The sequence below is a fragment of the Sus scrofa genome, chromosome 15, assembly GCF_054392235.1.
Source record: "Sus scrofa isolate SSC_HxYL_T2T_F1_AM1 chromosome 15, Sscrofa_HxYL_maternal_Yorkshire_Landrace_v2.0, whole genome shotgun sequence".
NCBI classification, from domain to species: Eukaryota; Metazoa; Chordata; class Mammalia; order Artiodactyla; family Suidae; genus Sus; species Sus scrofa.
In genome coordinates this window covers 132,527,696-132,649,591 of record NC_139397.1, presented here as the reverse complement: position 1 = coordinate 132,649,591, position 121,896 = coordinate 132,527,696, and the positions used below count along the sequence as shown (strand labels likewise).

Sequence of the window (121,896 nt, the reverse complement as noted above, 5' to 3'; positions counted from 1 at the left end):
GGGGGAGGCGGGAAGGAGGATCTTTTATTTCCTGCGGGAGTGAAGCCAATAAAACGTATGATTAGATCCAGCTCAACCTCGTGCTCTGTGACTCTAGGGCTTCCCCCTCCCTCCTGTAACCCCCGTGCCCTAGGATTTTGCCTTCTGGCGGCTGGAGTCCCGGCTTCCTCCTTAGAGGGCAGCAGCGGAGCATCTCGGGGACGCATGCGTCCCAATTTGCGCCCGGGGAATTAGAGAGAGGGAGAGAGAGAGAAAAAAAAAACACCAAATACGCGCGCCAAAGAAAACCCAAGTGGAAGAAAGCGCGCGGCCCTACCACCCCGGGGCCGTGGAGGCGCCTCCGGCCTCACCCGCGTTCCCGGCCGCGGCGTGATGCGCACGGACCGGCCCGCGACGCCCGGGCCGCCACTGTCCCCGCACCTGGACGCCGGCCCGGTGGCCGCGCCCCAGCCGCGCTCTCTCGCCACCGCGGCTTCTTCGGAGTCGCTTGGCGCCGGCGGGGCACCTCGTTCTCCATGGGGCTGAGCGACTGGCTGAGGACCGTGTGCTGCTGCTGTCCGTGCAGGTGCCTGGAGGAGCCCGCCGTGCCGGAGAAGGAGCCCCTGGTCAGGTAGGTGCGCGCCCCGACCGAGATCTGGGGTTCCCTGGGGGCTACTGGGGCCGCAGAGTGGGGAGTACCCGTGTGATCGTCTAAGCTGGGGAGCTAGGCTGTAAGGTCACGCTGAGGCTCAGACTAAGCCCCTTGGTCCTTTACAGGAGATCCTGCTTCTTGGGTCTGTTCCTTGGGCAAAATATTTGCTAAAAGCACAGATGCTCAGAGGCACCAGAGACCCAAGTGGACGCCTGCGGAAAATGCGGAGAATTCGAGTGCAGTGCCCTGGCGGGGAAGTACGGGAGAGAAGTTTGCATAGGAGTCCCATTAAATACAACTATGACTGTCTGTTTCGTAGGTATATTTCAGTGAAATAGGCAACTGTGAATTTGTTTGAATACGTTGTCATTTAAATTTTATTACTAAGAGAAGACAATCTCAGCGACTGAGCACAAGGAAATATTTTTCACTTTAAAAAATACCTATTTTTCTCAAGGGACAGCCTAGTCACTCACTGGGATGTTGATGATTCATTATAGATTAAGCTATGAAGTGTGAGCAGATTTGATGCACTGTTAGCAAGGTGCTAAGTGACTTTGTGAAGGGACAGGACAGCAATTATCTTCTATCTTAACTGCTGAAATTAAGGTTCTGACTGGGTCATGCCTTGGAGGTAGATATGACAGAAGCAAACTATTTAAAATGAAATGAGGGAGTTCCCGTCGTGGCGCAGTGGTTAACGAATCCGACTAGGAACCATGAGGTTGCAGGTTCGGTCCCTGCCCTTGCTCAGTGGGTTAAGGATCCGGCGTTGCCTTGAGCTGTGGTGTAGGTTGCAGACGCGGCTCGGATCCCACGTTGCTGTGGCTCTGGTAGGCCGGCGGCTACAGCTCCAATTAGACCCCTAGCCTGGGAACCTCCATATGCTGCAGAAGCGGCCCAAAGAAATAGCAAAAAGACAAAAAAAAAAAAATGAAATGAGGAAACAGTAGATGAGGCAGGATTCCAGGGTTGGGTCAGCAAACGTGGAAGCCCGAGTTTCTTATGAAGTATGCAAATGATATGCTAAAAACTTTCACAACTTTCTTGAAAGCGTGATTTACCTATTTTTTTTGCTTTTTCGAACACTTCCCTTGACTTTTGAGATCTTACATAACCCTTCTTGCCTGTCCACTCTTATTTTCCGGTACGTTACACATTGTACACCCATTGATTTAATCAGACGGGCATTCTTATTGCTGGAGGAACAATCCAAGCTTCTTATTCCCTCCAAGTTTGCTTCAAGTAGTGACCTTCATCCTTCCTGCCCCTTCCTCAGTGTTAGTTCTCAAGATCCCCTCAGGCAGTCTTCTTTGATCATTTTGCCCTTATTTGTCTTTTTCTTTTATGATGTAGGATTTTGAACTTGTTGCCTGTTTAGGGAGCATTCAAGTATGTAAACACAAATGTGTTTGTTGTGGATGTATAAAGTCATACAGACGATAGATACACAGTGTTTTCGTTTGCTCTTGCAGTGTTGTTCCCACTATATTATTAGATTGCTGTGGGCAGGGAGAAACCCAGTATTCTACTCCCAGTCTTAAAAGTAGTGGGTAATAATCTAGAATTTCATGCTTGAGTCATACACTCAAATTGTCGATAGTCATAGAACATGAAATATAATCCTCAGCTTGATTTCAGCCACAGAGCCTCAGGTCTTTCCAGTTTTCTGTCCTGGATTTGCCACGTGAGGTTATAATTTTGGTTGTTTTAAAATCTTGTAACCCCTAACTTGGGAACTTCCATATGCTGTGAGTGTGGCCCTAAAAAGACAAAAGACAGGAGTTCCCGTCGTGGTGCAGTGGTTAACGAATCCGACTAGGAACCATGAGGTTGCGGGTTCGATCCCTGCCCTTGCTCAGTGGGTTAATGATCCGGCGTTGCCCTGAGCTGTGGTGTAGGTTGCAGACGCAGCTCAGATCCCGCGTTGCTGTGGCTCTGGCGTAGGCCAGTGGCTACAGCTCCGATTCAACCCCTAGCCTGGGAACCTCCATATGCCGCGGGAGCGGCCCAAGAAATAGCAACAATAACAACAACAACAACAACAACAACAAAGAGACAAAAAGACAAAAAAAAAAAAAAAAAGACAAAAGACAAAAATCCAATCCAAGCCAATCGAACCAAAGCTTGACCCTCTCCTTCCTTGCTTTACACTGTGGGTCAAGGAATTTTACAAAGGATTTTAAGAAGACAGAGACAGTTGGGTAGAATAGAATAGTGCACATGAGTCAGGTTGCCTGGAGTTAAATTTCAACTGGATGACCTAGCATAAGTTATGAAACATATTCATGCCTTAATTTCCTCATCTGTAAAATGGGGGTGATAATTGGATGTACCTCAAAGGGATGCAGTGAGAAATGGAATGAACTAATCCGTGTAAAGTGCTCAGTATAGGGCTTGATGCATAGTAAACACTCAATAAATGTTTTAAGTATTGTTGCTGGTTTTCTGAGCATGTGCATATGCGTGGACTGGCCTTTTGTGGTTAAGTGTCATTCTGACACTATTCAATATAATGTTTGGGAGGAGCTGCCTATTAAAGGACAAGTGGAGCAGTGTGTGTGTGTGTGTGTGTGTGTGTGTGTGTGTTACTAGCATGTTCTTTCCTGTCCAAGTCAATGGAAGGTCTAGTTTGAAATTTTTTTGAAATAAATTTTATTGGAGCATAGTTGATTCAGAAGGTTGTGTTAGTTTCAGGTGTATAGCAAATAAATCAGTTATACATATGCATATATCCATTCTTTTTTAGATTTGTGTCCCCTATAGTGAAATTGTTTGAAGTGTGAAGTTCAGTGGGTTTTAGTCTATTCACAAAGCTGTGCAGTCATCACCACTTTCTACCTTTCATCACTCCAGAAAGAAGCGTCATACCCCCTGGTGGTCACTTGCTGCCCTCCTCTCCCTGTCTTCTCCCTGGTCTAGTCCCTGAACCTCCGCAGTCAACCACTAAACTACTTCCCATCTTTATGGTTTTGCCTGTTCTGGACATTGTGTATAAATGGAATCATTCCATAGGTGACCTTTTGCATCTGGCTACTTTCATCTAGCATAATGTTTTCAAGTTCATCCGTGTCGTAGGGTCTGTCAGCACTTCATTCTTTTTTATAGTTGGATAATATTCCATGGTATGGATATATCCCGTTTTATTTATTGATTGATGGACATTTGAGTGATTTCCACTTTTTTGGTTCTTATAAATAATGCTTCTGTGAACACTTGCATACAGGTTTTTGTGTGGAGATAGGTTTTCTTTTCTTTTTCTTTTGTCTTTTTAGGGCCACATCTACAGCATATGGAGGTTCCCAGGCTAGGAGTCCAATTGGAGCTGCAGCCGCCAGCCTACACTACAGCCACAGCAGTGCAGGATCCAACCCATGTCTGCAGCCTACACCACAGCTCATAGCAACGCAGGATCCTTAACCCACTGAGCGAGGCCAGGGATGAAACCCACGTCCTCATGGATCCTAGTTGAATTCCTTATTGCTGAGCCACAGCAGGAACTCCAGGACATAGATTTTTGATTCTCTTGACTATATACCTAGAAGTGGAATTGCTGGGTCCTATAGTAAATTCTACATTTCACTTTTTGAGAACTGCCAGGCTGTTTTCCAAAGTGCCTGGTTTGAAATCTTGACGTCATGAAATCAATATGGCCAGGTGGTCTTAATTTTTATTTTATTAAGAACTTCATTCTTTATGTCATTTTTTTTTAATTTATAAAAAAAGTTTTGTACAGACCCTTCCTCCTCCAAACTAAATCTTTTATTCTATTATAAACAGTGCTTTTCAAGTTTTATTTCATACCCCAAGGCAATAGTGCCTCGAGGGGGTGTGGTCACAGGGCAAGATGTTTGTTACTTGTGTGTGGTCACCAGCAAGCAGCTGTTTTCCAAAACACACTGGGAACTCTTGTTAGTTTAGGAAAACCAATTTTTAATCTCATTTGCCTCATTTGCCAATCCGACATTGCCACTTATGTTTTTGGTCTTGCTCCTTTTGCTTGTTCTGGAACCTTGAAAGGGAATGGCTGTCCCTTGTCTGGTTTGCATCTCTATTTCTCTCTGCCCCACTAGTTCTTTATTTTCCCTTTCTCTGGAAATATGCTGGGGCCTCCCTTGACTACAAATCCCTTCTGATGTTGCCATGTTCTTCAGCTGCCTTCCTTTGCTTTCCTCTGTGTGAGGCACAAATGTCTTTATTTATTTGTTAATTTTTTTCTTTTGATGGCTGGTGTGGTATATGGACATTCACAGGCCAAGGGTAGAATCAGAGCTACAGCTGGGGTCTACACCACAGCCACAGCAACGCTTTATCCGAGCCACATCTGTGACCTAGACTGCAGCTTGTGGCAATGCCAGATCCTTAACCCCCCAAGTGAGGCCAGGAATTGAACCCATATCCTCACAGAGACATCGTTGGGTCCTTAACCCACTGAGCCACAGCAGGAACTCCAGGCACAAATGTCTTTAAAGTGTAGAGAGCTGCACCCCTCATTTTACACTCAATGTGAAATCTGTTTTTTTCCTCTGTGTGATTACATGAAAACTGTTGTCTTGATAGTTCCCAGAGAAGGATACATGCTGCTCTTTTCTTGGTGTGCACAGAATACCCCTGTGCTGACCATCTGTGCCGTGTTTCCCATTTCCTTTCTCCCTGTCTCTGCTTTCAGTGTCCTGGTCCCTGTGCCCTGACCAGTCTTATCATGCTGCTTTCCCTTCTGGTGCTGCTGTCAGCTGCATTTTAGCTAGACATCTTTTTGTTTTCTGCTGAAGCTTCTACTTGGTTTTTAAGGCCCGTTTCAGCTGCCACCTATATGATGAAGTCTTAGGCCATCTCTCCAAGCAGTTATGGTGTCTCTTTTTTTTCTTTTTACCCCTCAGGTCACTTACTGCGTTCCCCCTGGTATTATTACACTTATGGGTGGGTGCTCCAACCCCTGCCAGACTGGAGGCTCTAATTCAGATTGGGGGGGGGGGGCTCTAACTCTCCTTAGCATCCCCTTTTGTGCCCAGCAGAGTGCTCCACAGGGCATAAGAATGAATTCAATGCTTTTTTAATAGTAAAAATTATAATAGCTGTTCATTTATTAATTTCTTCCAATGCATAAATTTTTTAAAAGTGTATCTAAAACAAAATGTTATGAAGAGTAACAGAACAAACACCCACATACTCAGCACCCACCTTAAGAAAACACGAACAGGGTGTTCCCTGGTGGCTCCACAGGTAAGGATCCAGCACTGTCTCTGCTTCAGCTTGGGTCACTGCTGTGGCATGGGTTCGAGTCTTGGCCCAGGAACTTCTGCATGACGGAGGTGCAGGCAAAAAAAAAGAGCAATCATTAACAGTAGAATTGAAGCCCACCATGTATCGCTTTATGTCTACATCCTCCTCTCCCCTCCAAATGTGACTTCTAAATTGAATCTGTGTTTAGCATTCTTTTTTTAATCTTTTTGCCATTTCTTGGGCCACTCCATCAGCATATGGAGGTTCCCAGGCTAAGGGTCTAATCGGAGCTGTGGCCACTGGCCTATACCAGAGCCACAGCAATACAGGATCCGAGCCGCGTCTGCAACCTACACCACAGCTCACTGCAACGCCGGATCCTTAACCCACTGAGCAACGGCAGGGATCGAACCCGCAACCTCATGGTTCCTAGTCGGATTCGTCAACCACTGCGCCACAACGGGAACTCCAGTGTTTAGCATTCTTAACTTTATATAAAAGGTACGTAGTGCATGTGGACTGTTGGGCAAGTGAGATTTTTTTTTTAACATACATTCTGTCATTTAATTATCACTGTGACCAAATGACAACAGTGTTATTTATCCCCATCTTATAGATGAGAAACCCAGGGCTTAGAGTTTTTAAACAATTAATTCAGAGTCACGACCAATGAGTCAGAGTGCCAGAATTTGAATTCCTTATCTATCTGAATTCAGAGTCCATGCCTTCCATTGCAGAAAATTCAGAAAACTCCCAAATGGTTTCCAAAATTAACTGATAGTATTTATAGACTCAATACTGGTGGAGATCACCAGCCCTAGCTCCCGCCCATGGTGGCCTATTTCTCGTGCCCCTCTTCCATGTACCTTCATCAGTATAATTCTTCAGCCTGAATGTAGGAGCAACCTGGCTCTGAGCGCCAAGCCCAGAGGGAGTTAGGAGACCGGAGTCTTTGTCCCACCTATTAACCAGCTATGAGATTTAGTGGACGTCTCTTAAAGTCCTTGAACCTGAGTTTCTTCTGTACAAGGGATAGATCTGACTTTAAGGCACAGTCTTGAAGGGCCGTTCCAGGGTCGATGCAGACTGACCTCTTTCTGTGGGCTTGTGTCTGCTGAAATTCTGTGTGACATGGAATAGAGGGGCAAGGAAGCTGATTGTCATCCCGGGAAGGAAGGAGCCTGAAGGCCCAGGATGTGTGAATCATGACCATTTGTCAAACTCTTTAGCTGCCAAGATCTGCTTCACCAGTAAGCAGGTGAGTAGTCATTTCTAATGCCAGGAAGCTTAGAACAAGTCTAGGCCTGGGGAGAGGACCCACGGTCTGACCTTAACATTAGGCTTCAGCCCTAAAGAAAGTCAAAGGTTTGGCTCAGTCTTACCTTCACCCTAATTTTAGGGTGGAGTCATGGAACATTCACCTTGTCAATCATCTATGGAAGGTCTGAGGTTCTGAACAGTGCAAAAAAAAAAAAAAATGTAGCACTAAATAGACCACAAAAGGGACATTTGTTTGTAGTAGGAGAGCTGAAACAGAAGGCTGGCATCCTTTTGTAGGGCCCCAACTGGGAATTTGAGACTCGGATACTTCAGAAGCCCCAGGAGTATTGATTTGGGTGTTACAGATACATTTTAGCGAGTGGGCCAGTTTGCAAATATGGAATCCGGGAATAATGAAGCTGGGCTGTAATTGCATCTGTAATCCCCACTGGATGGTTGAAGAAACTGAGGCCCAAGAGCTTCTGCAACTTGTCAGAGGCACACATGGTCGAGCTGGAATTCAAATCCTAATACATTTCAATTCCATAGAAAGGGCAGAGTCTTCCTAGTAGACAGGGAGGTGTGCATATCTAGCCACTTATGTGGTGTGTTCTTGACACTCTGTTTGAAGTTTGAGATTTGCCTCGAATTGTTGCAGCCTGGGGTCCAGAGATCCTGGCTCATTTTTCTGTATTAAGGCTGTGAAGCCAGGTGGCATTGGGAAAGACGGGTGGTGGGTGTAGGACATGGAGAGAGGATCCCACTCCAGAAAGACAGTGACCTTCCACATGTCTAGAGTTTTTCATTTCACCCTGTGTTCTCACATGACTTCGGAACTGATCAAATTGCCTTCTATCTACCCTCGAAGGGCTTTTTACAATGTCAGCTAATGAGTTAGCGTCAGTGGGATCTCTCAGACCGGGGCCCAGATGGCCTGACTCTTTTCCCATAATCTGTTTCTGATATTCCCTGAGCTGGTGCAGTGAACTCACCCATGTCCTTCAGCACTACCTGCAGTGACAAAGCCGGTGGCTCTGGGCCAGACAGTGACTCACAGGAAGTGATCACAGAGGCACAAAGTCGCTCAAGGAATCCATTCCAAGGATTGTATTTTTACCTCCTTGAAAGACAGAGGAGAGAGAGGGAGGATCTGGCATCCTGTTCCCGGAAAGTGGGCCTCAGGGCCAATAAGTAGGAGATAAATGCTTTACCGAGTCAGCCACTCACAATTCATCGAGGATGGCTTGGAAAGATTTTCTTCCCAGGCAACACACAGCATCCCCCTTCCCTTTTTGTGAGTTGCCTTAGTCAATCTTGCTGATATTGGAAGTTCCTGAGAAGATGCGAGTTCTTCCCTGTATATATCACGTGATCTAGGTTTCCTGAAACTTTTTTTTTATTAGGGCCACACTCACGGCGTATGGAGATTCCCAGGCTAGGGGTCAAATCAGGAATCGGAGCTGTAGCTGCAGGCCTACACCACGGCCACAGTAACGCCAGATCCGAACTCCATCTGTGATCTACACCACAGCTCACAGCAACGCCAGGTCTTTAACCCACTGAGGGAGGCCAGGGATCAAACCTGCGTCCTCCTGGATGCCAGTCAGATTCGTTTTCCACTGAGCCACGATGGGAACTCCTAGAACTTCTTCTTTCTTTTGCTATCTTAAAGTGATCTTACCACTACGCCTGTGTTTGTTTGTTTGTTTATTTATTTTAATTAACTTATAGTTGATTTAGTGTTGTGCCAATTTCTGCCATACTGCAAAGTGACTAAGTCATCCATATCCATATATATATATCTATACCTATATGTATACACACACACACACACATTCCTTTTCTTATATTATCTTCCATCATGGTCTATCCTAAGAGATTGGGCATAGTTCTCTATGCTGTACAGTAGGACCTCATTGCTTATCCATTCTAAATGTCATAGTTTGCATCTACTAACACAAACGCCTTGTCCATCCCACTCCCTTCCCCTCCCCCTTGGCAACCACAAGTCTTTTCTCTATTCTGGCTACATGTACTGTGTTTAAAAAGCAAACTCTGCTTAAATGTCGCATACGATAGCTTATTCTGTTAGCAGAGGACATCCTTTTCCGTCGGGCTAATGCATATTTGTTTTGCACCAGCAATATACAATGCACTCTATTCTTTGCTGTCTCTTTTAGGAGATAATTTTGGCCAAACAGTCTGTATCTAAAGAACCCCTGTACTGCCTGAAAGGGAATGAGAATTAACTGAATTGACGCTCACTTATCTTTTTTTCTTCACTTAAAAAAAAAAAATCTGTGTTTGTATGTGTGATATCAGAGACTGAAAACATACACAAACATGTATGTATAAAGGACAGCTGCAATCCTGCTGCATAGCACTGGGAACTATATATCTAGTCACTTACGATGGAGCATGATAATGTGAGAAAAAAGAATGTATATATGTGTGTGAGACTGGGTCACCTTGCTGTACAGTAGAAAACTGACAGAACACTGTAAACCAGCTATAAGGGAAAAAAATAAAAATCATTAAAAAAAGAACAACTGCAAAATGGCTGCTCCTGTAAGCACCACCCAGGGTAAGAGATAACTATCGCCAGGCCCATCTATCCCACCCCTGATTGTATCTAGACTTTTCTGATAGTCATTTCCTTGCTTCTTTTTTTATAGCTTTATCTCCTATGTATGCACCTGAAAATGTACGTTAGTGTTGCCTGCTTTCGAACTTTATGTACATAGGATCAAATTGTGTATTTTTGACTTTGTGAGCTCCTTCCAGGTTGGTGCATATAGACGGTGGTTCTTGCTGCTTTATAATATTTTTCCTTTGGTTCATCCATTCTTCTGTTGGCGGACTTTGGGGTGGTTTCCAGTTTGACGCTATTACATGTGATTTAGGTTTGAAAGACAGCACGAAGGGGAAATTGTTCATCCTTCAGCCATACCGGCCTCCTCCAGGTCCTCACTGTCTCAGGGCCTTTGTACTTCCTGCCCTCCCTGCCTGGAATGTTCCTTCTCCACTTACCTGTCTGGGAAACTCCCGCAATCGATTCAGGTCTCTGCTTAAAGTCATTTTATCAGAAAGTTCTTCCCTGACCACCCTTTTAAAACAGTACTCTTTGCCCGCACTCTGTCCTTTATTCACTGTATGTTCCTTCAGAGCCCTGATCGCCACCAGACTTAAAAACATATGTGCCTAGGAGTTCCCGTCGTGGTGCAGTGGTTAACGAATCCGACTAGGAACCATAAGGTTGCGGGTTCGGTCCCTGCCCTTGCTCAGTGGGTTAATGATCCGGCGTTGCCGTGAGCTGTGGTGTAGGTTGCAGACGCGGTTCGGATCCTGCGTTGCTGTGGCTCTGGCGTAGGCCTGTGGCCACAGCTCCAATTCGACCCCTAGCCTGGGAACCTCCATATGCCGCGGGAGCAGCCCAAGAAATAGCAAAAAGACAAAAAAAAAAAAAAAAAAAAAAAAAGTATGTGCCTATTGACTGCTTCCTCTGGGAGATTACAAGCCCCGCTTTCATAAATTTAACCTGCTCAATGTTAAGGGTTTGTCTATGAGTGTAGAGAGTGGGATTCCAGCCTCATTTCTATCATTTAGATTCCTATGAAGTTAGGGAATTACGGTTCATTCATTCAGCAAATTGAGCACCTCCTAAGTACCAGGTTCTGTTCTAAGCACTCCAGATATATCACTGAGCAAAAATAAATACAGATGCAGTCCTCAGGGGGCTTTTGTTATAGTGCGGGGAGCACAACAGATAGTAAACGTAATAAGTAAATTAGAAGATCAGTAAGTACATGCGTCCCTTGGTGTCTGCAGGGCATTGGTCCCCCACCCTCCCCCCACCTCCACCAACCGAGGATGCAGATCCCATGGATATGGAGGTAAAGCAGGGGGCAAGGGGGAGAGAGGGCTTGTACTTTTAAATAGGTTGGTCAGGGAGTTCCCGTCGTGGCTCAGCAGAAACGACTCCGACTAGAAACCATGAGGTTGCGGGTTTGATCCCTTGCCTTGCTCAGTGGGTTAAGGATCTCGCGTTGCTGTGAGCTGTGGTGTGGGTCGCAGACGCAGCTCGGATCTGGCATTGCTGTGGCTCTGGCGTAGGCCAGCGGCTACAGCTTTGATTGGACCCCTAGCTTGGGAACCTCCATATGCCACAGGTGTGGCCCTAGAAAAGACAAAAAGGCAAAAAAAAAAAAAAAAAAAAGGTTGGTCAGAGTCAGCCTCACTGAGGAGAGGATGTTTAAACAGAGATTTGAAGGCGGAGAGGGAGTGAGGCCTGTGGAATATGGGGGAAAGTATTGAAGATGGAAAAATCAGCCAGTGCAAGGGCCCCTGAGATGGCAGAGCCGACTGGTGGGTTCAAGGAACAGCAAAGAGGCCAGAGAGGCTGGGGTGTCATGTGGGGCTTATAGACTAAGTCAAAGGGGAGCCACTGGAGGGTCATAGCGGACAGGTGACATGATCTGACTTACATATTAAAAGGTTGGTTGTTGTGTTAAGAAGAGCATTGGTGGAAGCAAAGGTAGAAAGAGGTGGAAAATAAAAACATTGCAGGAGTTTTGCCTTGGCCCCTTGGCTGAGTGAGGGTGGAGGTGGGTTTTTGTTTAATGTCAGTAGGATTTTCTGGTGGATTAGTTGTTAGGGAATGAGAGAGCCAAGGATGACTTGAAGGGTTTTGTCCTGAGCAATTGGAAGGATGGATTTTGCATCCTCTGGGTGGGGAGACTGCTGGTGGGGAGGTTTAGAGTGAAAGTCAGGGGCTTGGTCCAGCATGTTGAGCTGGGCTCTCCACTAGCCATGCACGTGGACATGGGAAGAAGGCCAGTAGATTCGAGAGTCTGGGACTGGGGAGCATGTCTGAGCTGGGGATACACATATGGATTTGAGAATCTTCCTCAAGAAATGGTACTGAAAGCCATGAGATGGGATGAAGTGACCAGGAGTGAGCATAAACAGAGAAGAGCTCAAGGGCTGAGTCTCATCTTCCTGAGCCCCAGCGTTTCCTCAGCTGGGAGAAATACAAATCATGCTTCCCCTGCCTACTCTGTAGGCTCCTTGTCTGGTCCATCTTTGAGCCTTTAAGGTGCTTTTTTTTTTTTTTTTTTTTTTTGTCTTTTTGCTATTTCTTGGGCCGCTCCTGCGGCATATGGAGGTTCCCAGGCTAGGGGTCAAATTGGAGTTGTAGCCACCGGCCTACGCCAGAGCCATAGCAACGCGGGATCCGAGCCGCGTCTGCTACCTACACTACAGCTCATGGCAACTCCGGATCCTTAACCCACTGAGCAAGGGCAGGGACCGAACCTGCAACCTCATGGTTCCTAGTCAGATTCGTTAAGCACTGTGCCACGACGGGGAACTCCTAACGTGCTTTTTAAAGCAGTGAATGAAACGCGTGATCCCACTATTTCAGCCACCGGGCGATGGGAGCATGTCAGGGAGCAGTACCCCAAAATGGTATCTGGTGGTTTTCTTCCTGAATGTTGGGGAGGTTGATACCTCTGGGGTTGAAGGAGTCATGGGCTTAGGTGGTTAAACAATGAGAAAAGCTCCAGAATCTAAGAAAGATGTTTAGACTTGGGGCTAAATAGTATTTAAACATTGGATTAACTTAGTAAGAGAAAGCAGCCAGAGTATCTGTCTTGGGAACAGTGAAGGAAGGAACGAGGGAGAAAGGGGAGGGAGGAAGGAGGGAAGAGAGGAAGGAGGAATGGGGAAGGGATGAAGGAGAGAAGGAAGAAGGGGCAAGGTGGAAGGAGAGAAGGAAGGAGAGAGGGAGAGAGAAGAAAGGAGAGAGAGACAGAATAGAGGAGGGAGGGAAGGAGGGAGGGAGGAAAAGGAGGGGAGGGTAAAGAGCTTCCTTCAGCAGGAAGTTGCCACAGAGGGAGGAAGGGGAAGCCAGAGGCAAAAAGGCAGGCCTTGGAGTTCCCGTCGTCGAGGCTCAGCGGTTAGCAAACCCAACTAGCATCCATGAGGACGCGGGTTCGATCCCTGGCTTCCCTCAGTGGGTTAAGGATCTGGTGTTGTCGTGAGCTGTGGTGTAGGTCGCAGACACAGCTCGGATCTGGTGTGGCTGTGGCTATGGCTGTGGTGTAGGCTGGCAGCTGCAGCTCTGATTTGACCCCTTGCCTGGGAACCTCCATACGCCACATGTGCGGTCCTAAAAAGAAAAAAGAAAAAAAAAGGCAGGCCAGTTCCTAGAAGGGAATCAGATAAGGAGGCCATAGGCCATCAAGGGGGATTGTTTTTTGAGACCTTTGTTTGCTGTTTACTGGAGATTTTGTCTCTTCACTGTCTTCAGAGCTTGAGTCAGGGACTAGTGAGGGCTAACACCCAGCCTGTCTATGGGGAGAGCAGTAAAGTCAGTGGGGTACCTGGCCTCAGCGCCCTGCCTGTGTGTGCCATATTTATGGGGCTTTGCAGAAGCTTTTGTCTGGGGTCCCTGCTGGTAGTCCCCTGTGAACCGCTTTAATACCAAGCCTAGTCCCCAAGCACGGAGTCCAGAGTTTCTAACCTTGAGTGGATGGTGCTGTAGCTTTTAGCTCTAGGTGGTGTTAAAAAATAAAGACTCTGAAGCGATTTGGTCTCGAGCCCCAGCTGGGATCAGGGGTGGAATCTTTTACTACCATTCATGAGTAAAAGCAGCCTCTGCCTCACCTCATGTGTAACTTCGGAGTCACCTCTCAAATGCCCGAGGTTAATAAAATATTTACCATCAGCAGATGGTGGCCAGGGGTGAAACGGCCCCTCTTACTTTCCTCAGAACCTTTTAGGATCATTATATGGGGGGAGGGAGGAAAAGTGAAGCTCTGGTTCAGTGCCCTCTTCCCCCTGCCTTCTGTCCTCCCATGGCTCTGGCCCAGACACCAGGGCCTTTGCACCAAGTCTCTTTATACAAGCCCTATAGTCGGTCCTTCACAGTCTCAGTTGCACAGAGGTTCCTAAGCTGCTTCTTTACTTATTCACTTCAGCCTTTTCTTTGCTCTGGTTTCTCCACTCTAAGGGTTCAAAGTTTTATTTTATTTTATTTTATTTTTATTATTATTGTTCTGTCTTTTTAGGGCCGTACCTGTGTCATATGGAGGGTCCCAGGCTAGGGGTGGAATCAGGGCTGTAGGTGCTGGCTTATACCACAGCCACAGCAACGTGGGATCCGAGCCTCATCTACAACCTACTCTGCAGCTCATTGGCAATGCCAGATCCTTAAACCGCTGATCGAGGCCAGGGATGGAACCTGCATCCTCATGGATGCTAGTCAGATTCGTTTCTGCTGAGCCATGACAGGAACTCTTAAGAGTTCAAAGTTTTAAACAAAGTGGATGTTGCCTTGACTGGGTGATGGAGCAGGACAAAGGGAATGGGACCCCAGTGCCGAAGCACAGATCCTGGGGGCCAGGCTGGTCTGACGGGGCCTTCCCAACGAGGTCACACCCTCACTCACTTTCACCTTGACCCGTGTTTTGGTGAAATTATTAACTTAGTGGTTTATTTAGCAATCAACCCCACCTTGTCTGTGCCCCGAAGAAACCTGACTCGTGACCCCAAGGTATAAGAAGAAGGTGAGGGAGGCAGTGGTGTGGAGGGGGAGGTTCCCTGTAGAGGAGAGCAGCGGAGATCAGAGATCCCAAGCTTGGGAGGGCAGCTGGAGCTTGGGAACATCACCCCGGGCTAGAGTCATTTGCCACCTAGAGTCATTTGTCACCTAGAGCCAGAGGCCCTTAGTTCTCCCCAGTCTCATTGTCCCTGGGGCATCAGTGACTAGGCAGAGTTTGAGGCTCATGGGTCCACAGGGGAGCATTGCTCCTAATTAGGGCAGGGCTGGGTGTGGGAGGAGCAGGGGAGGCAACACCTGTCTGGAGACGTGAGCTTCCTGCTGAGCTGCATTCAGGTTTGTAGGTTAAGGATGAGTGGCTACTGTTTGACATTGGCTAGAGTCATGTGAGCACTTGTGTGTGTGTGTGTGTGTGTGTGTGTGTGTGTGTGTGTACATGTGGGGTGGGGAGAAGAGAGGAGACAGAGATATTGATTGATTGATGATTGATTGATTGTGAGAGGGTAAGAGCGGCTGGCCAGGGATGCTGCTGTCATAATCTCAGAGCAAGTAAAGAAATGGTGGTTCATCAAGCAGGAAGCAGCTAGCTTCTTCATGGTCAAATGTTGTTTATCTCCAACTATTCAGGTAGATCCTGGCTAATGTCTAAACCTCCTACCTTGGAAGGAGGAAGTTTTGATCAGTTATATTTGGGATTTCCTTCAGCACATCGGAGTCACTGCTCAGGTGGCTCCTTTCAAGTACTTTTCTTTTCTTTTTTTTTTTTTTCAAGTACTTTTAAAGCAGCTACTCTGTTCCCCTCTCTGCCAGGTGATGTGGGATGTGGAATAAATACTGGGTACCATCCCTGCCTTAGAGGAATGTGTGAACTTGTTGAAGAGACAAGACTTCTACAAGTGAAACAAATTGGGAAAAATAAAAGACTGGTCTTGGGACCATACCGGGTTTCAGGACCTGAGAGGAACAAGTATTGTGGCGTAAGCAGCTATGACTGCAGCTCCTGGTGAAAGCTGTGAACTGGGGGTGGACGGTGGGGTGGGGTGGGGCTGGATGCCTTGAGGAGAAGCCCCAGGGGAATTTGCCAGTTTGTATGGGGAACGTGTCACATGGGTAGTTGTTATCCGAGCTGCTGTGGGGAGGGGGGTGCACCCGCATCACCGCACTTGGATGGTAAGTCTTATGACTGTGGCTGCTTAGAGACGCCCCAGCGGGGATCTCGTGCTGGAGGGATGGTCAGCTGGCTGCCTCCCCAGGGGGAAGTCAGAACAACAACTCAGTCTCCATCCTGCCTATGACGTGGGATAACATCACCCACCCTTCTGACCTCAGAAGGTTGTACAGCAGGAGGGGATGGAAGCGGGAAGCCCCCAGGTAAGGCCCTGTGTGGTTTATCACGGGCTGCAAAATCTATTTAGGCAAAAAGAAGCTCAATACCCTTCATATTCTAACATGTTCCAGTGTCACCTGCTCTTGGGAATTCCTCTCTGTCCCAGCGTGCTCACATTCTGACATGCTCCAGGCTCACCTGCTCTTGGGAATTCCTCTTTGTCCCAGCGTGCTCTCATCTGCTCTCACACCCTTCCTTCCACCCCTGCTCCTTGTCAGCCATTCCCCTGAGGTCTTTCCTCACTCCCTGTTTGTTCCCAGACCCTTCCTCTGATCCCACACCTTCTGCGGTGATGGAAATGCATGAACATTTTCCCCAAGTCTAGATCTCCAGCCCTGTCCTCGTGCCTCAGCCCAGACCCTGACCACCCTCTGAACGACCTGCAGGTGCACAGGTGAGCCGTGGCTTCTTCTGCACTGTCCTAGGTTAAGGCATCACCCTCACACGGTCAGCACTCACTCCTCTGCTCACACCTCCGTGCTTCCTGTCACCCGGGCTGCCATGTCCCCTCTCAGATGCTGCAGGAACCCATCCTCTCATTGCCGGTCCCACCGATGTTCCCCTAGCCCACACTTTCCTGCACTCTTACCCCAATGGATATTTCAAAACATTTAGAATTGCAGATGTACTTATTAAGCAACAGAACCACCTTTCCTAAGCCCCAAGGAAATCTTCCAGTAACGCTAACAAATAAGATTTAAACAGAGCAGCTGTTCTGATTGTGGTTGGTTTTCGGGCTTCTTTCTCTCTCTGCCAGGACAGCCCTGCCCACGCCTCTCCCCCGGTACTAGGAACTCAAAGCACGTGGCATGAAAGCCACACCTACCCTTTGTGACGGTTGATTGTGACAGCCTCCTAAGCCATCTCTCTGTTCCTTTTTCATCCAGAGTTATTTCTGTAAAGCCCAGACCTGACAGGCTCAAAACCCCCTTGGTAATTTGTCATCATTCACAGGAGAATCCTCACTCAATCTGACCCCAAGTCACCTTTTTCCCACTTCCCTCATTTCCCTCCCCCAGGGCCTGTGTGGCTAGCTCTGCACTGACACATGGAATTCCCCAACCCTGCGGGCACTTTAAACCTCCATACGCTGTTGGTGCTGTTCCCTCTGCCGGGGACACCTTTCCCCCTGCTTCTCTTCCCGGAGAAAGGCTGTCTGCTCCTCAGGTCTGAGTTAGATGTTGTCCTCTCCCTGAAACCTTTCCTGAACTGTCTTCTCAACACACACAAGGTCTCACTCCGTCTCTGTTCCTACAATTTTCTGTTTGGACTTAAAAAAATTTACCTTACCTCCTTGCATTGTTGTCACACTAAAGGCAGGGAAAATGTCCTATTCATCTTTAAATCCCTAAAGCACCCAGCCCAGTACCCAGCATACAGTTGTTGAATAAACAAACAACTGAATGAATGAATGAAGAGAGTTTTTGCTGTGGCTTAGTAGGTTAAGAATCTGACTGTCACGCTTCAGGTCGCTGCAGAGGTTCAGGTTTGATCCCTGGCTCGGGGCAGTGGGTTAAAGGACTTAATGTTGCTGCAACTGCAGTGTAGACTGCAGCTGTGGCTCAGATTCACTTCCTGGCCTGGGAATTTCCATATGCCACAGGTGCGGCCATTAAAAGAAAGAATGAATGAATTTGACATGCTTATTAAAGTCCGAATGGGCACTAAGGTGTCATTTGCCTCCCCTTTCATTGGCTCGTCATCATTCTTCAGAGAAGCTGGCAGCGGATCCCTCTGTGTTTCAGCCTTGTGGTGTCCCGCAGCTAAGGGAAAATGGGACAGTTCTGAGAACACTGTGGCTGAGCTGTGCCTGGTTCCCTAAGTTGCTCCTCTCTCCATAGTTCTCATCTCTCTGATCGCTCTGTCCAGTCCCAGACCCTACGCTTCTAACCTGAAGCCAGAGGGATTTTAGGGACACCCTTTAGCATCCATATGGTCAGCTGGCCCCCTGCTGGCCTTGGTTCCAAGCTCCCATCTCCTCTTTGCCCCTGTTTGTACAACGGGGACCTGGTTCATTCCCCCAAGCCTGACCTGTACCCCATCAAGTGCTGGATCCCCTCCTTGCTGGGAGGGTTCCTGCTGCTGAACCCCAATTTGGTGACTGGGACTTTGCTTCTTGTTTCAAGATCTCCTTAGGGCCAAGTTCTAAGTATTTCATGTTTGTTTAAATCTTAACATTAACCGTTAGCCCAGCTGTCAGTTACTCACATCCATCCTTCCCAGGTACTGTCTGCTTATCTGGTGTCCCATCTCTCCCTTGCCATTCCCTCATGTTGCACCTGCAGATGTGTGTGCCACCCCGTGGGCTTGGGGCATTCTAGCGCTGCCTCAGACAACGGCGTCACTCCACCATCCAGGTGAAAAGCCCGAGAGCGTCTACTTTCTCCTGGATAATGTACTTCTCTTCAGTGGCACAGCATCATTCTACTCCTGATACCTGTCAGGTCTCAACGGAGTTGCCTCAATTGCATCTTAATGAATCCCTCAAGTCTACTCTTCACCCCTCTTTAGGATTCTCCGTACTTTAGCCAGCAAGATCTTTAAAGATGTAATACTATTTTTTTTTTTTTTTATTTTGGCTCCATCTATGGCTTGCAGAAGATCCCGAACCAGGGATCAAACCTGAGACACAGCAGTTTCCTGAGCCACAGTAGTGACAACACCAGATTCTTAACCACTAGGCCACCGGGGGAATCCTGATGTAGTACTGTTTGTATCACCCATCGCAGTCCTGCTTAAAACCTTTCCACATCTTACTTTGCCCTTAGGGATACAGACCACATTTTTAAAGGATGTTAGAAAATACGGCCTGCAAAGCTATGGGTATCTGGCCCCAGCTGCCTCCTCAGTTTCTCTTTCACTCTATCCAATGCCCCCCTTCTTCTTGCACATGCCCCCTGCTTCCTCCTACTCCAGGGCCTTTGAATGTGCTGTTTCCTCTGTTTGGAACTCTGTTCTTCTCTTGCAACTTAAAGCCGAAACATCCCTTTTACGCAACGCTTATCTGATGCCCACCCCCACCCCCACTAGCTCTCAACTCCCCGTTTATAGCACTTATCACAGCTTTTATTCTTACAGTCACATGGTCATTCATCAGTGTATTTCCATCCTTAGACTCTAGTGAGGTCCAAGGACAGGGGCCACCTCTGTGTTGCTCACAATGTTATTGAGCCCTGTGATGAACACGGAATTGGTGATTCATCTAATCAAGATAACACTGATTAGATGAAGGGTTTAGCCCCAGCATGAGCCCACCTGTCCAGTCCCACAGAAGTTACCTGGGTCTCTGGAAGCAGGTCCTGGGTATGACCCTCTGCCATGCAGCTCCTCCCTAAGGCCAGGCACAGATACTGTCTCATAAATGGCAAGTCGGGAAACCAAAGTACAGTATAGCACGTGGCTCTTGAAATCCTCTCAACATCCCACATTGTAAAGTATTTGGATATGTGAATTTATTACTTAATTTTCTCGTAAGAAATTTAATGGCTCCTACATACCATTGAACTCGAAATTTATCTATTTCCTTGAATTTGGAGCTAGTAAAAAGTTCATCTCTGCCTGTTGTTTTCTTCTTTTAATCACATGGGGATTGTATTCCCGATTGGATTTTCTTTTTTTTTTTTGTCCTAGCTGCTGGGATACTCAGTGCTAAATTTCATGTTTAACATAGTAAAATTACCTCTGCCAAGGTATTCTGTTATATATGTGCTCTGTTGTTTTTATTTATTTATTTATTTTTATTTATTTATTTTTTTGGTCTTTTTTTGCCTTTTTTAGGGCTGCTCCCGCGGCATATGGAGGTTCCCAGGCTAGGGGTTGAATCAGAGCTATAGCCGCCGGCCTATGCCAGAGCCACAGCAATGTGGCATCCAAGCCGCGTCTGCAACCTACACCACAGCTCACAGCAACATGGGATCCTTAACCCACTGAGCAAGGTCAGGGATTGAACCCGTGTCCTCATGGTTCCTGGTCGGATTCATCAACCACTGCGCCACGACGGGAACTCCTGTTTTTAAAGCGATTTTTTTTCTTGTTCTGTTGTGTTATGCTTAATTGTTAAAGACAGTTCAGCGTCTTTTGTTAGGAGTATATATATTATATGCTACATCACGTAATATATAATACATTTTAATTTATATTATATATTCCACGCATGTGATATATATATTATATGTAATATGTATTACAAGACCCTCATATCCCCCGCCTTTTATACCGTAGTGATAGCAATCCGTATTCTTCGTTTGGAGCCACTCTGGCGAGGGATGATGAGAAGAACCTGTGGAGCATGCCTCACGATGTGTCCCACACAGAGGCAGATGACGACAGGATCCTGTACAACTTGATCGTCATTCGTAATCAACAGGCCAAAGATTCAGAGGTAAGCACCTTTTGAGATCTTGCTGTGTGCAAGTGACAGTGTCTGGTGAAAAAGAGCAACGACGGAGAAGATCAGCTTGGAAGGAAGAATGGAGGATGAGACGTTTGAAACGTTTGAAACGAAGGGCATCTAATTGTAGCTTGGTACACCTGCTTAATACACGATAAGACTGATGTCTAATTATTGTCTTAATGATACAAATTACAACACTAAGGAAACAGCAAGGCCAAACTGTTAACAGCCTGAAGATACTTTATCATCTTAAATGGCTTAACCAGTGCATCTCTAATCTTTCCAGTTGTTTCGCAAGCCACTGTTAAAGATTCACACTGAAGGTTGGGGGATACTTTGTATTATCCCATTGAATTAATGGGGCCCGAATTCATTTTTTTTTCTGTTTGTGTCTTAAATTGTGCTTATTGATCACACAGTGTATCTGCCATGTTTGAGATGATTTTTGTGATAAGGTTTGAAACTACTCTTAATCGACTCAAAGTTATTGATACGGGAACACTAAATATTGAAAAAGAGATGACTTCATAAATTAAGAGAAAACAGCAAAAGGGATCATGTTCTATTTTTTTTCCTTTATTTCAAAAGTAGTGTTATAGTACTATACATAATACAACATAATATACTATCATGGGTGTTGTTTTTCATCGTATACAACCTAAGTGTTCTAAGTTCTGTGTTCATCTGTTAGTTCTGAGCAGATTCTTATATAAGATATAGGCTTTATGTTTTCCTTTGTATCTTATAGTAATTGAGAAGGATAAGGACATTTAACACCTCAGGCTCTGGCTCTGAAGAAAAGCACCAGAGTATGTGTGCATAAGAGGAGTGCTGTGGGGAAGAGATGTCTGTTCCTTATCTAGGGTTCTTTATTTTTGCTAATTAATTATTGACTATTCCCCCCCCCCCCCCCAAACATGCTTTGGTAGGAGATGATAACCTTTTGTTAGTGCCTGTGTACAGTCCTTTTATTCTGTTGTGGTTTGGATGCCTTTGAGGGGTTGGGGCAGCGGTCACACCTACCTCTGGTCCTTAAGGCCTGGGGCAGGGGGAGGGTTGGCTGGAGTCCTGCAGTGGCTTTGATGAGCGTCCTTTCTTGGGTGTGGCTGCCCTTCCTAAGTATATGGACAGGAATTCAGGCCTGTTTTCCCTTTAATGGAAAGAGCTAGTTCTTACTGTGCTCTATTGGGCTGACCAGTTAGGGTTTCTGCTGTGAGAATGGAACTAGTTCTTCACTTTTCTTCTTCTTTCCATACTCTGCCCAAAGCTGTAATAGCAATGGGGAAATGAGAGATACAATACACCTCTCTTTCCCCTCAGAGCCCTAGGCACCAAATGAAAGGGGCTTGAAATGTGTTTAGACTGAGCCTGGCTGCTCTCTCTGGAGGAGCTCCTGTCTCTCTGCCCAGTTTGTCTTTACGTTTGAAAAGTTTGTAGAGGAGGCAACGTGAGCTGCAAAGCACTCTGAAGAAGCACAGCTTCCAAAGCGGCCCATTGTGTCATTTCTGTGCTGCTCTTGGAGCCGTGTAAAGGGCTTTCCAGAAGGCTTTTACTTTGGGTTGACCAAGAAATGAAATCAGGCTCAACTCTAGAGAAACTCTGCAGCCAAGCCAGGCCATCATGTCACTAACATGAAGCTGTCATGAGGGTGAGTGCACACGAAATGGTGTGAAATATCTCTGTTCACGGTGCATCCTTTTTTCAGGTGTAAAAAAGAAATGTATATATATATTATATATGCCTAGTGTATGTATGTATGTCTATATACACATACACAAAGCATATATAAAATACGTAATATATTTTAAGGTATATATGTATATATATGCGTATATAATATATGCACATCATTAAAATTTTTTCTTATATTTTCTTACAAAAATTTGAAATGCATATAAAAGCATATAGTAATGTATTCATGTATTTATTCATTTCCCCACAGATTGGATTGTACATTGCATATCATTCTGCACCTTGCTTTTTTTTCCCCCTACCGAATAATATATTTTGGACCTATTTCCATATCAACATGCGGAGATTTACCTTATTGTTTTTGGCACTCGCTCATGCAGGTCTTCACTTACATGGATTTCCCATCAAATATCCCATCTGTTGATATTTGGGTTGATGCAGGGTTTTTTGCTGTTAGGAGCAGAAACAGTGTGGCCGTGGATATCCATATATATGTTTTTTTTGGGGAGTAGAATTGCTGGATCAAAGAGTATATGTGTATTATAATGTTGGAATTACCACAGTGCCTCCTTCTTGGAGGAACCCAGGAAAAAGACTTCCAAGTGCAAAACTGGTTAGCCTTGGGAGTTTGTACTCTGAGGAGTGCAGCTGCTAAGCTCCAGCTAGCTGTGTGCCATGCTTAGAATGTGGATCCGGAAGTGCCAGAACTTTGAGTTTTTAAGAGAAGCTAAAAACCCAAATTTACATATGACATCCAGATTTTTTAATGATAGCTCATATTAAAAAAAAATGTGTCAGCTAAACAGAATATGTTTCTGGGCTGCAGATACATGAGAAACATTTACAACAAGGACTATTACCGCTAGTATTATTGTTATTTTGTTCAATATGATTGAAAAATGAACTCACCATGGATTGAGAAGGCAGAGTTAGGAAGCTGGTGGGAATGTTTTCAGTTGAAACAAGTTCCGTATCTGTACATATTGCTTATCTTCTTTATCATGCAAGATAAAGTTGGTACAAATTTTAATAAAAACAGAGGATTTTAGTTTCAAAAGGGAAACAAATTCTACCTACTGAGGAACAAAGAACCCTAGATGTTTTTCCATAATATGGTTTAGAAGCTGTAAGAAAGCATTAAGGAAAACAGAAACATTATGTATTTCCTCGAGTAGCCGTAGCGTGAAAGACCTGGGAATGTCCGTATTTGAAATTCTCCGAAAAGTGAAAAATAGTTTCTAAACAGTATGTGTGTCACCTACATGTCCTTACTAAATCTGGGGCTGGTGGAGGAAGGCTTGCAAATAGAATTAAGGCTAATTTTGCAGTATTGTCCCAAATTGGAAAAAAAAATCAGAAAAGAAGATATATAGGAAAGCAAATAATGAAGCAAAGGGGTGAACTTTAAATTACTTGCAGTGTCAGAAAATGAAGTCACATGAATTAGAATACAATCCCCTGTCATTTTCACAAGGCTTCAAAAACTTGAAGACAGAAGAACTGACGCATTTACAGACCTCCAAGTAGTGGAAAAATGTTGCTCTTGTCTTTGATTTGGTAAAATACTGTATGCTTTGACTAAGAGCTAGTAAACGACCTCAAAATCATGTACTAAATCATTATTCTTATGTTCATTCTCATTAACCTAGTTGTACTTCAGATAATACTCTGTATTCTAGGGAGCTTAATAATGGCTAATGAGATATTATTGCACCTTATTTTCTTATTTTGTATAAATAATTCTAATCATGCTCAATGGTCTCGTCCTCTAAGATATTAATAGTAACGAAATTAGTGCCACACAACTGTTCAACCACTTGATACACACTAAGTCCTCACAGTGTCTGTGAGGTGCGTGCCATTATTATTTGTAATTGAAGCAACCTGTCTGAGTCCACACAGATGAAAGTATGGAGCCAGGATCTCGATCTGGGCTTTGTGAACCCAGAGACATAATGCATAATGAGCACCACGATTGAAATTGTGACGGAGGACTAGTTGTTGTCTGATTCCATCTAGATTTCAAAATGCATGAACAGAACCTGTTCAAAACCCATTTCTGTGACTTTTTAAAACCAATGATGTGAAAGGCATGCGCACATCAGTGGGATGAGAACTGTGTTTGGTCTGGGGATCATGACCACAGTTCAGGAAGTGGTCCCAGTCGTAAGACACCTTCCCCAAATCTCGCATTCCACGGTGAGGACAGCTGGTTAAGGCTCCAAGCCAGGGTTTCGGTGTCATTAACCCCAATGTATTTCATCTTGTTTCTTCCCATCCCTTTGGCACTTTGTTTAGTGTTCCCTGGCTTACATTATTTGGTGGTTCAGTAGTAGTTCTTTTTTTTTTTTAGGTAGGAAATGGATTTATTAACATATGATGCTTGTGAAAGATGCATGCGGGCAGGCAAGAAGGCACTGCCCCCAGGATCCAGTGGGCTGTGCCTCAGTAGTAGTTCTTTGAGGAGTTTGTATATGGCTTCCTGGTTTACAATTTGTTTGCTCTTCCTGTGAGTCAGGGCTGGCAGAGTGTTGCCAGACATTGTAAACTGTTCCTATAAAACATTTAAAATAGCAACAGATGTTCCCAGGGGTTTGTTTGCAGTGTGGATTATACGCTTAGACTGTCACATCCCTGGTTCACAAAGAAAGGACAGAACAGAGTTGACTGTTTGGTGGGAGGACGTGAGGAGCTGGGAGAGAAGGATGAATTGATCCTGCACCAGCCACATCCCTTGAGGCTCTTGGGACGGGCCACTCCAGTCGGGGCTCTGCACTGCTCTGTCTTAGCCCATTTCTGTGCACTGCACGAAGCACCCCCCGACTTCTCTACAAGTGGGTGAACACTGGCTACTGTTGGCGATAGGACTGCAAGTTTTACACCCAGTGTGAAGGAGCAGAATAACAGTGGGAAATTGAAGCAATTCCCCAGATAATTCCAGGCTTCTCAAAAGGCCTTTTTGTTTGGAGCCCAGATGATCTGGATTGTTGAATGCCGCCATTCTTTCCTTGATTGTGCTAATATCTGTTTGGGTTAGAGGGGGAGAGAATAAAAACGCTCATTAGGATCTGAAAGTCAAGCCGTCATACCCTCTGGGTTCTAGACAATAATATATCTTGAGGATTATGCTGGGTGCTGAGCCATGGCACACTGCTTCATGCATGTGCTCCAGACCCCAAACCGAAGCCTCACAGTGACCCTGTAATGGAGGTGTTTTGACACATAAGATTAGAGACTTTCGGTCATCTGCCCAAGGTGTTGCAGTTGGGGGATTGGGATCTGAGTTCAGTTTGTATGACCCGGGAGGCTGTGTGACTACAAACACTGCCCCCCTCTCTCTACTGAGCTTAGAAAGAGCCTCAGTGGAATCTTTTTGGTCAAAGACCAAGTTACCAAATGGATATTGACTTTCTGCCAAGTAGCTGCTCTGGTGTGCGTTTTTGTCAACCATTTCTCACCCTGCACCAATAGAATCACAGAGTGGACAACTTTGGTGTTTGTTCAGCATCAACCTTTGCTGGCCACTGCATGCAACATCCTGCAGGCACTGCTGTTTTGGGAATTTTTAACACCCTGGGCACCACTCTGGGTTCAAAAGTCCACTCGACTCCACCAGAAGATATTGTTTGTTTGTGATAGTCTTTTCTATTCTTTGCAGACCCTTCACTTTAAAAAAAAAAATCTAAGCTTTTTGGATATTACCATTAAGGTAATTGATGTTTCTTACTAAGTAGGTAGCATGTCAAAGCTCTATGTAAACCCACAGAATTAAGACAACAGATGTTAGACAGCAATGTAGGCAAGGGGAAAATAATTATATTCAGTGGGATGAGAGGTGGTGAAAACATGCATTTTGGTATTAGACAGTTGGAGAGCAGAGTCATACCTTTGCCATGTCCTAAGATGATACCGAGTAGTTTTGGGGGTGGTCATACTATTTATTGTCTTTTTTGGGACACAGCCACAAGGTCTTACCTAAGAGGAAAGGGGTGGTGCTAACATCAGGTACATCAGGCCAATGATATAAACTGGGACTGCCCTAGACAAGCTGGGATCCCTGATCACCTATTTTTAAAATTGTGCTCAAATGTAAATAACACGAAATTTGCCACTTCAACCACATTTAAGTGTCAGTTCCGTGGCATGAAGTACATTCACATTGCTGGTCAGCCATCACCACTATCCATCTCCAGGACTTTTCATCTTCCCAGTTTAAAACTTCAAACTTTCATTAAACAGTAACTCCCTATTATCTCTCCCCCAAGCCCCTGAAAACCATTTTTCTACTTTCTGTCTCCACGAGTTACGTTACTTTGGGTACGTCATATTAATGGAATCATACAATATTTGTCTTCCTATGACAAACTCACTTTATTTAGTATAATGTCTTCAAGATTTGTCCGCGTTGCAGCCTGTGTTAGCATTTCCTTCCTTTTTGAAGCTGAATGGTATTCTGTTGTATGTATAAACTGCATTTTGTTTATTCATCCTCTGTCAGCAGGCCCTTGGGTTACTTCCAGCTTTTAGCTAATGTGAGCAGTGTCGCTATGGTGTACACATATTCGTTTGGGTGCCTGATTTAAATAACTTATAGGAATGTTGCTGCTGAGGCACAGTGAATTCAGGATCTGGCATTGCCACGGCTGTGGCACAGGTTGCAGCTGCAGCTCGGATTCGATTCCTGGCCTGGGAACTTTCATGTGCTGTGTGTGCAGCCATAAAAAAACAAACAAACAAAAAATAAATACATACGTTTGGGTCTATACCCAGAAGTGGAATTGCTGGATCGTATGGTAATTCTGTGTTTAGTTTTTTGAGGAACCATCCGGTGTTCCACAAGGTCTGCACCATTTTACATTCCCATCAGCAGCGCACGAGAGTTCTAATGTTACCCACATCCTCACCAACACTTGTTATTAAGATCACCTTTCTTAACCTCCAAACTGATCAATAAAACAGCTGAGGACTTCAGATTGATCAGTTTTCACATCCATAGAGAACAGAGACAGGTGAAACTGCGGGCCGGTCACAGCCACCGAGAACCAGCCTTAGGGGTGTAAACTAAGAACAGGCTGATGTCTGGTAGAACCTCCCTGGGAGCTGCTTGTCCATGGAAGGGAAATTGAGAGGACTGAAATCTGGGAGGGGCCTTTCTGTACCTGAATTCTTCTGCTTTTCCAGGCACCTATATACTAAAATGTAATGGCCAGGCCCTGTTTTTTTTAATTTTTTTTAATTTTTTTTTTATTTTTAATGGCTGTGACCATGGCATGTGAAAGTTCCCAGCCGAGAGAGTGAATCCGAGCCACAGCTTCAAGCTCCATTAGCATGTGGAGGTTCCCAGGCTAAGGGCTGAATCAGAGCTGTAGCTGCTGGCCTCTGTCACAGCCACAGCCACACCAGACCTGAGCCTCGTCTGAGACCTACACCACAGCTCACCTCAATGCCAGATCCTTAGCCCACTGAGTGAGGCCAGGGATTGAGTGGGGCCAGGGATGGAACCTGCAACCTCATGGTTCCTAGTTGGATTTGTTTCTCCTGCGCCACAATGGAAACTGTCTTTTTTTTTCCTTTCCTTCTTTTTTTTTTTTTTTTTTTTAAACAACTTTCACAAACTAGTTGGGCCTGAGAAGAAACAGAAACCATAAAGCTCCCTCAAGAGTTGTATGTTTTTTTTAAGTTATGGCTGACTACTGATGCATTGGAAACATCAGGGATTATTAACACCAAGGTAAGCCTCCAGTGACCTACCTCCGTGGTGGCTTTGGTTTTTCCTAGAACAAATGAGATCATCAGAAATACCTGCCCGTCATAGTCAGGATGCCTCCTCCATACATTACCTGGATTTTGGTACAAATTAACTATTTATTTATTGCCTTTTTAGGGCCACACCCGCGGCATATGGAAGTCCCCAGGAAAGGGGTCAAATAGGAGCTGCAGCTGCCAGCCTACATCACAGCCACAGCAATGCAGGATCCAAGCTGTGTCTGCAACCTACACCACAGCTCATGGCAACACTGAATCCTTAACTCATTGAATGAGGCCAGGGTTTGAACCCAAGTCCTCACGGATACTAGTCGGGTTTGTTACCGCTGAGTCAAGATGGGAACTCCTAGATGAGCTGTTCATTAAAAGGAAAGTGAGAGAAAAACCCAAAGAGGGTTTCTCCTCTTGATAGTGTCCAGAAAAGGGCTTCTGACCCAGGATTCCATGCTCTTCCCTATGAGGTAAAGGAAAGCTACAAGGTTCTGAGGATTTAGGGCCGAGGGCTGAATGATTTTCTTTGTCCTGTATTTTAAATGTGAGCAGGAATAATCATGTGATAAAACAAATTTATGGCCTAGAACTTTATAGGAAAAAAGTGAATCACTTTTCAACCTATTTCTCTTTCCAGAAAACACCAATGTGTGATTGATTTTTTTCAGTGGTATCTATGCTATTTCACATATAGGATCTATTGCAACGAAAGTTCAAATTCTGCCTGCTGTGTCTAGGTATTAATTCAGTTTATCAAAAATGATGTGTCTAATGTTCAGTCAGCAATTGATGTGAAATGAGTGTTTTTAGTTCTTTGTATCCCTGAAGTCAAATATTTTTTATTCTTAATGTTAATTTACTGTCAACACTGTAGAAGACTTTTTTTCTGTCCTTCTTAGACCTCCTGCCTCTCAACTGTATGTGGGGACTAACTGGTTGATACTGCCATTAAGTTAGACTTTCTGGTTTCATCAAAGTAAGGACCCATTTCCAGTTTCATAACAATTCTTAGGTCAATGTGATGAGCATGTATTTGTGGGAGGCTGTTTGGCTGTTTATGCAAAGCTCATAGGCTTGTGATACTGTGGGTGTGTGCCTTCTGTCCCAGATCTAGTCATTAGCTTTGCAGGGCTCTGAACTTGACTTTTTCAGGGCTCATATATTTATTTGCACTGAGGGAGTATATTAGAGAAACAGCATCAACTGGATGTGTTTCTATCTATATATTTCTATACCTATGTTTATACTCCTTTCTGTTATCCATCTCTATCATGTCTGTCTACATTCCTATCTACCTATCAATTTACTTTTTTTTTTTTTTTTTTAGGGCCACACCCGAGGCCTATGGATGTTCCCAGGCTAGGGGTCGAATTGGAGCTACAGCTGCCAGCCTACACCATAGCCACAGCAACACAGGATCCGAGACACATCTGTGACCTACACCACAGCTCACGGCAACACTGGATTCCTAACCCACTGAGCGAAGCCAGGGATCCAACCCCAGACCTCGTGGTTCCTAGTCGGATTCCCTTCCGTTGAGCCACAACGGGAACTCCCAATTTACATTTTTTAAGAAAGGAATTGGGGGAGTTCTCTGATGGCCTAGCGGGTTGAGGCTCCTGCGTTCTCACCGCTGTGGCTCTGGTTGCTGCTGTGCGGCGTAGGTTCAATCCCTGGCCCAGGAATTCCCACATACTGCCTGTGTGGCAAAAAAGAAAAAAAAAAAAAATACAAAAAAAAAAAAACAAGAGAGAACCTGAAATAAACGTTGCAACTCTCATTTAAAAAAAAAAAAAAAAAAAAAAAAGAAAGGAATTGGGAGTTCCTGTGGTGGCTCAGCAGAAATGAATCCGACCAGTATCCATGAGGACACAGGTTTGATCCTTGGCCTCACTCACTGGGATAAGGATCTGGCATTGCCATGAACTGTATGTAGGCTGCAGGCACAGCTGGGATCTGGCCTTGCTATGGCTGTGGTGTAGTCCAGTAGCTGCAGCTCTGATTCGACCCCTAGCCTGGGAATTTCTATATGCTGTATAAGTGGCCCTAAAAAGCAAAAGAGTAAAATAAAATAATAAAATAAAATAAAATAAAATAAAATAAAATAAAATAAAAGGAATTGGTTCACACAATTGCAGAGGCTTGGTGAATCTAGAATCTAATGGAGAAGGCTAGCATTTAGGCCTGTTCAAATAGTTCGAGTTCAAAGGCAGAATTCCTTCTTGCAGAGAGGGGGTCCATCTTTGTTTTATTAAAGCCTTTGAATGATTAGGTAGGGCCCACCCACATTCTAGAGAATAATCTGCTTTACTCAGAGTGTACTAATTTCAGTTTAATCTCATTCATGAAACACCTTCCTAATTTCAGTATTAACCCCATCCACAAGACACCTTCACAGAAATATCCAGAATAATGTTTGACCAAATAGCTGGGCCCTGAGGCCTAGCCATTGACACATAAAATGAACCATCATAGGGGATTTTACTAACACTAACCAAATTCACAAGAGACTGCCATGTAAACCCAAATGCATGTAACCACTTGATGGATCATAAACTTGATGGGTCCATCCAGCTTCTTCCCAGTAATGAAATATGTAAAGGAAACCACTGACCAGACTTGGAGGTGACTGGGGGCGAGGAAGAGACCAGTGATTGATAGCAGCTAGCAACTATGGAACACTTCCTGTATACCCAGTGCTACTCTAAGTACATTTCATATGCAGTGTTAACTGCTATTGCCCTCCAGATGTGAAAACCTGGTGCCCTCACCTCCAGTGTAAGGAGATTGGTTAGGACACCCTGCCCCTTGATGATGGTAGACAGAGGTTTCTGAGCATCACCCACAAGTGAACTGGATGCACGCAGGGATATGGGAGGGCAGGCAGCAGTATATGGAATCAAAGGAAATCCAGAATAATGTAATATTAGATAAATCTACAACTGAGAGCAAGGGAGCTCTTTTGAATAGAGGCTCACATTGAAGAGGCTAAGCAGAGACCCAGACAGAGCCAGCAGATTAGCAATGGCAGGTCAGATCTCTAGATATTGCAATCTGAGTGAAGCACATAGGTGATTGCAAATAGCATTTAATGCATTGCCCAGGCTCAGCAAGCCCTGCCATCCCATTTTCTTCCACGGAACCTCTTGACTCTTTTCCCAGTCAAATAATGACATCATCTCTGTTGCCCATGGACAGCTACACTTCTCCAATGGAAGGCACGTTTGTTTTCCTGATTTTTTATCTAATAGACAAAGCGGGACCGAGGGCATAGAAACCCTGAGGCTATTGAGCTTTTAGGAGTTGCTGCCTGTACCAACTGTGGCCGCATTTCATAAAGTTATACATTTTCCTCTTGGCCGAGACACAAGAGAGCCCAGGGGAGTGGTTGCCTCTGAGTGGTACCCCTTGTGATCAGAATAGCTCCTTGGCTTCCTCATCAGTCCTTTTGGCCCCATTCACCAGGAATTCTCTTTAAGGTGGAGCAGCCTAAATACTGAATATAAATTACATCAACTCCTCCAGCAATTCTGCTTTTGGCAGTCCATCCTGTGGATACTGTTAAACAAAGGTGTGCATTCTTTGCAGTATTGTTTTGAAAAGTAAATATCTGGAAATTAAAATAGTTGATGAAAGTACTGGTTTAAAAATAATGTAGGATATAGGGAGTTCCTGTTGTGGCTCAGCGGTAAAGAACCCGACTAATATCCAAGAGGATGCATGTGGGTTTGATCCCTGGCCTTGCTCTGTGGGTTAAGGGTCTGGGTTGCTGTGAACTGTGGTGTAGGTTACAGTTGGATCTGGTGTGGCTGTGGCTGTGGCTGTGGCTTAGGCCAGCAGCTGCAGCTCTGATTCAGTCCCTAGCCTGGGAGCTTCCATATGGTGAGAGTGTGGCCCTTAAAAAAAAAAAAAAGTAGGATTTATAGGTACTGGCTTGGAAAGATAGTTACGATCTGTTGCTAAGTGGGTATGTATTATGTTATCCCATTTGTGTAAAATAGCGATAACATTTCTTAGTAGGAAGGTTACTATGCTGTGAACTTTGTATAGCCTTGATGACCCCTGGGGAGTGGAAATGAGTGGAAAGAGGGACATTTTTACTTTCTTTTAATTTTATGGTCTTCTGTACCATTTGAAAGCAATTTTAGACCATATGCATATATTGCTTCATATATATACATTTTAATATAAAACAATTATTTCACAGCACACTTTGTGGTGGCTTATTTGCCTGAGTCTTTCTAAACTGTCTTGTTTTACTGTGGGTGTGTTGGAGAAAGAGAAAGGGGTGGGAGGAGGGTAGGAGGGAGGGGGAGAGAGATTAAGAGAGAAAATGAGAGTTAGTTTAGGAGAGGCTGGAGCATGCTTTGAGGAATCCTGCCAAAGTGGACGGAGGCAGAATGTGCACGAAGTAGATAGTTGGTATTTATCTTTTCAACGTTGTAAGACTCATCTGATAAATCAGGCTGTTTCTCTGGAGCTCTGCCTCCCTTCCAACTGCCTGGGAATCCACATGGTAATTAACAGAGCTGTATTTGTCAGCTTCTTCCCCACCCCCCACCCTCTCAACAACCGCCCCCCCCCCCCCGCCCCTTCCTTTGATTGGTCTTGCTCATCCTAGAATAACCGTAAATGGCTCTTAATTGCACTGAGCCCACGAGAGCCCTGGATACGGGTGCTCTGGGACTGTGTGCAGCTGGGGCATCTGGAAGGCTTGAGCTTTCTGGTTTGGATTGAATGCGGGGTGGGGGTGGGGATGACCCTGATGGGAACCCAGATTTGTGACTTCTCAGACCTAAAATCCCTGACGTTTTCTGGAAGGAGATCAAGATATTTTTTCTGATAGGAAACCACCCTTCCATTGGGGTGCCGGTCCCTGGTACCTGTGATCACATATTGTTACACGTGACCATGCTGTTTCCCGCCCCCGAGGGAGCTGTGCCCTTTGATGGTTTTGCAATAGAAGAGGTAGGTCAGGTGGTTTATGACTACAAACTGGGTCCACCCTTTTGAAGTCATTGTCCTGTTTAATTAGAAATGAGGTGAGATAAAGTCACACCCACGCTTGTTTATTACCACGTTTTTGTCATTGTTATTATTACATAACATGGGGCCAATTTCAGTGGACCTGAGTCACCGTTCACCTCGTTCCTTCTTCCATCAATGAGGTTTGTGGTCGGAGGCTACGTGCAGGTGGGCAATGGGTGTGTGGGCCCCACGTGGCCAGTCCTGGCTGTGGAAGCAAGAACCAGAAGACCACAAGCTGCTGCAGCCTAACCAAGCCTGGACATGTGGCAGGTCCTCAGGAAGGGGCCAAGCAGGAGGAAGGTCTTGGCGGAACCACCAGGATACTTTCTGTTCCTTTGTGCAGCCGAACGCACCTCGGTCCGTTGGCACTTAATTTTTATCCTTGCTGTTTTGCCAGCCTTGGTGAGTTTACCAGGAAGTTTGGACACCCACGTACTTGTGGTGAAGATAAACCCCCCTGCAGCTGAATTTGTTCTTAAACCAAGGCTGTGCCTCAAAGACCTGAGCTCTTATCTGTTGGTCCCTTTGCCAGTGATCACCTAAAACTGGGGGACTCCAAGGAAAGCTCTGAGTGGGAGTGACAACAGCTTGTGAGAAGAGAGTGGCCTTCAGACCAAGAACCTATATCAGGGCGTCTGCTCTTCCAACCCAGCCTTGTTAGTCTGTGAAAATAACTAAAAATACCCTGGCGTCTTATACTGCATAGACAGTGTCATCTGTCTAAAGTCAGCGAAGTTTCTGTATTTTTCCTAACGGGGAATGACGGTAGGATATAAGCTTAAGCCACTATCCATCTACTTCTCCCGGCAGAAGTCAGGAGTAATGTGTCAGTGAGGCAGTCAGTGTAGGAGCATGGGCTTCAATGCATTCCTTGATCTGGCCATTGATTAACATTTGTGGCTGAAGGGCTCCAGGGAGTAACATCTCCACAGGCCTTGTTTTATTTTAAGGAATGTGCCTGCCCCACAGACTTTGTTTGCTATAGAAAATGTGAATCTCTAGCCCACTCCTCAACTGATAAAAGAGGAAAGAGAGGAATGGTAAAAGAAAAGGACGAAAACAAAACAAAACAAAGCATTAGAACTTTCCGGACATTTCCAACCCCCAAATCCCTATTGGACAAGGACTGATATTAGTTGAGGTAATTGAGTAAGGCCAATGGGAGAAAACCACATCTTTCTGGACCCCACTTTAGTGCCCCTCCTCACCTTTAAGAGATAAAAATCCCTATAGGACAATAGAGAAAGGGGGGCTCTTCTCCCTCCTCCCAGCAACCCTGGGAGCCATCTGCTTTCTTTTAATAAAAACTTTGCTTGCTTGCTGCCTGTGTGTTTGCGGAGTCCATTCTTTGACTGCTGAGAACAAGAACCTGGACTCGGGTATCATCTTTCTGGTATCATCAGGGTGGGATGGGCTGTTTGGAGTGGAGCTGAGCTACCCAAAGACGTATTTGTGACCCTTGAGACAGGCAGCCTGTGAATGCAGAACCTTCTCACCTTTCAGGGGCCACGTTGACTTCTGGAAACCACCCCTGCCCCCCAAGGGGTCTTCTCCTGTTACGCTCTAGCTGTGCCCCCATTGTTGGCTCCTCAGTACACCTGGCCCTCCCCCAAGTATCCCGTCGTTAATATATTTTTCTCCCATCTTTCCAGCCAGTAAAATGACATTTGTTCTCTGAAGGCCCAGCCCAACTGGAAGTTAAAAAGAGGCAGGTGTTAGGTCAAAACCAGAGGAATTCAGTGACAAGTGTCAGTGATTTGAAGGAGGAACTCAGTGTTTGTGAACCCAAACTTATCATCATGGGTGAAATCTGAGGAAGAGGAGAGGTTTTCTGAGTGGAGAGGCCAGCTCAGCTGAGTGCTGTCCTGCTGGGCTTCCGAATACATCCATTCCTCTGGTCATTGCGGTTTGGGGTCTTTCCTGAATTGGGGTTGGAGCTGCCTCATCACCTTGGGCATCTAGAAACTTGCCATCTAAATTCCTGGGAAGGGGATAGGGTCCAGCCTGAGGGTTGTGAGGGTGGAGGCCAAGGCACAGGATGAGCAAGACTCCTTCTTGTCCCAAAGGATTTTGTGGCTCCCAAGGGCTGAATTGTTTACAGGCGCAAACTTTGGCATGAGCTGGCAGTCAGCATCTAGCACACCCTTGAGTTGCACAAGAATGTGGGCAAGGAACTGGGGCGCCCGTATGTCTCAGCAGCCTGACCGAGGTCAGGTAAGGCGGGGCCTTTGAGAAAGGATCTCCCTTCCAGCTGGCAGATCCTCAGTTGATGCCGAAACACCGGCTGCCATTCACACCACTCACTGGGCCTGTTCCTCTGCCCTAGTTTGGAAAGGTCTCTTCTTCCTTTCTGGTCTCTTCTCCTCCTGACGCTTCTTCCAGCCACAGAAAGCTGGGGGCAGGGCTTTGTGAAACACCCAGGTGGAGAAATGAGCAGAATGCACCCATCCTTTTCTCCATGTGGCTCACTCAGAGTATCCTCTCCTCTGTCTGTGCTTGTCTGTAAGTGGACGTCTCAGCTTATGTGGAGTAGGATTTAGTCATTCAGAGGAAGTGACTCAGGCCCAGTGTATCTCGGCTTTTGATTGCTGAGGTTCCAAATCATAGCATTTCATTGATGCCGCAGTCCTCACCTTCGTATTTTAATCTGTGACATGGTATTTCTCGTCTGTTTGCTTTAAAGTGACGCTTGGGGGACAGAAAGCACCTTTGAACATATGGAAACAAGAAAGGTACATGGAGGTTCCCAGGCTGGGGGTCTAATCGGAGCTGTAGCCGCCGGCCTACGCCACAGCCACAGCAATGCCAGATCCTTAACCCACTGAGCAAGGCCAGGGATTGAACCCGCAGTCTCATGGTTCCTAGTTGGATTTGCTTCCGCTGGGCCACAACAGGAACTCCAGAAGGATGATTTTCTGTTGAACTCCTGCCTCTAGGAGTTTTATTGTTTTTTCTGTTGAACTCCTGCCTCCAGGAGTTTTATTGTTTTTTAACCAAACATGGCCACTGACACTGTGCTTGTGGCTAATGCCCTCTTCTTAAAGGGGCATCAGTCACATTGGCTTCGGGCCCACCCTGATGACCTCATTATAACTTGACTAACTCTGTAAAGACACTGTCTTCCAAGGTCACCTTCTGAGGCACTGGGGGTTAGGACACTGGCATATGAATTTGGGGGCGTGGATACAATTCAACCTATAATGGCAGACACATCACTGATAGAGTTAAAAATAATTATTTCCTTTGGTGGTCAGCTGTGCACCCTGTGGCCATAGCAGTGTTTCAAGGGTCTGCCCTCAGGTAGAGGAGAGACTGGTAACAAATAAATATAATGTAGGTTGTATAGGGGCAGAAAAAAATTCCCCCTCCTCCCTTTTAGGTTCTTCGGCTGGTCTAATATTTAAATTGATGTAAGTCGGATTAACAGGAGAAGAACAAATTTAATTCCATATATGCAGGATTCCCATAATGATATGAAGGCTCAGAAGGCAACCACATAACTGAGGCTTATATATCAGCCTGAGCCAATAAAAGGAAAAGGGCTGGGGGTACAGAGGAAAAGCCATACACAGGAAGGCAGAGGAGGTGTTTGGAGAACAAAGGTTTCCCTGTGGTGCAGATAAGTGTCCTAGAGAAAAGATGATTATGGGTACAGGCCCCCTTTCCGATGTAAAGTGAAGCGTTGCCATGGAGGTAAAGAGCTTTTCCTGCGTCTGCTGGGTTTTGATTGCCTTTAGCACACAATAGTCCTTATGCCAAAGAGACCTGTTTTGGGGGTGGCAAAACCTGCCCCTCTTTCAGTTGTGATAAGCACTTTGAAGAAAAATAAGACGATGTGAGGGGACACAAAGTGCCTCTGGGCTGGGCATCCAAGACCTGAATGAGGTGGGGGATGAGCCTTAGGAAGGGCATCTCAGGCAAAGGGAACAGCACAGGCGGAGGCTGTGAGGCAGGAATGAGCTTGGTTTGAGCTTCGGACCAAGGAGGCCGGTGTGGCTGCAGCAGAGGGAGCGAGGAAAAGAGCTGTGCTATGTGACACTGAGCAGACAGGCAGTGACCAGACCACAAAGGCACAGTGAGAGTTTTGAATTTTGTTCTAAGAAGGATGGGGAATGCTTTCAAACTAATCTAGTAGACAAGGCTTATCTGTCCATTAGCAAGATCTGCTCTTCCCCTCTGGGTCCGCCCAATACTCCCAGTCTGAGCAGCTCACTTTTCCTAGGAGTCCTGAGCAGGCCTAGCCTTAAACCATGCCTCCCTTCCCCATTGGGAGAGTGATCTCCACGGGTCTCTCTTTTTTGTTTGTTTGCTTTTTTAGGGCCACAGCCAAGGCATAGGGAAGTTTCCAGGCCAGGGGGCTAATCAGAGCTGTAGCTGCCAGCCTGTGCCACAGCCACAGCAATGCAGGATCCGAGCCGCATCTACAACCTACACCCCAGCTCACAGCAACACCAGATCCTCAACCCACTGAGCGAGGCCAGGGATTGAACCTGCATCTTCATGGATGCTAGTCAGGCTTGCTAGCACTGAGCCCCAATGGGAACTCCTCCATGGGTCTGTTGATCTCCACACACATTGTAAACATAAGCCCTTCTGGCCTTTTGTCTAGACTGTGTTTTCAAGGGTGTTTTACAGTAAGCAGCCTTGGGAAATAGAGCTAATTCTCCCTCGAGCAAAGGGAGGCCGGCCTATCCCATCGTAAAAGGTTCAGGTTCCCTGGGCCTTTTGGCTGTCTGAGCAACACCACGGCAGTCAGCAAGAACAAGCACTTTATGAAAGGTGGCAGAAAGGGGAGCCAAGAAGACAGTGGTCGACCCATTTTCTAAGAAATACTGGTATGTGAAAGCATCTACTATGCTCAATATAAGAAATATTGGGAAAACACTAGTCATGAGAATTCAAGGAACCAAAAATCATAGCTGATGGCCTCAAGAGTCGTGTGTTTGAAGTGAGCCCTGCTGATCTGCAGAATAATGAAGTTCATTTGGAAAATTCAAGCTGATTACTGAAGATGTTCAGGGCAAAAACTGCCTAGCCAACTTCCATGGCATGGATCCTACCTGTGACACAATGTGCTCCGTGGTCAAAAAATGTCAGACCATGACGGAAGCGCACGTGGATGTCGAGACTACCGATGGTTATTTGCTTTGTCTATTCTGTGTGGGTTTTACTAAAAAAACACAATCAGATTCAGAAGACCTCTTATGCCCAGCACCCGTGGGTCTGCCAAACCTGGAAGAAGATGGAAATCATGACCCAAGAAGTGCAGACAAATGTCTTGAAAGAGGTGGTCAGTGAATTGCTTGCAGACAGCATTGGAAAGGACATAGAAAAGCCTTGACAATCTATTTATCTGCTCCGTGATGTCTTTCTTAGAAAAGTAAAAATGCTGAAGAAGCCCCCCGTTTGAGTTGGGAAAACTCACAGAGCTTCATGGTGAAGGTTCTGGAAAAGCTACTGGGGATGAAACAGGTGCTAGAGTGGAACAAGCTGATATATATGAACCACCTGTCCAAGAATCTGTTTAAAATTCAGACTTTTACTGGTGACAAATAAAAGATCTTATTTGTGGAAAAAAAAAAAAAAAAGGTCCTGGTTCCCTGCGTTTAGGGTTCCTTTCCTGAAACTCAGCCCAAGCACATGCAATTATCATTTGGCCCTCTTGTCATTATGATGTGGGATTTGGCATAATGATTGCTGATCTGCTGTTGCTGGATCCTTTGTCTCTGACCCTGGAGTCTCATGTCTTCTGCCAGCACCCATGAAATGTGGCAGGAGAACGTGTTAGCTTATTAGCTTGTTGGTCAAATCTCAGGTGCATCACAATTCTTGATGCCCATAAAATAGCTTTGATGTTGGCTTTAGGACTGAGAGCTTGAGCATGGGGCAGCCCTTTGGTGTCTGTGTGTGGTTTTTAAACTTTTTTCTGTTATTTTTGGAACTCTTCCTTCTTCCCCACCACAATGAAATCTACCAGAAAACTGATCAAACTAAAACTGCCCTGATCTAAGGAAAGGCAAAAACCTAGATGCCCCATCCTAGGCAGCCCCTCAGGCACCTTTGGAAAATCCACCCAATGTAATTCAAAAAACACTGTGTTGATCTACTAAAGGCCCGATTTTCCAGGGTGTGGGATCCCTTTCTCCTCCACAGTTCCCTTTCGGGAGCGCCCGTCCAGCTTGGATTCACCTTCTCTCACTCTCCTTTTTTCTCTTGTTTTACCTAGTAATGTCACAAGATTCTTGCCGTTATTGGAGTTTAGGTTCTTCTGCCAGTGATTAGTTGCTGTTCTGTGCGAGTCGTTTATCCTGTAGATGTGTTTTTTTTGTGTGTGTTTGTGGGAGAGGGAGAGCGTGTCCCCCTACTCTTCCGCCATCTTGCCTCCCACTCTCCCTTTTAAAATTCAAATTTTATATCTGGGAGTAATAAGACATTAATTCTTATCAGAGACAGATTGGGTATGTCTCAGCAAAACAGTTAATTTCCCTGTCGTTAATAGGCCAGCACAAACTAGTTTTTCAGAGGAATGGAATCCAGGACTAATAATCCTGGATAACTAATTGGGGTTGCAGAGTATGGGGCAGGGGTGAGAGAGGTGGGCCCTGGACGTTTGGGTAGAGCTGGAAAGTAGGGGAGGGAGAGTGCTAGAAATGAGGGGTGCTGGGAGCATAATAGATGATAAATCACATTTGAATGACTTGGTTTCCTTGATCCTTACGAACCCTTCCAGTGCCTCTCAAGCCCTGAGTGGGATCTGGCTGAGGGAGAGGGGCACTATTCCTTTCACATCTATTCTTTTTAAAATTAAATTGATTAATTATTTTATTTTATTTTTATGGCCACAACCACGGCATATGGAAGTTCCTGGGTGAGAAATTGAATCTGAGTCACAACTGTGATCTGTGAGGCAGCTGGGGCAATGCCAGATCCTTTAATCCACTGTGCTGGGCTGGGGAATCAAACCTGTGCCTCCACAGTGACCTGAGTGCTGAAATTGGATTCTTAACCCACTGGGTCACCTGGGCCACAGCAGGAGCTCTTCCTTTAATATATATTCTATATTGGGGTTCTGTGGGAGGTATCTTTTGGAAAAATGACTCTTCTGTAGAAATAAGTTTGAGCACTCATCTTCACTCTGTTATCTGGAGTTCTGGCAGGGGGTGTTAAAAAGGAAAGCAGGTGCTTATTTCATAGAGGACAAGGAGGGCCGGGGCACAGCAGAAAGGATTCCTGCAGTTCAGGCCCAGCTCTCCTGCTGTCTTCTGACTCTCCTGGTAATTTGCTGTGTGACCTTTGGCAAGCTCTGCCACTTCTCTGGGCCTGTTTTCTCATCTGACAGAGGGAGGTGTGGAGGACATGATCTCAGAAGTCTTTACGCTTAAAGGCCTGCGGACTGTGGAGCAGTGGTGTGGCTTTAAACCAAGAAACATTAAGTGCTGTCCTCCTGGGTATCTGAATTTTTAGGACTGTCCCCTCATTCATGCCCTTTGAGTGAGATACACATACTGTGGGAATGAGAGGTGGGGCATTTCTGAGACTAAGTCGGGTGGATTTGATTCCTCCACGCCATGTTTCCCGCCACATTCTAGACAAGCCCTGGCCTTCAGGCCCAATCCAGTTGTATTGGAATAGAGTCATGCCCACTTTTTAAATTTGCTTTTTAGAGCCGCACTTGCAACATATGGGCTAGGGGTCAAATCGGAGATGCAGCTGCTGGCCCACCCCACAGCCACAGCAACTCAGGATTTGAGCTTCGTCTGTGACCTACACCACAGCTCACAGCAATGCTGGATCCTTAACCCACTGAGCGGGGCCAGGGATTGAACCCACATCCTCATGGATACCAGTTGGGTTCTTTACCACTGAGCCACAAAGGGAATTCCTTCCCACTTGTGTTTATATATGGTCCCTGGGTGCTTTAGTGCTACAGTGCACATCTGAGTCATTGTGACGGAGGCCTGATGTCTCGTGAACCCTAAAACATTTCCTCTTTGGCTTGAGGCCATCCAAGTTTTGCCTTTGTTTTGGTGCTCAGAAGACTCGGCTCAAGGGCTTGTGTGGATTTACTCTTTCATACAAGGACACGTAACTAAGCCCTTGGAGGAGGGCTTCCCTCCTGGCCACTGCTTTAGGATACTTTGGAAGAAGACATCCTCTTTGGCCACTGAGAGACTCCTGCAGCCTTTTCTTTCATGAAGGCAAAACATTTTTCAATGACTGATGCTTTTTTCTTGGGAGAAATGCCTATATGATTAATGTATTATGTGAGATTCATCAAAATTAAAAAAAATACCCTCTAAATTTCCAAACACGTTAATGAACTCCAGCATGGATCAGTGTTGCCGAAATATCGGCTGCCTCTGTACACCGATGCCAAAGGGGAGACAGAGTTGGAGGAAACAGAAGAAGCAGCGTTAATTGCCAGGCAAAGAAGGAAATACAAGCAGGCTAGTGCCTCAAGGACTGTGCCCCCCACCTGTGGAGGGGGTAGTGAAGCGTCTTACAGTGTTTGAGGAGAGGGTGTGATCAGCTCATGAACATTTTCCTGATTGGTGGGTGGTGAGTTAATTGAGACTCAGCATCATCAACTTTCTGGTTCCATCCAGTCTGGGGTCGACGCGTTTGTGGGCAGCACGCAGCTGACTTCTTCCACCTGGTGGGGGCTTCAGCACCTGCAAAACAGCTCCAAGGACATGACTCTGAGTATTATCGATAGGCCTTGAAGAAGAACTAACTGAAGGTCCTTGACTTTGTTGAATGGCTGAACTATTAATAGTCTGTCTTGACTGTTTTCCTTTTTCTCTGTATTTTCTCACTTCTCTGATTAAATTGATTTTTTGACTAAAGTTTTTCTGTTGATAAAATGTAGGTGGAGGACAGGAGTGGGGGTCCACTCTGGGAGGGCCTCCCAGGGTCCTGCTCGGTTGCATTAGTGCCACACCACTGTTTTCCCTTCACAATCTGGATTTTAAGTGCAGAGGAATGGTTTTAGGGGCTTTGTTCGTATTAATGAAAGCCTGCCATGTTGATAAGGGAACAGGCAGATGCCTGACAAGGCAGAGGTCTTGAAAACTGGGAAATGGCTGCGGAGTTTAGAATTGACCAGGCAGCTTGCTAATTGGCTTGGCCAAGGGTCCTCCCTGTGTCTATAACAGCCAGTAAAGACTGGGGTCATTATAAACTGTGTGTTAACCAGTGAGTTTCCAGGCAATTACAGGACTACTTCCACTTCAGCTGTTATTTTGCCTTGAGGCTGTGGCATTACATCATGCTGGAGGCTTTGTCAGGGTAACCTCCCAACACTTGAGTGGGGGAGGCAGCATCTGGGGGCTCAGTTGAAGATTGTAGGGGAAGAAAATATGAATAGCAAATGAGATACTGGAATTGCAAGGAAAAATGTTTCATGAGGCTTGTTTTTTGTTGTTTTTTTTTTGTCTTTTTGTCCTTTGAGGGCCGCACCCACGGCATATGGAGGTTCCCAGGCTAGGAGTCTAATTGGAGCTGTAGCTGCCGGCCTACACCAGAGCCACAGCAACGCCAGATCCGAGCCACGCTTGCGACCTACACCACAGCTCCACAGCAACACCAGATCCTTAACCCACTGAGTGAGGCCAGGGATCGAACCCGAAACCTCATGGTTACTAGTCGGATTTGTTTCCGCTGCACCACGACAGAAACTCCCGAGGGTTGAATTTAAATGCACTTCTTGGAGTTCCCATTGTGGCTCAGCAGTAATGAACCCAACTAGTATCCATGAAGACACAAGTTCAATCCTTGGCCTCTCTTGGTGGGTTAAGGATCCAGTGTTGCCGTGAGGTGTGGTGTAGGTTGCAGACTTGGCTCGGATCTTGCATTGCTGTGACTGTGGCGTAGCAGGTGCAGCTCTAAAAAGACAGTACATACATACATACATACATACATAATAAACTTCCATCTGTTGCAGGAAAACCCTATTGTCATTGACAGGTGACATAGAGAATAAGCATTTTGGGCTTCTTTTGAAAAGGTCAGTGTGGCTCTGGGTTGTTTTCATAGGGGTATAATATGCCAGAAATGTGCTTGGAATGATTAGGGAAGTAGTTTAGTTTCCAGCTACATATAGATAGCTGGAAAAGGATAGAGGTAGTTTAGAGAAGATGTGGAGTAGAAAATGGAAATATGGAAAAATTAGAAAGTAGGAATCAAGCAATGGGGGAGCTGGGGTGAACAAGACACCCCGCATAATCTGATTGTCAAATCAGATTCGCATGGATCATGGATCATACCTAGTACCAAGCTTTACTAATACTTTCAAAGACACGGATGATGGAGAGGCTTGGGAGAAGCAGAGGGAGCTCTGGGATGTTGAGAACGTCTCCCTGGGGCATGCACTTCTGACTCAGAATCCTGGATGAGTCTCAGGGAGGTTCACCGAGTTACCTCACATAGTGCAAAGCAGATCAATTATGAAAGAGCCCCACTGTATATACCCTCTCATTATTTTGCAGCAAATGTGATATTTTTAGGGGGCCATATCCCAGGGATGTTGGGTGTCTTGAGTCCAAATAATCCTTTGGCCAGAGGCCTCCTGCTAAGGGCATTCTGTAGACAAGGCTTCTTCTTCCTAGCAAATATTCTTAGTCTAGTTAGTGTTTGTCTAATTAGTCTAGTTATCATTAGTCTAGTTACATGGAGGTTCTTTTGATAAGGAAGATAGATGGGTCACCTGCTTTCATCCCTTTCTGGGGGTTGGGGGAGCTTGCCCATCCCTACCTCCAACACACACACACACACACACACACACACAGAGCCAGTAAATGAACCACAGGCCAGCCCTTTAACTCCTTCCTACTAGAGGGTGAAAGTGAAAAGGCCTGGGATTATTCAGGGTCAGGCAGAAGTAAACAACTTGACTTCTAGAAAAGAAAGAAAGAACAATTATAACTTGGGTCCCTGGTGATAAAGTGTGTAGGAATTGTAATTACAAAAAGGGTTATCACTGTAATAGAAGTATTTTGGTTTAAAAAACAGAAAACTTTCAGATTTGGGGGGTTGTTCATTTTTCAGAGCAAATGGTAACTTCCCACTTTCTCTGTTCCCTGGCTCTCTGCTGAGTCTCTACCTGGCTCTGCTGGATGTTGTGGGCCCTGTCCTCCCCCCGGCCCCCCCTCTCCTGCTTGTCATCTTGTCATTTTGTGCTTACCCTGTGCCCCTGCTCTTCCTCTTCTTTGAAGACCGAAGCAATCCTGGAATACAGAGTAAACGTCCCAAAGAGGCAGCAGTGTTTTCAGCTAATATTGAGACACGCACAGGAACTTGCAAATTCAGACAGGATTTTCAGTTTAACAGAATTCATTGAAATCAAATGAGCTGAGGTCTGTGCCTTGCCATCCAGAACTCAGTACTTCTTTAAATAAATTCAAATTACAGTGATACCCATAACTACACTTTTCTATTTCTGAGGTAATTAGATTCTCATTTGGATTAACAAAGGAAGCCGTAAAAATAATCCTTCTTGGGGAGTTCCCCATGTGGCTTATCAGGTTAAGGACCGCACTAATATCCATGAGGACTCAAGTTCAATCCCTGGCCTCACTCAGTGGTCTGGGGATCCAGTGTTGGTGTGAGCTGTGGTGTAGGTCACAGACATGGCTTGGATCCCTCATTGCTGCGGCTGTGGTGTAGGCCAGCAGCTATAGCTCCAATTCAACCCTTAGCCTGGAAACTTCCATATGTCATGGGTCCGGCCTTAAAAAACCATAAAAAAAAAATCCTGGAGTTCCCCTCGTGGTGCAGCGGAAGCGAATCCGACTAGGAATCATGAGGTTGTGGGTTTGATCCCTGGCCTGGCTCAGTGGGTTAAGGATCCGGAGTTGCCATGAGCTGTGGTGTAGGTGGCAGACGCAGCTCAGATCTGGCGTTGCTGTAGGCCGACAGCAACAGCTCCAATTGGAACCCCTAGCCTGGGACCCTCCACATGCCACAGATTCGGCCCTAAAAAGACAAAAAAATATATATCCTTCTTGGAGGGTTAAATTTTCTGTTCTGATTATAAAAGAAGTACATGACCATTGTGGAAAATTTAGAAAGTATAAATCACCTAAACATAATCCTACCCTGGGATAAACACTGTTATACTATTTTATTGCATTTTCCTTCTGCTTTTTTTTTTTGAGACAAAAAAATACATATATATGGACAGAGATGTGTGTATGTGTGTATATATATATATATATATATACACACACACACTACACATATTATGTATGTACACCATTATATAAATTATATGATATATGTGTGTATTATACATACCATTGAGATATACACTTATTTCAAAAATATGTTGTAATAAGTATATCTAGCCTACTTTAGCACTCATCACTAATGTATCACTTAAGTCTTTTTTTTATCACCTTTTTGTGTTTATAATTAATGCTTTAAAGCACATCATTTGCACTGACTTTTTGCATTTCAGATTTCTTTAGAGTAGATTCTTAGACCTGAAATTCATGGATTAAAGATTTTACCCATTTTTATATAGTCTGATATATACTACCAAATGCCTGTCACTATCTGTGAAAAAATAAAGTGACATCAATTTTATAATTCTCAGTGTTATTACAAAAGAGCCCCTTTCACAACCCCCTTCCCAGCATTGAACGTTTTAATCTTCTCTTATTTTCAATAGATAATTTGGCTACAACAACACAAAATTCATTGTTTCACTGAGAATTCTTAAAGGGTGAAGTGTTATTTCATCCTTCAAGACCCTTCAATCCTTTTGTGAATTAGCTCTTGATGGCTTCCGTTCTTTTTTTTTTTCTTTGTCTTTTTAGGGTTCCACTTGAGGCATATGGTGGTTCCTAGGCTAGGGATCGAATCGGAGCTACCGCTGCCACAGCAATGCCAGAGCCAACATGTCTGTGACCTACACCACAGCTCACGGCAACACCAGATCCTTAACCCACTGAGCGAAGCCAGGGATCGAACCTGCATCCTCACGGATACTAGTCGTGTTGGTTACTACTGAGCCACGACGGGAACTCCTGGTTTCTGTTCTTTAGTATAATTTTTCTTTCTATGTTTACCCTTTGCTATATTTGTATCAGAGACTTTTTCTGGTGTGCTGCTTGCCTTATTATTTCTTCTTCATGAATAAAAGTTTCAGGTTTTTATTCAGTCAAATTACATATTTTTCTGTTGTCTCAGAGATCTCAAAAGTAATAGGACGTTTGTCTAGGTGTAGCTATCAGTTAAGTGAGACAATAGGTATGAAAGCTTATTTATTTGTTTATTTATTTAAATTATTTTTTTGGCTGCCCCTATGGCATACAGAAGTTCTGGGGCCAGGGATCAAACCCAAGCCACAGCAGTGACCTGAGCTACAGCAGTGACGATGTCGGATCCTTAACCCACTATGTCACGAGGGAACTGTCACCTGAAAAGAACCTGCAGTCCAGAGTGTTTTCTTCAGGGGTTTGGATAAAGAGACATCTCTTTGCAAGCTTTGCCCTACTTGAGCATGTGTTTGTGTTCATAGCACTTTTCCATTTGGCCACACACCAGGTGCTCATCAGCCACGCATGGCCGGTGGCTGCCCTACAGCACAGCACAGGGCTAGATGCTCAGGGGCAGCGGGACCTTTGAGATGGCCCTCAGACTCTGGATTCAGACAATCCACCGTTACGTCCGAACTTGCTCAGTATTTTGAAGAAGCAGCCTTCCTTGACAGGACCCACTTTAAAGTAATTGGCTGCTGCTATCTTGTCATAACTTCAAGTCCCCCCTTTCCTCTCCATGTACAAGAATTTAGCCTTATTATCCTTTGCCTTTAGTGACGGCAGCTAATTTTCTTCCCTGCAGAGGCCTGAGCAGCAGAACGGGGGATGAGTTCTGGCGTGTTGATTAGGAATAACAATGTCACAGGAAAACATCAAGGCCTGTTTCTCTCCATTGGCAGCATTAGCCAGATCACATCCTGAGTTTGGCCCTTCCTTCAAACCCCCAAAGCTATACGTGGACTGGAACCACCCAAATGAGACAAAACCAACTTGAAATCTCCTTGCTTAACAGCTCTGCTCTGTGGCTTTGTTGGCACACCTCCACAGCCGGAGCTGGGAGCTATCCCGTGGCTTAATCTGGTTAAAACCAGATAAAGAATTAGGTCAGGGGCCCTTGGCTGCAAAGCAGTCTGTTTCCAGAACTCCAGTGGAGCTGTGGCATAAAAATAAGCAGGGAAGCGTTGGAAAGGCACTACCTGGCATTTGCATTTGCCTTGTTCTAGGTCACACTTTTAGCTGGCCTTCTAGGTCAGAACACAGGAGCGTGCATGGGACAGCGGGAGTGAGTTAGCAACCAGGCAGGGGGTGCCTTTCCCAGGTGCCCCAAGCAGTAAGTGCAGGCTAATATTTGGGGTTTGAGGCTCTGCGGGGTACATTCAATCAAACCGCCCAAACTGCCAGTTACACTCCATTATCTTTTAAATATTAGAGTATCTGGGTTAGGGGTCCAGGGGCCTATCAGTCCGTGCAGCAGGCTCAGCTCACGAAGGCCCAGCTTTCCCTGGGATTCAGAGAAAGGGTAGGTGGAGAGCTCTGGAAGGCTGGTGGGGAGGAGACCCCGATACAGATCTGTAAGCCAGTGGCTTGTTCCTGTCTCACTGAGTGGGTGGGTCTGAAGAAGTTGGGAGACAGAGACAGCTACATTGGAGTTTGACCCGAAAAGGCTCATTGCCACGGGTCCTAGTTCCCGACGTCCAGGCTTATCCTAGAGCAAGTGTTCCAGAGTGATGAGAAGTCTGGGCAGAAGCCATGAGGCCAAGCCTTGCCGGGAGATGTTGGAGGGTCTGCCAACTTCCGGACCCCCAAGGGCTAAGTGCCAGCTCCCTGGGAACCAGCTCCTCCTTGGCCTCCACTTCCTACCCCTCCTCCCCTCCAGGGTTCGTCCTGTCTGTGGTTTATCCTCTAATGCACTGGGTTTCTCTCTCTGTCATCTGATCTGTGCCATTTGGGCCGAGGTGGAAGCAGAGCGCTAATGAGTGGACTGGCTGTCTAGGAACAGGGAAATATAATCCTTTCTTTCCCGCTCACACACCACGTGTGGTGGACGGAGAGAATGGGCTTTTATAGTCCTGACAGAGGATGCCTCTCCTGGGCGGGAGGGCTTGACACTGTCCAGACCAGCTTTGAGCTTCCTCAGCATAACCGACTCTCCCCCCTTCCCACCGGCCCCTCGCACTGGGATCTGGTTGCTGGGCAGTGAGGGGTAGTGAGAGGCAGCTGGAGAACAGGGCCTGTCTGTCTTCTGGACCCGAGTGGCTGGCCATGCCAGAGCCGCTTTTGCAATGAAAGTCCCACATGTTATGTTCCATTTCTTTCTTTGTGTCCCAGTTTCTACATTGGTGACAGGGAAAGGGAATGTCATGGGCTAAATTTGGACCTAATAGGTGCTTAGGCACTGGGAGGAGCGTGGATTGTGGAGTCAGAGAGACTTGAATTTAAGTTTTAGGCTCCTTACTTAATAGCTGTGAGGTCTCTGCTGAGTTGTTTAACCTCCTAGGGCCTCACTTAATATCTCTAGAAAGGGATGTATAAACCCATCTTCTCAGATTTTCTCATGAAAAGAAGGACATTAATCAAGTGCCTGCGATGGTGCCTGCCCTACATTATCTTAGTATCAAGTATGACTTAAAGAGACAATTGTGAAAAGTACTTTTTAAATATCATGTTTGATCAGGCATAGAGTAGAAGAGGGGAAGAGGTGAATGGATTATTTTATTTCTTCTTTCTTGAATTTTTTCTGTTTCCCTAAAATATGAGAATCAAAATATCTTGATTATCTAAACCTGCCTTGTTCAGAATATACATGGATTAGAACCCAAGTGGCTTTTTCTGATAACTTTAGTGCTGCTTTCTAGATTCAACATGGGCACTCGGTCACCAGCAAAAGGTGGCCTTTCTGTCGTCTTCATTTGAGTTCAGCCAACCCACTGGGACGCCTGCTGTGTACAGAGGACTGTGTATGGAATGGATGAATCCACAGAGGGTTCTTGAATCTATGGGGCCCATGATCTAGTTGCAAAAGAAACACTACAAATCCCTGTGTAACACTGTCACAACAGGAAATAACTCTACAGTAGTTCCCATAAAGGAACTTAGGGGTTTCAAAAGAAGCAGCAGTTACTTTCAATTAAGAAAGGCGAAGGCTTCTCAAGGTGGTGACATTTGAGCTGAGCCTTGCAGAGTGACTTGGCTTCATGGCTGGGATGAGGGCAGGAGTGAACCTGCTCAAAGGGGCAGAGGGTCAAGGTGGAGAGCCTGTCTGGGGTTGAAACTTGTTGTCAGTAAGCACAGGGCATCACTAGAATTCCCTAGGAGAAGAGTGACCCAATGTGACCTTCACAAGGTGGGGAGGAGACTGGAGGAATCGGCTTCTGGAAGCAGAGGGACCATGATTGCAACTGTTCAGGCCACTTAAGGCTGAGGCAGTAGGGACAGAAAAGAGGGGAATCTTGTGACGGAGGCAGAATCCACAGGAGTGGGAGACTGATTTGGATTCAGAAGGTGGGATGGAAGGGGAGTGGGTAGCAGATGGCCACCACGTTGGCAGCTGTCAGAGGGCAGTGCCGGCTTGCGGGAGTCAGATTGGGCTCCGTCTCATCCAGTCAGGTGGCTGGGTCAGCAGCCCATCCATGTGGAGGCATCCGGCGGAAAGGTGGAAATGGCAGGACCTGGAGCTGAGGCTTGGGGTCAGGGCAACAGAAAGAGGCTTGGGAGTTACTGGTGGGGAAGTAGAGACCACAGAAGCTGCGGTTTTTAGAGGAAAATATCTAGGGAGGTGGAGATGAGAAGACCCAATACAGGGCCTTGGGAAAGAACTGCAAGAAAAGAAGAGGCAGAGGAGGATGAGGATCCTGCAGAGGAAGGAGGAGAGTGAGGGATTTTAGCTGGAGGAGGCACCTAGGGGCATCAGATCCCAGACCTCCCACTGGCTGACTCCAGGCAAGATGCTGGGCACCCCTTTCCTCTGCAGCCTGGGGACACTGATGTCAACCCCACCCCCAATGAGTGTCCCGAGGGGGCACCTGGTGGACGTTCATTCTTTTTCCCTTTTTCCAGGAGCCTCTGGGAGGGGTTGCGAGAAAGGGAGGCTATTGGGAGTCAGGGCTTTAGGAGAGAACTAGGAGACCCCGCTCATCGGTCACTAGCGAGATGGGGAAGGTGGGGGAAGTCCTTGAGCGCTTTCCGTGGGAAGCAGATCTGAGGGCTGATTGCGGGGGGCGGCGGGTGCCTAAGGGGTGGAGGGGGAAGTGAGAGCAGCAGGCGGAGGGCCCGCTGTGGAGCCTGGCGGAGAAGGGAGGGCGGAGAATGAAGAGGAGCTTGAGGAAGTAGTGGGGCCACGGGGGAGGGCGCAGCGGCCGCTGTGGCAGTGAAACCACCTGTCGTCTCAAGGAGACGGAGCTAGCTCCCCGCAAAGCCCTTCCTCTCTCGAAATTGGCAGAGAGGTTCGAGCTTTGGGGTGCTCGTTCCCCAGTGCCGGCGGATTGATTAGCTCTGGGAGGGGGAAACCCATCATGTGAGCAAGCGAAACTGCGGTTTGCCCCGTGAGCCTGGAGAGGCCTGGGCAGGGTTTCTGAGTGAGGCGTCCTTGTGACCCTGTCATCTGGCCAGCTCCCTTCTGAAATGAGAGGTGGGGAGGAGCAGAGGAGGCGGCAGAGGTAAGTCCAGGAAACCCAGGGTGTTTCTCCAGCCTGAAGCCTAGTTTCGGAAAAGTACGGGCAGTCTCACAGCTCTCTGTTTTGCACACAAGCACAACCTCCTCCAAAACACTGACCTTTTTTTCTCAATCCTCAGAATCTCAGATCCTGGCAGCTTCTGTCCCTCCCTGCTCTCCCCTCCCTCTCTGCATCTTTTTTTTTGTTTGTTTGTTTGTTTTTAAGGCCACACCAGAGGCATATGGAAGCTCCCAGGCTAGGGGTGGAATCAGAGCTGCAGCTGCCGGCCTATAGTTACAGCCACAGCAACAGCAGATCCAGGTGGCATCTGTGACCTACAGCACAGTTTATGGCAACGCAGGATTATTAGCCCACTGAATAAGGCCAGGGATTGAACCCACATCCTTGCGGGTACTAGTTGGGATTCGTTACCCCTGAGCCCCATGGGAACTCCACACCTCTGCATCTTGAAGCAAACTCTTGTGCCTTTGTCTCCCTCCACAGAGACAGGACATGGACCTGAGGGCATGGAGGGGAAGGGGTGGGGAAAGAGGGAGAGGGGTGAGGTCCTTCCACCTACTCAGAGGAGGGGAGACAGAACCGAAGTCCCCAAAGGAGGACCAGAGGGCAACGTCCCAGGGAGTTAACCCTCAAGAAGGTCGTTCTTGAAGTTGTCCGCTCTCTTGGCTGGAGCCTGGCAATGCTTTGCCTCTAGAAAAGTCCTCTTTCCTCCCACGATTTCAACTGCGTTTTCATAGTTCCTTCTTCAGGTTGCTCTCTTTTCTAATTATCTCCTCTTATGTCCTCTGCTTCCTCTTGCCTTCCTCCCTTGCTCATGCACCCCCTCCAGTCCTGATTGCAGAGGCAGTGTGGACACTGGCTAAGTGTGTTGCCCCTACAACCACCCTGCCTGGGTCCGAAATCCCAGCTCCTAAGTTGCAGGTGTGCACACTTGGACAAGTACTTCACCTCCCTGAGCCTCGGTTTCCTCATTCTTAAGATGTTATAATAACAGCATCTCATAGATGACACATCATGTTATGAAAACTAACTGAGTAGATGCCCATAAAGAGCTTAGAGTAGTACCTGGGAAGTAGTACGTGCTCAGTAAATTTTATGTCTGTCTACTATCTGTCTCTGTTTCTATTTTCTTTTTTGTAAATGCCTTCAAATCCTTTTTGGATTTTGCCAGGTGACACTGAACGAATATATGTTTTAAGAGCCTGTAGTAATTATATTTTTAGAAATTGTAAAGTACATAAAATAGTTCTACTAAAGTATAGAAATTCTAACGTAGACTTTCAGTGATGGAGAGCTCATCATCTTACAAAACCTTCATTCTGGATAGAAAGTTCCTTCTAACATTGACCTTCTTTCTTATAGCTTCCACTAACCATCCTGTTAGTTTTAATGGAATAAGGAATAAATGAACTTATTTGTTATTAGTTCATGTTATTAGGAATAAGTAAAAATAGTCAACTCTTAGGTTGAAAAAAATCAGTACGGCCAAAGGACCAGATGCAAGGATGTGTCTTTCAGTGAACGGCTGCTATTACATTTCGACCTATGGATTTTACTTCATAGGACTTATTTGTTATATGTTTTGAACCTTGATTCTCATGTTCCATATATTAGCTATCTCTGCTACTTTTGACCTTTGACCTTATGAAGTCACTGATGAAAATGATGACCCAGAAACCAAGCCCTATCCTGCATTCCAAAAATCTTCCTCCAGGCTGACATGAACCGTTTTGAGTATTCTTCAGTAGCTGCAAAACTACCCCAGCCTGCATTACCCATTTCACCTTTCTCTGGGAAAAGCAAACATGAGAGATTCTGTTAAAGACTTGTTAAAAGTCCAAATATACCCCCCCAGACCACCCTAGCATTACATGTCTTTCTCTTATCTGATATTTCCCACTATCTATAAAATACAAGAAAATTAATTGGAGAAGCAGTCCATATGATTTGTCTGTCTTTTAGAGAATCTGTCTTCATTTTAAGTAGAAAGTAGCATAAGATGATAGGCATTGGTGAAAGCTGAAAGGAAAGAGAGAACAGTTACAATGTTCAAAGAATTCATTTTACCAAAAGTTGTCACTTTCCACTAAAAGTATTTGGCGCCTCTCCACTTTGTAGTCCCTGATTTAGATGTTTAATTTATATAGCACAATGTTATTATAGCCACAATTGTGTGGTGTCTTCTTTGGATGTCGGTGTTGAGTTGAAGTGGAAATTCCCAAAGGGATGTGTATAGTGTGTGATTCATGTGGGTACTTGGTACTTTTTGATGGTGATGTTAGAAGGAATGACTAAGAGGCAAAGAGTCTTAGGGCATTTTCTACTTTTAGGCATGTTTAGGAAACTACTGTAATTTTTTAGGGAACCATTTTCAATGAAATACATATATTACAGTTTTGTTTCTGTCTATGCCTGATGGTCAAAAAGTCAAGTTAAAGGAGGATCTGGAACCTTATAGTACAGGATGATTGCTAAAATATATGAAGTGAAAAGTACAGGATATAGTATGCTGCCATTTATGGGGGAAAAAATGGGAGGGTACAGAGGAAATGGGTAACATTACTTGTAGGAAGGACACTGTGGCTGAGGGATAGTCTTTAGTGCTTTTTGAATTGTGAATTATGTGACTGTATTACCTAACACAAATAAACAAACAATAAATGTATAAGAAGAAAGAAGCTGGGTTGAGGAAGCAACAATAAGTAGTTAATCCTTTCTATTTCCTTTTTAAAGCATATACAGGCTTTGGAATTAGATGCCCTTAGATTTGAATTTTGGCTTGACAGCTGCTGGCAGTTGAGCCTGGAGAAGGTTACATCATTTCATGTAAATTTTGGGAAAGACCTTCTTGGCTGGATTTTTATGCAGATCAAATATAATAAAGACCATTTCTTAAAGTTCAGTGTGCGATTATCTGGTCTTGGGGTATGCAGTGAAGGAGATGAAGCAGATTTTGGGTACGAGCATCTTCCTCTGAAGATGGCTTTCCACCACAAGATTATCTTAGTGCTTGGGTTCCAGGTGGTGAATAGATTTTGGCTGAAAGTTATTGTGAATCAAAAGTTAACTCTGAACTGATCATTAGATCCAGAAAAAGGGTTCAACCTGTCTTTGCAATTAAGGGAATTCAGTGGTTAAGTGAATGATAGTTAGATCCCTTTCCTCCAGAGTTTTGGAAGAAATTTGCCAATGAGATGTATCCCATCTCCTCTCCCCTGTTATATAACAACAGTCTTGCAAGAATTGAGAAGCTCTGCTCTGATGGGTAGAATCAGGGGAGGGACCATAAAGCAATGCCTGGGTGCAGAAAAGGACTGCTGTTCTGTGCCATTGCCTAAGTCACTCCAAGGAACAGAAAGATTGGGACCCACGCAGAGCCATCAACACTGCATACTCTGTAAGCTGTATCCATTCCCAGCTAAGTAGGTCTCTATGCTGAACATTTTCCCCCAGGGGCTAGCATAGGAAAATATGAGACTAATATTTTGTGTAGCATTTACAGTTACCTTTTTGTTTATGTACTCAATGAATGGGCTTTGTAACATGAATCTTTCAGATGCAAGGACCATAATGAGAACTCCAGTCGTCTAAACCAGGGTCTAATCAGTTTAAATAACAGAGTTCCAGAAGCAGGACTGACTTCAGATGCGATTTGATCCTAAGGCCTAGTGTGGCCTTAGGCTTCACCTGTCTGTGATTTTTTCATCCTCTTTATCCTCTTCTGAGTATTAGCTTCTTTTTAAGCTGGTTCTTCCTCAGCCTCTTCTCCTTCATCTTTTTGGCAGTGCCTGAAGCCTGCAGAAATTCCCTGGCCAGGGATGGACCCCGAGCCACAGCAGCACTGTGAGCCACTGCAGTGACAATGTTAGATTCTTAACTCTCTGAGCCGCCAGGGAACTCCTTTAGCTGGCTCTTCTCTGTGTAGTAAAGTGATAGGGAAGTTTTCTTTTTTCTTTCATTTTTTTTAAAGTTTTATTGAAGTATAGTTGATTTACAATGTTGTGATAATTTCTGCTGTACAACAAAGTGTTTCAGTTATCCATGTACACACATCCATTCTCTTTCAGATTCTTTTCCCACATAGATTATCACAGAATACTGGGTGGAGTTCTCCGTGCTATAAAGCAGGTCCCTATTGGCCAGTCATTCCATATACCTCAGTGCGCATGTACCAGTCCCAAACCCCCAGCCCATCCCATCCCTGTCCCCTTTGGTAACTATAAGTTTTTCAAAGTCGGCAAGTCTGTTTCTGTTCTGCAAATAAATTCACTTGTATCCTTTTTTTAGAGTCCGTCCACATGTGAGTGATAGCATATGATATTTGTCTTTCATTGACTAACTTCACTTAATATAATAATGTCTAGGTTCATCCATGTTGCTGGGGCTGGCGTATTGGGGCCCCAAACAAAAGCTGGGTTCTGGGAGCGAAAAAGAAAAGTATAATATGGACTCTGGGGCAGCAGATGCTTGATGTTTGCCTCCCAACATCGGTTCTCCCCTTTTCTCATCAATCTGTCAAGCCCTGATTTTCCATTGGAGAACAGTTAGATTCTCAGCTTTTTTTTTTTTTTTTTTGTCTTTTTGTCTTTTCTAGGGCCGCTCCTATGGCATATGGAGGTTTCCAAGCTAGGGGTCAAGTCAGAACTGTAGCTGCTGGCCTACGCCAGAGCCATAGCAATGCCAGATCCGAGCAGAGTCTGCGACCTACACCACAGCTCATGGCAACGCCAGATCCTTAACCCACTGAGCAAGGCCAGGGATCGAACCGCAGCCTCATGGTTCCTAGTCGGATTCGTTAACCACTGTGCCACAGTGGGAACTCCAATTACATTCTCAGCTTTAAGAGTAGACACTGACTGGCTTAAGCCAGTAAACTCAACTCTCGCTGTATATGAGAACCAATAAAGGAATATTTTAAAATACCAATGCATGGGATCCACCTCCCAGAGCAATGAAATCAGAATCCTTTGAAGGGATGCCAGGTTCGAAATCCAATAATTTAAGCCAATCAGCGTATCCCATTGGCTCAGGGAGGGCACATAACCTAACTCAAGCTAAGGAGAGGCAGTGAAATCCATGGGGTTTCTGGGAATAATCCGGAGGGGTGGTCTTTCTTCTCCTGGAGGATGGGGCGCAAGGGTACAAACCTAGAAATGTTCCTATTAGAGGGTGAGGAGTAAAGGGAACCCTCTTACACTGTTGACGGCAGAAATCGTGACTGTACAAACGCTAGTGATAACTTGTCTCCACTTTTCCTGATTCCCTTGCGATGAGGGAGACAGAGAGAGAGAAGGAAGAGCTGAATTGCTGTCTTTGTCCATAGAACAGAGTACCAAGAAGGTTTAAAGTTAATACATTAGAAATTGGAAGTATAAGCCTGATATTTGGGAGTTACAAAAGTAGCTACCTGAGGGGAAGGAGAAGATGAGAAGGAGGGAGAGGAGAAAGGGAGGGGGAGGAGGAAGAAGAAATAGTCAAAAGTAGCTACTTCGGGAGTTCCTGTCATGGCGCAGTGGTTAACAAATCCGACTAGCATCCATCCATGAGGATGTAGGTTCCATCCCTGGCCTTGCTCAGTGGGTTAAGGATCCACTGTTGCCATGAGCTGTGGTGTAGGTCGCAGATACTGCATTGCTGTGGCTGTGACGCAGGCCAATGGCTATAGCTCTGATTAGCCTGGGAACCTCCATACGCTGCAGGTGCAGCTTTAAAAAAGCAAAAAAAAAAAAAAAAAAAAAGAAAAAGTAGCTACTTCTGAGGAATAAGACATGAAGATGAGGAAGCAAGCTTTAGTTTTCCCTTTATACCCTCTGTTCTCTTTGAATTTTTATTTCTAAATTATATTTTCTATATTATATAAAATATTATTATAATTATTATGTTACTTTTATAATGAGAAATAAATTTATTTCTTTTAAAATTGTTGCTAAGAGTGTGAAATGATTTTAAAATATATGTAACCTATTGTTAAAATACATTTCTTTAAGTGTGTAAATCCCCTGTTTGACAAGAGACGTGAAGGATTTTTTTTCTTTTTTTTTAATGGTTGTATCTGCGATATATGGAAGTTCCCAATACAATGGGGTTGAATTGAAGCTACAGCTGCCAGCTTACGCCACAGCCATAGCAACACCAGAATTGAGCTGCATCTGCGACCTACACTGCAGCTTGCGGCAGTGCCAGATCCTTAACCCACTGAGCGAGGCCAGGGATCGAACACATATCCTCATGGACACTGTGTCAGGTTCTTAAGCTCCTGAGCCACAATGGGAATTCCATGAAGGACTTTTTAACTGTGCCATTTATCCACAACCTCACAATAGTATAGAGTTCAGATATGAATAAAATGTTTTAATTTTGTGCGTGAGAAAATGATCCTAGGAGCTTAAGTCAAAACTCAAAGTCAAGGCCAGCTCAGGGGATTGAAAGCTTCTGATGGTGGCCAGAGATTGAGCTTCGTTCTCGCTTTTGTATTTGGCCTCACCCTTCTTACAGAGCAGCCCTAATCTGATTTGGCCAACAACTAAAGAGGAGAAAAACCTCAAGAATTCAGCTAAGCATCATCAGTTATTTTGTTTGCAATCAAATGTTTTTCAGATTTCCTTGGCTCCCAGGTATCATATGAAATTAAACCTGCGTGATTTCTTTTATCACACCTTCGTTAATGTACTTGTTAAAGTTTGGCTATAGTCTCACCCTGACCACCATGTATTATTTCAGAAATGATAAGGAAACAAAGGTTGTTTTAGAAAATAAGACTTTAAACTTTGGATGGCTAGTAGATTTGAGTGTCAAGTCACTTTTGAAGAATGTTAAACTGATCTTTAATTGTTACTTTCAAATTATTTGTGTAAAGAAAATTGGCACACAAATTAAAAAATGTGGAAAGACATCACAAGATTTGTTTTTCTGTAACACCAGGGAGTAGGTGCGTTTGTTTCTTTAGTTGTAAGATTTTATTCATCACTGATTCTATTTGCCACATTTAGATTCTATTCTTGGGGGTCATATATTAAAGAGGAATTCAGATTCCCTTCTTACCATTTATTTTTTTTCAAAAGCCAATTCTTAGTTGAAACTCTACCGAAGCTTCTGCTGCTTTTGGAGCTTTAAGTTTTGCACAAAATGTTCAGATATGTTCATATATGATTATCCATGACTATTCTGTCAAAAGAACACAGTGATAATGTGGATTTATGAAACACAGAGTTTCATTCTGTTCATTTTCACAGACCCCTATCATGTGCTAGGCAGCAGATGGCATCATGTGTGGGCTCATCCTTAGCTTATTTTTCATTATTACATGGTTGTTTCTCTGAATAGTTTATCAGGGAATGAATTTGTATAACATTCCATATTTTCACTGTTGATATTTAGGAATAGTAAAATAACTGATAGATGGACAGCAAGAAGAGAAAGGTTTAGAAAAAGTCTGAAGCTGAGATGACCCAATGATGAAAGAATAGGTCTCTGAAAAATAGAGATTTGGGTGCATTTCATTTAAGACACAAGTTCTGAGGCATCAGTGTTATGGAGCTGAAAGAAAAATGAGCAGAGACCTTTAAATGTAAGTTAATGAAGCCACCTAGTGGTTTGTTCCATAATTTAAGCTTGTGTGAATACGTAAAGCATCCCCGTCTGAGGATTGTTGTTTGGGTCTCTGATTAAGTATGATTAGGAATCTGATCACTTTTCATTTAGTCCAGCAAGGAGGGTCAGTTTCATGGAGAATAAGCACAGTGCTGCGCTGTGTTATCTTTTATTTATTTATAGTCTTCCTTTATAAAAAAAGACTTAAAGTAACATGAAATGAAAAGATAATGAGAGAGCACAAACTAGAAGATGAGAAAGGAAAAAAAATATATGTGAATAAAGATACAAACAGCAGTTTAAAGAAACTCTTGATAATTCACAAATGCTTTCAAAATCCTATACATTTTCTATGAAAGGAGTTGACGTTTTTCAGGTCAGCCTGGAAACTGATCACTTACAAAATTCACCAAGTCCAGAACAGTGAACCAATGTTCAGGAAAAGTAAAATCCTACCTGATGTCGAGACATTTTTCTTTCAGAGGTTCTCACAAATGAGATACTGCATAATGTCATATCTGTTCTCCTCAGCCTTTGTAATAGAAATCATCCTGAGTCTTGGAAAATTGTTTCTTAACTGTGCCTACACTGCTTTGGAGGAGAATGAACACCCCACTCCATTTTCAGGGCTTTCATTACAGCCTTTGATCCTCACAACAAGCTTGAGAGATACGTAGTAGAATTGTCTCCAGCTGACAGATGAGGCCACTGACACGCAGTGAGGTTATGAACTCACCCAAAGTCCGCTGTTAATGAATTATGCAGCTCAGATCCAAACCTGGGGAGTCTGGCTGTAGCATCCATGCTCTATTCCAAGATGCTATATATGCTGAGCAACCCATCCAGTGAAAACGGCAATACTGAATACTTCACAGTTCGTGGAGGATGAGAGAAGAATGCTTTAACATGATGCTGAGGATGAGGCCCGGACTGCACATTTCTAAGACGACTCAGTTAACTTTGTCCTCCAGTGTCACGGACCTATCCCTGACTATAGTCGCTACACACTCATGCACACATGAGAGCACACACACATTTGGTCAAAAACAGGGGACCAGACAAGAGTACTCAGACACCCTACTTCCTGACCTCTAGAAAATAGCGGATACTCATGACTTTTTGACGCCTTTGTATAAGATCTAACACACACTCAAACCGAAACGCACTTTATTTTGCTAGATTTTCTTTCTCAAAGTTGTATCTGTCAGTGTTTGGGGATGGCAGCTAAATGGATTTCTTTTAACCAGTCATGAATATTGATTACTGATGAGCACAGCAAGCCTTGAAAGGAAGTTGGTAGGGAAATAATGACATCATTGAAATAGTTCCAGTTAGAGGAATCAAAATATCATATAACTTGAGTCTTAAGTGGAGCATTTAGAATGATATTCTTTTAAGCTGTGCATTCGGGTAGTTGTTAATGTCATTGCTAAGAGGAAAAGGTATCCTCCATAAGGTAACTCTTCTATGTAGATAAAGCTCCTTGAGAATAAATTTCCATGGCATTTAAAGGAAATGCTTAGCTCAATAAAGATTCTCAAGTGCCTGAAAGATTCAGGTTTTGTTTGGGGACCAATTGATGGCTTACTACCCATAAATTGAAGTTTTTAGAATGATAGTTTTTTAATAGTTCTGCTGATCAATTCTATCATGGGAATATACATGAAAGGGAGCAATGGTGAGGTACGATGAAGGAAACATTGGTTGAAAATCAAGAAACTTGGGGTTCTCTGACCTACTTTATTCTGATAACAAAGGAAGACACAAATTCTTTGTGCGTTATTTTTCTCACAAACTCTGGAGTGAGATGTGGATTCAAATACCAATTCTGATACCTGTTAGCTGGATGATATTGAATTACCCAGTTCACCTTTAGGAGCTTCAGTTTCTTCATCTATAAAGACTGGATTCGGTAATACTTTGATGTTGTCAGGTGCTCACTGTGTACAAGTCCTGTGCTTTTTTATACCTTCGATCTTAGATGGGATATTCACTATTGTTATTCCCACTTTACCAGTGCTGTCACTGAAGTTGGGAGGATAGGTAATGTGAAGACTGTAATTAGGATAGTTTATGTAATATGTTATATCACCTAGAACACAGCGGATTCTCCAGACATAGGAGCCCATGAATTGACTCCTTCTCACCTATCTCCTTCTCTTCTTTGGGGATATGCCTTGAAGATCAGTGATGAGGAGAACTGCATGCTTATATAGCTTGACTTGGGGAATTAGTTAGAGAGTGAGGCCAAAGGGTAAAAATAAAACTGAATTTTTATCTTCCTACAGGAGTGGCAAAAACTCAACTATGATATCTACTCCCTGCGACAGATTCGAAGGGAAGTGAGAAATAGATGGAAAGGTATTTTGGAAGATTTAGGTGAGTCTGAAAGTGATTATGAAATAGTAAAAAGTAAAAATAACCAATCGTGATAATTTGTGTTTGCTTTCTTGACCGGGGTTTTTATGAAAGGAATGTCAGTAACTGGCTGGTGAAGGCTACTGTGCACTAATTATTTCTCCAAGCTTGTCTTCCTTGTATCCTTAAGCATAAATGTCTGATGTTTCTGTTATCACCAGCTCCTGTTTTTTTTTTTTTTTTTAAATTCTCAACAAAGTTTTATTTTTTTTATTTTTATTTTTATTTTTTGTCTTTTTGCTATTTCTTGGGCCGCTCCTGCGGCATATGGATGTTCCCAGGCTAGGGGTCCAATCGGAGCTGTAGCCACCGGCCTACGCCAGAGCCACAGCAAGGCGGGATCCGAGCCACGTCTGCAACCTACACCACAGCTCACGGCAACGCCGGATCGTTAACCCACTGAGCAAGGGCAGGGATCAAACCCGCAACCTCATGGTTCCTAGTCGGATTCGTTAACCACTGCACCACGACGGGAACTCCTGGTTTGTTTTTTGTTTTGTTTTGTTTTTTTGTTTTTGGCTTTTTAGGGCTGCACCTGCAGCATATGGAAGTTCCTGGGTAGGGGTCGAATCAGAGCTGCAGGTGCCAGCCTGAGCCACAGCCACAGCAATGTAGGATCTGAGCTACATCTACAACCTACACCACAGCTCACAGCAATGCAAGATCCTTTAACCCACTGAGCAGAACCAGGGATTGAACGTGCATCCTCATAATTTTTAAAAAATGAGTCTATCAGTCTTGAAGTCCTCAGTCCTTCTGCTTTGAGAGAACATGACTCCTTGGCATCATAACTTTTCAAAAGTGGGGTACTGTGTTGCGAGCCTCTGTTGCTTTCATTGGGATGCTGCGGGGTAGGGTGGACCTCTGCCTTCTTTACTCACCCAGGATTGCTGTGACTGGATAGTCTCCTTTTTACCATATAAATTATTTCAGTCAAGTCAAATATATGCGTCTTTTATACCTTTGGGTAAGTAATTTAGCCAGCCAACCATATTGTCGCGGGGAAGAGAATCTGGGCTTGGAGAAGTAAGGGCCTAAAGGTGTCCACCTGGCAGGTTGAGTGGCAAGTAGGAATTCATGGAACAGGGAGGAAGTGAAGACAGGGAGTGGGAGGAGGGTCTCCAAACCGAGAAAAGGAATAGCAATCTGTCCATGGATGAGTGTCTGAGGCTTAACTCGGAGGGAAAAGTTAACAAAGAAAATTAGATAAGAAGAAACCTCAAAGAATCTTAATTGAAGACCCCACCAACCACTGGGATGGGTGGGAAGCAGCACGTGGAGTGGTGCCTGGGGCTTCAGTTTCCTCATATTTGTTCAGAATCCCACATTGGGTCCCTTAATCTTCTGTAAGGACCGTACTGCAGGACCGTCATTTCCTTGTGACTGCTGTACCTGAGGGTTCCATTTCTTTACCATAGGTTTTCAAAAGGAAGCAGACTCTTTGTTGTCAGTGACAAAACTCAGCACCATAAGTGATACTAAAAACACAAGGAAAGCTCGGGAGATGTTGTTGAGACTGGCTGAAGAGACCAGTATTTTCCCAACTGGTTGGGAGCTCTCGGAGAGATACCTCTTTGTTGTGGTAAGTGGATCTGCTCTGATTTTGCTTTAATCTCTGCTAGTCCTTATACTCCTCATTCTGATACCACCAGCTCTGCCACAGTATGAGGTGTGCCAATGATGCTGGCATCTTTGCATGGATGCGCAGAAGCCAGCACATCATCATCACTTGGAAGGCTTCAAAAGCTCAGGCTTTTGGAGTTCCCATTGTGGTTCAGAGGTTAAGGACCTGACCTCACTCAGTGGCTTAAGGATCCAGAGTTGCCACAAGCTGCAGCATAGGTTGCAGATGTGGCTCAGATCTGGTGTTGCCCTGGCTATGGCGTAGGCCCCAGCTGCAGCTCTGATTCGACCCTGAGCCTGGGAATGTCCATATGTTGCAGGTGCAGCTGTAAAAAGAAAACAAAAGACAAACTCAGGTTTCCAGATTGCACTCAGACCAGTTGAGACTTGGGTTGTGGCTCAAGAATCTATCTGTATTTTTCAGCTAATTTTGCCATGCAGTCAGCTTTTGGAAGCATTTTTAGGTCAAAGAGATGTGAGAACTGTTGTATATATAACCTAAGATTGAAAAATGATTGGAAAGGACTCTAAGAACAGTGGAATGGGATTAAGGAGTGTCTCTAAATTTGTTGAGAAAAAGTTAATACATGTTTCACCTACTCATTATTTCTAGGGTGAATATTGTGTTTTTTAGATTGGTTTTCCTACCCATATGGCTTTGTTCCCCTCTTGACAGCATTTTTATTTTTAATTTTTTGGCAGGACCGTCTCATTGCACTCGATGCTGCAGAAGAGTTCTTTAAAATTGCTAGTCGAACTTACCCCAAGAAGCCTGGGGTCCCGTGCCTGGCAGATGGCCAGAAACAACTGCACTACCTTCCATTTCCAAGTCCCTAAAGGAGAGGCTATGAGGCAGAGTTGGAATTCTCCCAATGGACCTCAACAGCCAACCAAAGTTGGAAAAATGTTACAAGAGAATGAGCCAGAAGAATGAGCTAGCTAAGAGAAAAAGGATCCTGAACCTAACAGAAATCTGAGGGTTTGGATATCTGATCATCATAAGGACTTGATTCCCTGAAATGTTCAAGTTGTATTGAAGCACCCAGTGACCTGGCATCAGAAAGTTGGACAATGGGGTATTTCATGATGAGTGATTAGGTTCCAAGAACCCGTGGCTCCCATTTTGGTTTTGGTTATGCAACACACTCTAACCATTCATCCTATTGGGAGAATGGGATGTTCTAGTTAATAAAACAATAAAATTAATAGTGCTATCATTGAACCCAAATATGGGGTACCAATTTTAAAATAATTGTTATAACCAAATAATAACACCAAAAATAATACCAGACATTACATGACTTTTCCTTGATTTGGAAGCACCTACAGAAACTTGGAGGTGTTTGAGGCATCATTTTGAGATGATTCAAAAGTTCAGAAGTACCAAATAACAGAAATATCTAGGAGTGCTGCTCAAAAGTGAGTCCCAAATTAGAATGATCCTGAGCAGAACTTCCTGCAGCTACTTGTAAAAAGTTCTGTCTTCAGTTGTAGGATAAGCATCTTAAATTTACAACATCATTGCTATCTGGTTACCTCATTTTTTTGCATATGGGCCAGATTTAGTCCACTAGCCCTTGATACTTTGTCTGGGATAGCATCTATTTGACCTTCATTGTCTTGTCTTTAATCTATTTCCAGCTTATTGGCTGACAGTTGCACCTGCTCAGGGACCTCTCCCCTAGATTTGCAGCTCTGCAGGGCAGGGCTGCCTTGAAGAAGGGTATCGCTGGACTTTCTTCCCTTCTGCAGATGATTTTCAAAATGGAGCGATTCTGTCAATACAGCTTACTTCTATCCACTGATCAAGCAGTCCAACTTCAAAAGTTAATGGCTGGAGTTCCCTTGTGGTACAGTGGGTTAAGGATCCGGCATTGTCATTGCGGTGGTTTGAGTTGCTGCTTTGACTCGGGTTCAACCCCTAATTGCCACTTAAGCAAGGATCTTGCTGTGAAATCATCGTTCATTTTATTGAAAAGACTCTCAGAGCTTATAGGATGTAGCGATATATTGGTGAGAACAACGGCAATATTTTTACTTTTACAGATTTTGCTCTTCTGACTTCAAGTTGAAAAAGTAACCTGTATTTACTGTGTAGGGAATTATGCCTTGGAAATTTCCCTATCCTGACCAGCTTTTTTGGTAGTGAACACAATGTTTCAAACACTCTGTTAGAGGAAGTACATGTTCTCCGCTGCAGACCAGTTTTAACTGTCATGTTTCAGGAAAATTCTTCCTAGCGAATAAACTAAAAGTTTTATTTTTTAAAATAAAAAATACATTTTTATTTTGTTTTATTTAGTGCTTAATACCTCTCTAATATTGTTTAAAATTAGCCTTCAGGTATTTTCCCTCTCTTCTGTAGGATCTTGCAAAATAAACATGCAAACACTGAGACAAACAAAGACAAATATTCAAAAAAAAAAAAAAAAACCCTTTGAAAATCATATTGTTTTCATCTTTGTCCCGGGAATTTGTGTTTTGTCTTTCTGCCTTTTTCGATGTCAAAGTAGATGAGATTGTTTGTATCTATAGAGAATAAATTGTACCCATAGTCTTTATTTTTGGTAATGAGCCACTAAGGATAAAATTGTCTTTTGATTAGAAAAGCACATGGAATAATCCAGAAAATTTTCCTTGCAAGGAATTAAAAGTTTTCTGTGTTTACTTTTCAATTGATGTGTGTTGTATTTCCAAGATCTGAGAAGGAACAGATAATGCTTTTCCATAATCTCTTTAAATTGAAGGGTAAAGAAGCTAAGAGATAGATAGGCTTAAGGACTGACCTATAGCCAGTCAAGGGGCAGATCTGTGCCCAAGCCCGTTGAGTCGTACTTGAGAGAGGCTTGAGGATGACTGAGGTGACCCCTTCAGAATTCACAAGGTGCTAAGCAGGACCAGGGCCCAAAAATTTACATATGTATGCAGGGTGGTTTCAAGGGGTAGATGGATGGAAAATTTCATATTAATGGTTATTTATTTTAATATGCACCAGGAGAACCCTGTAATTAGCAAATCAACCACCTGATTTCCTATTCCATGAATGTTACTGCAGTCAACAAGATAATATGTTCTCTTACAGGGGACCCCAGGAAGGCACAGTGGACACATGGACCAAATGGTAAAGAACGCATTAGTGAGGGGTCCTCAGCATCACTAAAAGCTCAGCCATATCTCTGTAGGCCACAGATTATTCCAGAGGTGCACTCATGGGTAACAATGGAGATGGAAGAGTAGGGGCCTGGTGGCAGTGCTTCCTTTGAGAAGGACAGTGGGCACAATTAATCACAATGAGTGGCCAGGTCTGAGGGGTTCCTGCATTGAGATTTGGAGTTGGTTGATGGAACATGGCATCCCCAGGGGCACAATAGTTGGGTGGCCAATGTGACTATGGCTCAAGCTATGCCATCAAAAGATTTCAAGGATGGATGAACAAAAATAGGTGGGGCACAGCCACAGCCACCACCACCTTAATGAAAAGTTACAATCTCTTGCCAAGTTTCCAGACCTTGGCTGTTCCAGACCCAGAAACTATTGACTGAAGGAGAGGCTGGATCCCCAAGAAGGAGGACTTTGAAACAGCACTGCCAGTGTATGTGGCAGTGCTTCCCCTAGTCCTTTCTCAAAAGCACCTGTGGTTATTTACTGGGGCAACTGTACACTGGGGAAAGAAGTGTACACAAACATTGTTGGGACATGGGACACAGGATCCAAACTGACATTGATACTCAGGGACCAGAATATCATTAGAGTGTGCCATTTAGAGTGGGGGCATATGGAATTCAGAGAATAGATGGAGTTCTACCCCAGGTCTAACTCACAGTAGAGTCCATGGATCCATCCAATGGTCATCTCCCCACTTCAAGAATAAATTACTGGATTGAACATACCTGGGACTTGGCAGAACCAACAGTTGTTTTTTGGCTTATGGGTTAAAAATCATCTTAATGAGAAAGGTAAGTGGAAGGCTCTGAAACTGCTTCGCCCCAGCCAAGATAGTAAACCAAAGTTAAAACTGCATTCCAGAAAGATGACAGAGATTGGTTCCCTTAACAATCTAAAGGATGCAGGAGTGTTGGTCCTGATTATAATTCCATTTAGTTCACCACTCTGGCCCTGGCACTAGGTGGATAGCAGAGCGTGAAAGTCAATGCTGAAAATTCAACCAAGGGGGAGCCCTAATTGCAGCTGCTGAGCTAAACATGGGGTTTTGGGGAGACTAAGTCTCAGCTACTGTGTGGCTATTGATCGAGCACATGCGTTCTTTCCATACGTATCAGAAAGGTAGGCCAGAAAGTGTTTGCACTCACTTGGGACAGACAACGGTATACATTAACGTATTGCTCCAGATCTGTCTAAACTTTCCTACCCTCCGTTATGATATAGCTCAAAGGGATCTGGGCCATCTGGACTCTGCAGACTATCACATTGATTACTATATGAGCGACATTAGATCTGATGAGTACGAAGTGGTAAATGCATTTGGATGCCTTGATGAAAGACATGCACTTCAGAAGATGGGAGCTAAATCCTGCAAAGTCTCGGGGACCAGTCACTTCAGTGACATTTTCAGTGGTGCATGGTGTGCTGAAACATCCCCTCTAAAGGAAAAGTTGAGTTATTTCATCTATATCTCTCGCCTCTAAGGAGCCAGCAGAATGCTTGGTAGGCTTTTTCATGTTGTCTCCTGGAACTACTCCCTCATTCCATTTATCTGGGTGACATGAAGAGCTGCCAGGTCTGAGCAAGGTGCAGGGGAGGAAAGGGCTCCAAAACAGGTCCAGGCTATGGCCAAGTGACTAGACACTTGTACTAGAGGACCTGTCAGGCCTTTTAGTATTAAGAAAGGATAACCACGTGGAATTTATGGAAAGCTCGATAGATGAATGACAACGTAGACTCCTAGGGTTCTGGGGTATGGCCATGCCATTTGCAGGGGATAATAATTACACATTTCTTGAAAAACTGCTCATTATGAGTTGGGTTTGTGTCAGACTCACGAAGGCATAAATTCAAAATCTAGCAACAGCCTACTTTGTTCCTTGTTATTTTTATTTGTTTATTTTGTTGTCTTTTTAGGGTCACACCCATGCATATAGAGGTTCCCAGGCTAGGGGTCGAATCAGAGCTGTAGCCACTGGCTTATACCACAGCTACAGCCACACCAGAGCCAGATCTGATCTTTGTGCACAACCTACACCACAGCTCACAATAACGCCAGATCCTTAACCCACTGAACGAGCTCAGGGATTGAACCTGGGTCCTCATGGATGCCAGTCAGGTTCGTTTCCTCTGATCCATGACAGGAACTCCCTCATTTTAAATGTAAATTATTGATTTTAGAAGTTTTAGATTTACAGAAAAGTTACAAAGTACAGAGCATTTCCATATGCCTCATATCAAATTTCTCTTAGTATTAGCATTGTACCTTAGATGGTTCATTTAACATAAGTGGTTAAATAATGTTTATTTATTTTTTTTGTGGTTAAATAATGTTTAAAGAATATCATAAAAGTTATTTTTCTTTAGCTAAGACATTAAAGTCAGTAATTTCTGGAAGGGGACTGCACCGACAGCAGCAGAAACTACTTTAGGTGATTACATCCAAATAGCAGAAGTATCATGGCACAAAGCTGGCTTCTTTTCCATTGGATTAATGCATTTATCTGTTCCCTCAGATCATTTTCTGTTACTAACATTATTATCAACTGGAGTTCTTGGACTCTTTAACCCATAGAAATTGCTAAGAGGCCAGACGAGAAACTCAGGCAAAGCTTTATTGGGACTCGTGCTGCAGCATTGAGGAGCAAAAACAAGTAAGAGTTTCCCTTGCTCACTCCCTGAGGGAGGCGGCAAGCTAGTCCCTTGTATGGGGGGAGGGGAGGGGCAGGTCCAGGGGTGGGGTCAGAGGTAGCTTGGTGGTGCTGTGTGCAGGGTGCATGCATAGTACCCTGCTTTTGTTTCTTACCCCTCAGAAGGAGCAGTTGGGTTTTTGGTCTTTTAGTATCTTGTTGTTGGTAATTGCCCCAACTGTGCATGCATGCAGTTATTTTTAGTCTTTTATAGTTTCTTTGTATTTTGTTGCTCCAGGAGTCTTTGTCCAGGCACAAGCACTGTAGCAAACGGTCCTGGATCCCAGGTCCAGGCCTGTTTCAATGTCATGAGAAATCTGTTTGAATTTGGTTAAGTTGCATTGAAAGGAGTGTACTTGTAATTTTCAAAACATTGCTAGGTGTAGAGTGAAAATGATCAGCCACTTTGAACTTTCTTTTCCAATGTTTCAAGAAATGTTTTTTCATATTCTCTTTTGACAAATTATAGAAGGACATAGGGCACTCCAGTTTTCAACTCCCTTAACATATGGGTTTTAGGACACTGGGCTGTGGAGAACTGAGTTAGGATTCAAGTTCTTAACTTGATTCAGATCCTTTGATCATTGAGTAACTAAATGGGATTTATCTGATTTTTCTACTTATCTATAATCTAAGTATTTAGTGAGTTTAAATTTGGAACGAACAATTTTTTGTATATTTGTATACTTATGTATTTCTTTCTTTTTTTCTTTTTTGTCTTTTTGTCTTTTCTAGGGCTGTACTCCCGGCATGTGGAGGTTCCCAGGCTAGGGGTTGAATTGGGGTTGTAGCCGTTGGCCTGCGCCAGAGCCACAGCAAAGCAGAATCCAAGCTGCGTCTGCCACCTACACCACAGCTCATAGCAATGCCAGATCCTTAACCCACTGATAGAGGCCAGGGATCAAACCCGCAACCTCATGGTTCCTAGTCGGATTCGTTAACCACTGTGCCACGACGGGAACTCCCAGTATATTTCTATATTATATATTATAAAGGATGAAAATAAGGTTATGAGCTTTATAAGCGCTAAATAAAACACAGACTTATAGGTCAGTACTTTTTTTTTTTTTTTTTTTTTTGCTTTTTAGGGCTGCACCCACAGTGTATGGAAGTTTCCAGGCTAAGCATCAAATTGGAGCTACAACTGCCAGCCTACACCACAGCCGCAGCAAGGCCAGATCCAAGCCTCGTCTGTGATCTACACCACAGCTCATGACAACGCTGGATCCTTAAATCATGGAGTGGAAACAGGGATCAAACCTGCATCCTCATGAGTCCTAATCGGGTTCCTTAACCACTGAGCCATGAGGGGAACTCCAGATTAGTACTCTTTCAAAATCCAATAGCCGTAGTTTGCAGGTAGCAATTTACTTTAAAAACTCATTAGTATTAGTAGTGTGAAATGTGTAAGTAAACTTTATCATATATCCTAGAGACATGGAGTTAGTATTTAAAGTATCCTAATCAGGAGTTCCCCTGTGGCACAGCAGGTTAAGGATCTGGCATGGTCACTGCTGCAGCTTGGATTGCTGCTGTGGCACGGGTTTGATCCCTGGCCCCGGGAACTTCCACATGCCACAGGTGAAGCCAAAAAGGAATAAAAAAAAGCATCCCCTAACCAGACATCCACTTTCTAAGATTGTTGCTTAAACATTTCAATCATCTTTATCAAAATTCATACCAGAAAGCTCATTAAGTTGCATAAAGTATGTTAGGAATGAGTTTCCACTTAGGAAATGAATAGCAATCGGGAGAGGTGGTTAGGTAGAAAGACTGTCTGGGTTCCATCGTGTTTGTAGGATGACAGTGTTAAGAATCTGTTAGGATCGGCGGTGCTGAAGGAGCCAGAGCACTGCTTGTCCTTTTCCCACTTCAAAGACCTGATGCCGAGTCATCTGATTCAGTTATTAGAACATTGCTGTGTCTGCCTAAGAATGAAACTTTCACTCAAGTTTCTTTCAAACTTTTATTTCAATTCAGTGAGTCCTGAGAAAAGAAAAGGGGGGGAGGGTGCTTCTCTGGGATTACAGGAAGCAAGTTCGTACTTCTTGTCTAATAAGTGGTGTACGTTTAAAAGAATTTGGGCTAAGTTTTGCTTTCATTGTAACATACCGCTCAGTTGCAAGGTTATGGGACAAGAGACATATGGCCTTCACCTCTTGTAATTGCTGGACATCACTGCAGTTTACTAAAAGATTGGACATCTGCTGAATGGTCACACTGACTTAGGTCAACTTCCACCCTCTTTTAATATATGCAAAACTAATGCAGAACTTTTTTTTCTTTTTATGGCCACCCCTGTGGCAAATGGAAGTACCCAGAGTAGGGGTCAAGCCAAAGCTGCAGCTGAGGCGTACGCCACAGCCACAACAACTGGATCCAAGCCACATCTGTACCACAGCTTATAACACCATACCCTTAACTCACTAAGCGAAGCCAGGGATCAAAACCGCATCCTCACAGAGACTGTCATGTTCTTACCCTGCTGAGCCGCAGTGGAACTCCAGAAAACTTTTAAATAGTGAAAAAAATTAACCATAATACTAGAATTCTAATATAACCACATAAAACATTTTGGGCGGACTCATTTTATGTGCATATTTGATGTTTATATGTACAATTTTATATCTGGCTATTAAATTAGGTCAGAGATCATGAGCTCAAATGTCTCCAACAGTAACTGGGTAGGGAATGTGGATCAAAAAGTGTTAGGTATTCTTTGTTCTAAAAGGAACAGTTACTGGAGTTCCCATCGTGGCGCAGTGGTTAACGAATCAGACTAGGAACCATGAGGTTGAGGGTTCGATCCCTGGCCTTGCTCAAGGGGTTAAGGATCCAGAGTTGCCGTGACCTGTGGTGTAGGTTGCAGACGCGGCTTGGATCCCGCGTTGCGGTGGCTCTGGCATAGGCTGGCGGCTACAGCTCCAATTAGACTCCTAGCCTGGGAACCTCCATATGCCGTGGGAGTGGCCCTAGGAAAGGCAAAAAGGCAAAAAAAATTAAAAATAAATAAATAAATTAAAAAAAAATAAAAGGAGCAGTTACTGCTTAGCTCCAAATGATCATTGTTATGCCAAGGGGCTCAGTTTTGCCAGTTATTCTGATTTTTGACAAGAGCTGAACAAACATTACTTTTATGTAAATGTTATCAATTTTAAAATGTTGGTTATGAAATGTAAAAATTTAAACTATTGGGTAAGCCAAAGATTCATATATATATGTGCGAATAACAGTTTACCACAGTTCACAGATCATAAACATTTTCTGTTACCTTCTGAAAGCATTTTTACAAAGCTGCGTATTAAATTGATGTACCAAATTTTACAATCTTTCTTCTATTTTTTGGACATCTAGAGGTTGTTTCCAATTTTTCTCTGCAATTGACATCTTCCTGCACATTGCTTTCTCTGGTGTTCTTAGCGGAATTACAGACTCAAAACATGAATATCTAAATCATATTTATGTACATCATTAAGTATTTTCCAAAAGGTTTGTACCAATTCATGCTCTTTTTAACAATGATGTATGAGAATATAGTTTTACCATATTGTTATCATTCAGGTATACACCAGGAAAAAAGCTAGCAAAGGAAAAAAAATGGTACCTCTTTGTTGATTTAATTTGCATGTCTGTTTATTAGTTAGGGTGAGCATTATTCCATACGCTTGTTATCACTTTTATTTCTTTTGTGATTCCTCTGTTTTCCTTGTCGATTGCCTATGGGGAGAACTCCTACTTTGAAACTGTAACAATGTCAGTCTATAAAGCAGCCAGGTATAAATAAACATCAACACATGCTTCATGTTTAAAACATCTGTTTTATGGGGCTTTTCTTTTCTCTACTTGTTGTCAGCTTTCATTCTGGGATCTTTCCCTGTCTCACATGGCAGCATCCATAAGAGCTGCAAAATGAATTGAAAAGTATCTTTAAATAGGCTTTCATACTGGCTGTGTCTCTTTAATTCATTGTTTGGGATAGAATTCTCAATAATTAAGACTGCTGGGAGTTTCTGCTGTGGCTCAGCAGTAACAAATCCGACTAGTATCCATGAGGATGTGGGTGCGATCCCTGGCCTTGATCAGTGGGTTAGGGATCCGGCCTTGCCCTGAACTGTGGTAGAGGCCACAGATGCAGCTGGGATCTGGGGTTGCTGTGGCTGTGGTATAGGCTGGCAGCTGCAGCTCTGTTTTGACCCCTAGCCTGGGAACTTCCATATGCCGCACTGAAGCTCTAAAAAAAATAATTAAGACAGCTGAAGTTTTACACCTGTATTTTGTGATTATATATAATATATAATATATATTATATATGTGTATATATATAGTGAGAGAGAGAGAGTTTGTGATTAGTTTCTGAATTCTTAGTAATGAATTATTTTGAGTTTATAAATACAAGTCTTAATACTGTGATGCTAGGTGTAAGACTAACTCCTGGCTATGAGATTCCTTACTCAAAATTCCAGAGCTCAGAGGGATCTTAAAAGTCAGCTAATCCAAACAGCTCATTTTGCTAATGTGTAATTGAGTCCAGATTACTTCTCCAAAGTCACATAGCTAGCCAATAACTGCACCACAATCTACCACTTGGCCCTCTAATCTCTGGTGTACTTTTCTGTCCATTTCACCATGCTGCCTTCCTCTCCTGCTGCATGTGTGGCTGCATTTTACAGTATGATTTGATTCTGATATATCTGAATTCAACTAATGAATGGCTGCATTTCTGTATGCACGTCAGAAATCTATTATAGAAAACAATTATTTCACTCTTTCAAGCGTGATGAAAAATTTTCATAGTGCCGTGGAAAAACCCATCTAAATATTGGTTTTGTTACTCTTTCACACCAAGATATTATGGTGGTAACCGTGGGAGCCAAGAAGTAAGAAAAATCAAATCACTGAATGTTCCACTTTATTAATGACAGAAACACAAAAATGCAGTCCAGATATTTTATTAGAGATAACTCTATTAGCATTATTACTGCAGAGGCCCCAAATCAATTTGGGGCAAAACACTGAACTGGTGATTTCTGTCCAAAGGCATTTGGTGTTAATAAAATACATACAACAAAGGAATTGCCTGCTTTGTTTTAGAGGCTGAATATTTACTCTTGAATATCCTGACTAGCCCTGTCTTTGGAAGGGTCTATATCTTTCTTTGTAGCAGCTGGCAGGTGCCCTAAAGAGTTTTGCCTTTCAAGTGTAGTAGGGCCCTAGATTAGTCCTAAACTAGTAGTTTTCCAACATGAGGGTCTTGTTGGATGCAAGGGTGCCTGGGTTCCACTCATGACAGTGCAATTTTATAGAATTGGCATGAAGACAGGGAATATTCATTTTAACAGATTTTAATTATATAATAGTTTTAGATTTATAGAAAACTTGTAAAGATAGTACAGGAAGTTTCCATATACCCCACTCCCAGTTTCCCGTTTCCTTAATATCTGACATGAGTGTGGTATATTTATTGCATCTAGTGAATCCATACTGATATATTATGATCAACTGAAGTCTGCATTTTATTCACATTTCCTTTATTTTTACCCAATGCCCCTTTTCTGGATCTCATTCAGGATACTTTACATTTAGTTGTCATGTCTTAGGTTTCTTTTGGATGTGACAGCTTCTCAGACTTTCCTTGTTTTTGAGGAGTTCTGGCCAAGCATTTTGTAAAATGTACCTCAATTGCAATTTGTCTATTTTCCTTATGATTAAACTGGGAGGAAAAGTGCCATTTTCATGACACCTCTAAAGGGTGCCTATATCAACATGACTTATTATGACAATGTTAATCTTGGCCACCTGGCTTAGAGACTTTGTAGTTTTAATTCCTCCAAGTCTAAGAGATTTCAATGCAGGTCATCTCTGGAACTTATCTGGAGAAAGACCAGATGTTGTATTCATTCTAGAAGTCAGGCATGTCTGAGGATGTCAGAGGGATTAGTGGGTGAAGTAAGGATTGGACTCAGGTGTGAGTCATAGAGACCCCCTACCCATAAGGTCTTATTTGTCTTATACAACAAGAAGTCCCAGGAGGGACAGTCCGTGGATCAGCTGTGTAGTCTGTGGCTTGCTTCCTGCTCCTCATCCTTAATTTATGACTTTAATCCTCATGGCTCCAAAAGGGCTGCCACCTCCAGACAGCATCAACATCCAGGGAAGGAGAAGATACAAGAGCAAAGGAACAAAAGGCATGTTAGCTATGCCTATCTCTCTAAAAAAGAGTTCTGCTCATAAAATATGATTGTCCCGAACTGGGTCCTTGGACCAGCCACGATTACAAGGAAGTCTGAGAAAGTGATTAGGCACCTTGAACAAAAGTAGAATCCTCTGAGTTTGCAAGAGGGAGAGTGTGGATATTATGTGGATGATCAGCAGTATATGCTTCAAGAGAGCTGCCACCAGTATTGTGTTAATAATCTGCAAATAGTTCATGCCCTTTCTTCCTCCTTCCTTCCTTTACTTGCATTTTTAGAAGACCATTGTGTTGAAATTCTTTCATAGCAAAATGATCTTCTAAAAATGCAAATAGTTTCATGTCCCTTCCTGCTTAAAGAACTATCCTTAGGAAAAAGTTCCAAATCCTATACACGCCCATGAGCTTCTGCAGGTGGGGACCTTGCTTGTCTCTTCAGCTCCACTCTGCTGCAATGGCCTCCTTCCAGAAGCACAGCCCCCTCTTGCCACTTCTCAGCCTATGCACCTGGTTCTTTATGTGGAACGCTTTCCAGCTCCCCACACTCCATTGCCCTCTTAGCTCCTTACTGCTCCTACCTTTTGTCCATTCTTCAGAGCTTTATGTTTCCGTTCATTATACATTTATCCACAAACCCTTCCCTAAGCTCACAATCTTAGATCCCCACATAAAATATGAATCAAGTCATGTTAGAGCAGCGCATATTTTTCTTCCATAATTCTTTTTGTTTGTTTGTTTTTTGGTTTAGTTTGTTTGTTTTGTCTTTTTAGGGCCGTGCCTTGAACATTTGGAAGTTGCCAGGCTAGGGGTCGAATCGGAGCTGCTGCCAGCATATACCACAGCCACAGCAATGCCAGATCTGAGACGCCTCTGCGACCGACACTGCAGTTCATGGCAACACCGGATCCTTAACCCACTGAGTCGGGGGCCAGGGATGAAACCCACGTCCTCAAGGATACTAGTTGTGTTCATTACCACTGAACCACAGCGGGAACTCCTCTTCCATGGTTCTTTTTTTTTAAGAGCCTCACCCGTGGCATATGGAAGTTCCCAAGCGAGGAGTCAAGTTGGAGCTGTGGCTGCTGGCCTAGGCCACAGCCACAGCAATGCCAGATCTGAGCCATGTCTGTGACCTACACCAGAGCTCACGGTGATGCCAGATCCTTAACCCACTGACTAAGGCCAGGGATTGAACCCTTGTCTTCATGGATACCAGTCAGTTTCATTACTGCTGAGCCATGACGGGAACTCCTCTTCCCTGTTTCTTAACACAGCCATCACCTTGAACCTGCTTATGTTATTATTAGATTAATGGTTTCCTCTGCTATGAACTGCAAGCTCCATGAAGCTGGCAGGCACCACATCTATCTACATCTATCTTAGCTCATTGATCTAGTCCCAGTGCCTAGTGGAGTGGCTGGCACATGGAAGATATTAAGTAAACATCGGCTGAGAGAATGAACTGGGAAGGCTGTATCCTTGTTACAGCAGCTGCCCAGCAGCCCTGTGGCCACAGTGTATCAGCTCCAGCAGCTCTTTACCTGGCAAGAAACCAAGCGAGCACTCAGAGTTGGAGAACTCAGGTTTATTACGCCAGCAGGCTCAGAGGAGATTGTGCTCTGGAGTCTGAGCCCTGAGAAGGGTTGGTTTTCACAAGGCTTTTATGGGCTAGCTCTTCTGGGTCTGTGCTTGGCTGGTCGGACTGGAGTCAGAACAGGCAGGGTTGTAATTTTGGAAGCAACTTTATAGGAGCAGACGTGTGTGTGTGTGCGCGCGTGTGTGTGTGTGTGGGGGGGGGTTAGGGACAGTTGTCTGGACTTGGCTTAGTCATCATGGCCAGGATCTTTCCTTTCTACATTTTTACTGGGACACTGTCTCCTACATCCTGAGGGAAGAAAGTCAAGAGACAGAGTCTGATTCAACAACAAAAGACCAATGACGGAGGCTCATTCTGAGCCAAAATGTCTGTTTGTCAGTCATGGACATTTTCCTTCTCCTTTCCCAAGCTGGGCTTATACCTGAATTTTAAAGTGAGGAGATGCAAAAAAGAGGAAAAGACTAAACAAGCTATTTTCTGTGGGGAAGATGCTTGTAGTGTTGGCACCAGTGATATTGAAGGCTCAAAAGAATGAGCTGTCTGTGCAACGTAGGTGCCTTCTACAGAAATGCCCATAGTCTTTGTGTGTTGGTTGTGGCTTCTGCAGAGGCGAGGGTGGGGTGGGGTGGTTGGAGAGTGGGCAGCTGCAATCACCAAGACTGGTGATGCCATAGGTAGCCAAGGGGACAGTGACAGACACCTTAAGTGTTAAAAGCACAGGCTTTGACATTCAGATCTCAGCTCTGTCACTAACAAGGTAAAGTGACCTTGGGCAAGTTACTGAACTGCTTTAATCCTCAGTTTCCTCTACAGAAAATGGGCAAATTGCTTGTTACAAAGTTTCAATGAATTTATGCAGGGAAAGTGATTAAGGTGGGCAGCAGCCACTAAGATCCCCTTTTGGTGTCTCCAGCTGTAGTCCCATCATGAAGAGGGAACTGGAAGATTATGGCAGGTATTTAAAGCTGGAGGTTAGAATTCCATAGTGAGTGGAAATGAAGTAGAGAAATTTGGTGTTGTGACTACTCTTGTAACTTTATAGAAACTTCTATGCTGACATGGCCTGAGAAGTATAGTTTCACACGTTAGGGCAAACCTGACAGGGGATGATTTTTACTTTTGTCTTTTCACGGCCCCAGACTCTGGAAGGGGCAGCAAGTCCTCTTAAGACTGTGGCAGTACCAAGGAATTGACTGACTCTTCTGAGAGTTTTGTTGATCCTAGGCAGTAGGCAGGCTAGGAATTTTGAGGAGGATAGAGCAGAGATGGTTGAGGGCACACACTCTGGAGTTGGATTGCTGGGCTCTAAACTGAGTTCAGCTGGGCAAAACTGGGGAGTTTGTGCAAATGTTGGTTTCCTCACCTGTAAATAGCAAAAGTCAGACTATCTAATTCATAGGAATTTTTGCAAGAAGTATGCAGGGAATTCACATAAGGCAGTGCATCTTAATGGGAGGGGGATGCTTTTGCCTCTGGGAGGTATCTGGCCATGTCTGGAGACAGTTTTGGGTTGTCCTAACTGGGGAAATGTGTGCCAACTAAAAACTGTCACTTGCCATCTGCCTCTACAAGGATTAGGTAAATAGCTACTGAAGTTGCTGACCTTCAACACCCCCTGGAAGAATTTCAGGGTGGAGATCAGGAATGAGGCACTCTGTGCCCTGGGAAAACTGGCAGAGCAGGCCTTCAGATAGTGAGATATTTTCAGAAGAGCCCAATTTCTTGCATCTCCTCATATCTAGCAAAGCACTAAAATCATTAACAGAGACACTTGCTCCTTGGGACTAGCAGCCAACTTCTGCCAAAATGTGTGCTTGACTGCGTGTACCCCCTTCACCAAAATCACACAGATATACTGACCTCTCTCCTACTGCCTCTTCTGAGCAGTGGTTCCTTGGAGCTATCTGAGACGACGTCTCCCAGGCTATAGTTCAGTACAATTTAACTTACAGCTCTCACATTGTGCATTTTTTTTTTTTTTTGTCTTTTGTCTTTTTGTTGTTGTTGTTGTTGCTATTTCTTGGGCCGCTCCCGTGGCATATGGAGGTTCCCAGGCTAGGAGTCAAATCGGAGCTGTAGCCACTGGCCTACGCCAGAGCCACAGCAACGCGGGATCTGACCCACATCTGCGACCTACACCACAGCTCACAGCAACGCCGGATCCTTAACCCACTGAGCTAGGCCAGGGATCAAACCTGCAACCTCATGGTTCCTAGTCGGATTCGTTAACCACTGAGCCACAATGGAAACTCCTTCTTTTTTTTTTTTTTTTTTTTTTTTTTTTTTTTTTTTTTTTTTTAAAGCAACACGTGCTATTGGAATCCCTAGAGATCACAGATGCTGCTAAACATCCTACAATGCACAGGACAGCCCCATACAACAAAGAATTGTCCAAAATGTCAGTAGTGCTGAGGCTGAGAAACCCTAAGATTTTGAGAAGAAATCCAGTCTTGTAGAAATTGCTCAGTGTCAAGTCTCATTGATAAGCTTTGAAGAGGAATGAGAGTGCATTTGCCACATAGAACTTAGCAAATCCTCCTGCTTGCTTTGACCAAGTGAAGAGGACTAAGAGGAACTTTTCTCGTTTTCTTTTCTGATGACACCATACACATGACATTTGAACAGTAAGATATGGCTGTCAGTTCCCGGTTTAGAAAATGTTTTAAATTTCACTTTCAAGAAAAATAAATGGCTCCCAACTGTAAAAATGCTGATCCTTTGGTTTGGATGGTTCAGATGCTCCAGAGTACTTTCTTAGTGAATGAAGAATTGAATGAATTGACGATTATAGAGGAAGCTCCAAGGTACAACATTTTCGGAATATGTCACAGACAGCCCTGAAGCTTGGGTCTGTCAGGGGGTGTTGCCCTGGGAAATTGACCTTGGGACACTGATCACTGGCTCTCCTTCCAGGACACTTTCAGATTTTGCTTGCATTGTCACTAGTCACTTGTTGCTATGAGAAGACAAGGCAGATAGCCTGGGGAAGGGGAAAAAAGGGTCTGAAATCTCCCAGAAGGTTGGCAAAGGAGAGTTCCCTAAGGGATCTGACAGCATCCTCATCCAAAGGTGTGGTGCTGTTAGCAAAAGGGTGAGGGTGGGGGTGAGGTGCCTTCTTGGGTGTGGAAATAAAGGGAAGCTTGTCTTTACACCTGGAAAAATGCTGCCCAGCTTCCTCGGTAGCTTTCTGTACTTAGTACATTCCATCTGCACCTATATTAAAGTCACTGTAGTCTTTGTGCAGATTTGCAGGGAACTGTCTTCCAATTTTTACCTAAGGAAAATATATCCAAGTTTAAAGGACTTCTGCTGCGAGGACCTAGGGCTCTGTGGAAAAGCCGCATAAGCTGGGGGTGGGGTGGGCCTGGAGTAACAGAAGTGGGGGAGTGGTAGAGAGGGAGAGAGGCAGAGAGAGCTGAGCGAAGGGTGGGGGTTCAGGAAGCCTGAGAGACTGGGGATTTGGTTCTTCCACCTAGCCTTGCTTTAAACAGAGCAGCTCCCTCATCTATTTTTATCTAAATTTATCGATGCTTGGTAAATCATCATTCCAAATAATTCATTTTCCCCTTAAAAGTTCCCACCGTTAGTGAAAAAAAATGCTGAAAATCACTGGCCTCAACTCTGGGAATTAAAAAAATATTTTCTATTTCTTTAATGTTATGTCCTTATGAGATGATAGATGTTTATTAAATCTATCATGGTAGGAACTCCCGTCGTGGCAGAACGGAAGCAAATCTGACTAGGAACCATGAGGTTGCGGGTTCGATCCCTGGCCTCACTGAGTGGGTTAAGGATCTGGTGTGGCTGTGGCTGTGGCGCAGTAGGCTGGCAGCTACAGCTCCAATTGGACCCTTAGCCTGGTAACCTCCATATGCCTCGGGTGCAGCCCTAAAAAGACAAAAGACAAAAAAAAAATGTATATGTGTATATATATAAAAATGTGTATATATATGTGTATATATATAAATGTGTATATATATATGTATATATATATTCTGGTAGCTATTTCATGATGCAAGTCAAATCATGTTGTACACCTTAAAGTGATACAGAGTTGTATGTCAACAAAACTGGAAAAAAAACCCTGCTGGCATGTAGAGATAAAAATAGCCCCTTATTTATAGAATGCAATAGGTTAAATAGTACTCTTCCCCCCTCCCCCAGTTTGCTATTCATTGAGGAATTCACCGTGTCAGGAACAAGTTCGTGTAAAACAGGACAATCTCCCCAAACAGCTGTATTCAATTTACTCCAGGAGAAGGCTGTTAAACAATTATCCTGGGCTCTTGCCCCTGGGCTCTCAGATTTACCATCCAGTCTTTGAAAGTGGGAGAGGGAGAGGCTGAGCTGGCGATGGGCTCCTGGCTTTGAGATGTTGGTTGTCTCTGGAATTAGGACAACGTGCGTCTTTTCCCTGGGAACATCTGTCAAAACAGCATCATTATTAATTTGGTGAGTGTCTGATCGCCAATGGTGGGTTAAATGTAACGGATTTGCTTCTTACATTAACATAAGAATCCTGTCTCGGTCCAGAGGCTTTACAGAAAAATCCCGATTGAACACTAGATGCCGCTGTTGACTGACTCTGTTGTCTGTTAACTTCATACTTTCCCCTGGTCTCTGCAAGGAGACACAAAGAAGAAAAAAAAAAACCCTAAGTAAATACGCAAAGTTCTGAAAATTTTCCTCTTTTAATAACTGGTTTAGAGAAAGGTTTTTTTTTTTTGTATGCATTCCAGAGGCTGTCTTTTTCTGGAGAACATTTGATAATGGACAGAAAATAGAATGATGAAGAGGCACAAATGTCAACTTACTCATGTTTGGGGTTTGTAAAGAAGATAATTTTTGTACCTTAGTTTCTGCCTGAGAAAAGACTCTTGTTCCCCTCAAGCCTACTTATCTCTCTCTAGTTCTGTGGTGCAACAGACTGTTTTCACCTTTGGCATTTATTTGAATATTATAATCAGGTGTACGGCTAATGGTTGCTTTTCTTAGTCAGTGGGCCAGGTTGTTAGTGTCATTATGGATTTTTTTTTTCTTTTTTGTAGATTTTATTTTTCAGAGCAGTTTTAAGTTCACCAGAAAAATGGAGCAGAAGATCCAGAGATTTCCCCTAAGCTCCCTCCTCCCCACCACCCACAGCCTCCCCCGTTGTCAACATCTCCCCCCAGAGCAGTACCTTTGGTACCACCGATGAACCTACACTGACATGCCATTGGCACCCCAAGTCCACAGTTTACATGAGGCTTCACTCTTGGTGTTGTCCAGTTTATGGATTTGGACAAATGATAATGACATATATCCATCATTGTAGTGTCATACAGAGTGTTGTCACTGTCCTAAAAATATCCTTTGTGCTTCAAAATTTTTTTTTTCTTCTGTGTTTTTAGGACCACACCATGGCAGATGGAGGTTCCCAGTCTAGGGGTCCAATCAGAGCTGTAGCCGCTGGCCTACACCACAGCCACAGCAACGCAGGATTGGAGCCTTGTCTACAACCTACACCACAGCTCACGGCAATGCCAGATCCTTAACCCCCTGAGCAAGGCCAGGGATTGAACCCACCTACTCACGGGTACTAATAGGGTTTGTTACTGCTGAGCCACGATTAGAACTCCTGTGCTTCAACTATTCATCTTTCTCTCCTTCCTAAGTCCTGGCAACCCCTGGTCTTTTTCTGTCTCCAAAGTTTTGCCTCCTTCTAAGTTTTTCACTTAAAACACTCACACATACACACACACACACACACACACACACACACACAACTTTTCACTTTAAAAAAGTTTTAGTAGGAAAGTAAAAAGACTGGTGTTGGAAATCTAATGAATTGTTTTCATCGCTTTAAAAACTACCAAACTTTACATATTTATCTACTTAATCGTTCTCTTAGGCAGGTTTTATCATTTCCATTTTAGAGATAGTAAAATTGAGGGTCAGGGAGACCAAGCAACAGCCCAGATTAATAGAGCTAATTGATGGTAACTTCTCGTTCAAACCCAATTCTATTTCCAAAAAGTATTTGTCACAGTACTCTTTAACTTGATTTCTGACAGGTAGGCTTGCATATCTGAATAGCTAATTCTCTTTTGAAGACCAGCCCCATGTGCACATTTTCAAAAGCTTTTAAAATACATTTGTGGGAATCTTCTAAAGAGAGAAAAATTTATCATTAAATTTAGTTATATATAGATTTATAATAGCTGTGTGTATTGCAGATGTGTGTGTATTTTTAGGCACTTTATTCTACCAAAAAAATCCCAAACCAACAGGATACACTTGCAATGCCTTGGAAGCAATAAATTGGCACACAATTCGAGGTTGCCAATGTCAAGGACAGTACAAGGTCCTCACCAGCTTGCATTTCCAACCTGAAAGTATTCCTGTAAGAATTTCCCTAGACATCTCACCATCTTCACAGAACCCCATTATTTTTACATGAGAGCTATGCTAACTCTTATGGTCTATAGTTGGTCATCTTCTATCTTTAAAACTACCTATCCCTTCTGAATTTATTATTCTGATCTCTCCTGTAGCAACCCCAGGCAACCCCACAGGCCAACCATGGCAAATTGGTTCCCCTTCATAGAGAGTATAGTCTGGGACACTGTTTAACAAAACTTGGCAGGTCCTTTGAGCTTTCTTTTGCCATGATTATAATTTTAGAAAACTGAACACGAAAGGAACATGGGCCAGGAAAAACCAGTTTCGAACTCTATAATCTGTCGATAGTTGGTAAAGAGAGTGTCTCTCTCAAAAGGCAGATCACGGAAAGTTATTTGGAGACAAAAAATTGCAAATAACATTGGCGAGCCCTAGCTCCATATTAGCCCTCAAAATTCCCTCAAAATTCCCTCATTCTTCAGAACAAATATGACTCAGACTTGGAGACAGCTCTCCCTCTGTGTTCCTGCAGCAATGTGCTCAGAATGTTTATCATGCATTGAAATACTTGTTTACATAACTCTTATTTCTGGAGGAGAATATTTGGGATGGTACCAGATCCTGGTCATCTTTGTACCTGTGGCCTGATTTTTTCATAGTGCCTGGCTTAAAACAGTGTTTTCCAACCTTGACTTTGTGTCAAAATGTCTTTGGAGTTACAAATGTACAGATCTCTAAACATCTCTGCAGACATCCTAAGTCAGAATCTTGAGACAGCTTAGTTCTGCATGGTTCCTCATGGATCAGCATGGCGGAAGGATGAAAAACAGGGACATGAGCAGTCACAGTTCTGAATCTTAGAGGATATTTGCCCAACTGCTTCATTTTCCCCATTGTTCAATCCTCACCTCTCATGTAATTGAAGTATGGACAACCTTTATCATTGCCATCCTCAAACAATTGATTCTACAATATTCTATTCCTTCTCTGCAACAGAAAGAATTTTGGAAGAATGTGCATGAACTGCTAGGTTCTTTGATCCATAACTTGGGAAAAGTGACCCAATGACCCTGAGATTCAGTTTTAGAAAGCCATTCAAACTTTAGATGGAAGAACAGTGCTGCTGCTGCTGCTTCTTAATAATAATTTTAATTATTATTAATAATTTATATTATCTTCAAGCAAAACAGAACAAATTTATAAGCATCTCTTTAGAATCATGTGAGGGAACTCCCAAAATGTTGAATTCAAACTAGGTAGGATAAGTAGGGAAATTAATTATACCACACTCAATATTATACATTTCTTTTTTCTTTTCTTTTTTGTCTTTTTGCCTTTTCTAGGGCCACCCCTGTGGCATATGGAAGTTCTCAGGTTAGGGGTCCAATCGGAGCTGTGGCCACTGGCCTATGCCAAAGCCACAGCAACGCCAGATCTGAGCAGCATCTGTGACTTATACTACAGCTCATGGCAATGGATCCTTAACCCACTGAGCAAGGCCAGGGATTGAACCCGCAACTCATGGTTCCTAGTTGGATTCGTTAACCACTGAGCCACGACGGGAACTCCTACTATAAATTTCAATTCTGTAAAATGTTAACCAATATTCTCTTTGTTTTATATGCTATTTTTGTTGTTTTAGTTCAGTAAATATAAAGGCTTTTTTTTTTGTTTTTGTTTTTGTTTGTTTGTTTGTTTTTGTTTTTTTACCATTCTAAGTTTTGTCAATCTCGCTGGGCTCCTATAATCCTGTTTATAATCTTGTTTTCCCATGATTTTTTTTTTTTCCTGGAGATGTTTTCAGGAACATACTTCTTTCAGTTTCCTTTGCTGGATTCCTTTCTAACCAATCTCAAATTGCAGGGATTTCTATGCGCTTTCATGCATTCTTTCATTACAAACAAATATTTAATTAACTATAAAGTTGAAAGAAATAATTAAACCTAGTCTCTAACGGGGAGGATAAGAGTAGACAAATAAACAAGGTAACTACAAATTACAATAAGTACTATAAATACGAACAAGGATAAGATAGAGGGGAACCCAATAAGATCCCTCTATAGGAGGCAATCAGGGGCCCCTCTGGGAGGAGACATTTGAGACCTGAAGGATGAGTGACAGCCAGTCACGCAAAGATTTGAAGGAATGACTGGTACTATCAGGGAGAACTGTAAATGTAGAGCCCTGGAGGTGATAAAGTGTTTGGTGTAATGGAGGGACAATAGGGAGGGCATGTGCCTAGAGCATCATCAGGGAATGCTGAGGCTATGGTGAAGGTGGATGCTGTGTCTCTGCAATGGGCAAACCCCTGAAGAAGTCTGTGCCATGATCTGATTTCTACTTTAAGACAATCCCTCTTGCAACTTACAGAAAATGGATTGGAGGGTGGCAAGAATGGGAAGCAAGATCAGTGATGGAGAGAAGGTGGCAGTTTGGATTAGGGTGGAGGTTGTTAGGATAGGGATCAATGGGCAAAGTTTAAGATATAACTTGGAGATGTAATGAACAGCAATTGTTGATGGACTCGGATTTTGGAGATGGCACAGGACAAGGATCACTCATAGCACTCTAGCTGTGCAAGAGTGTGGTGCCATTTGCTGAGATAAGGAAGACTGGAGGAAGGGACTAGATTAGATCTTATGGAGCACCAAGGGTTTTCTCCCTCAGTAATTAGAGAATTCATTTTGTTTCTAAGCACATGTAGACAGTGGTTTTTTGGTTACAGCTCTATTGAGGCATAATTCATACTGCCTATATGTACCTTATTGAGGTACAATCCATCCATTGAAAGGATATATTCAATTGGTTTTTAGTATATCCACAGAGCTGTGCAACTTTCACCATGATCAATTTTAGGATATTTTCATTCCTCCAAAAGAAACACTGTTCCCGCCTCATTCTTCACACCAGCCCCCGCCCCTTTCCTATCCCAAACTCTAGGCAACCACTAGCATAGTTTCTGTCTCTATAGATTTATGTATGCTGAGCATACATTCATATGTAGCCTTTCTGTCTAATTTCGTTTATTTAGGATGATGTTTTCAAGGTTCATCTGCATTGTAGCATGTACCAGTATCTCACTCCTTTTTGTTGTTGAATAGTATTCTATTTCTGAATACGCTTATTTTATGTATCTCCTCATCAACTGATGGGCATCAGGGTCATTTCCGCCTTTGATTACGATGAGCAATTCTGCCACAGGTATTTGCATACAAGTTTTGGTGTGGCTATCCAGGAGTTCTCTTTAAGTTTATGACATTTTGCAGTGTTTAAGGGACAGCCAAGTGGAGGAGCCAAGTTGCTGCCAGGGCTCTGTGCTTTCTTCTTCCAGCTGATTTTTTGACCTTCACCATTGTGTGGAGGAGACTCCATTTCATGGTAGACCAGCCATCCAGTACCTTTGGATTGCTGCCTCTCAGGACTCTTTCTCTACCTAGGGTTCTAAATAGCTGAGGAGGAAGTGTCTACCTTTAGTCAGCTGGTGGGCATTGTGTGGGAGCTGGCTCACGTTGTTGTCACTTTCATGGGTGACATCCTGGAGCAAGGTGTGCAGCCTGACTCCTATCACAGGAGGCAGGATACTGGGGAAGAGAAGCTGCCTCAGTCCAGGGTCAAGTCCCAGCGAATTGCTTAACTTTCTGACCCTGATCTATAAAACTGCAATATCCAAAAATATTTGATATTTGATTTCACTGAGCTATTGTTCAGAGTAAATAAGATAATACTGAACACTGTCCTGGCTCATAGTAACTACTCAATAATTGGTTTTATTATTATTATGCAGCCTGGGCTAATAGCAACATAGTATAAATTTTCTCCTTGTTCCGGCTGGCTATTACCAAGTCAGCTTAATACACTTTTTGCATCAGTAATACAGGGATAATAACACATATCTCAGGGGGTTTATAAATCTAAAATGAGATAAGAACAGTAAAAGACTGGGAATAAAATATATTATCGATAAATGACAGCTAAGACTGTTTCTTTGGTAAGTATCTATCTTTTGAGCACCTACTGTGAACCACCATCCTAGTCCTGAAAATGTAGCTGTGAATGGACTCAAGTCCTTGCACTTGTGGAATCTACGTCACCACCATCATTAATATTTTTAACTCAGTTAATTTTATTACATTTATAGTTGTACAACGATCACCACAACCCAATATTTTAGCATTTCCATCCCAAACCCCCAGCCCATCCCCCTACACCCAATCTGTCTCCTTTGGAAACCTAAGTTTTTCAAAGTCTGTGAGTCAGTATCTGTTCTGCAAAGAAGTTCATTGTGTCCTTTTTTTAGATTCCACATGTAAATGATAGCATATGATGTTGGTGTCTCATTGTCTAACTTCATTTAGTGTGATAATTTCCAGGTCCATCCATGTTGCTGCAAATACCATTATTTCTTTCCTTTTAATGGCTGAGTAATATTCCATTGTGTATGTGTACCACATCTTCTTTATCCTCTCCTCTGTTGATGGGCACTTAGGTTGTTTCCATGTCTTGGCTATTGTATATAGTGCTGCAGTGAATATTGCACCATCATTAATGTTGAAACTCTGGCTGGATTGTGGTGTACAAAGGGGAAAGGAGAGTTAGGCGTGTCTCAGGTGATGCCTAAGAAGGGACATCCGCCATATTTACACTTTACCTGGAAAAGTGGGCTCAGGGCTTTTGATCTCTTCTCCTCCCTAGGAGCGGACAAAGAAAAACCTCCAAAGACCTTGAGCTGTTAATAGCTGGTTGATTCTCTTCCTCAGCCTTTCCCACCATCCTTGTGCAGTTCTCTCCAGAGTCTCACTGCTCCAGACTGCCCAGTCACAGACCACAGTGTTGAATTCTGCTCCATCTGTAACTATTTTTTTTAGGGCCACTGGTGCAGCTTATAGAAGTTCCCGGTCTAGGGATCTAATTGGAGCTGCAGATGCCAGGCCACATCACAGCCTCAGCAATGGAGGATCTGAGCTTGTATCTGTGACATACCTGGCTACTCAAGGCAACTCCGGATCCTTAATCCACTGAACAGGACCAGGGATCAAACCTGCATCCTCTTGGATACTAGTTGGGTTCATTTCCACTAAGCCACAACGGGAACTCTCTGTATTGGTTTTTAAGTCAGGCTGTCTGCAAGCCTAGAAGTTTATTATTGATGTTCTCAACTGTTTACTAATGTGGCAGCGACTGTGATTTGTGCTTTAATATTTTTTTCAAAGCCCATTTACTCCGTAAGTGCAGTTCTAAACTGCTAGGCAGATACCCAAGGGGCAGGTAGTAATGGATGTGTTTGCTTGGATGCTTTGTCAGAAGATGGCAGCAGAGACACATAAAGCAGGTCCCCACAAAGGGAACGGATCTTCCACAGGGTTTCTCATTTCCGTCCAGTATTAGAAATTGAATTTGTTGTTGCTCTTGTGTGTGTATGTTGGAGGGGGGGTGGTGTGGGAGTTCTTTTCTTTTTTTCCATAAGCATCGCAGATAATCCCCCACACAGGACATTTTAAAGGGTCCATTTGGAAAAGGGAACAAGATTATTAGTGGACAGGGTCATCCATCCCTTCATAGTTGCTCAGGGAATTGTTGCTGAATGACCTGTGGGAGTAGGTAACAGTGATTAATTAGAAGCAAAGTGGAGTTCCCATTGTGACTCAGTGGTTAACTAACCTGACTAGCATCCATGAAGACACAGTTCGATCCCTGGCCTCGCTCAGTGGGTTAAGGATCTGGCATTGCTGTGAGCTGTGGTGTAGGTTGCAGATGCGGATCAGATCCCGAGTTGCTGTGGGTAGGCTAGTGGCTGCAGGTCCGATTAGATCCCTAGCCTGGGAACCTCCCTATGCTGCCAGTGCGGCCCTAAAAAAAGACAAAAAGACAAAAAAGGGAGTTCCCGTCGTGGCGCAGTGGTTAACGAATCCGACTAGGAACCATGAGGTTTCGGGTTCGGTCCCTGCCCTTGCTCAGTGGGTTAACGATCCGGCGTTGCTGTGAGCTGTGGTGTAGGTTGCAGACGCGGCTCGGATCCCGCGTTGCTGTGGCCCTGGCGTAGGCCGGTGGCTACAGCTCCGATTCAACCCCTAGCCTGGGAACCTTCATATTCCGTGGGAGCGGCCGGGGAGATAGCAACAACAACAACAACAACAAAAAGACAAAAGACAAAAAAAAAAAGGAAGCAAAGTGATGGTTCTTATTTCACTGGAGTTTTTAATAGGACATTTAAAGAATTTTCAAAGGTTTATTGTCATTGGAGAACATTATAACAAAAAACAACTTACAAGTAGAGGCTAGATGTGAAATTTGATTTTGATTGCAGGTATTAAGATACTTGCTCTGGATTGTTTTTGTCATCTCTGGGAGGGTTACTGGAGCAGAACCTACTGTAGGAAAGAACACACTCTATAGTCCCTACAGCTTCTTTTCCTGGAGAAAATGCCTGTTTACATCACACAATTCACTGCCCGCCCCTCGGTGCTTTCTGTAAATTTCCTAGACAGCTTGGTGGGAAAGAGGGGAATCTGAAGGGAATTTCATAATCTGTGACAGGGGTGTATTTTCCAGCTTCAGCTCCATCGTCATAACCCAACAAAGGGTTTTCAAAACAGAAAAATAACATCGACTGCTATTTTGCAGTGGAATTTTGGGGGTGAAAAGGGGGTGCTGTGAAAAACATTTGGCTCTGCTGCAGAAAAGGGCTGAGTTGGGGGAGGGAGGAGGCTGAAGTGGGGGTTTGGGTTAGTAGATGCAAAGGATTACATTTGGAATGGAGGAGCAATGAGGTCCTACTGTACAGCACAGGGAAATATATCCAATCACTTGTGATAGAACATGATGGAGGATAATATGATAAAAAGAGTGTGTGTATATGTACGACTGGGTGACTTTACTGTACAGCAGAAATTGACAGATAATAATAAAAAAGATGTGACCATCTGGGAGAACAGAGGTATGACAGACAGTGAAGTGCCCTCATGCCATCCAGTGTTGCCATCTTTTAATTGTCCCCTTGCCTGTCGAACACCCAGCTCCTGGTCTCTCCCTTTGCCATTATTATTATTTTTATTATCTTTAACATTGTTAGCACATTTATTTTAAAGTCTGTGTCTGGGACTTTAAAATGGGAAATCCCTGTTGATCTATTTTTAAAAAATGGAAGAAAAGGGCTGTGTCTCCTTGGTGCATGTGCATTTGCATGTGGTACTAGCTACATAGTGTGTGGACTCAGGCTAAGTGAAAATGTGGGGCCTCTTTCAAAAGAAATTTTTATTTATTTATTTATTTGTCTTTTCTAGGGCCACACCCTTGGCATATGGATGTTCCCAGGCTAGGGGTCTAACCGGAGCTGTAGCTGCTGGCCTATGCCACAGGCACAGCAACGGGGGATCAGAGCCGTGTCTGTGACCTACCCAGAGCTCACAGCTCACAGCAACACCAGATCCTTAACCTACTGAGCGAGGCCAGGGATCAAACCCACAACCTCATGGTTCCTAGTCTGATTCGTTAACCACTGCGCCACGACGGGGACTCCCTCTTTCAAAATTAAAACTTCAAGATGGCAGTAGCCGAGGATTCCATCAAGTGTGGGGTCTCTTCTGAGTGTGGGGGCCTGTGTGTTTGCACAGGTCACACCTGTGTGAAGTCAAGGGCGCGTGCGTGTGTGTGTGTGTGTGTGTGTGTGTGTGTGTGAGACACACGCACAAAGAGAGAGAGAGAGAGAAGCTTTTTAAAAATTCTATTTTCACTCCTTAGTCTCCCTAAGGCAGGGTTTCTCAGCACTATTGACACGTGAACCAGATCATTCTTGGTTGTGGATGCTGGCTGCCCTGTGCATTATAGGGCTTTTAGCGGTATCCTCTTTGTTGTCTACTCACTAGATGCAAGTAGCACTTTCCACCCCCAGTTTTGACCATCAAAAATATTTTGAGATATGGCCAAGTGTCTCTCTGGGGAGTGGGCTTGCGCAAACTCATCCCAGTTGAGAATTACTGCTTTAAGATAAGGCTTTATGACACACCCAAAGATAGCTTAAGGGCTTCTTCTTCTTTTTCTTGTTTTTTTTTTTTCTTTCTTTCTTTCTTTCTTTCTTTTCCTTTTTCTTTCCCCCTATCCAAGCATGAAGGAAAATATGAAATGTACTTTTGGTCCTGTTCCTGGTGGGTGCAGAATACCAAATTTTCCCGCCCAGCTAATCTGGTGTGGTGACTCCTGCAGGGTTGAAGGCTTGCCCTGGTTCTGCATGTGCATAATTTGTCCTGGTTGCCTTGGGTGCATAGAGATTTCGCAGAATCTGTTCTCTGAGCCCTGAAAATGTACCCTTTCATCTTCCACTCAGAAAACCCCCTGACTCTGGGAGGAGACACCAAAGGCCTTCGTGACAGGCAGGGAAAGGGCTGTTTGGATTGCTAATTTGTTTTCACTCCTTCGTCTGTTTTCCCTTCATGCCCGTGTTCCTCTTTAGACCTTGAATATGAATAATTCTGCAGAGCCTGAGGGGAGAAGCAGGAGGCCGGCTTGTAGAGTTGTTTGTACTGTAATGAAATAGAAAGTTTAAAAGCCTAGTGAGGCCTGAGCAGTTGGAAAGGGAGGGAGGTCTAGAATGTACTTTAAATATTACTCATAAACCATGACAAGTGCTGGAAGCCTCTTGGAGGTCAGGGAAATAAAGGGCCCACTCACATTAGAAAGGCAGCCCCAACCAGAATTGCACCCCCCCAACCCCCCAAAAGTGGGGTTTCAGTGCTGAGGGTCCAAATCACTACATGCCCTTCGAGACAGTTTTCCTAAGCCTGTATTTCATGGCTGTCAACTTGAAAGCCAAACTAAGCAGGGATATTTTCTGGTTGTGAATAGTCACTTAGATAATTAGCCATCTGAAGTACCTGACCTCTTCTATTTTGTGTTCAGATAAGTTCTGGTCTGAGCTGGTTGCGTTTATTCAAATGTATGCCAAAGAAGTCAAACACCTCAGGCTTGAGCGCTCCTCTGAGTCTTTGGTTGCATGAATTTGCCACACGCTGGGCATCTTCATGAGAGAGATCCTGAAAGTGTACAGGTTTATGAAGTGCCACGCTGCTGCATTCATGTGGAGGTGATTCTCTCAAAACTCCTGCAAAGAGAACGATGCCTGCCATGTAGCAAATGCTCAATTCATGTGTCCATGAAAGAGACTGGATGAAAGAGTAGAGTGGATCCACTGAAACCATCTTCATCAGCAGAAAGACAAAGCAGCAACATACCTTTTTAACAGGAAAAGAAAGGTGATACAGAGTGGCAGAGTGGAGTTGGAGGCCCTTCCTTCCCACTCTCTTTCTTGGAGGGGATTTTTGAAAATTGAAGTTAGTATGATGCACTGGAGTCTAGGTCTCCTCAACATTAGAAAAGGAAGGCCTAATTTCTCTGCAGCTGTTCCAGGCAGAGGAAACTGAAGAATCAGATATTTTTCTCTCCTCCCTTCAGATGGAACTGGCTGGCTGGGAGCCCATCCTAGGGGTAAATGACTGAAAATAAGGAAAAGAGTTTAGGGGTGAGGGTGGCAGAGAATAAGGATGGAGACTGGAGAAGGAGGGGGCTCATTATGCCCTCCTGAGGTGAACTCCATGGATTCCTCAAGGAAGAAAGTAGAGAATAGTTTTGTACTGTCTTCTAGATTCCTTGTGTTAAGGGATAGTTTTCAAAACGGAATATCATCATGGATCACAGATACAAAGTGAACATGGGTTAGAGATGTTATTTAAATCATTAATAAATGAGGGAGCCAGTCAGATATTACAACTGGCTTGTAGGAGAATCCAAAGACCTGGCAATAATGCAGCAATAAATTTGTAAGTAGATGCAAAACTGGCCCATTGGACAGCAGGAGAGAATAATCAATTGTAGCCTCAGGAAACAGAATTCGTTTGCATGTCTGTGGACGAGAATCATTTGCAGTACCATCAGGTATCCATAACTTAGAGTTGTGAGCTCAAGGTCAATGAAAGGCACAAGAGGCCTCATGATGTTGAGAGCAAATACCTGAAATATGAGGCAGTGAGTTTGTATGGGCTGGGTAATTTCATAGGCTAATGAGTGGGAGGATTATTCCAACTATTTCAGGGAAGGGGTGGGGATTTCCAGGAATTGGGCCACCACCCACTCTTTGACCTTTTATGGTGGCCTTGGAATAGTGTCATGGTGCCTGTCTCATTTAGCACATGCTAATGTATTACAATGAGTGTAGAATGAGGCTTACTTCCCCTGGAAGTCCAACCAGTTTTTGTCATCTCCTCAAAGTCTATGTTGTTTTGTGAAAGGTTGTGCCAGCCCCCTTAACCTCCTGTTTTTCGTGTGCATAGGTATACCTCCTCAGAGAAAAGGGTTACAGGGAAGCTTTAAATCAAGTATTATTAACCTACATTTAATCTTATGTAGCCTCTGCCTAACCTTGAGCTGCATCCTGCAGGTACATGAGGCTTTCGAGGTTATGACTTAAGGCTCCTTCAAGAGAAGAAAAGCACAACATCACCCTTCTACAGTCCTTTGAGTGCTCATGTGGTGTTGGCTTTTTGCTAGATCTTGGGAGAAGAAGTGTCATTAGAACAGTCCTTAATGTGATGGAGGGTGGGAAGGACTTGGATAAGTGGGGGGCAGGAGGGGGATACCCTCTACATAAAAGGAACACTCTGAAAGGAGGGCACTAAAAAACATGCACAGTCATGGCCTTCTGAGACCATGTTTTCTTTCTTTTCATCAGAGCATTCGCACAAAGACTGGAAAAAAGAATACAATATCTGAAAAGTCCGTTCTGAATGGTTTTTGTTGATCTCAGACCAAAAGAGGCCATTTGAAGTTGAGTGGTAAAAGTAGGAAAGGAATCTATGCTTTTAAAGACGGAGACGTCGATAATTGGTGGGGGAAAGCAATGTGCCTGATGTGGCCTGGTATTTCTGACCCATGCGATCACGGATCTCATTAGCAGTCATACACAAAATCAACCTCTAGTTTCGAGGTTGAAAGGAGACCCCGAGAATTTACCTTTTTATGAGGAATTTAGCACAAGCCATTGCTTTGAATCCTAAAGCTCTATCAGCTTACTCATTTTTTCTCCTCTTCCTTCAATAGGCAAACATCAGTGGAGGGCTTTTTATTCTTTCCTTGCACTTGAATTTTTGAAAATCCATTATGAATCATAGTAGTTAACTCCAGGTCTTAGCACCACAGAACTTGAACAAGTTGTTCTGGAGAAAGGCGAGGAAAAAGAGTCAAACCTTTTTCTAAAAACCTTTAAAACTCTTTTCACACGAAGTGTGGCTAAAAGATATCTGTGCATTTGAGATAGTTTAAAGCTAGACATAATTCGTGGTTTTAACTAATTTTCATAATTTTAGCTTTCATTCAAAATAACTGGTATTTTTGAATTGGCTTGAGCTATTCCTCTTGCTGTTAATTTAAAATATGAAAATGAAACTGTAGACTTGGACTCCTTTCTGAATAAACATACAGACAAAAATGTCCATGGAACTTGAGAGCATCTGAGAGTTTTTTTTCCCTTTTCTTATGTGAATAGAACAATAACAAATTTAAGCCAGAATGGAGAATTACTTCTTACTGCATGTATTTCTATCCAATCTAACATCTAACAAAGAAGTTGACTCTGAAGCATTGATTTAAAAATAGTTTGTCAGTGAATTAATAGAACATAATATCCCAGATTCTCAGCTGAATTAAATAAGTAAAGTCAGGGCCCATGGTAGATTCAGACGTCTGGCTTAGATCTCCCGAATTACTAAGAGGGTGATTACCAAATCAGGGAAAAGGGCAGAGTCTGACACATATAGTGATTTATAAGTCTCTGTTCCTGCAAAAATCAGGCTAAAGTCAATTCAGGTTTTACTTGCATTATGTTCGCTTTCATACTGTATGGGGATTCAAGAGTCGTCAGTATACTGGATGTGTAAAGATATAACTTCATGGAAGTTCCCATTGTGGCTCAGTGGTAATGAGCCCGACTAGTATCCATGAGGACGTGGGTTCGATCCCTGGCCTCGCTCAGTGGGTTAAGGATCCAGCATTGCCGTGAGCTGTGGTATAGGTTGCAGATGTGGCTCAAATCCTGAGGTGCTGTGGCTGTGGTGTAGGCCTCCAGCTGCAATCTGCAGTTTCAATTCAACCCCTAGCCTGGGAACTTATATATAACGTGGATGCAGCCCTAAAAAAGAAAGAAAGAAAGAAAGAAAGAAAAAGATATAAATTCACATGATGTCCTTGGAAGTATTTCTCCTCCCATAGGTGAGTCTTGATAGCATGTGAGCGAGACTGAGGAGGGCAATGCCAAAAATGCTTTCCTTGGTCAATGCCAGAGGCTGAAGTTGAGAAGAGTGGATTGTTCAAAGTGTCTTCACATTCTAAGATTTCTTGACACTTAAAGTGTGAGTTACAGTTTCTGAGAACTATGCGTTTGGATTTACCACACCTACAGGAAAGTTGGAAAGAAAGACTAGTGAAAGAAACACATCAACACAGCAAAGGGCCTCAATTCCTCGGTGGTCCCTCTCTCACAGGCTACCTGGCAATGGCCAAGTCCTCAGCTGTCTTTGGTTCTCAAGTCCACTGCTGCTTGTAATAGATTAAGGGCCGAAATGTTCCCCTGTGGGGTGGAAATATCAATTTTAGCTTGAGCTGATAAAACTTTAAGGCTGGAATATCCCTGGATGGCTGTTCCAGATGAGCCAAGGTATCAATCCACTGCTCTTATTCTTATTATTAAAAATTTATTTGCACTTGACAACAGTGACAGCTGTAAATTGCCTCTCCAAAAACAGTTCTTATGAGGACCAGAACTGCCTCAGGTCCCAGAATGTCTGCTAATGGCTGTCTTCCGGTGCTTCGAAGATGGCTCAGGGGACCCTAGTCTCCAGAATGTCCCCTTCTTTCCCGGGGTGTGAGGTTGATTGCTGAGAAGATGTCAGACTAGGGGGACTCCTAAGGGAAGAGAGCAGAGTTATGCGGAGCTGGAAGTGGAAGGTCCAGACTTGCCTTGGTGCCATACCCTTGCAGTCGAGTGTTGGCAATAGAGAGCTTCAGGGGCTAGCTGAAAGGATGGAGTGATACTGACTTCGGCATTACTGGCCTTAAGATGCCTCCTTCCGCCTGCTACAGAAACAGACTGGACTGTGGCTAGTGACTGTTATTGCTGACATTCTGAGACCCAGAACCTGTAGGATGGAAACACATTTCCTGGAGCAGTGAGATTTTTCCCTAGCAGCTTCTTTCAACAATCGCTAATGACCATGGGATGACCTAAGAGACAGGAATGTGAACTAATGAGACTGGCTCTTGTGTCTGGTTTGAGTAATTTGTGCCTTCTTTACAGCAACACCTCATTTAAAACTTCTGAACATAGCGAAACTCAAAGCCAGTGGGAGGTAACAGAAAATTCTCTTTCATCTTAGATCCAGGGCTGATACATCTCCATTCAGAGTTGGCCCACGCATGCCTCTCAAATCTTACAGCAACTCCTCACACTTAACTGGGAAAAATGTTTAAATCACAGCCATTCTTAGCACTCAGTTGGGGAAAAATGCTGTCCAAGTTAACCCAAACTTAAATTTTTTTTTTTGTTTAAAAAAACAAAAAAATTTAATGCTTGCACAATAAAAAAAAATTTTTAAGTCAGCACATAAAAATGTAGAGGGAAAGAAAATTTCCTTCCTGCCCCAGGTCTCCAGTCACTTATTCCTCTCCCTAAAGACAGGTGCTGAGAGAATGTTCTGGGATAAGCTGCCAGAGACAGTCTTTTCAAGTCCAAATGTGTATGTGTGTGTCTATGAGCCTATAGTGTTTTCAAATTCAAGTTTGTGTGTGTATGTGTCCTACCTTCACAGATATTAGCACGTTAAACACATTGTTCTGCATTTTGCTTTTTTGCATGTCTTATCTTGGCAATCATGTCATAGATAATAAGCTGCTTCATTTTTTAAAATGACTCAATGAATATCACAATATACCTATCTTTGGGCAAGATATGAGTAAACATGTGGAATTGGTTCTAAAAGCGTAGAATTGCTGGGTCAAAGGGTATATGCCCTTTTTTTTTCTCTTTTTAGGGCCACACCCGCATCACATGGAGGTTCCCAAGCTAGGGGTCGAATCAGAGCTGCAGCTGTTGGCCTACACCACAGCCACAGCAACATGGAATCTGAGCCACGTCTTTGATCTACATCACAGCTCACGGCAATGCTGGTTCCCTAACCCACTGAGCAGGGCCAGGGATCAAACCCAAATCCTCATGGATACTAGTCAGATTCATTTCTGCTGTACCACAATGGGAACTCCTCTGTGCATTTTTAATTTTGATATATATTAATAAATCTTTTTACAAAATATGTCATCAATTTACACTCGTACTCGCAATGCATCAGAGTGTATTTCCCCTTATCTTCCTGCTAACACAGTTAACTCAAGTTTTTGACAGAGCTAACAGTTTCTTCCTTTTATCACTCTTTTGTCTATGGGAAGTGGGCATTCTTTGTAATACAGGCCAACTTTCAAAAATTTTTTTCCTAAATAATATCACTCTTCTTACTTCTGTTCTGAAGTCATGGAAGCTTCAGTATTGAGAACAAGTGCAGCTGATTTCATTTGATAGAGATGGTTTGAATTCTATTTCTTATTTTATTCTTTTTGTTTGTTTTCACTTTTTTATTGTTATTTCCCCAGTACAATTTTTTTTTCTACTGTACAGCATGGTGACCCAGTTACACATACATGTACACATTCTATTTTCTCACATTATCATGCTCCATCGTAAGTGACTAGACATAGTTCCCAGTGCTACACAGCAGGATCTCATTGCTAATCCATTCCAAAGGCGATAGTTTGCATCCTTATTTGATTCTAATTTGATTGCAAGCATGTCCTCAGGCCCACTACTGGAAACAAGAGGACATAGTTCTTACTTCCAAGTAGCTTGAATTGTTTTATAACTAAAAGAAAACAAAAGACCTGGAAAAGTATTTAGTATGTTGCTTTAACTAATTTGTGGATAAGAACACATATCTGGATATATATCTCCCCTTGGCATACAGATTGGCGTATGCTTGTTTGCCTGAGACCTAAATGTAATCAGAACATGTAAAAACAAAGGAAAAGACCAGCAGTGCCATGCAGTTGTCTTTTTGGTGGGCAATTTCAAGGGAGCGAGCTGCAGAAAGGAACTGAGCAATGGGAAGAGTGTGGTTGGCTTTTCAGGAACCTGGCCATGATGAGAAAGGTAAAGCAGGGAGGCGAGGGTGGGGAGTAGGGAAGAAAACAGGAGATGCAAGAAAACAGGTCCAGAGAGGCTGGACTTTCAAGCATGGATGGAAAGGAGAGAGGACACTTCCTGCAAAGAGGGTAAATCTTTGAGTCTGTTTCTGTTTTGTTCAGTTCTTTGTATCATTTTTTTGTTAGATTCTGAATCATTTCTTTAAGAAGCTCTGGCCTTCAAAATACGATCTGAATTGTTTCTGGTGAGTTGCTTTCTGTCCACGTTGGGAGGCTCTGGTTTAGCCAGCGGAGGCACAGGGGCAAGCCAGGTGGGATTTAGGAAATGTTTTCTCTGCGTTTGTCTTGCCTCTCCTTCCTCAATAATTAGTTATCAGGTGAAATTCTCTCTTATACTGAGATGTGGTCCCCATAGTGAAAATGGACATAGGGCTCAAAAGAAATCCTTTGATACCAAAGGTGTTGTTGGAATCAGGTAGGAGATCTGCCCCAAAGGCATCTGTGATATCAAGGTTTCACTGATTCATCCCAGGTAACTGTTCCTGCCAGGATATCAAAATACTCCAGGAGCATCCCCTTCCTTATTCTCATTTTGTTGAGATAATGAGGAGGAGCAGAGAGGTACAGTGATCCGACCCCTGTCCACTGTCACAGGCTTGGTCTAGACAACACGTTCCTCCCGGGATGAGGATGCAAGGAATTTTTAAGTTGTGGGAGTTCCCAAAAAAGGAAAAATGAAAGTTCCCCCTTTGGGTTTATACTCATATCCGTCTTTCCAGATGGTCACGGCTCCAACCTGGCTGAAAATGTGAGAAGGCAGCCTTTGGCCCTGTCTGCTACCTTCAAAAAAAAAAAATGTCATGGCTGTTGATTGAAGGTAATGACGCCCAGCTGCAGTGCTTCCCTCACCACCAGCTCTTGTGGGAAAATAAGGCTATAAACCAGATCCCTCTTGAGGCCATGAGGGAAGAAAATGTCTGGGTCCTCGCCTGACACCTGGACCTCACCGTGGTGCAAAGTGAAACTCATCAACTCAGGTGGCCAAGAAAAGCAGATGTTTAGCACGGTGAAGTGTAAAGTGTGCGGGGGAAATAGCTTTATGGGCCTTTGGCTGAGATGCTCACATTTGAATGTTATATACAGGAAGTCATCAGGTAGTGGAATAATATAAACAGACCTTACTGCATGAAGTAATTTATTTTGGATGGTTGGCTGCAGCAACAACCTCTATAGCACAAAGGAACATAGGGATCTACTTTTTCTTTGAAAGGTTTTCCAACCAGCGAGGGGCTGCTTGTAGGGAAAAGGGAGAGGCATCATTTCCTTAATTTTAAAACATTTCTTCATCTTCAGAGTGGATGGTGTTGACTTTTGACCACAGTGTTTCCCAAAGCACGTGCAATTGTATGATTTCCTTCAGTCCCTAAAACCACCGGTGAGAGAAGCATGGACTCCTGTCTCTAGGATGGAAACTGAGGCTTATGCTGGTCTGAAAATTTGCTCAAGGCCACACAGCCAGGAATGTGAAAGCAGTGAAAAAGAAACGGAAGCCGTTTTCTTCTCTGAGTCCAGAGTTCTTTACACTCAGCTGGTGTTTCTCCAACCATGGCACATACCACTGGGTTGTCGGTGAGATGATTTTTAGGCTGTATATATGAGTCACAATATAAATATTTTAATAGTTTAAAAAAATCTATGTTAAAAATAGGTCTATCAGTTTTGGTTGCTGTGAGGAGGGGGAAAGGAATGGGATGGACCCCGCATTTGGGGTTAGCAGATGCAAACTATTCCACTTAGAATGGATAGGCAATGAGGTCCCTGTATATAGCACAGGGAACGATATCCAATCTCTTGGGGCAGACCACGATGGAAGATAATATAAGAAAAACAATGTATATATATGTATGATTGTGTCACTTAGCTCTATAGCAGAAATTGGCACGACATTGTAAATCAACTGCACTTTAATAAAAAAATAGATATATCAGAAAGTATAGTAGTTAACGCAGTTTAACTCAGATGAAACTCAAGGTCTAGAGCCCTTCTAGCAGATTCCAATCCTAGTCCTACTATTTACTGTGTGATTCCTTCCCCATCAGCCTAAGCCTCAGTCTCCTCATCTGTAAATGGGACTAATAGCAGCTCTCACCTTCATAGGCTTGTTGGGAGGATTCAGTGAGCTAATACTATTTGTAGAGCACCTAGAGTGAGTCTTGAAGTACTATAAGAATTCTGTAAGCATTTGTTATAATAGGAAATATTTAAAAAATAAAAATAACAGCACACTAATCAGGAAACAGTAAAAATAGCACATTAAACTTATGACTGCAAGTACTTTTGAATTTGGAGAGGGTAAGAATTTATGTTTCAAAAGGGATAGAAATAATTTTGAAATAAAATAGGTAACTAATAGAACAGGGAGCAGCCATAGTTGGGGTTCTGCATCCATGGATTCAACCAAACTTAGATAAAAAATATTTGAGAAAAAAATTCCAGAAAATTTCTGAAAAGAAAAACTTGAGCTTGCTACACTCCTGCAACTATTTACATAGCATTTACATTGTATTTACAACTATTTACATAACATTTATATTTTATTAGGTATTATAAGTAATCTAGAGATGATTTAAGGTATAGAGGAAGATGTGCATAGGTTCAATGAAACTACTAAGCCATTTTATATAAGGGACTTGAGCATTCATGGATTTCGGTACCTGTCTGAGGGTCCTGGAAGCAAACCTCCAGGGATATTGCAGGAAAACTATATGAAAAAAATGATTGGTGCTTGAGAAGCACCTGTCCGTACTAAGCCGGACAGTATCACAAAGAAGGTGGGTGGGCTGCACAGGTGGGCTTTCTTGTGAAGGGAAAGAAGGCAGTGGAGACTCATCCTATAACAGGACACATGCCAGTTTCTATATCCTTTTATCGTCTCACCTTTTTTTTTTTTTTTTTTTTTTTTTTTTTTGTCTTTTTAAGGTTGCACCCGCGGCATAGAGAGATTCCTAGGCTAGGGGTTGAATTGGAGCTACACCTGCTGGCCTACACGACAGCCACAACAATGCCAGATCCAAGCCCTCTCTGCAGACTACACCACAGCTCATGGCAACACTAGATCCTTAACCCACTGAGTGAGGCCAGGGATCGAACTTGTGTCCTCATGGGTGCTAGTCAGATTCATTTCTGCTTAGCCACGACAGGAACTCCTTATCCTCTCACCTTTTCCAAATACATCATTTTCTTAGGCAATGTTCCTTAGATCCAGAGAGCAGGCGTGAAAACTTGCTTTAGCGAGAAATACAGTTACTGTCACCCAACCAGACCCAGGACAGCCGCCTTGGTTTCTCGATCTGCTTTTTTTAGTCCGAGTGTCAGAAGCAGGAAGATGGAAGCCAGACGGGACACAGGGTGCTGGAGGTGAGGGACCTGGGGCAGCGGGACAAGGGGAGGAATGATCAATTCACATCCCAGACAGCAGGCCCATAAAAAGGAATGCCTTCAAGTGAGTCATCCAGCTTCGGCACCAGACAGTTAGCTCCGTGAAACAGAGGGGCACTGATGTGCGGTGCCTTCATTCCTGCCTGCTGAGTGGAGGAGGGAGGAACAAACGTGGCATTTGTGGTGCGTCTCCTTTAGGGGCACGTTTATTGTAACCGACGCCTCCCAGAGGTCTGCGCTCTGGCTCAGGGTCATCCAGGGAAAGCATCCCTGTCTGGTTTACCTGTGTTCTAACGAGCTGCTTCAACAACTCACCCTCCTGAGAAGCTCTCTATGGAGACATGTGTTCCCTGACAACCCTGGGCGCTCCAGTTACTAATAAACACCACGACTGGAAGTCTCAGAGGGAGGGAGGCACAGTAACATGCTTCTTCCTTTTTCATCCTTGACAACAAAGCCACCTCAGGCTCTGGTACCATGTTACCCTGGGCCAGCGGCACATTGGATGTTTCCAGAATCTCATGTGGTCATTTAAAAAATCTGACACTTTGGAGTTCCTGTCGTGGCTCGGCAGTAATGAATCCGACTAGTATCCATGGGGATGCAGATTTGAGCCTTGGCTTTGTTCAGTGGGTTAAGGATCCAGCATTGCCATGAGCTGTGGTGTATGTCACAGACGTGGCTTGGATCCTTCCATCTGAGCAATGGTGAAGGCTGTGCTGTAGGCTGGCAGCTGTAGCTTCAATTTGACCCATAGCCTGGGAACTTCCATATGCTGCTGGTGCAGCCTTAAAAAAAGACACACACACACACACAAATTTAAAAAATCTGGCACTTAGGAGATGGCCTGAGAGTCAGGCGGCCTTAGACTTCCTGGTTCAGACAGGCTACTGAATAGCTACTGTGGGGTAATCAGAGTTGGTAAGTCACAATAGAAAGGTACTTGAATCAATGGAAGTAAATTTCAGTTTACTGGAAGGGTTACTGGCAACTAAGAGAAAAAAAAAACTGAATAATCATGTTTCAGAAAGGACAGACATGCAGACAGCTCCCCAAATCTACAATCATGGTAGTGTTTATTGAGGATTTCCCAGGGCTTGTTCTAAGCCCTGGACAGGTACGAATTCACCTGACTCTCTCAACAATGCTGTGAGGTACGTAATTATTATCCTGTGGGTGAAAGCGTTCACAAACGCTAATTCCCCTGCAGTGTGAAAATCTGACCTTTTGTGTTAACTGCCTGATTGCCACTCTGGAGACTGGATACCATTTGTGTTGACCCTAATGCTAGGGAATATTGTTTAGGGTAAAAATGACCCTTGATTGACAAGTGGCTCCTAGACTAGGAAAACTTCTGTTTGGAAGCTATTGTTCTGGGTTTCTCTGACTCCTGCAACTGGCATGTCTTTATGGGGAGACTTGCAAGCTATGCTTACGGAATTGTCATAAGAGCTACTAGCTCTCAGAGGAGAAGTTCTAAGTTTTTTAAGCCAGAGCATTTCCCACTTGCTGTGGATCTTGGCTCCGTGGGCTTGAAACCTACTGTGTGGATTATTGTCACGGCTCCTGTTCTGAAGAAGAGCATCTGATATGCTTCTGAGTAAACTGATGCTAAGTGTAGAGGCTATTGCTGCCTTGTGGGTCTGAACACCTATTTGAACTTAAGACCCTTACAGACACTGCATATTGTTTTTATGCAGAAAAGGAAGGTAAGGCATCTAGGACTTAAGTGACTTTGATCTGAGGACACAGAGATAATAAGTGGTGGATCCCTGTTTGATCCTGGGCACATGGCACCACCTTGCCTCTTAATTGACCAGTCTCTACAAGGCACAGCCTTCTGGAGGAATTTGCTCCAATTATTTCCTTTCTTGGGTCACTCAACTGAAGATGCAGATCCCTGGAAGGGAGAGGCTTGGACAGCCTCACTGGTCCATGAGCTCATCTATTGGTCATAGTGCTTTGATTCCCCACCCCAAGGAAAATCAGAAGAAAGGGAATGGATGCTGGCTGGACAAAAACAATGGATGTCCAGAGTTCCTGGAGTCAGATGGGGCTCCAAGGACAGCTGCATAATGGGCATTAACCTCATCAGATGTTTTCTGTTTGTTATGGTTGTTGCTGTTGTCGAACACTTGTGTCACACAAGGGAACCTCTCTTTGGTAGTTTCCACAACATCCCTGCCAGTTCTTATAAAGCATTCCATGATTCATTCATTCTTCCATTCACTCCTTAATTCTCATATATTTTTCCCCTCTGTTACTTGCAATTCATTTACTCCCTCACACGTTGAACCCATTTAGCGAACCCTGAGGATGAAAGGATTGAGCAGTGTGGCTCTGTGATGTTAGGCAGGGAACGCTTCCCTGGTAAAATTGTTAGTAACCAAGAGGCAGGGGGTCCGAGGTCTGGATGATAAGGAGAAGTTAGATCCAGGTGGGAGAGGACGAGGGCTAGTTGAGGGGAGAGGCTCTGGTGAGCCAGAGCTTGCTGGGGGATGGGCACTGTCTGGGCTGGGTCAGAACAAGGTCCTGGAGCCCACCAGGAAGTGGGGGGTGCAACAGGTGGGGACAGAAGACAGAGCAGGCATAACAGGATGGGGGTGGTGTTTGGAACCTGGTAGAAACCTGGCAGGTGGGGTTGTTAGAGAGAAGAGAGAAGGGTTTATGACCTCACTGGGTCAGGAGCATTTGCTGAGGACAGGCTCTCAGGAAGTTCTCCATTCCACAAGTACGCCTGGTGTAGCCACAGTGGAAAACAGGACAGAGATTCTCAAAAAGAAAAAAAAAAATACAGCTATTGGTATGACCCAGAAATTCTCCTCCTGGGTATATATCTGAAAACAAAAACAAAAAAACAAGATTAATTTGAAAAGATACATGCACCTGAATGTTCATGGCAGCATTATTTATAATCGCTAAGATATTAAAGCACCCTGAGTGTCCGTCGACAGATGAATGGATAAAGAAGATGTGTACATATACACAATGGAATACTACTCAGCCATAACAAAGAATGAAGTTTTGCCATTTGCTGTGACATGGATGGACTCAGAGGGCCTTATGCCAAGAGAAATAAGCCAGACCAAGAAAGACAAATACTCTATGATACCGCTTATGTGAGGAATCTAAAAAAACATAACAACAAACTAGTGAATATAACAAGAAAGAAGCAGATTCACAGATATTAAGAACAAACTGGTTGTTCTTATTGGGGAGAGGAGCAATAAAGGGGTGGGGGAGTGGCAGGGCAAACGATTGGGTGTAAGACAGGCTCAAGGATGTACTGTAGAATGTGAGGAATATAGCCAATATTTTGTAATAACTATAAATAGAAAGTAACCTTTAAAAATCATGTAAAGGAGAAAAAACTTCTAAAAAGCAAAAACGAAGGTACACCTGGAACCACAGTGTTGACTGATGATGAGAGCGCAAGGTCTCTTGGATGGCTGGGTCTCGGGGTCAAGACCTCTTACTCTGGGGCTGGGGCTAGGACCACGTGTCTCTCACACTGACTGTCCCTGGATCTGTCCTTTCCCACTGCTCCGGGCCCTCCTCCACTTTGCTGTGTGTTCTCTCTGGACCTTTCCTCCTGATCACCTCCCGTGGTGGAGTCTTTTCCTTCCTCACACCTCACAGAACGTCTCAAGGCATGGCTGGTTGCCTGGCCAGCCGATTTGAGAATTGAGTTCAAAGAATAAGGTTGGTATCAGGAACTGAAGGGTTTACCTGTTTTAGGGGATCTGTTTATACTTAACCAGTCCTTGGGCAGGCAACGTGGGAACTTTAGACTTTAGACAATTCGGCAGGTGGCTGGAGAGAAATATTTTTAGGCGGAAGGACCTTTGGCCAGACCTCGAACCCTGTCAAAAATATGGTTAAGGAAGATCTTTCAGAAATAAAAACTGGCCCCAAGTTATGCATATTGCTTTGAGAAGTAATGAACTCCCTGTTATGGAATGTATAGAGGTAGGATGTTTCCAGTTAAAAGTTTTCTCAGAGACTCCATGTAGAATAGACTGGGTCAGTGAGTGGCATCCTTTTAAAAGTGGATTTTTTTTCCATGGGAGCTCAAAGCAATAAGGAAAAAAAAAAACCTACTGTATTAGAATTCATAGTCTTTGTCCATTTCCCCTTCTCTGTAATGAAGAAGGATTTATACTCATTTCACCAGTGTCTGGGCTTTCTGCATGGGACAAGGGGGACAAAAAGCCCGACTCCTAGCTAATGGAGCCAGAGAGACTAAACTGAGATACATAATGGAGAACTGAGCCAGAGAAAGGAGGGGAGAGGGTGGGGGAGGCTTATAGGCTGCATGTTGTGGAAAGGTTTTGGTCTAGCTCTGGGAGGAGGAAGGAGAGTAAGATTGCAGGAACAGCTGCCATCTGTGTCGAGGATACTGAGAATAGTAGAGATGGAGAGTGATGGATTGTAAAGATACCTTAGTGCTCATTAAGAATACACTGTACCCCTCCGGCTTTTTCTGTAGAGGCTGGGTAGAGATTCAAATTGCTTTGGATTATATACATTTTTGATGAACAGCTGTTTCTTTGAACATGGCTCTTGGCTGAGGTTGGACCACAAGGCTGTCTGGCATTCACAAGGCAGAAGTCAGATACAAAAGAGGTAAACAGGGAGTTGCCATTGTGGTCTAAGGGAAACAAACTGGACTAGTATCCATGAGGACTTGGGTTTGATCCTTGGCCTCGCTCAGTGGGTCAAGGACCCGGCATTGCTGTGGCTGTGGTGTAGGCCAGCAGCTGCAGCTCTGATTCGACCCCTAGCCTGGAAACTTCCATATGCCGCAGGCGCGGCCCTAAAAAGCAAAAAAGCAAAATCCAAAAAACCAAATAAAAAAATCCCCAGGTAAATAGTGAACCACTCAATGAAGCCAGAAGGGGCAGCCCAGAGACCCCCTCAGCTTTACCCTTGTCCCCTGAGATGCCTGCTCTGACACCTGGGGGCTCTGTGAAGCCCAGTCCGCAATCCTTCTTGGAATCCACTCCACAGTGGCCTTCAACTCCGGAAGTCATTGTGCAACGCCAGCCTCAACTCCTGCTCAGTCGCAGACACTGACCACAGGAAAATGCAGATTCTTTCTGGTTACATGTCTGAATTGCCACATTTTGGAAAAGGTGCCCTCAGCACAGAGTCTCTCCCGACTCTGGGCCGTGGGGTGTGGCTTTGTGAATGGATCTCACTGTGGCTCTGAGGAGCCTGGGGAGCCCGGCCCAGCTCCCTGCCTGGCCTCAGGGCAGACGTCTCGTTCCACAGCACAGCCGGCCTCTGCAGGAAGCTGCCCCTATGACCCGCATTTTCCTCTTGCCTCCAGACGCGACTTCTCATAAATCGCTTTGCTATGTCCTGTTGGAATAAAGCTTGAGGGTTTAAACCAGTATGTTCAGCAGAACTCTAGGTGTCCTGCAAACAAAGGCTCATTTGAGAGGCTGGGAGTGGTCCTGGCCTTGAGCAGGCAGACTTGCAGAGGACACAGCAGGCTGCCTTCTAGGGTAGACCATGGGAGGAGTGGCCATGGACATGGATTCCTAGAGGCCAAAGACACAAGAGGCTCCCACGTGTGGGGTCCCATTTGAAGGTGAAACTCTGGTTTCTGGGGTGACAAGGCTCTGGTGACCACCAGCAGATGAGATGTGTGTTTTCCACACTTCCCACCAGAGCAGGCTGCGACTGCTTCTCACCAAGAATTTCCATGAAGTCATGGCTCGTCAGTCTGAGAAGTCTACTTTACCTGCCAGTATAGAACTCCTAAACAAAGAGACTCATGATTAAATAAGATGATTAAATAAGAGAGGGACAGAGAGACTCATGATTTACGTTTTTTTTTTTTTTTTCTTTTTATGGCCACACCCACAGCATATGGAAGTTCCCAGGCTAGGGGTCGAATCAGCTACAGCTGCCGGCCTACACCACAGCCACAGCAATGCAGGATCTGAGCCACGTCTGCAACCTGCACCACCGCTCACAGCAACACCAGATCTTTAACCCACTGAGTGAGGCCAGGGATCAAACATGCAATCTCATGGTTCCTAGTTGGATTCGTTTCCACTGTGCTGTGATGGGAATTCCTTCATGATTGATTTTTAATTATGAAAGTAATACATGCTTGTTTGGATAAATTTATACATTTTAGAAGTGCATGGGCTTAAAAGCAGCCCTCCTCTTTTCCTAGGATCTCTTGTTGCAGAGGTGACTGTTGTTAATGATTTCATGTATTCCTCTCTGGAATTTCTTCCATGTGAGGCTTACCTTCCATCTCAGAAGGCAGGAGGATCCTAAGTGCTACTGTTTTAGATTTTAGGAGACAAGAAGGCTTTGAGTGATTGGGGCTGACTAAGACCTAGTGAGATGCAGGGGCCAAACCTAGTCCCTTCAGTTCTGAGTCAATGATTTTTCCAGCAACCCTGCTCTTGTCTCATGGGCTCCATTTGCTCATATATATTGTTTTTAATGCAGTTTTAATAGCCCAGACTGTGTTTGATTTATCTACTCTCTGGCAGGCGGTGATGGACTTCTGAACTGGGTCCAGGCCTGCTGCAGGGTGCTAGTGAGATGGCAACTCCTTGGGGGCTTCCTGATCGAGAGCTACTTGGAGATTCTGAACCCCTTCAAGGTTTTCCTAATGAACCGGGAATGGAGCAGTGGAGGGAGGCACAAGGGTGTAAGTCTACCGGGCAGTATTTCTTTCTCCCTGTAGGAATTTCCAGAAAACTTAGGAGAAGGAATGTTGTGGTTCTCCCTTTCGCTGCCACCCAGGCCAAGCTTTAGGACTGACTGCTAGGGTGGGATTGTCAGTTAGAGGTCTTGGTTCTAGAAAAATCTGTGGGGATGGGGAACTCTATATTAAGCATGGATGCTTGTGCAGTGCTCAGCACAGGATGGGTCCTCCCTGCCCCTTCACTCTCACCTCTCCAGTTCACAACTGTGTTTTGAAAATATAATTACTAGTTGTCAGCAAAATACAACAATTATTATTAACATTATTATTATTATTGTTTTTTCTTTTTAAGGCTGCACCCACGGCATATGGAAGTTCCCAGGCTAGGGGTAGAATTGGCGCTGCAGCTGCCAGTCTACCTCACAGCCACGGCCACACCAGATCCAAGCTGAATCCATGACTGCCAATGCAGTTTGAGACAATACTGGATACTCAACCCTCTGAGCAAGGCCAGGGATCAAACCTGGATCCTCATGGATACTAGTCGGGTTTTTAACCCATTGAGCCACAACAGAAACTCCTAAAACTGAATTCTTAATACCCCAGTCACATCTGGTAATTAAAACAATTTATGCTCAATTGGAGTTCAGCAGATTCGAAAGGCTTTTCCATAGGGTGCTTCACTTACCTCTCCCAATATCCTGGTAGATACTTTCCTTGTTCTCCACTTAGACATGGAGACGATGCTAAGAAAGTTTAGGTGACCCATCTAAAGCCACACAGCGGAGGAATGGAACTTGAATCCTGTTCTAGACTCCTGCTAGTTCTCACTGATCTGAGTAAAGGTTTCAGTCTCTCCATTGTAGGCAACATGAATACGCCCTTCAATATTTGAATATCTGTTTGAATATTTTCTATACCATAGATAGTCAATACAAATGCTGGGTCAGAGTGTCCTCCTACGAACATGGACTCTTAACCCGGAGGACCAGGTCCAGAGATGGAACAACAAGAAGTCTATCCAGAGGCCAGGGAGTTGGGGAGAATCTCTGACTCTGATCAACCTCACCCCTGACTCCCACCCTCCCACCACATTTTATAGGTCGGAGGCATGTGCTTAGAGAATGACTTTACACTTTAAATACTGTACACGAAGGAAAAATAGTCAGCACTTGCTTCTGCTGTTGGGCATTTTGCTGTGATAACACTCACTGTTCAGGCTTGGTCTAATACAGTAGTTCTCAAGTTTTAGTGGTCATGAAAAGCCACCTGTGGGGCTTGTTAAAAGTGCAGGTTTCTTAGTCTTGCTTGCCATTCTGATTTAGGAGGTCTGTATTTAGCATCACCTCAAGGTGGTTCAGATGTGGGTGGTCCAGTAGACACATCTGCAAGGACACTGGCTTGAAGTCACTCAGAAAATTCTGCTCCTTGTATGACTTGAGACTTTCAAAATACCAAATAGGAATTCCAGAAGGCAACACCTTGTGGGTTCTCACCTGAAGTCTGTCTTAGGACACTTCGAGTGTTTATTTGAGTTGCTTACCCTGGCTGATGGCTGAGGTTTCTCACTGCCAACTTAGCACGGCATGTGGATTTAGTGTTTGGTTGGAACTCTGGGGTCAGGGGCCAAAGATGGATCTCCTCTTAGTGTGCCTCCTACTTTTTATAATCATCAAAAGCACTATCTGTGTTTGAAGGTCATTGCCCTAAATATCCCACCAATGACTCAAAATGGTGCGAGGAGTTGTTACTGATGGCCCAAATTCTGCACCTGCTTCTCTTCTTTCCCCATTAAATATTTGCTGTCTGTCTGAACTGGGGAAGGATAGTTCACACCAAAAGCAAATGGGGATGGTTTTGGCTGAAGCCTCTTTGTACTTCTGTGTGGTTTCATTTTCCTTGAAAAATGCCCAATGAGTAGCAGTGCTGTTTATGCCTCTTCCTAAAGGGCTGTTCAAAAAAGTGTCCCTCAGGTCAATCGGCTTGTTTTGTCTATTCTGTGGCTTTATGGAGACTCTGTTTGCTCACCTGTAGCAGATGTCCTTGGATTCCAGATGTTTTTAAGGATCCTTCTATGTGGGCCTATATAATGTTACACAGCAGCAGTAACTCTGTTAAAGGCGTGATAACTTTGTAAGACATTCAGATTGCTTATTGTTTGGAAAGTGTTTGTGGTTCCTAATTAAGCATTTCATTAATAGCTGCCAAGATTTTTTTGGTGTATAAATGGACTCTACTGAGTTGAATGTTCTTTTTCTAACCAACTCAGTTTTATGTCTATGTGTGGTGATACTTGAATTTTGTTAAATTGAGATCCACACATGAGGCACTTAGTAAAGAATTTTTAGTCAATGATAGTAAGAAACATACCCACAGAAACTTATCTCAAAAAAGTGTGTTATGTTTTTAAAGAAACTTGGGAAAAGCAAAATCAAGGAGACATGGGAATGTGGGAATCTTAATCTCTAAAAAAGCATTTAAGAAAAATGTCCAACAAATACAAAAGTAGACAATATGTTGACCTCCTATGCATCTGTGCCTAAATTGCAACAGGTGTCAGTTTATGACCCATCTTATTTTTCTATGGCTCCTCTCATTATTCCTACCCCTGATTTGTTTATTTGTTTTGTTTTTTTGTTTTTTTTGGCTGTACCCGCAGCATGTGAAAGTTCCCAGGCCAGGGACTGAATCTGTGCCACAGCATCAACTTGAGCTACTGCAGTGAGCATGTTGGATCCTTAACCCTCTGCACCACAAGGGAACTCCTACCCCTGATTATTTTGAAGCAAATCCTAGGCATATCAGTGATATAATTTCATGTGTAAATATATTTTAAAAGACAAAGATTGTTCTATTAAAACATAATCACAAAATACAAAATAATGCATAGTAATGACACAGAATAGAAATTCCTTAATAACAGGATGTTCAGTTGGTATTTATGTTCTCTTAATTGTTCTAGAAATGTGCTTGCTTTTCCTTCTTTTTTCTCTCTCTCTCTTTTTTTTTTGATATGAATCAGGATCTAAAAAATCTTGTACCGTGAAATTAAAATTGTATGAAAATAAAATTCATGAAGTGTTCACACTGACACTTCCAATTGAAATTCAGTACTAAGGGTTTTTATTTAATCTCTTATTTTTGTATCTTCTTTCTCCCACTCTCCCAGATCCCAGTTCTTAACAATAGCAACATAATTACTCATTTGTTTATCTGTACTACACATAAGACAGTCTCAGAAAAACAATGCCAACACTACTGCCAACACCATGATTACTGAAACTAATTTGGGGCAATTTTGTTTTGTAATTATTATTGTCTCTAGGTAGATACAATTAAATAGTATGCTGGTAAATGTTTTGTAATCATATTTTGAAAACAAGGAAACAACAACAACAAAACCAAAATAAGCAAAAGCCTGATTTATAGCAATTTGCTGATTTCCATGGTGCAGATTTCCCCAGGGCGTCTGCTTTGATGCCACAGAAGGCACATTTGGGGAGAGGCGTGCCCAGCTTGTGAGACCCAGTGCCGGGAGGGCTGGTCCTGCTTCACCTCCGGGGGATTCCTCTGCTTTGAAGTTCCTCAGAAGTGTTCCTCACTGAGCATTGTGCCACCAAGGAGACACACCGTTAGTCTCATTTGTTCTGTTTCACATGAAGGTTTTAGGGATGGCTTTTTACATTTAAATTTTGTTTTTGTAATTATGTAAAATAGTTGTGGTTTCATAGTCAAATTTACAAACATTTCAATCATTCTAACTTTCATTCCTGTCACCTTCACCTTGTCTTCTTTCCTCCATAGATAATTATTTATTTAAAAATAGTATTATATATTTAAGTATACAAAATGTATCTACCTTTTTAATATATATTTAAATATTATTATATATTTATATATGTACTTAAAAATATATGTGTAAATTCCCCTTCTTAGATACTTTCATCTAAGCATATTTTTTATCCCTTGCTCTTTTCACTTAGTGAAATATCCTGGAGGTTCGTTTCATAGCAGTGCCTAGGGATACACTTCATTTCTTTTCTGGCCATTTCCCAAACGGACCATAGTTTAACCAGTTTCCTAGTGATGAACAGTTGACTTCCCTCCAGTAGTTTTTAAAAATTTAATTTTTTTGATGTTGACTAGCTAATATGTTCAATAATTTAAAATTCAGATGGTACAAAAGAGTATACAGTGAAAATAACCCTTTTCACTTATTTCCCCCAGATGGCTATAATTCCCATCTCCAGAGGCAAGGTGAGGACTCTTATTATCAACTCTATTTAGTAAAGGGGATAAATAAGAAGGGGAGCTCAAATATTTTAATCAACTTTAGTCAATGACATGACATTGGATATGGGACTAGGCATTAGGTTTCCAATTGCAGTTGGTTTTTCTGTTATTTGTGTTCACATTCTCCTTTCCAACTTCCACATCAAAATAGCAGAGTTACAAATTTGTTAAATTACTTTTGTCTGGATTGGAATAAGCGAGTTACGGTCTGAGAGGAGTACCCACTCTCATCATCATCATTAAATGATTAATTTTCTCTAATTTTTATATTTAAATGGGGACAGAGATGGCAGTATGCTGAGAATTAACCATTTTCGAACATAAATAAAACTGATTCAGACACATCTCTGAAACTATACAAAAGACACACATTTTGCTCTACCAGAAGCAATGTAACAAAAGCCTAGCACTAAAACAAACCCCTAGATATATCACAGTGAGCAACTGCCAATATTACACATTACACATAGTGGTGAGGGTTCATGGGTATTTTGTAGGAATAAAAGTTAAAGTCCAAGAGTTCCTATCTGGGTAGTTAGCTTCTCCAATGCTCCAGAGGCCCATGCCTCCCAGTATTCTGGTCCCAGTGTGGTCTCCTCTCACCCTGAATCAAGGCTGATTTCACATGACCAGTAGAATACAGTGGGGATGACAGTGTGTGGCTCCCGAGGTTGGGTCATAAAAGCACTGCACTTCTGTTTTGTCCTCTTAGAATCTTTACCCTGGGGGAAGCCAGCCACCAGGCTGGGAGTACACTCCAGTAGTTCTATGGAACGATCCACAAGAGAAGGAACTGACCAAGAGCTAGCATCCACTTGCCAGTCATGGGACTGATTGCCTTGGAAATGCATCCTTCAGCCCCAGTAGAACAACTGCTGTTGATGCAGGCCTGGCTGTGTTTAACTGCAATGTCATGAGAGACCTGAGCCAGAAATGCCCAGCCATGCCCCTCCTGAATCCCAGAGCCACAGAGAGATCATCGATATTGCTGCTGCTTTATGTCACCAAGTTTTAGGAGATAGTTTGTTACTCAGTCCCAGATAATTAATATGCTATCTGAATCATAAGTTAGTAGAAAACAATCTCCACAATAACTTTCCAAAATAGTCACTTTCTAAAATAATGTTTACTGCTCTTTTCTGATTAAAAAAAAATGGAAAGTATGATAAAACTGTAAGAAAAAATGGAAAACACCTTTAACCTACTGATTAAATAGAATTTATTATCCTCATTATATGGTTTAAAAACCCAAGATGCAGAGAGGGGAGAAACTTCCCCAAGTTATACAGCTATTAAATGGTACGAGTAGTATTTGAACACAAGCCTGCTTAATTTGAATATATATTTCTGTATATTCGGCTAATCTTAAAAAATGAAATTAAATACTAGTTCCTTTTAAATGAAAACTCTCTATAGAGCAAAAATATCACTAAATCTTGGTTTCTGCTCATCTATTCATCAACACATTCAGCCAATGGCTATTGAGCACGTGTTATGTATTAGAATCTATGCTAGGTGCTGGGGAAACAGAGGTGAACCAGAGATACACACCTGACTCCTGCTGTCATGGAGATTACAGTATAGTGGAAGACATTGACATGCAAAAAAACATAGAATAAATATGGTGGCTGCAAATTGCTATAAGTGCCAAGAAGGAACATACACAGAGAAAGAATACCATAATTTAAAATAATTTAGATAGATAGATGGGTCAGGAAAAACTGGATATTTTAGTTGAGACTTGTGAGAGGTAGCAGTTAGCCAGGTAAAGACCATGTACTAGAGCATTCCAGGCAATGGGAACCTCATGTGCTAAGACCTTGAGGTGGGAAATGGATTGGTTATTGATGGAATCAAAGGTAGTGTTTCTGCAGGGTAATTCTACAGTGGATAAAGGTGTGAAGTGAAGCTGGGGAAGGGGGCGCTGGGGCCTGCTCAGCTGTATGACTCAGCCTAGGACATGTTAACAAGGCATGGGTTTCATTTTAGGAGCAACAGGAAAGCTCAGAGGGATTTGTAATTTCTGATTTGCATTTAAAGATCATTCTAGCTGCTACGTGGGAGAAAGATAGAGAAGGTAAGAGCTGAAGTGGGTGTATCAGCAGGGAGGTTCTTGCAGTTGGAAAGATGAGTGGTATAGTGAACGAGGGTGATTCAAGTGGTTTGAGATTCCAAGATGGACTGGAGACCTGGTACTGGGTCTTGAATGTGAAGGTGAAGGAATGCTTGCAGAAGTGAGCAGCACAGAACTCAAAGTGATATTTATGAAGGTGGGAGAGTGTAGAGAAAGAACAGATTTGGCTGGAGTATTAAGGATTCCGTTTTGTATAATATGATTGTCACTTTCATAGTGTTTGGACAAGATGAAAGAATGTGGCCATTTCTTGGGAAAAAGCTTGTCTTATATCCAGTTCTAGTTTTGACAGCAACCAGCTGCTTACAGATGCCATACATCAACCATCATCTAGGTACCTTCCCATGCTTTTCTTCTACTACTAATGAGCTTATGTTTTCCAATCTCAAACTGCAGATACCCCTCTAGCATGAAGTGAGCCGTTGCTAACCATGTTAGAGCAGCCACCTGGAGGTCTCCTTTGAGGAAAATACCCCTACACGTTTCCTTTTTGGTCACTGCCAAGGGAGTAGGGGACTTTGTTCTGAAAGATCATGTGTTTGTGATAAAAATCTTTACTGTTTACTCCTCTTTGGCATGCTGTCTCTGGATGTTTTCTGAGTAAAACACTAAGTTAACTGATGAAGCACAGAACTATTTCATTACAGTGCTTGCACATTTTAGGTAGATATACCACTTTATTATTATTATCATTATTTTGTCTGTGCGGCATGCAGAAGTTCCCAGGCCGGGGTTGAACTTGTGCCACAGTGATAACCAGAGCCATAGCAGTGACAATGCCAGATCCTTAACCCACTGAGCCACCACAGAACTTCTAGACATACCACTTATTTATTTAGCTGTTGTAATATTGCTTGTTCCAAAGAGATATATAGATTCACCCTTTCAGAATTTAAGAGTTTAATTCACCTTTTTAAAAATGTATCTATCAGATGTTCTTGGGGCGGTAGGTATAATTCTCCAAATCACATTTTGGGTAAAAATAGGCCCTCACCATTGAAATATAGAAAAGGAAAAATAAAATAATGTAATATTTGAAACATTGAAGAAAACCCTCAAAATGAAAATCTCTCATATAATTCTTTGGTTATTTAACTGTTTTCAAAATGGCTCTCAGAGTGGTATTGTTTTCTGAACCACAGAAAGACATATTTTTCTTTTCCTTGAGAATTTCTCTGCCTTTGCTTGGTCTCCTTGCCGGTGGGATGTCTTGCAAATGGCATGTATTTTTCTCTGAGGGTAGTTATTAGCAGCTTGGAAGACAGAAACTCATTAGTTGTAAGCATCGGGGTACAGAGGAGAGAGCCCTGACCTGGGAGGGCGTGTGGTGTGTCCCTTGGAGGCAATTTCCTATCCAAGTCTACCACCTGGAGGCCGTTTCTTTTTCGAGACGTCAAACTCTGTTAGTGATACTTGCCTGGGTGGGTTCGTGTGAGAATTAATGAGCTGCGTATGAGTTCAAAAACCAGTGAGTGCCACACCAAGGTAGGGGATTGTTCTAGTTCCTCCTGCTCAGAGCAAGTTTTCCTTCAAGAGACCCTCTTCTCAACCCTGTTGTCTCTTGCCGTGGCAAAGACCACCTTCTTCTCTGCTCTGGATGGTTCAACAGATTCCAGACTCATCCTCAGTCTCTCTTCCCCTCAAGTGGCCATTGAAATCTTTCCCAAAGGATATGACCCAGCAACCCCACTCTTGGGCATATATCTGGACAAAACTTTCCTTAAAAAAGACACATGCACCCGCATGTTCACTGAAGCTCTATCCACAATAACCAAGACATAGAAACAACCCAAATGTCCATTGACAGATGACTGGATTAGGAAGATGTAGTATATGTACACAATGCAGCACTACTCAGCCATAAAAAGAACAAAATAATGCCATTTTCAGCAACATGGGTGGAACTAGAGACTCTCATCCTGAGTGAAGTAAGTCAGAAAGAGAAAGACAAATACCATACGCTATCACTTATACCTGGGATCTAATATACAGCACAAATGAACCTTTCCACAGAAAAGAAAATCATGGACTTGCAGAATAGACTTGTGGTTGCTGAGGAGGAGGGGGAGGGGGGAGTGGATGGATTGGGAGCTTGGGGTTAATGGATGCAAACTATTGCTTTTTGGAATGGATTAGCAATGAGATCCTGCTGTTCAGCACTGAGAATTATGTCTAATCACTTATGACGGAGCATGATAATGGGAGAAAAAAGAATATATACATGTATGTGTAACTGGGTCACTATGCTGTACAGAAGAAAATTGGGGAAATAACAATTAAAAAAAATGAAATCTTTCCCAAAGGCAAATCTTCAAGAGGCTGAGTTGCTACTTTTAACCTGATAACATCTCTTGGTGCCTTACAGAAAAGCCCAGGTTTTATGAGATGGCTTTCAGGGCTCCACCAGCTGCTCCCTCCTCAGCCATCACTGTTTTGCCTGCAGTGACCTGTCTTCCATTCTCCAAACTCATCTTGTGCTTGCGTCCCTCTGGGCCCTTTGCAGAAGCTGCTTTCTCTTTCTGGAATCCCTTTGGTCTTGTTGGCCTGATGAGCTGCTTCCACTTACATTTATTGCCCTAGATCAAGCCTCACTACCTCTTTCCTGACACCCCTCCCCTGCTTCCTCACCTCGTTTATCTATTCTATTTCCTGGTTGTTGTGGCCCCTATCTCAATTACAGCCCCTACACTGTTTCATTAACTCCACATTTTCTGGAACCAAGGCTTTGTTCCATAGTCTGAGGAAAAATGCAACTACTGTCAGCTCAGTGCCCCATCCAAAGGGCTCTTCTCCTTTCTCTGTTCACACAGGCTTCTCTTCTCAAGAATTTTTAGGTATTCCAGGCTGTGTGTGTGTGTGTGTGTGTTTTGGGGGTGGTCATGTTTGGGTCCAGGACTCTCGGCTCCCGTCTGCTATGTGGCCCGTGAGGCAGCCGATGACAGACTCCTTCTCCCACTGAAGCTTCATTGGAACCATCCTCGAGGTTGGCCACCATCATGCCCCTGGGAGGAGGGATGTGAGATGCCTGAGGTGAGCTGTGCTGCTCTCCCTGCCTCTACCAGCTGAGTCACAAATTCCTGCCTCGTCTCCCTTTTTGAGTCAGAAGAATGCTCCTTTCCTTTGTGGAATGTTCATCAGGGCTGAAAGGCTCTGAAGTGACAGAGGCCATGACTCTACTGTCAGTTCAGGCTATGCTCCATTTTCTCCCAAGGCTTACAGTTCCCTGGATCTGGGTTGGGGAAATGTCCAGTGGAAAACTTATCTTGATGCCCCCACAAGAGGGGCGAAAGGAAATGGTTAATGTGAATACAGGGATCCTGGCTTGTCTGAAATATATATTACCAGGGGTGGGGAGCGGGGGGAGGTGTGGAACCTGTTGAGTGTCATTTTCACATTTATCCTGGCTTTTAAATCCCCAGGACTGTGAGAGCGGGCATCCTGGAATTTCCAGAAGTCACAGTCTAGACTAGAGATAAGACACTCTAGTCTCTTAGGCCAGTCTTCTTCCTTTCCTCCCCCCTCATCAGGGGAGGGACACTTTTTACAGTTCTGAGGTCTCTGGGGACATTATTCTGCCTGATGGAAAGGAAGATTTCCTTAAATGAAAGAAAAGAAAAAAAGAGATGACTATTTCAGATGGAGAGTTAGGGATGTGTCTGAAAATTTCTGGCATAGATGGGGAAGAAGTCCCAGTACGTTTTTGTGGTTATACAGCCAAAAATTATGTTAACTATATGACTGATGTGACTTGACTAGGAAAAGGCAACCTGAGAGTATTTTAAGACTCCTTGGTTATGTAATTATATATCCAGAAGGTACCATATCTAGCAGACTGGTAGATTAAAAATTATAATCAGTGTTTTTAGGCATGTCATTAGCATATTGAACATTGGAAGTTCAGGCCCTAATTAAGTACACAATCTGCTAACAGAGGGCGTTCTGATTTTTATAGTTACATAGGAGCCTTACTCCCCAGCGAAGGGAATTTTGATCTAATCATGTAACTTTTCTCTCCCACACCTCTTGGAAGAGGAAATCAAAACCACCCTTAGTTGCTCTTAGATCTGAATAGGAGAATGAATGTAGGGAGTGTGTGTGTGGGGGGGGGGGGATTTTATTGCTCTGTTAGAAGGGTAAATTGAATGTTTATCGTCACAATTTCCTTCTGTGTCTGAAATAATTTCATATGTGATTCTTTAGACCATTATGGATAACCTTTAAAATGCTTAATGATCTTTCTCATACCACTGAGGTCAACCTTCCTTTCTTCCCTCCTTCCTTCTTTCCTTCCTTCCTTCTCTCCCTCCTTAGCTCCTTCCTCCTCTTTCCTTCTTTGCCATGATCTATTTAGAAGTAATTTTGCCTTATAGCCAAGGGTTATCCCATCACGGAGCAATGCCTGTATTTATACGAGTCTGACTCTCACTGTCTGCCTGTATCTTGAAGAAATCCCCAATGCAGTAGGCAGGACATAAAATTGAATACCATCATGTAATATCCCCAAGGGGATTTGTTTAGTGTTTTCTTATCCAGTTACTCATGGTTACAGGGAATGATTTTTCAAAATTCAATACAAATTGTGTTAGCGTGTTTTTCTTCTTGATACCCTTAAGTCTTTGATCACGGTAGATTTTAGAGGAAAGGGAAAAAAAATTACTTTAGATTTCTCAGTGTCAGCAGGCACCCAGATATTTACTCCATTGCCCTTGTACAGAGCTGTTAATCGTATGGAAGGACAAAGATATCTCAGTAGGCATTCTGGGACCTCAATAAAAGCTGTTTGCTCTGCTCAGTGTCAGAAGGGTCTTGAGCACTAGCCAAAGGGGATTAATTACCAAAGGACTTTATTAGGAGATAGTTTTCTCTAAACCATAATTCCATTTGTCATTTCACTGATCAAGCATCAGTTAATCAACAGATATTTCACTATTGAGAAAATATTATGTTTTCTGTGCTTTCATCTATTCTGTAAAACAGTGTTGGTCAAATGCTTGGTCGTTGTTGGGTTCATAAACGATAATCACTGCACGGGAGCCAGACTCCAGAATTTGCAGGAAAGGATAGAAGAGCATCCTCATTGTTCACTGGGTGCTAAAATTTCGCAAAGCTCACTGAGGACATTAGAATGCAGTTAATTATAAAAGACTAGGTGCCCTAATTCATTTTGATTTCCCTGAAGTAGTTTTATAATGGAAAGGGTCAGTCTCCATGCCGTTTAGAAAGAGAAAGCCAAATAAGTGAGGTATGTTTGTGTTTGCCCTGCTGAGAGACGAGCACATGGTGTTCAGCATACCGAGAAAGGTAGCCACTCAGTGAAGCAGACACAGTCAGCCCCCCTCCTATAGCCTGAGGGAAATCTGTCATGGAACAATTCAGTCCCCTTGGTGGTGATTCTGTGTTCACCACGTAACCCTGGGAATGCATAATTTTTTTTTTCAGGTGCAGAAGGACCACAGAGAGTCAGGATCTGCCAAAATTAGGGATGGGTCCCCTGCCTGCCCTAGAGCATACAGGCATATTGTGAAGATATCACAACAAGTTGGGTTCCAAACCACTGTAATAAAATGAATATGGCAAATAAAGGGGTTCAAGTTTTTTGGTTTCCAAGTACATAGATAGATTTATACTATAGTCTATTAAGTGTGCAATAGCATTATGCCTAAAAAATGTACATAGTTTAATTAAAAAATACTTTATTGCTAAAACATGCTAACCATCTGAGTCATCAGAGTTGTAATCTTTTCACTGGTGGAGAGCTTTGCCTTGATGTTGATGGCTGCTGACCTATCAGGTTGGTGGTTACTGAAGGTGGGGGTGGCTGTGGCAATATCTTAAAATAAGACACCATGTGATGTTTGCTTCATGGATTGACTCTTCCTTTCATGAATAATGTCTCTGTAGCATGCAATGCTGTCTGATACTATTTTATCCACAGTATAACTTTTTTCAAAATTGGAGTCAGTCCTCTCAAATCCTGTTGCTGCTTTATCAACTAAGTTAATGTTAATATTCTAAATTCTTTGTCTTCATTTCAAAAATTGTCAACTCCATCTCAAAAACTGCTATTTTTGCTTATCCACAAGAAGCAATTCCTCAATTGTTAAAGATTTTTTCCATGTGATTGCAGCAATTCAGTCACATCTTCAGGCTTCACTTGTAATTCTAGTTCTCTTGCTATTTCCACCACATCTACAGTTACTTTTTCTGCTAACTATTTTTTTTTAATTTTTTTTTTTTTGCTATACCTGTGGCATATGGAAGTTCCCAAGCCAGGGATCAAACCCACATCTCAGCAGCAGCTCAAGCCACTGCAGAGACAACACTGGATCCTTAACCGGCTGTGCCAAAGCAGGAATTCTCTGAAATCTTTTTTTAAAGGTGAAGTATAGTTGACTTACAATATTATATTAGTGTCAGGTGTACAACATAGTGATTCAATATTTTTATACCTTAAAAAACTAGACCACAATAAGTCTAGTTACCCTGTCACCTTACAAATTTATTATAACATCATTGACTATATTCCCTACTTTGTTGGTTTTGTGACTTATTATTTTATAACTTGAAGTTAATATCTTAAACTTCCTCACCTATTTCACTCATCTCCCTACACTTCCCTCCTCTGGCAACCACCAGTTTGTTCTCCATATCTATGAGTTCATTTCTCTTTTGTTGTGTTTGGTTTTTTGTTGTGATTTTTAGATTCCAGATAAGTGAAATTACATGATATTTGTCTTTGTGTAATTTATTTCATTTAGCATAAATACCCTCTAGGTCAATCCATGTTGTTGCAAACAGCAAGATTTCATTTTTCATGGCTAAGTAATACCATTATACACACACACATATGTATATATACCGCATCTTTAACCATTTATCTATCAATGGACAGTTAGGTTGCTTCCATATCTTGGCTATTGTAAATAATGCTAAGATAAACATAGGGGCAAATACATCTTTTCAAATTAGTGAGGCTTTTTGTTTGGAAAAATATCCAGAAGTGGAATTGATAGATCATATGGTAGTGCTATTTTTAATTTTTCCACACTGTTTTTCATAGTGGCTGTACCAATTTACATTCCCATCAACAGGGCACAAGAGTTTCATTTTTTCCACATCCTTGGAAACACTTGATATTTATTGTCTTTTTGATAATAGCCATTCTGACAGGTATGAGCTGATATCTTATTGTGGCTTTGATTTGCATTTCCCTGATGATTAGTGATATTGAACATCTTCTCATGTGTTTGTTAGCCATCTGTATGACTTCTATAGAAAAATGTCTATTCATTTCCTTTGCCCGTTTTTCAATTTTTTTTTTTTTTTAATGTTGAGTTGTACGAGTTTTTGTATATTTTGGACATTAATCACTTATCATTCCACTGAAATCTTGAACCCCTCAAAGTCATCCATGAGGATTTGAATCAACTTTTTCCAAACTCTTCTTAGTATTGATAATTTGACCACTTCTCATGATTCACGATTGTTCTTTTTTTTTTTTATTTTTTTTTATTTTCCCACTGTACAGCAAGGGGGTCAGGTTATCATTACATGTATACATTACAATTACATTTTCCCCCCACCCTTTCTTCTGTTGCAACATGAGTATCTAGACATAGTTCTCAATGCTATTCAGCAGGATCTCCTTGTAAATCTATTCTAAGTTGTGTCTGATAAGCCCAAGCTCCCGATCCCTCCCACTCCCTCCCCCTCCCATCAGGCAGCCACAAGTCTCTTCTCCAAGTCCATGATTTTCTTTTCTGAGGAGATGTTCATTTGTGCTGGATATTAGATTCCAGTTATAAGTGATATCATATGGTATTTGTCT

General features: G+C 43.5%; 1 protein-coding gene and 1 pseudogene across 3 annotated transcripts; both read left to right on the top strand.

Moving 5' to 3' along the window:
• Nucleotides 1–202: 202 nt before the first annotated feature.
• On the top strand, nt 203–64,954 carry MREG (melanoregulin). Of its 2 annotated transcripts, XM_084999129.1 has the most exons (6): nt 203–610; nt 757–950; nt 20,284–20,443; nt 60,527–60,617; nt 62,075–62,238; nt 62,982–64,954. In XM_084999129.1, the coding sequence occupies exons 2-6, from the start codon at nt 811–813 to the stop codon at nt 63,114–63,116; spliced, it is 690 nt and encodes a 229-aa protein (XP_084855255.1). In that variant the 5' UTR covers nt 203–610; nt 757–810; the 3' UTR covers nt 63,117–64,954. The 2 variants fall into 2 exon arrangements, with proteins under 2 accessions (XP_084855255.1, XP_020930612.1); XM_021074953.2 differs by lacking the exon at nt 757–950.
• LOC146396132 (small ribosomal subunit protein eS1 pseudogene) lies at nt 37,639–41,200 on the top strand (annotated as a pseudogene). The gene has a single exon (XR_014829337.1). The product of XR_014829337.1 is annotated as a small ribosomal subunit protein eS1 pseudogene (transcript).
• Nucleotides 64,955–121,896: the final 56,942 nt, after the last annotated feature.

Coding starts and splice junctions, on each gene's coding strand:
- MREG (XM_084999129.1), top strand. CDS start 811: ATGCTCAGAGGCACCAGAGACCCAAGTGGACGCCTGCGGAAAATGCGG. Junction 951..20,283: donor TATGACTGTCTGTTTCGTAG/GTATATTTCAGT, acceptor TTTATACCGTAG/TGATAGCAATCCGTATTCTT. Junction 20,444..60,526: donor AACAGGCCAAAGATTCAGAG/GTAAGCACCTTT, acceptor ATCTTCCTACAG/GAGTGGCAAAAACTCAACTA.